We start from the raw sequence: 120,453 nt of genomic DNA on the forward strand, positions 1-120,453 counted from the left end.
ACAGAGCTCAGTGGGGCTCTGGGTGGGGGAGCGGCACACCCCGCATCTGCACGTGCTGTTCTGACCCATCTCCTGGGCCGCAGGCCACTCGCCCCTTGGGTGAGTAGCCCATCAGACCCCACGCAGCCTGGAGCATCTGTGGCAGACACCTGTGGCAAACGCCTCCAGCCCAGAGCCCTGGCATCCTGGAGCAAGTCCATCTCCTCCTGCGTCAAACACAACTCTCCACTTGAAAAGCAGCTCCGGGTCTGCCACTGAGCTCTGGGGCAGGTCCAACTCCATTTACCAAGTGGCCACGTGACCCAAGGGCCCAGTGAGAAGACGGTGCACACGGCATTCTGTCCCAAATTTAAATATCAGAGCCTGGGCCCAAGCGCATCTGAAAGCGCGTCGTATGGCCGGGAGCCTGCAGCTCGTCCTGAGCTGCTTGCTGCCTCTCTCTCAGCCCACGCCCAGGGCTGCACGAAGAGCCTCCCGCCAGCCGCGTGAGGGACGCGGTTTGCAGGCGCGTGTGCACACGCACCAGGGTCCCCCGGCACGCAGGACCAAGGTGCACGTCTGGCTCAAGCAGGCAGCATCCAACAGCTCAGCCGGTGGGCCAGACTCAGAGCGACGAAGACAGAACACTTGGGGACAAAGAGGTCTGTGGAGAGGGACAGAGAGGGTGCTGTGTCCTGCAGAAAAGCTACACTGATCCAGGAAGTGTCCCCTACAGCAGGGGCTCATAAACGGGTCATGTCAATGTCAGCCCCTTTCTGCCATCCCAGTGACCACTCCATGGGCCCAGGTGCAAAGTGGCCATGACAGCAGGGACGGAGGACGTGCGTGGGCCAGTTACGTGGACTTCCTGAACTCTCAACACAGCTCCCAGCCCAACCCCATACCAGCAAAGACGAAAACATGGTCAGAGGATGGGGACATGCCAGCAACCCGGTGGCCACCTGACAACACACAAGCCACAATAAAAGTGGAGATGGTGACTTACCCCTGGAGACAGTTGTGGCTTTGCTGTCCTGGCCAAGATGCAGGTGCCAGTGCCAAATCCCCACTGACTGCCCTGGAGCCATAACTGTCTCCAAAGGAGGGGCCCATCTGAGATCTCTGCTCAGTGGGGTGTGCGGTGGAGTGTCCAAGGAAGGAACCGGGGAACCCAGTACCCCTCCCAGTAAGCTGCGAGCTGAGATGGCCCCTGACCATCAGGGGTCCTCAGGCTACCAAACCAGCAGGTAGAGAAAAGGCTGCTTTAAAAAAATTTTTTTAATTGAACTATAGGTAATTTACAATGTTCCATTAGTTTCTGGTGTACAGCAAAGTGATTCAGTTATATATGTGTATATACGGGGTTGGCCAGAAAGTTCGTTCGGGTTTTTCCATAAGATGTGACCGAAAAATCCAAATGAGCTTTTTGGCCAACCCAATATATATATTCCTTTTCACATTCTTTTCTATTACGGTTTATTACAAGATATTGAATATAGTTCCCTGTGCTATACAGTAGGGCCTATTGTTTATATATATATATATATATATATATATATATATATATATATATATATATATATATACATATTTTTTTTTTTAATAAATCTTAACCACTTTTTTTTTTAAAATTATGTATTTATTTATGGCTGTGTTGGGTCTTCGTTTCTGTGTGAGGGCTTTCTCTAGTTGTGGCAAGCGGGGGCCACTCTTCATCGCGGTGCGCGGGCCTCTCACTTTCGCGGCCTCTCTTGCTGCGGAGCACAGGCTCTAGAGCGCAGGCTCAGTAGTTGTGGCTCACGGGCCTAGTTGCTCCGCGGCATGTGGGATCTTCCCAGACCAGGGCTCGAACCCGTGTCCCCTGCATTGGCAGGCGGAGTCTCAACCACTGCGCCACCAGGGAAGCCCCTGTTTATATTTTATATATAGCAGCTTGTATCCCAAAAAGAAGAGGCTGCTTTAACGCTGGGGTGATGCACTCCTACCGTCACAGAGAAATAGGGTTGGTGCTCATTACCGACTGAACTGGATCCCCCCAATTCACACACTGACGTTCTCACCCCCAGTACCAAAGAATGTGACAGTATTTGGAGAGGGAGCCTTTAAAGAGGTGATTAAAATGAGGTCACATGGGTGGGCCCAAATCCCACATGGCTGGTGTCCTTATAAGAAGAGAAGATTAGGACACAGACACACACAAAGGGACGACCATGTGAAGACACGGGGAGGAGGTGGCCGTCTGCAAGGCAAGGAGAGCGCCCTCAGGAGGAACCCCTGCCCGCAGGCTGCGGCCTCCAGGACGTGAGAGGATGAGCGTCTGCCGTGTGGGCCACCTGCCCGCCGTGGTGCTTGGTCACGTAGCCACATCCAGGCAGAGCTTCCTGACGAGGCAGGAAGACAACGCCCAGAAACCGGGGGCCCACCGGGCACCCCAGCACCCCGTGTATGGTACCAACAGGGCCCCAGGCACCAAGCCCTGAAGCCTCCCCCAGCGGCCAAGGGCAATGGGGACAGGTGCTGGCTTTGGGGTTCAGGTGGAGAGTTCTCACGCTGACATCCCCAGCCCAGGACGAGGCAGCTGGTGGGCCCTGGCACCCCGCCCTTTCCATGCGGACAGGAGCCGGGGGTGACTGGGCCTCGCCTTCCATGTGCCCTGCCAGGCCTGCCCCCCCATCCCTGAGCCCAGGCAGCTCGGAGGGCAGCGGAGAGAGGAGGGTGGGTCGGGGCCCCCACTCCTGCTTGCGTCACCCCAGACTGGCTGCACCCCTGCTCCTCGCCACGTGGCCTCGCCACACCGTTCTGTGTCGGCTCCACCTGCCCTGGGGTGGGCGTGGGGGGTTGGGGAGGAGCCCCAGGGCTCCATACCACCCCTCGTGGCTTCCCTGCCCCCTGTCCACATGTCCATCCACAGTCCCCAAGTCGCCCTCGTCTGGGCGTGCTGTTTTCTCCTGGGCCCAGATAAGGAGCCCGGATGACCGCAGGAGTGGACACTGCCGGCCTTCCCTGCCACTGCGGACAGTCTGGGCCAGGCAGGGTGCAGTGGGCAGGCTGGCTGGGCCTCAGGAAGTGGGAACCCTCTGGGCCCTCCTGGCGCAGGGGCTGGGAATGGGGCCTGCTGCACCCAGCGGTGACGCCAGAGACCCCAGGCGCGCAGAGCGGGCACCCCAGTGGCAACTCACACCAGTCTGCGCTTGACCCGAGTCCCATCCAGGCTCCCACAGGCGGGGGTTGGGTGAGGCGGGGATGGCCTCACTCCAGCCAGGCCTCGTGTCTGCCCAGTGCCCACCACGAAGGCCGTCCCCATTACTGTGCGTGGAAAGGCACTTTAAGGGGGTGAATGAGGGGCAGGAGGGGACAAACAGAGGGGACGACTGGCTGAGAGGCTGACGGCAGTCCGGCCCAGCACGGCTTCTGGCCGCCCAGGCTCACGGTCAGCACAGGTGCAGTCGCGGGGCAGCAGTGGCCCTCACGGGGCAGGGGCCCCCAGGTACCACACGGGGCTCGAGAAGGGGCCTGGTCGGGCCCAGTAGTCCACAGCACGGACCCGGTAGGAGCCGGAGACGACAGCCGTGTCTGAGGACACAAAGGTACATGCCTGCTCTTCAACCTGAACCCCTCTGATCCCCGCAAGCTCCAGGTGCCGAGAGGCCCTGGACCCCTCCCCACAGGGACTGTGCTGAGGCAGCAGGCACACCTGGGCTGAACACGAAGAGGTTAAAGGTCGAAGGCTTCCTGCTGACGGGCAGGTACACCACACCCTCCGGGGAGAACTGGATCTCATAGGTCCACAGGCACCTGGGGAAGGTCAGGCACAACCAGGGCTGGGGTCCAGGGGGGCTGGCAGGCAGGGGGCGCCCAGAGCCCTACTCCCCTCCAGCCCCCTTCCTGGCCCCTCCCCGGGGCCCAGGACACTCTTCCTGCCATGACAAAGGGCCACACTGGCTGAGAGGAGGGGTCTGGAGCACAGTGCCAGGGGCAAATGGCCTGTGTAGGTACCCCCATCCTACATCACAGAGGTACAAAGTCATGGGCCATTTGTGCCAACAGTGGGGGCAGCTGTATGGGGAGCAGAGAGCACAGTCCGCGTGGGGTGGCCGAAGGGCCACAGAGAGTGGCCACATGGGCGCTACAGGCCGGAGGATTTGGGGGCCAAGGGCGCGTGGGGGGGGCAGGGGTAGGGGTGGTGACCGCACTCACGCACTTGGAGCCCACACGCTCATCGGACCAGACCAAAAGCAGCTGCCCGCGGGTCAAGGGCAGAGCACGAAGCCGGGTCACCTGGGGGAGTGAGGCACCGAGACTGGTTGGGGGCGGGGGCGACCGGGGCGGCGGCGGGGAAGGGAAATGCCACTTGCCTGCCCCGGCGGCTCCTCGGGGCGCGCGCACACGTGCACCAGCCAGAGCGAGGGCACAGGAAGCTCAGGGCGCAGCGTCAGGCGGCCGCTGCTGGGAAAGGGGAGCGGCACCACGGTCGCCGGGTCCTGGGGACAGAGTCAGGGGCTCAGGGACCTCGCACCTCGGGAGCCGCCCCGCCCCTTACCCCACGCTCCCCGCGGACCTCGGCCGCGCGCATGCGCCGGAACTGCTCAGCAGAGGGGTAGACGGGCCTGCCCAGGCGCCGCCACTCGCCGTAGGGGCTGCAGAGCCAGTTGTCCATGTAGAGCTGGACAAAGACGACCTCTGCGGAGCGGGATGCTGGGGCCGGGCCTCGCCTCCTCCAGGCCCCGCCCCGCCAGAGCTACCCCCACCCCACGGGCGGGAGCCCCCTCTCTGGGAGCCCTGCTTACCCGGGCCCGGGGGCACCCCGTGCAGGCTCAGAGTCAAGGGTACGCTGCGGTTGGCGTGGGCGCGGGTGTCGTCGCTCGCGTAGACCAGCACCGTGGCGCGCCAGGCGTCGGCGGGGCCCGTGGGGGGGTGGGCGCTGGCCAGGACGCCCACCGTGTGGTTGCTATCCAGCACCGTCCCGCCCCGCGACACCTCAGCCCAGAGCTGCTCGCCGTCTGCGGGGGTAGAGGGGTCACCACGCGGAGTCGTCGCCCCTCGACCCTCCCAGGGCCCGGCTTCCCACCATTTGCCCTCCTCCACCGGAGATCCCCGGCCACACCACAGCCTCTGCGGCCCACTGAGCTGGGGAAGGGTGGGGAGGGACAAGAAACACGCTCCCGGCTCCCCAGCAGGGCACATCCTTCCGCGGGCCTTTGCACAAGCTACCCCTGGCCTAGCACGACATCCCCGTCCAACTGAGGCCTCATCCTGGCCCCGCCCTCGCAGGAAGCGCCGGGGCACGCGGCTCACCCAGCAGGGCCAGCAGGGCCATCGCCGTGAGCACCGGCTTGCGCAGCAGCTGCACGTGCGGCGGGCGCGTGTCGTTGACCTGGAAGCGCGCGGTGAGCGTGCGCTGAGAGAAGGGGTGCGGGTGGTAACTCAGGAAGGCGTTGTCGTTGCTTAGGAGCGCATAGCGCACGGAGGAGCTGGTGTTGGCCACCAGCAGGTTCTGGTGCTGTGCGATGACCTGCGGGCATCGGGGTGGCTGGGAACGCGACCGCGGGGGCCGCCTGCCCGCCACTCCCACCCGGGAGAAAGGCCTCCCGCAGGGGCGGGCCTGGCGGCGGGCCCACCTTCACGACCATGGCAGCGTAGGTCACGTCGGCCCTCCAGGGCTGCGGCAGGGACCAGCCCACCAGCGGGTCGGCCTCGTCGTTGTAAACGGGGGTGTCCGCGAACTTGGGGAAGAGCCGCTGTATCTGCCGCACGACCGCCGCCTCCTGCTCCAGGATGTAGATGGAGCTGCCCGCGCCCTGCGCAGAGGCCCCGCCTGAGCAACCCCCGAGACCGCCGCGGAGGGCCGGCGGGGCTGCAGGCAGCAGGCGGGATTCTGGGGTTGCCGCATGCGGGGGACCCCCGCGTGGGCGCTGGGTTGGGGGCGGGGACGGACGGAAGGGCGGGGATCCCGGGCTGGACCTTCTTGTGGAGGGCGATGTAGTCCAGCCTCACGCCCATCTCCCCGGTGAAGAAGTTGGTGCCGTTGTGGCAGTGCCCCAGGAGGCCCCAGCAGAGCGGGGAGCGCGGCAGCGGGTGGAAGGAATCTCCGGGGCCGCCCAGGCGCAGAGCCGAGCTGGCGGCTCGCAGACCCTCGGAGCAGGCGTCGTAGTAGTTCAAGAAGCCTGGGCGGGAGGGACACAGAGTCCACACCCCCGCGCCGGAGGAGCCGCTGCCACCCCCTCTCAGATCCGCAGGACCCCAGGAGGCCGGCCTGCCCACCTTGCAAGGTCATGGACACGTTGTCAAAGTCGTGGTGGTCCGGCTCGTTCCACGTCTCGAAATTCCACTTGGAAACGTGCTTGAGGCCGTACCTACCTGCAGAGGGTCCCTACTGTGGCGAGAGGGCCCCTGCCCTGGGACAGGGTCATGGGCTCATGGGGATCCCCAGCGAGGGGCAACCATGGTGGGGGGCTTGGATGCGACGGGAGTGTCTGATTCCCTATGAGCTCGCCCCCCCCCCACTTGCCCCCCTCCCCCATCAGGAGGCCCTGGTTCAGCGGGTTCATGATGAGGAGACCAGAAGGTGGCCTGGGTGGGTGTGGGAGGAGAGCCTGCCCAGCAGTGCCCCCCTGTCCCCGCAGGGCACGCGCCCCGCCCACCGATGTATCTCCTGGCCAGGAGCGAGACCAGGTCCTTCCACTCGAACACCTGCCGCTTGTCCTCAAAGTCAGTGAAGCGTCCGGAGGGGCTGCCCATCAGCTCAAAGCCTGTAGCACATGAGGGCGGCTGTCCGCTGCTCACCTGCCTGTCTCCACCAGGCCCGCGCTGAGGTAGGCCCTGCGTGGGCAACCAGAAGGACCCAGAAGGGCCAGGCCAAGGGGAGGGCGTGGGGCCAGCAGTACAAGGGCGAGGCTGGCGGCTTACCTGGGACGAGCTGGTTCTCCCTGAGAAGGTCCAGGTACCGGTCCAGGTGGGTGAAGTTGTAGCTCAGGCCCTGCCTGGCTGACCCCCTGTAGAAGGACACTCAATGTCAGGATGGGGGAAGGTGGGCCCGGGGCTGGAACGGTGGCCACATTCAAGCAGCTAAGAAACCTGCAAGGTGCCGTGCAGGACTAGGCTCCAGACTCAACTGGCCCCTCTCCTCAGAAACGTGACTGTGTAAGCCTAGTAGTCACTCACAGCCTAGTGTGAACTAGGCTGTCTGTACTGGAACCCCACCCTCGAGCCTTCAGGGGCTCAGAATAGCCTGTGGGAGGGGGCAGGCAGGTCTTTCGGGAAAGGTACAACAGGATGGAGGGGGGAGAATAGGCATCTTAAAGACAGCTGACAGTGAAGCGGGAGGCTGTGGGATGAGCTTGGCAGGACCCTGTGGTGCCATATCCTGCTTCCCTGCACCTCCTGGAGGCCAGGGCCCCAGACTTGGCTCAACACTACCCCTGCCCCCCTTCCACACTCTGAGAGGCAACGTGAACAGGCAGGAGAGGGAGAAGGGCAGTCCCCCCACCCTGCACTCATCCCTGAGGTAGAAATGAACTCATGATAATCAAGCAGCAGAAAAGCAGCTAGTGGGCCTGGGGCAGAAGAACGGTGTGGGTTGTGAGAGATGCAGTCACACGAGGCCTTGTGACAATGGTGAGGATGGGACCCTGACTCAGGGTAACATGGGGAGTCCTCTCAGGGATTGAAGCAGAGCAGTACCATGACTTTTTTTTATGTGTTTGTAAGACAATTCTTTTAGAACAGTTTTGGATTCACAGCAAAATTGAGACGGAGGTACGGAGATTTACCCCCCGCCACGCTCCCTCCCCACATGCACAGCCTCCCCCATGGTCAACATCCCAGAGTGGGACTTTTGTTACAACTGGTGGACCTACACTAACATCACAGTCACCCCAAATCCACAGTCCACATTAGGGCTCACCGGGTGATGTACATTCTATGGGTTTGGAAAAATGTATAACGGCATGTATCTACCACTGTAGCATCACACAAAGTATTTTCACTGCCCTGAAAATCCTTTCTGCCTCACCTCTTCGTCCTCCCCCCACCCCAAACCCCTGACGTGTTTACTGTCTCCATAGTTTTGTCTTTGCCATATTTTGAAAGGATCCCTTCATCGGCCCGTTGGAGCCAGAGTGGGAGCTGGAAGACGGTTCCCCGGGGGAGGTAGGTGCCCGGACTGGGTGGCGTCGGCGGCAGCAGCAAGAGGGAGCTGGCGCGGATGGATTTAGGAGGCAGAGGGGCCAGCGTCCACTGCCGGAATGGAGGGGAGCTGGGAAGGGGGAGTTCAGCACAACCGTGGATTTCGCTTGAGCACCTGGGGGTGCGTGCAGTTGGCAGAGGCAGGCGGGGGAGTAAGATGGGTCTCAAATGCGCTGGCGTGGAGGTGGCGCACCTGGGGTCGGGGGCTGGGTGAGGAAACTGGTGCTCAGCCGTCAGGCCAAGGCAAGGAGGGCGAGGCAGGCGGAGTAGAGCACCGAGCCTGGGGCTGATGCGGCAGCCTGGGGTGGCCCAGACGGGTGGGCCGGCAGAGGGTCTGAGGGCTTCCCCTGAGGGCACGCCCGGTCCATCCACAGATCTGAGGGGGAGGGCGGACACGTTCCAGAGGGCGTGCAGCTGCGCCCTCTAGTGGCAGCCAGGTGCGTCTCGCCTGCGCGGCAGCGAGGGAGGGGCGACGAGGGATCAAGGTGGAATCTGGCCCCGAACCGCTCTGGGTCTAAGTCTCCCAGTCAGTCCCACGCCAGTCTGGCCAGCCCACCGCTGTCCCCCTGAGGGACAGCGAGGGTCTGGACAAGTCAGCACCTCCCTTCCGGGCCTCCTCTGCCCCACTCGTCACTGCACAAGGTCAAGGCCGAGCCACCACGCAGACAGGGTGCCTCCGGCTCTCACCAGACCGCGTCTTCCCACCTCCGGAGCCCAGCCCCACAGCACGTGCGCAGCGGGGGTCCGCCCCTCCCCCCTCCAAAGGTCACAACCGGTAGCAAAGAAAAAAAAGCGCTCGGGTAAAAATTAAATGCGTGGCAGCGGACGGGTTCCAAAGTCCCACAGGTGGGGGTGGGGGAGCAGGCGTGCGCGATGGGCTACGCATGTACAGCGGAGGCCCGGGCACGGGTGCCAGGCTTTCTCTGCAGACCCTGGCAGCGCTGGGCCGACTTGGGGCGGGAGCACATCAGGCCTCGGGTAAATTCTGTTCCGGCGCTCAGTGTCCTGGGCCTGCGGGGTGTCACCAGGGGAGCCCCAGCCGCAGAGCCGATCTCAGCCTGTCACTCTGAGTGGACTTGAGTGTCCGCTGACCAATCCAGCCTCGGCACCCAGAAATGCCCTAGGGGTCAGTAACCTGCCCCCTGGGGACCAGAAGACCCAACCTTGGGGTGATCCCAGGCCCAGGAACCCCGGGAAGCTGTCCTCGGGCCCCACCGTCGGTGCCTAGGTCTCCATCCGTCTCAGCCTCCGTCAGGAGGGGAATTTGAGTGATCAAAGCTAGTGAGGGGGCTGAGCCAGAAGGTGTAGTGCACAGCCCACCCCTGCACTCCCCCTGCAGAGGCTTGGGTCACGCACGCAGTCCAGCCCGAGGGCCTCTCCATCCTCCAGCCATGCAGGAGGCCGAACCTGGGCGCGAGGCACAGGTGGCATCGCCTCCCGCTCCTGGTCCGGCACTTGGGCCGGGGCAGCGGAGGCCGCACAACGACTTTATTCACTGCACGCCGGCAGCCGTCAGGCTGCACCAGGAACCACCCCCCATCCCTGGGCCTGAGCGCGTGCGCCGCGAGGACCCAGCAGCACCCAGGCCTGGTGAGTGCTCGGGTGCGCAGGGCGGGGCCCCAGGCCTCGCGTGCTCGGGCGTGGAATCTGGGGAACACGGGGTGGGGATCGGGCCGGGTGCAGATGGGGCCGCGCTTGCTCGTCTGGCGAGGGGAGGGACGCACTCGTGGGAGGGGGCGCAGGGTGGATGGAAATGTGCTGGGTGGGGCCCGGGCCGCGCGTGCTTGGCTTGCAGGGCGCACTCGTGGGAAGGGGCGCAGAGCGGGGGTACGTGTGGAAATGCACGGGGTGGGAACCCGGGGCGCGCGTGGTCGGTAGGGATGGGGGGGCGCGGGGCCGGGGTGGGGAAATACATGGGGCAGGGCGAGAGTGCTCATAGGGGGAGACACAGACCCGCCGCTGCGGGGAACCGGCAGCCACCGTCAGGGTCCCGGCTGCGAAGGTGCCGGCCGGGGAGGCAGGAGAGTCGCTCTTCTGGAACTGGGAGCGCTGGGGTCTGGTTCTCTGGACCCTGGAGATGAGAATGGGCTTGCAGCCCAGCCTCTTTTCACTTGTGGGGATACATGGCTCCTTTCCAAATAAGTGTACTCAGCGGCTTAAAATGGTGATTTAAAGACCAATATTAAAATAACAACCATGTGGCACAGGACTGGGCAGGAGGCAAGATGAAGGCGGTTCCAGCAGGCGGAGGTGCTGGAGACCCCACGCCCCTTGCTGGTTAACCCGCGCCAGGGTCCTGCTGCCCCCCTGCCCCGGTGGAGAAGTCTGCAGTGGGCCCACTGGGGTGAAGGGGGACAGTGGACCTCGGCCAGCAAGGCCCCAGGACCCAAGACGTTCACCTGTGTGCCTGGTCAGATGGCAGCATGAAGACCACAGTCCTCAAAGCACAGAGGGACAGGCAGGGGTTGGGGGGGGGGGTGGCGCTTAGGCCCCAGGGGCCCTACAATTCTCAGTTGAATCTCTTCAGCTGCTTAGACACCCAGCCTGGGCAGCGGCTGGGGGAGCAGAGGCCCAGGGCCTGCCACCAAGGCAGCCAAGGCCACCCCTGCGGTGCAGCTGGATGGGGGACATGGGTGCTGCAGCGCTGAGAACAGTCCCTCCCTGAAATATCAGTATCTCCACCTGCCTAAAATCCCACCACAGGTGCTCCAAACCTAGGCAGCCCCCGAAAGCCCCGTCCCCACCTCCTGAGAGGGGGAGGGGCCGCCACCTCCATTCACCCCTCCCCTCCCCGATGGTGGGCCCAGCCGCCACCGCTGCCCACACGTGCCACGCAGGGAGTTCCCACACTGCCGCTCCGCCGCCGGTAGCTGGGTTGGAAGATAAGCATGTTATGACCCCTCGGTGGCCCCTCCACTCCAGCCCTGAGAGGAGTCTTATCTGCCCCTGAACTGCTGTGACTTGTCCCACCCGCCCTCTGGCCGGTGGCTCCTGTAAACCACATCCTTGGGCAAACAGCTCCGCCCCAGGACTGAGTGGGTACTGCGCAGGACTCAGGGGGAGGGGCCGGGCCGGGAGGCCCCAGGCTCTGCCCCGGGTGGTTGGGTTCAAACTCCCGAGGGCAGGGCGAGATCTTGGGGCCCAACACAGACTCTTCAAGAAAAAGGAATCAGATCTGGAGATGGACGCGGCATCGCAGTGGGGCCTCAGCCCTGACCACTCCTCCCCCTCGATGCAGGTGTGCGGAGACCCTCCCACCCTCTGGCTATCCCCCCAGCCACCCTGGGGTTCCACTCCCACCTCTGCCCCCAAATGGGGCCTCTGGTCTTTCCCATCAGGCCATGATGTGGCAGAGCTTTCAGGGAGGCTCTGGAGGGAGGTCCCGAAATGAGGCTGAATGTGGGAGGCACCTGGATGGAGCTCCCCCTGCCCCGGGCTTTGGGAGACAGCAGGCCCAGGCCAGCTCAGCCTTGCAGCCCCGTCAAAGGGACCCCTCGCAGCCTCTCAGGTCTCCCCTCCAGGATGGAGAACACTTGGGGCTGTGGTGTTCTTTCCCCACGCTGCCCCTAAGGCACCCACTTGTTCATTGTAAAGATGGGAGAACCGAGGTCCTGAGTAATTTTAAAATCAGCAGCGCGCTCTTCGTTAACTGCATGTGGGACACAAGGGCAGTCATCCAAAGGGGCCGTTTACCTTCACACCAGCCCTACGAAGCAGGTTCCACTGGCCCAGGAGAAGTGGACGGAGGCGTGGCGAGGCCAGACGGCCACCCACCACACAGGGCCAGCACCTGGCTGGGATCCAGGTGGCGGGGCTCCAGGGGACAGAACCAGGACCCCTGCCCCTGCAGCAGGAAGGGCACACCTGGCTGCTAATTGTATCTTGATGCCTGGCAGCCCTCCAGTCCTCGGACACACACACACACACACACACACACACACACACACACACACACACACACACACACACACACACACACACACACACACACACACACACACACACACACACACACACACACACACACACACACACACACACACACACACACACACACACACACACACACACACACACCCAACGGCCTCGTGCCTGCTTTCCACACAAGGACACAGAGCAGAAGCCAAGATGTGGCTGCCCTGGGCCCAGCTGGCTCCCGCGTGGACCAGACCCATCGCCTGGCAGACGGGATGTACAGGGATGGGACCCGGAGACCAGCCCCTCCCTCGGACCCCCATCCTTGCCCACACTCCAGGGTCCTGGGAGCCACGGCACTGGGCCCGTTCCCCCGCCCCCTCCCCCGGTACAACTGGCCAGGCTCCTGAGCTTTCCGCCTCCCCCAGGGGCCCAGAATCCAAGCTTCCTGCTCCAGCCACTCAATGCCCCAGCCCACGGGTCCCGCACCTGGAGCCCTGCTCCTGGGAGGCTGGAAGCTTATAAGAGTCCCACACAATTGTAATTATGTGTGGGCCTCTGATTACAGTACAACTCCGCGGATTAGCTGCTCAGGTAATGCGCATCTGGGGGAACCTATGACTCAGCAATCTTTGGAGTAAATGATTTAACTGCAAGCCCAGCACAGCCGAGCAGTCAGATGCTAAGCACAGAGCACTGCCCGCCGGTCAGTGCCAGGCCAGCTCTGTGCCTGAGCCCACCACCTGCATGCCCAACCCGCTAACTGAGCCAGAGGCCCCGCGGACAGACAAGCTAGGCCCGCACTACCTGCCGAGGCCGTGAGGGGCCCCCTCAGGTAAGAGTCCCCCTGGGACCCTGCGGCAGGACAGCGAGGGCTCTAGACGACTCGGCCACAGCAGAGGCCAGCTCCCTGGATGGAGCGGAGGGGCAGAACGCTGTGAGTGGAAAGGCCCGATTCCAGTGTTTCTTTTGTGGACTCCCCGTTGTTTAAACAGTCACTCAGTCGACACACCTGGACCTCGGGGGCTGGCTGAGCTCAAGGTGTCCAGGGACCCCTGTGTGGTGAGGTCTTCAGAGGAAAGAAACAGCTCCCCTAGCATCCCCCAAAGGGCAGGCCTGCCACTCGAGCCCTGGGGGTGGCGTCCACCTGCCCACACCTCACACCAGGCCGGAACGAGCGCCCGTCCTCCACACCCGGGGACACCCCAGGCCCCGCGTTCCCAGCCAGTGCACACACCGCGCCAGGGTGACCAGGCTCTGAGGAAGCAGAGACCGTCTGCTTCATGTCACCATGAGGGGGACAGCAAGAGCTGAAGTCCGGGCGGACCTCAGCACAGCTGTGAACGGGACTCCCTGGCACTCGCTGAGCACAGAGGCAAGGTCAGCCTGGGCCGGGTGGCAGGCTGCCCTCTGGACAGCAGGGACGATTGGCACGCGTGTTCCACGGTGCGTCTTTGTGGCCTGAGCCACCAGCCAAAACCCAGAAGCATTAACACGCACTGGGAAAGGGGCCTGCTGTCCCAGAACACCCTGCAGGCGATGGACACCAGTCACCCCCGCTGCCCTCCCAGCCGGCCCCTCAAAGCACGTTCCAGGAATTCTGCTGCAAGGACCGGGCAGTGGCAGGCGCTGCTGCAGCACAGATTTGGGGTCCTGGCATCTGCAAGGCTCTTCCTGCCAGCAGGGCCACAGTGCAGAGGTGATGGAGGGACGACCAGAGGGGACTATGGTGGTCTGGACGGCGGAGCGGAGGGGCCTCTGGCGTGGACAGAGAGCAGCGGAGCTTGTTCTGGCCACGCGAGTCTGGGTCTCCGTGACGCCCTCTGACTCTGACATGTCTCGCCACCCCAGCAATGACACCCACTTCTGCCCACTTTGCAGGTTTTCTCGGGGGGCGGGCTGGTGCCCCATGATGGAAGTGTCCCCTGAGTGCACACAGCAGGGCAGGGGGCTGGTGCTGGTTCGCCGGCGGCCCCCCGCACCCCCAGGCCTGCGAGAGGCTCTGAAGGCCCGGCTGCGGCGGAGCTGTGCGTGCAGCGTGCAGGGGGCCTGGGCACTGCTGCAGGACCTGCTCCCCGCCACACGCTGGCTCCGCCAGTACCAGCCTCGGGAGGACCTGGCGGGTGACGTCATATCTGGGCTGGTCATCGGCATCATCCTGGTGCCTCAGGCCATCGCCTACTCACTGCTGGCCGGGCTGCAGCCCATCTACAGCCTCTACACGTCCTTCTTTGCGAACCTCATCTACTTCCTCATGGGCACCTCGCGCCACGTCTCCGTGGGTATCTTCAGCCTGCTCTGCCTCATGGTGGGCCAGGTGGTGGACCGCGAGCTCCTGCTGGCCGGCTTCGACCCCGCCCAGGATGGCCCGGGGCCCGGGGCCAACCGCAGCACCCTCAACGCCTCGGCCACCATGCTGGCGCTTGGGCTACAGGACTGCAGCCGGGACTGCTACGCCATCCACGTGGCCACCGCCCTCACGCTGCTGGCCGGGATTTACCAGGTGAGGAGCTGGGCCTGGGCCTAGACAGCCTGGCTCAGCCACTCAGAGCAGCCCCTTCCGGTACTGGCCGCCCCCCTGCAAGAGCCAAGCCCGGGGGAGACAGGAGGTCAGGGCGGTGGCTTAACCCGCAAGGAGAGGAGAGAACAGGGCATAGGCAGAAGTGGGTGCGTGACAGCACCCCGGGTCGGGGCACCAGAGGGGCTGAGGGTGCCCGGGGTGGGGGCCTGCCTGGCCAGCCGCAGAGTGTGGCCTCGGGCCCAAACGTGCCCCCACGTGGTCTGAACATCCTCCCCGGCGTCCTGTCCCAAGTGGGATCCTGGGAACTGCCTGCCCGCCTGCCTCCCCACGGCCTCCCCGCACCCAGCCCTCCCTGGCCCAGGGCTGTCCACCCCAACGTCGCTCCCTCCCAAGGGCCACCTCAGGTCCTTCCCCTCAGCTCCAGGTCCCCCGGGAGGGGGGCGGTGCTGTGGACAGGGCAGAGAAAGGAGCTGCCTTCCGATGCCCAGAGCCCGCGTGTGTGGGACCGCGGTGAGCGTCGTGGCCACAGTGTGCACTCTGGCGGCTGCCGTGCCTGTGCGCGCACACGCATGTGCAGGCGGCCGCGGATGGGGTCCACGTGGGAAATGAGCACTGCGAGGGAGGGAGGTCCGGCTCTGCGCCGTGCCCGCGCCCTGCAGCCCTGACCACGCTCTGTCCGCAGGTCCTCATGGGCGTCCTCGGGCTGGGCTTCGTGTCCGCCTACCTCTCGCAGCCGCTGCTGGACGGCTTCGCCATGGGGGCCTCAGTGACCATCCTGACCTCCCAGCTCCGACACCTGCTGGGCGTGCGGGTCCCGCGGCACCAGGGGCCGGGCCTGGTGGTCAGCACGTGGCTGAGCCTGCTGCGCAGCGCCGGGCAGGCCAACCTGTGCGACGTGCTCACCAGCGCCACGTGCCTGGCCGTGCTGCTGGCGGCCAAGGAGCTCTCGGACCGCTACCGGCACCACCTGAAGGTGCCGCTGCCCGCAGAACTGCTGGTCATCGGGGCGGCCACGCTCGTGTCCCACTTCGGGCAGTTCCACGAGCGCTTCGGCTCCAGCGTGGCTGGCGACATCCCCACTGGCTTCATGGCCCCGCATGTGCCAGAGCCGGGGCTGGTGTGGCGCGTGGCACTGGACGCCGCATCCCTGGCCCTCGTGAGTTCCGCCTTCTCCATCTCGCTGGCGGAGATGTTCGCCCGCAGCCACGGCTACTCTGTGCGCGCCAACCAGGAGCTGCTGGCTGTGGGCTGCTGCAACGTGCTGCCTGCCTTCTTCCACTGTTTTGCCACCAGCGCCGCCCTGGCCAAGAGCCTGGTGAAGACGGCCACCGGCTGCCGCACGCAGCTCTCCAGTGCGGTCAGCGCCGCCGTGGTGCTGCTGGTGGTGCTGGCGCTAGCGCCCCTGTTCCGGGACCTGCAGCGGAGCGTGCTGGCCTGCATCATCATCGTCAGCCTGCGTGGGGCCCTGCGCAAGGTGCGGGATGTCCCGCGGCTGTGGCGGCTCAGCCCTGCCGATGCTCTGGTCTGGGTGGCCACGGCGGCCACCTGCGTGCTGGTCAGCACCGAGGCCGGGCTCCTGGCCGGCATTCTCCTCTCACTGCTCAGCCTGGCCGGCCGCACACGGCACCCACGCGCTGCCCTGCTCGCCCGCGCCGGGGATTCCAGCTTCTACGGGGACCCAGCAGAATTTGAGGGCCTGGTCCCCGAGCCTGGTGTGCAGGTGTTCCGCTTCACGGGGCCCCTCTACTACGCCAATAAGGACTTCTTTCTGCGGTCACTCTACAGCCTCACCGGGCTGAACGCGGGGTACGCAGCCGCCAGGAGGAAGGAGCGGGGCCCGGGGGTGGGGGCTGGCGAGGGAGAGCCTGTCGAAGGCAGGGACCTGGGTCCCGGGAGCAGCACAGCTGCGCTGGTGCCCTCGGCGACCTGCTTCCACGCAGTGGTCATTGACTGTGCCCCGCTGCTGTTCCTGGACGCGGCCGGCCTGGCCACACTGCAGGACCTGCGCCGAGACTACGGGGCCTTGGGCATCACCCTGCTCCTGGCCTGCTGCAGCCCCTCGGTAAGGGACACCCTGAGGAGAGGCGGCTTCCTCGGGGAGGACCAGGGGGACGCGGCCGAGGAGGGGCAGCTGTTCCCCAGCGTGCACTGTGCCGTGCAGGCGGCCCGAGCCCGCTGCCAGGAGCTGGTGGCCGCCAACTCCACCCTCTAACAGAGCCGGCACCTGCCGCCAGCCTCCACTCCCACCATCCACCACTGCGATCTTGCTGTTGCCTGGTGCCTCCAATCTAGAGGACCCAGGGAACCCCAAATGGGATGGAGGGTGGCAGTGAACACACACAAGGACCCAGACACTTGAGAACCCTCAACTGCACCTTTGAGACAAACGCTGCCTCGGTGCCAACCTGGGCCCAGTGCTGTGCATCTGTGGTCCGTGGAGCCGGTCTGACACTCGGTGTCCTGTCTTACTTGAACAAGGACCCTGAGGCAGTCATGTGGCCTCCAAGGTGCCAAAAGGACGTTGGTCCCTTGGCCCGCTAGTGCCCCCCCACCCCAGGTGAGAGCTGGCAGCTCTGGCCAGGGGTGTGATGAGAGTCTCTGTGTCTAGGAAACCCCGCAATGCACACACCCAAGTGTTTCTTACACCCTCTGCCTCAGCCCCCACCGGGGCTGGCAGGGCCAAAGGCAGATGTGACCAACACGACCTCAGCCCGGCCCCTGGCGTGGCATCCCCACACAGTCTGAGCACAGAGCGAGGGTGCCCACTCGCCGTTGCAGGGTCCAGCTCTGCCCGATCCAGGGGCTGCCCCAGCACCCACAGCGCCTGTGCCACCAGGAGGGTGCCCTCAATTCTCCCCTGCCCCCAGGATGCTTGGCCGAGAAGCACAGGGGCAATGGCTTCTTGGAGCACGAGTCCCCCACCCCGTGACCCCGCCATGGCCCGGTACTGCACTGTCCTCCACAACCAGACGCCACCTCCTCTTAAGTCTCCGTCTGCATCTCCATACACTGGGCTCTGCCCAGCTGCCCCCAGGCTGCCCATCCCCTCCATCACCCACCTGGCCGTGATGAGGTCCAGCAGCCAGTGGGTCCGAACCTGTTCGATGCCACCATGAGGGACGGCACCCACGTAGGCCAGGTTGAGCTGCTGGTCCCAGCTGAGGTCATACCGGTCAGCCTGGCTGTGCGGCAGTGGGGGACTGGGCACAAAACAAGGGGGAGTGGAGGCGTTAGTCCCCTTGAGTGGGGCTAGCAGAGGGGCCTCAGCACAGGCCCCGCACCTACAAACTCAGGGCAAGGACCGGGGCGTGTCTGCTGGTGAATTTTACTGTCCCTGATGTAATAAACTGCCCCCTAGTGCCAGGACTGTGATGAAGTCTCAGGTTTATGGGGGTCGGGGGCTCCCAGAGAGATCACATTCCCACCCTGCTCCCTGCCCCACCAGCCGGGAGATATCAGCTCCAAGCCCGACAGAGGCAATCGGGGACACCAGGGATGGGGACAGGTCCCACTGCAGGGACGTCGAACGTTCTGGGGTTGCCCCGTTGAGGTGGTCCCGGTCTGCGCCAAAGAGTAGTGTCCTGGGCCACAGCCCCTCCTGCAGCCTGGGCTGCCGCGGTTGGCCACCAGGCTCTTCAGCCTCTGGGGGGTGACCAGGCACACTCAGGACCTGGCCGCAGGCCCCCACCACACGGGGCAGCCGCTCAGCTAGAAAACCTCCGCAGCACCGGAAACATGGCATAGAGCCAGCGGACAGAGAGGAGATCCCCACTCTGAGGCTGGACCCGAAAGAAAGGAGCGAGCCGCGGCCCTCCTCCCTTCGGAGCGCCTACTGCAGGTCTCTCCAGGCGCGACACGGGGGTCCCGGAGGCACGGGGCGGGGTGCGCGGCCGCGGTTCGGGAAGAGCGCGCAGCGAGCAGGGGCGGGCTGGGCCGCTCCGACCTCAGTGTCCCCCGCGAGGCGCTCACCAGAAGCCGGTGCTCCTCCAGAAGGGCTGCAGGGGACGCAGCGCGCGGGCCGCGTCCACGCGCACCAGGTGCGGAGCCTCGGCGGCCGCAAGGGACACGGCCAGGAGCGCGAGCAGCGCGGCGCGGGGGCGAGGTGGGCGCATGGCGGGGGCGCGGGGGACGCAAGCCCCGGGCGCGGGAGCACCCCAATCCCGGGAGACCCACCCGGTCCTCCGCGCTCCGGGAGCCGAGGTCCGCGCCCCGCCCGCCTGTTCCGCCTCCGGGTCGCGCGCCACGTGACCGCCGGCACGGGGCGGGGCCTCGGCAGGACCGGGCCGGGCGGGGGTCTGGCGGGCAGTGGGAGGTGGGCGGGGCCGGAGCGGTGGGCGTGGAGCGGGGCTGTGGGAGGGGCGTGGCCGGGAAGGGAAAGCAGGAGGCGTGGGCGGGGTCTGGCGGGAGGTGGCGGTGGGCGTGGGGCTGGGTGGCGGGGCGGGCAGCTCCCGCAGCCCCGGAATCTGGAGCGCTTCTCCAGACAGTGGGCTGTGCCCAGCTGCCCTCAGGCTGCCATCCCCCCGCCCCAATCTGGAGCCCTTCCCGGCAGTTTGCTCCCCTCCGTTCCCTCCCGCGCCGAGCGGGCTGCGGGGACTGGGCGGCACTCGGAAAGCGCTCGGCCTTCAGCCGCTCGAGTGAAATCCGTCGTCTGTTAATGCTTCGGAAGGTCGGCTCGCGGGCCGGCAAGTATCCTAACGCGCGGGCCAGGCGGCTGCTCAGTGGAAGGTGGTCAGAAGTGGGACACGTTTGGAAGGTGGATGGTGGCTCTTAGGAATTCGGCTGGAGCAGCGCGCGGATGTGACGTTTTCTGAGAGGAGGGCTGTTGCAAAGCAACGGGGGTGGTCAGGGGGCTAAGCTGCCTCTGAGAAGCCAAGTGGACATTTCTATGGGCAGATGGGCAGCGCGGCCTGGGTGTTGGGGGAGGCGGGGTCAGCGGTGAACGTTTAAGCTTCTAACTGCACATATACTACGGGTGTGTATACCTACATATACTGTAGGTCGTACAGCCTCACATCCTCCGCCAGTCAAGCGTCTCAGGACTCGGGGAAGAGCCTCTGTCCTTGCACTGTCCTCCCTCGGACAGCAGAACCCCGCCCCAGAGTCAACCAGTGTCCAGTCCCTTGGGCTGAAGAGAGAGGAGCTCTAAAAGTGATGGACGACATCCAGTCACAGAATGAAGGCGTGCTCCGTAGCCCGAGGAAAAGTACAAAGGCAGCAGAACCCAGGCGCGTCCTAGTGAAATGCTGAAACCAAAGCTGAAGGGAAAGCCTTCAAAGCAGCTTGAGGGGGAAAGGACCCGTTACCCTCAAAGTGCAAAACAGCAAGAAAGAACACTGACTTTCCAACAGAAGCGGCCAGAACCAGCAGCCAAGGGAATGAAAACTTCAAACTAAACCACTGTTAGCCAGGACGTCTCGATCCAGCAAAAAGCATGCTTTGAAATGGAGGTCAAATAAAGACGCTTCGGAGAATCCAACTCTGAGAACACTTGTCACCACTGACCCTCCTTTACGGAAACGGTAACTGGTGTTCTTCCAGAAGAACAGTGATCCTTGCAGCCCAGAGGGGCAGGAAGGAAGGAAATGCAGCAGAAAGGTCTATTGTCTATAAGTCTAATGAAGAGTGACACATAACACGGCAATAATAACGTCTCGTTGGGCTCGAAATATATCCAGAGACTGAAACATATGACAACAGTAGTAGTCCAGGGATTGTGAGGGGCACACGGTGTGTGAGCGGCTGGCCCCCCATGTCCTCTGAGTGGGGGCTTCTACCGTGAAGGGACTTTGCAGGTGGGACTAAGTTAAGGGTCTTGAGATAGGGAGGTGACCCTGGATCATCCGAGCGGGCTCTGAGTGTCCTTGTAAGGGGGAGGCAGAGGGAGATTTGACACGAAAGAGGCTGCATGGTGACTTCAGAAGAAAGGAAGCCATCTGAAGATCGTCCTAAAATTTGCACTCAGGACTTGTTTTAATCATGTGTGCTTAGACAGATGGACACAGATCCCTAGAAATAGGAGGCAGGACCACATGGGGAGGTGGAGGGAGGGGATGGGCATTATTAAAGTATCCTTACGTGCAAAGAGTCTTTAGTGCCCAAAGGCAGGACACGTCCCCTTTAACAGAGGAAAGGGCAGTGGAAAAGCTTTGAAACTTGGCGTGAAGTGTGAGTTAGCCAAGGTCCTTGAATTAAGAGAGATTAAGGCCTGGGACAAGACAGAGGCCCATCTAGGGTTCCACTTGCTGGACTGGAATTTGAAAAAGGGTGTTTGAGGAGACCAGTCTTTGTCTCAGTCACACAGGCCCTCTGGGAGCCCTCAGGGACTGTACTTTGAGAAGTGACATGTGTAGCATGTCCTGGCCACACCTCACGTCGTGGCCTTAGTGCACATGGAAACGTGTGGGAGTCTGTAAGACGAGATTCCTAGAGTTCTCACCTCTGAAGGGGGCGATTTTTAGGTGATGGTTGGACAGTGTATGATCAACGTGCAGACGGGCCACTTGTTTGGGGCAGGCGCTGCTGAGACTGCTGCGTGAAGTCCAGCCGGTGTGCTGAGCTCTGGATCCGTCCGTCGTCAGGGCTGGGGCACGGGAGGAGCCCCGTCACGTGGGGTAGCTGGCAGTGCTGTCGCACAGTCCATGGACACCCGCCGCTGCTACCCAGGTCATCCCAAGGGGCTCCCCAGGTAGCCAGGGGGTCTGGGGGAAGGATTTGTGGCCACCAGGACTCAACAAGGACTAGAAGATGTTGGGTCTGTGTGACCAGTGGCTGTCCTTGGAGGAGGGCGTCATCACGGTGAGGCCACACCTGTGCTCCTGGAGAAAGGCGTCTGCCTTCGGTCAAGGTTGGTCAAGGGCTCGCCTGCCAGGACGGTGCGTGCTGGAAGGCGGCCAGGTGCCGGGGTGGCCTGGAGAGGCGTGGCCGTCCGTTCGGGGTGGAGCCAACGGTGGGGAGAGGCACCCACTGAGCAAAGTGTCTGGTCGCTGGTCGGTGGAGGCCGTGGTGTTAGCGGTGTTGGATTTCCAGTGTGGAGCCCTAACAGTGGGACCACAGCTGCACGGTGTGGTTTTCCACCGTGAGGGACCCTTAACTTTTACAGGGAAAAGAACGGGCAGAACTAGGCCTTATTCTCTCCCCTCTATGCCCTTATATTGGTTTTTTCTTTCATCCTTTTCTCCCTCTTCATTTATTTCTTCATTTATTTTTCTGTTAGGCTTTTCGTCCCTGTCTCTGGCTGGTAAGAGGACCAGGGGCCCTGCTGGCAGCACCATCAATCTTTCTCCCTCTTCCTTCCCTTAAACAAAAGCCTGTTTTTTCTCAAATAAAACCTGGCCTGTATCTCTAAGCAGGGAAGAACGGTTTCCTTCTCTCCGCACCCCCCCCCCCATATCTGTCTTTGGCTGTATTGGCTGTATTCGCTTGTTTTCTGTGTTCTTGGCGCTCTGGCATTTGGGGCCTTGGTACTGGAGAGACAGCCCTCCCAGTGCTGAGCCTCCCCACGGTGAACCGGCCCAGAGCCCACAGCCCAACCAGCCCCTCAGCCACTCTCACCCCTTGTGCCGACACGCCCCCTGCCCCAGACCTCCCCGGGGCTGGGCACTGTACAAGCAGCCCTGCCCCTAGCGCTCAGGCCTGCCAGAATTATTCCAACGGTCCAGTCCTAAACTTGCCGTGTGTACCTGTGCTGCCTCACCCACTCCTTCCTGCAAAAGCCCCAGTTAAGGCTCTGGGCCACGTTCTCTTCACTTCTGCTTCTGCCTCCTGACCCAAACCGATGCTCCTGACGTGGTGGCCCCTTCGCTTGAGAAATGTGAATAATAAATTCTTCCTTCAAGGCAGACGTAGAGAATGGACTTGGGGACACGGTGTGGGGGGGAGGGGAAGCTGGGAAGAAATGAGAGAGTGGCATGGACATATACGCACGACCAAATGTAAAAATAGGTGGCTAGTGGGAAGCAGCCGCATAGCACAGGGAGATCAGCTCGGTGCTCTGTGACCACCTAGAGGGGTGGGATGGGGAGTGTGGGAAGGAGACGCAAGAGGGAGGGGATATGGGGATATATGTATATGTATAGCTGATTCACTTTGTCATGAAGCAGAAACTAACACACCATTGTAGAGCAATTATACTCCAATAAAGATGTAAAAATAAATAAATAAAAACTGAAAAAAAAAAGTTCTTCCTTCAAAGGCAGTTGTCTCCGTTTCTGTCATCTTACCATATCTGATTAAAACAAATCCTGGGCACAAATTTTATTTAATTAAATTAATTAATTTATTTTTTATAAATTCATTTATTTAGTTTTGGTTGCACTGCGTCTTCGTTGCTGCGCGCGGGCTTTCTCTAGTTGCGGCGAGCGGGGGCTACCCTTCGTTGCGGTGCGCAGGCTTCTCATTGCAGTAGCTTCTCTTGTTGCAGAGCACGGGCTCTAGGCACACGGGCTTAGTTGCTCCACGGCACGTGGGATCTTCCCGGACCAGGGCTCGGACCCGTGTCCCCTGCATTGGCAGGCGGATTCTTAACCACTGTGCCACCAGGGAAGTCCCCTGGGCACAAATTTTAGAACAAAGGTGCAGTGCTGCTCAGGAATGCCAGGAACGTGGCTCTAGAAGCTGGAGGCCAGCAGCCCTCGTGGAGGGAATGTGGTCCCGCCCACACCTTGAACACGCGCAGGGGCTTCTGCTATGGAGACAGGGGCTATAACGCCAGAGCGGTAGGGACAGTGGGGCCCTGGGCACAGATGGACACAGGCACCACAGGGAGGCCATGGGTCCATGCAGTCGCCTGGGTTCACACAGGGCCTTCATCTGCCCAGAAGGTTTTGTAACATTTGCTAAATGAAGACAAAGTGACCACAGCAGTTCCCACACTCTCTCAGGTCCCCCATCACACTTCCCCTCTGGCTGGGGTGGTGCCGGGGGTGGCACTCTCGAGATCTTGCCAAGGGGAAGTTAAGTTGCGGGAACATGGGTTGGGGGTCAGTGGAGAACACCACGCCCTCCCCAGCCACTTGGTTAGGAAGTTACTGCCAAACATCCTGGCGTAGAAAACAGCTTCCAGGAACACCCGTGGCAACTAACCAGGAGGAAGGAGTGAATCACCCTAACTTGGAAGAGGATTAAACATCCGCTGATTTAACCGGAAACGCTGACATTGACAAGATAACGTGGACCCTAACAGCCAGTGTGACAAGGACATGATGTAAGAAGCTTCGTCAGATCAGCAGGGACATTTTAGATTAGTCATGGCCCAGGAAAAGCACACAACCCTGAGGCTTCCCAGCTTATGGAAGAAACTTGACGACGTTCTCTCCAGCTGTGACAGTAGTCCTAACAATGTATGCGATACAACCAGCAACTAGTTGTCAAGCAGAAAGTCTTGTAAAATAGCAGTGACAATTTTTTTCAATCAGTTATGCTGGAGGGACTAAATTATCTTTTTATTTTCTCCCTGGACAATGATATTGCAAAATTGTTATAAAAAGAGACAATTTAAAACGTAGATGAGGGAATTCCCTGGCAGTCCAGTGGTTAGGACTCTGGGCTTTCACTGCCGAGGGCCCGGGTTCAATTCTTGGTTGGGGAACTAAGATCCCACAAGCCACGCAGCAGGGACAAAAAATGTTTTAAGAACGTGGATGAAAAAAGAATCACAGCGGAGTAGCAGGCAGTTATGAATAAAAGGTGTGGGCTTTTTCTAGATTTTGTGATGTTTGTGCCATTTATCGATATTTTTCATGCTTAATTTGTTGTGATTTTTTTCTCTCATTCTGAATACGTGTGTTTCTAATTTTATCAAAATAATTCTGCATTTTTTCTTAAAGAGAGTCCCATTGACTTCAGGCTGCCCCACACCTGGGCAGGCCCAGCCCCACATTTACCTGGTGGTACATCGGACAAGTGGAGACGCGCCTGAGGCCGCACAGCACGCCGCCCTCTTCCTGAGACTCGGGCATCTTCGCCGTCTCAGGGCGGCAGGTGCTCGTGGAGCAGGGCTCAAAGGCCCTCCCCAGAAGGGAAAGGGCTGCCCAGCTGGCCGAGAGGAAACAAAGGAGGCCTTCACCAAGAGCCACCGCTGAGCGGGTGGCAGGACCAGCCAGGTGTGGGGGGGATGCAGACACGGTCCCTCCCAATATTCACGGAGCCTGTCTTTGCGAGTCCGCCTGTTCGCGAAGACCCGCTTGTCCCACCGTCGTCAACGCTCGCGGCGCCTTCAAGGCTGTCCGCGGATGGACGTGCACGGAGCAGCGGCGACGGGCCCTGCCTTCTCGCTTCTGCTCACCCGTGAGCGAGCCCTCTTCCTGCCCCTTCGGGGCCGCGTTTCCGCTCTTGTGCTTTCGGTGGTGATTCTGCGGCTTCCGTGGCCCCCGGCCCAGGGCTCGTCACATCCAGAGTCCTGAGCGCGGGAGGCCGGGACGTGCCCTGCGGAGGAACCCGTGTGCCGGGCGAGCTCCGTCCAGGCCGAGGGACAGCGCTGTCGGCCGGGTCGGTGCTTAACGAGCCAACGACGGTGTCTGTTCTCCAAGTGGTCTTTTTGTGTTGACTCATCGGGGAAAACGCCGTGACGAGAGGCTGGCAGGAAGCAGCCGTTGTTTCCCCAGGAGCCGTGGGTGAGAGTTTGCGGAGACCACATAGAGCATGACTTTGAGAATACTGACAATTGACTGTAACCAATAAAAGAATCACCTCCAGAATACATAAAGAACTCCTGCAAATCAATAAGAAAAAGACGCTCAACAGAAAGGTGACCAAGGGCTTCCCTGGTGGTGCAATGGTTGAGAATCCGCCTGCCAATTCAGGGGACACGGGTTCAAGCCCTGGTCTGGGAAGATCCCACATGCCGCGGAGCAACTGGGCCCGTGAGCCACAACTACTGACCCTGCGCATCTGGAGCCTGTGCTCCGCAACAAGAGAGGCCGCGATAGTGAGAGGCCCGCGCACCGCGATGAAGAGTGGCCCCCGCTTGCCACAACTAGAGAAAGCCCTCGCACAGAAACGAAGACCCAACACAGCCAAAAATAAATAAATTAAAAAAAAAAAAAAAAAGAAAGGTGACCAAGACATCTAACCAAGCCTCACAGGAAGAGCTGCAGATGACAGACAGATCCAGGACGAGCTGCAGGCCTCTCTCCCCACCGCCACCGGACAAGAGCCAAAGCCACACAGACATCTCTGCATCCTTACCAGAAAGGCTGAAATTGTGACACTGTTAGTGTCCAGGGTTGGCAAAAGTCTTCCGCATTGCTGGTGGAAGTATGAACTTTTATTTTTGTGTGGATTCTTGGAAAGCTGTTTGGCATCATCTTCTACAAGTGAACATAGCACGTCCTACTTCAGCAGACACAAGGACATGTATGTGTGGTATCCAAACACATGGACGAGAATGTTCCCAGAAGCATTTTCCATAACAGCCAAAGTCTGGCACCAACACCCAAGCCCGCTGGTGCAGAAGGACTGAGAGGCAGGACCCCAACAGCGGACCAGACCCTTACATGCCCGTGACCTGAGCAGCAACAAAAAGACCCTCAGTGGAACTCAAGACAAAACGTTGGGTGACACAGGCCAGTCACCAAATAATGCAAGACTGGCTGTTTCTGGGCCTTCCAGGCAGGCTGGCAGGTCTGTGTGTACATTAGTTTGCCTGGGTTCCCACACAAAGCACCACAAGCTGGGTGGCTTAAACAACATTGATTCTCCCACTGATTAATATGCTGAAACTCTAGCCCCCATGTAATGGCACTTGGAGGTGGGCCTTTGAGGATAATTAGGGTTGGATGAGGTCGTGAGGGTGGGGCCCCATGATGGGATTAGTGTCCCCACCCCCATGTGCCAGCACAGCCAAAAGATGGTGTCTGCAGGCCAGGAAGCGGGCCCTCACCAGAACCAACCACACTAGCACCCTGATCTCCAACTTCCAGACTCCAGAACCAAGATAAATAAATGTCTGTTGTTTAAGCTGCCTGTCTGGAATTTTGTTATGTGTCCCAAGGAGAGGTTTAGATTTAAGCTTCATCTAGAAGCTGCTAATTATTTTGGAAGGTATTCCAAGGAGGTCAGGGGACGGTTTGGTGGAAGTATGTTTGCCATTTTAGTTACTATGCTGGATCAGAAAGCAGTTAAAGTCTGCGGAAATGGTCAGACGTGGATTTTTCTTTTCAAGATGTTTTTCCTGGACTCCACTTTCTCACAAATGGAGAAAGATATGTCCTGAAATCCTGCGTCCTTAGAAGTCAGCTGGTTTGGATTATGGGGAGTGGGCTTCAATAGAAACCTCTGCTTCTTACAGGCACCATGGCTGGGTCACAACCCTCCCGGGGCCAAGAAGCAGGTTGGCCTGGGGCTGGTTGGGGGTTGCTGAGGAGAGGAGGAGGAGTGTGGGCAGTCAGGGCCCTGTGGCCTCAGGGCGTGGGGAGGAGGGAGGGGGCTGGCAGCGAGCTAAATGCTCCAGGGCGCAGGGGCCCATCTGGGGAGCCCCAGGCGAAGGGATGTCCTTGCCTTTCCAACATCACTGCCCCAGGGCTTTGCACCCCATTTCCCCTGTTTGGATGTTTGTCCTCCTGGTAGCTCAGTCCTGGCTCCTTCCGTCCACGGCCAGGCACTGAGATACCAAGTGGCGTTTCCCGCCTTATTTTTCAGTTTGCTCTTGTCTGTCTGCCCCAGAACTCAGCCCCAGGGTGGGCAAGGGTGCCAGCCCAGCGCCCCGGTGCACAGCCGGTGCTCCAACAGGATTGGGGGCTGAGTTCCCCCCCCCCCCCGCCCTCAGGGGTTGGCTCCCGTCTTTGGGCCCGGCCCCGGCGCCGCCCTCCCTCTCTCCTGCCTCCGCAGCTCCTCCCAGCAGGCCTAACACACTTCCAGGCATTTCCTCCCTACTACGCCCTCCCCAGGACAGTATCCTCCCGTGGTTGTGTCCCCTGCCCCGTTCTCCTCCTCCTCTGGGGCTCTGCAGCCCCTGCTCACCCTGCCGTGTCGGGGCCTGTCTCGAGGGAGGGCAGCCCACAACGACGCAGCAGGGATCAGGCAGGTCCCCCGGCAGCGCCTTGGCCCACGACGCCCGGCTCGGCGACGCGCATTACAATCCGCGGTCAGGCCCACAGGGGCGGGGACCCCGGAGCGCTGTCGGGCGATGGGGCAGGGTGACCTGCGTGGACGCGACCCCCACACGTCCTGTCCTCGAGACAACGCTGGTGGGCAGGGCAAGGGCTGGATTCACTGCCTTCCCTGGGAGTGCGGTGGGGGCGGGTCTTTCACAGCGGGGAAGGGTCCGGGAGGCCCGGGGTGGGGTCGCTTTAGGTCGCTCACGAGGTCGGGGCCCGGAGGGAAGGATGCCAGCCCCTCGGGCTTCCCAAGTGAGAGATGATGGGAGGGAGCGCCTCCTGAAAGGAACCACCCCGTCTGTGGTGAGGACAGGGGCCGGGCGCCTGGGGTTGCTCGCGGCGGGGCAGGGTCCACGCGTCCGAAGACCCCGCAGACTGAGCCGCCCATGCACGGCTGGTGGGAGCACACAGGGCAGACAGGCCGTCCCGGCCCCAGAGCCATCTCCATCGCCTTCCTCCTCCACCATGGACGCCCAGACTGGGGCCCAGAGGGCCTGGCTCCTCCCCGGACCTCACCCTGGGACCCCCCCACCCCGAGACCCCAAACCCTTCCCCGCCCCTCTGACTCCAGACGGGGGCTCCCGAGGGCAGGGCCTGGCCTCCAGACCCCACTCTGGGGACCTGGGGCAGTGCCGCACGTTTGCCGGGTCGCCCTGAGCAACCGCGGGCCGCGAACGGGATCCCGGTGCCGCGAAGGAGGCGTCCGTCTGCGCAGGCGCGTGCCCGGGCGCCGCAGGTGCAAACACTTCGCGTCGGTGTCTGCAGGTCGTGTGCCTGCCTCGTCCGGCCATCGGACCTCGTCGGGCCACCGGACCCATCCACCTGCCCGGGAGGCCGCGGAGCTCGGACCTCGGACCTCGGCCCACCCACTGCTCCGCAGGCCCGCCCCGCCCGTGCCCCGCCCGTGCCCCGCCCCCATCCCGCAGGCCCCACCCCGGCCCCGCCGAAGGGCCGGGACCCCGCCCCAGACCCCGCCCCGCGGGTGCGCGCCTGCGCAGTGACGGCAGGCGCAGTCGGAAGCACGGCGCGGACCGCGGGGCACAGCTGGGGACGGCTGCCCCTCTTGCCCGCAGCGCTGATCCCGCAGTCGTCCTCCACTGGGGCTCGGGCTGCCCTGGCCGGGGATGGCGGCGGCGGCCGAGCCCGGGGCCCGCGCCTGGCTTGGCGGCGGCTCCCCGCGCCAGGGCAGCCCGACCTCCAGCCCGGAGCTGGGCGCCGGAAGCCGCTCGCGGTCGGGGCCGGGGTCCGGGCCAGGGTCGGGGCCGGGGTCCGGGCCAGGGTCGGGGCCGGAGCGGGCGGGCGCTAGGCCCCTGGGCCCCGCCGCGCCGAGTCACAGCTTCAGGAAGGTGACGCTCACCAAGCCCACCTTCTGCCACCTCTGCTCCGATTTCATCTGGGGGCTGGCCGGCATCCTGTGTGACGGTGAGCGCCCGCGACCCCATCGCAGACCCCAGTACCTGGGCCAGAACGGGCACCTCACCTCTGACCTCTGCACTTCCAGCAATGGCCTCCCCAGGATAGAGCCCCTTGCCCCTCGGGGCAGGGGTGTGCCAGGCCCAGACCTCCCCGTGGAGGTGATGTGGACCAGCTCCTGCGGGGGTCTGGGGGCGTCCAGTGGCCGCGGCCCCTCCCCCAGGACGGTGGAAAGGTCTGCTCCCTAGGCGCCCTCACCTGGCTTGGGATCCAGTGGGGAAAGAACGTCGCGGCTGCGCAGGGCAGGTGCAGTGACTGGGGATGAGGCCAGCCAACCCTGAGCAGGTGCAAGGGGCAGCAGTGTGGCCAGGCAGGGCTGGCCTCGGCCACTGGCTCCCCTGGGCTGGTGCTGGTCCATTCTCTCCTGGGTGCACACTGCTGCCCACAGGGTCTGAGTGCTGGCGCTGCCCAGGCTCAGACTCCCAGAGAGCTGGGCCAGGCCTGCCACCCCGAGTGTGACATGCCCCAACAGGGCTCACACCCCGCTGCCAAGCCGGCCTGGCTGGGTGAGGAGGCCCTCCCTCCTCTGGCTCCTGGGCAGCTGACACGTGTGCTTCCAGGGTCGGCTCTTCTAGTCCTGCTCATTTCCGCAGGGGACGGGGCGGGGAGCCTCTGCCCTGCTCAGGGAGACAGGCCTTTGGCTCTGGGGACAGAGGGAGCACTCAGGCTGGATCCTGCAGAGGAGAACGGGCGCCTCACACAGGATGCCTTCTGCCGGGGGAAGTGGCAGGTCCCCCTCGTGGGTATGGCCTCTTGAAGGTGCGCACTAGGTCTGAGGGGCGAAGAAGCTCATGGAAGGGAAATGGGGGTGATGTGGAGGCCTTCACTGGGCAGCTGTGCGGACATTCTCCCCAACTCTGGAGAATGAGCTGGTGACCTCGGCAAGCAGAGGGGCCTGACAAGGGCATGGGAGGAAGAGCCCCTTCCCCTGCCAGGGAGCACCCAGCATGTGGGGGGAGCAGGGACCATCTGCATGGGCCAGAGGAGGAAGCTGGGTGCCGCCTGCCCGCAGCCAAGCCGGGCTGGGTGCCTCACCCGGCCCCATGCCTCCCCAGGATGGATAGGGTGCCCCCTTGCTGCCCCTGTGGGCCTTGTGAGCATAGCTCACCACTGTTGGAGCCTCTGGGCTGTCTACTCCCTGGGCAGGGGCAGGTGCAGCCCTCACTGGGCCAGCCACCCTGCCTGCCTCGGGGGGCTGGGGGGATCCTGGTCTATCACAGACTGGCTGTGGTCTGGGCAGGCACATCGTACGTGGGAGGGGTAATTAGGGGTGTATGCAGTTGTGGGGAGTGAGGGAAGGGTGTCCCTGGTGAAGCTGGTGTAGGGGGTAGGTAGAGGTGCAGGAGCTGGCCAAGTGCCCGCCTGCGCCACCCCCCCAGCAGAGACTTGAAAGAACTGGGCCTGTGTGTGCGTGTGTGTATAGGGCACTGGACGGGGGACTCTTGGGACACCAGAACACACCGTCATCCAGGACGGTCAGAGCCACCAGGGCCCTGCTCCCCGCTCTGGGCTCTCTGGGGTGGGACAGAGGGTCAGGTTGTCTCCATGCCCTCTCCCTACCCCTATGACTAGGGTTAGGGTTAGGAAGTTTTGGGAGGGTGGGCCCACTGTGATAGGCCATCTGCCCCGTCACAGAATGCTGGCACCCTACCACGGCCCTTGGCGGTCCCACTGGCTGCGGCCTCCCTCCCGCGTGCCAAGACCTGGGGTCTTTTGATTCCTGGGCAGGACAGGGGCCAACTCACGGGGCTCTCATTCCCATAGTCTGCAACTTCATGTCACACGAGAAGTGCCTGAAGCACGTGAAGACCCCGTGTACGAGCGTGGCACCCAGCCTGGTCCGCGTACGTATGGAGCTTGGGCTACTGCACCTTCGGGGGAGGGTGCGGAGGGTCAGGGAGGCCAGCTTTTGTGGTGGGGAGTCAGGCCGGCATGTCGGATGGGGTGGGCAGTGGCCCAAGCACTGGGGGGCTGGGGTGGGAGTGTTCCCTTGTGCTGGTCTGGGTCCCTGAGCTGCAGACTGCATCCCTGCCTGTGAGCCCCTCCCAGGGCAGCAGCTGGGCCTCACTTCCCGATGGTTCTGACCCTGTCTTCTCCAGGGTCCCTGATACCCAGCACTGCCCCTCCTGCCTGTTGGTGGGCCTCCTCCACCTGTCCTTTATCCGGGTGGCCCGAAATGTGGCCCGAAATGTATCACGGAGGGGAATAGGCCTGGGGGAGTGGTCAGCACCTGTGCAGCTGGATCAGGCCTGGGCAGGACCAGCTGGGGCCTGAGCTGCAGAGGGGGCTGTCTGAGATCACGGCCCAGGCAGCCCTGAGTTGGTCCTGCACAGGGAATGGGGAGGTCAGCATGCAGGGCAGTCCCCAGCAGGACCCCTTGGGAGCACCGAGGGGCTGAGGCACGCACAGCATCCTGTTAATCGTGCTCGGGAGGACTGAGGGGTGGTGTATAGCGGTCAGGCAGGTGGCCAGGGCTGCTGATGGGAGCTCCCTGGGACAGAGAGGAAGTGGGGCTTGGGGACCCGGTTGCCAGGCCTTAGGGCCCAGGCTGAGGCCGAGCTCTGCTCCTTCCAGGTCCCGGTGGCCCACTGCTTCGGCCCCCGGGGGCTCTACAAGCGCAGGTTCTGCGCCGTGTGCCGAAAGGGCCTGGAGGCACCCGGGGTTCGCTGCGAAGGTACCGCCAGGAGCCTGCCTGGCTCCTCTGGGGTCTAACTCCCTCCTCACCAGGGACCTGGCCTCTGCTGCCCAGGGTGGCCCAGCCCTCCCTGCGGTCAGGCGGTAGCTCTAGGGTGGGGTTCGGGGATTCTGGAGCTGCCCGCGCGGGGAGGCGGGGAGGCGGGGAGGCGGGTTCAGGGGACCGCAGGGGCGCAGGCTGCGTGTTGAGGTGGGCCCGGAGGGGAGAGAAGCGGAGAAGCTGGTCCCCATCACGCCGAGGGAGGGGGGACTGCTCCTGTCTCGCACGTCGTACCCCAAAAGGTTAAAGAATGTGCGGTCAGGGGAGGGGCGGCCCCAGACGGGAGCAGAGAGGCCGGCGAGAAGGGGTCTGGCAGGGTCGGTGGGCAGCGGCGAGAGACCCCTAACCCTGCCCGCCCCCCAGTGTGTGAGCTGCACGTTCACCCCGACTGTGTGCCCTTCGCCTGCAGCGACTGCCGCCAGTGCCACCAGGACGGGCACCGGGACCACGTGAGTGCGCTGGGCCGGGGGCCAGAGGGCCGGGGAGGTGGGAGAGGCTGCGCCGAGCCTGCTGACAGCCCTCTCCGCAGGACACGCACCTCCACCACTGGCGCGAGGGAAATCTGCCCTCGGGCGCGCGCTGCGAGGTCTGCCGAAAGACTTGCGGCTCGTCAGACGTGCTGGCCGGCGTGCGCTGCGAGTGGTGCGGCGTCCAGGTGGGGCGGGGCGGAGGCCCTGGGGGCGGGGCGGGAGAGGCGCGGGTCCGCGTGAGGCGGGGGCTGGGGTTCTGGGGGCGGGGCGGGGCGGGGCTGGGCGGGAGGGAGGTCGGGGCCAAGACCTGTGGGGCGGGCTGCATCGTCCAGTGGCAAAGCGGGATGGGGGGGCGGGGGTCCTGGGTCCTGGGGACAGCTCGTTTGGATCGGGATGTTTTCCGGCTTTTGGGGTGGGGTTCGGTTGTGCAGGGGAGACTCAGGGCTCTCTGGTTGGGGGTGGCGCCACCGGCCCGTGGGAGCTAAGTGTGGGCTCCCGGGGAATCACTGAGGGCCGGCCTGGACCCAGGTCCTCTCCTGTACCAGGACCCCAGGCTCGAGCCCGTGCCCTCTCCCCCAGGCCCACTCGGTCTGCTCCGCGGCTCTCGCCCCCGAGTGCACTTTCGGGCGCCTGCGCACCATGGTCCTGCCGCCGGCGTGCGTGCGCCTGCTGTCCCGCAACTTCAGCAAGATGCACTGCTTTCGGATCTCCGAGAGCACGGCCCCAGAGCCGGGTGAGCAGGGCGGCGGGGAGCGGGCGTCTGGGGTGGGGGCCGGGCCTTGACTGAGGCCAGCTGTGACCGTCCCACAGGGGAGGGAGATGACAGCGTGGACGGAAGCACCCCCGCCGGCCCAGGTAGAGAGGTGATGGCACTAGAGTCCAGTAAGTGCCCCTTAGCTGTGGCCAGCCCCCCATCCCATGCCCCGTTCCCCCTTCCCGTGCCTCGTTCCACGAATTTGCACCCACTTCCCTGTGGCCCAGGCAAGCAGACTCTGAAGATCTTTGACGGCAACGACGCAGTGCAGCGAAACTACTTTCGTGCCATCACCGTCTCCCGCCTGGCCAAGAGTCAGGAGGTGCTGGTAAGAGGGACCCCGCAGCCGCCTCGCAGGCCCGTCCCTGGGGGGCTGCGGGGACCCACGGTGGCCTGGCTCCGCTCACGCCCACCCCCACCCCCCCTCTAAGGAGGCGGCGCTGCGGGCCTACTACATCACGGAGGACCCTCAGGGCTTCCAGCTGCAGGCGCTCCCCGCACCCGCTCTGGCTGGCGACACCGGGGCCTCGGGAAAGGTCTGGAGTGGTGGGACCACCCAGGAGGAAGGCAGTAGAGGCCCAGGGGCCCGAGACGTTCCCAGCGCCATTCGCATTCCCGAGGCCTGGATCATTTGCGCTCTGCCCCGCACCCAGGAGGTCCTGAAGATCTACCCTGCCTGGCTCAAGTGAGACCCAGGTCCCCGGTAGCGTCCGCGGCGGGAGGGAGGGGTGGGGGCTGTGCGACCCCAGCTCCTGAGCTTGTCCCCTGCAGGGTGGGTGTGGCCTACGTGTCCATCCGTGTGACGCCGCAGAGCACAGCCCGGACTGTGGTGCTGGAGGTCCTCCCGCTGCTGGGACGCCAGGTATGTGTGCTGGGCCCGCCCTGCCTGGCGTGGTGGCCCCATGTGGGTCTTCGGGAGGCGGGGGTGGGGTGGGGTGGGGTGGGGGGGGGCGTTAGGGCTGGTCCAGGCCTGATGCCCTGAACTCCACCCCAACAGGCTGAGGGGCAGAAGAGCTTCCAGCTGGTGGAGGTACTCATGGGCAGCAGGCAAGGTGAGCGGGCAGCCTGTAGTCAAAACCCTGACCAGTCCTACCCCTAGGCGCCCGGGGTCCCAGGGCAGGTGCTTTTGGAGGTGGCCGCAGGGCCTGGGGCTAATAGTGGTGTCTCTCAACTCTGCAGTCCAGCGCACGGTGCTGGCGGACGAGGAGCCCTTGCTTGACCGGCTTCGTGAGATCCGGCAGGTGAGTGGGTGTGGACACTGGCCCCTGGGGAACGGCTGGCCTTTGGACATGGCTTCTACCTCGTAGAGAGGGAGTCTGTCTGCCCGTAGGACACAAGCCCATGCTGGCGGGCAGCTAAGCGTCCCGGCCAGCAGTGCCTCCCCTTCGCAAGTTCCCCGTGTGTCCTTCCTCTCCTCTCCTTTCCCATCTCGGTGGCGTTTAGCCCGGGGCGTCTTCCCTTCGGCCCCCTTTGTGGACCGGGGGGGGGGGGGTGGGGAGGCCCGTCCCCTAGTGCTCTGCTCAGCGGTCCCCCTCCCCACAGACGTCCCTGCGGCAGATGAGCCAGACGCGGTTCTACGTGGCTGAGAGCAGAGTGGTGGCCCCACGTGTCTCTCTGTTCGTGGGTGGTCTGCCCCCCGGCCGGTCCCCCCAGGAGTATAGCAGTCTGCTGGACGAGGCTGTGGCCAGCAAAGGTGCGACTGCCTGGGCTGGTCCGGGCGCTTGGCCGGGTGAGGGGCAGGGCGGGCGTCCTGAGGGCGGGTGTGCGGGCTGGGCTGCGTGCCCGGGCTGTGTCCCCCTGCTCCCCCGTGCCCCCCAAGCCCTGGCTGAGCCTTTGCCGAGCTGGTTCCTGGCCCAGAGGGTCTCTGTCCTCACCTCTGGGGCCCAGCCCCCATCACCTCCTCTGGAGTGGGGGGGGCGCTTCCTGGGAGAGCTGCGCTGTTGGGTGGTGTGAACTCATTCCTGGCCTGGGAGGCCGGGTGGGGCTGCCTGGGGTGGCGGCCCTGGGTCGGGGGCCTGGGGGGCAGGTCCCTGGCGTCCGACCGCAGCCTGCCGCCCTGCCCCCCCGTCTTTGCAGCTGGCCTCGTGTCCGTGAGCCACGTCTACTCCACACAAGGTGAGCCGCCCACGGGCTGTGGTCAGGTTGGGTCCAAGGTCACCCCCTGGAGTAGGTGGGGCAGCCGTGCCCTCTTGCTCCGCCTTGTTTAGGACCCGTGAGCCGGGGAAACGGTGGTGTTTCGTTTCCTGGTTCACGGCTGTGATGCTTTTGCTAAAACGTGACTGAGGTGCAGAGAATGCTTTCTCCACAACCTCTTGTGCTCACGGGTTCCGTCTTTTATGGCGGGAAACGTCAGATCTCCCCAGTGGGAGAACAGTACCGTGAGGCCCGACTCCCCTCTGTGGGTCCATAGCAGTTACCAACGTGCTCCGTGCCTCTCGCGGGTCCTGGGGGGTGCGTGTCTGCTCCACCCTGCCTCCAGGTGGCCTTGCTCTGTCCACCCGGCATCTCCTGTCTCCGAGCCCGGCTGTCCTTGGGGGCTCCCCCCGGGGGAGGGAGTCACGCACTGCGGGGACGCCTTGGGACGGGCTGGCCTGAGGTGGGCCGTGGCCAGAACTGGGGCCATTCGGCCGCGGGAGGAGGCGAGGCCCCAGCCCAGACACCGTGTGGGTGGGGGCAGGACAGGTCACCGAGCTCACGGCCCACCTGCCACAGGTGCCGTGGTGCTGGACGTGGCCTGCTTTGCGGAGGCCGAGCGGCTGTACATGCTGGTCAGGGACACGGCTGTGCACGGCCGGCCGCTGACCGCCCTGGTGCTCCCGGACGTGCTGGTGAGTGGCGCCGGGGCGGGGCCTGGGGCCATAGCTTCCACGGCCAGATTGTCTAATACTTGGTCAGCTGGAGCAAAGTCCGAGTCTGTGTGCACGGCTGATTCACACCGAGGGAGGGGCCCAGGGTCCGATGGTGAGAGGCCTGCACGCTGGCTGACTGGCCCTGCAGCGGCCGCCTCTTAAGGGCTGGCCTGTGTTTGTGACTGTGTGTGCGGCCCTCGCAGGGTCGTGGGCCCTGGCCCCGCTTTTCCCGCCCTGGAGGCCTCTGGAGCCCTGCTCGCACCCTGGGCCTCCTCCGGCCAGTAGGTGATGCTCCCTGACCCTGGAGGCTGTCCCAAAGCCCCAGCAGTGCCCCAGGCCCCGCCCTGCGCTGTGTGCCCTAGTAGCAGCTTCTGCTGCTTGGCCCTGCTGGCCCCCAAGGAGCCCCCGAGGTGACCTGGCCCCAGTTCAGGCCCAGCAGAGTTGGAGCAGAATGAGTTCAGGGTCTGAGACTGGGTGGGCCACGTCTTCAGGTTTCTGCTGCCCTGTCCTACCATCCAGACAAGGAGGCGGCCACTGCAGGTCAGGGTCCCCCTCCGCCGGCTCCACGGGCAGAGACGGGTGGGTGATGCCGACACGCACTTTCTCTCTCCCGGCAGCTGCCTGCCCTGGGGTGAGCAGGTAAGTGGTGACCGCAGGCAGCTCGGCCCGGTGGCTCACACGTCACCCCAGTGTGTCCTCGGCCTTGAGCCACGGCCGAGCCCGTGTGCGGCCGCTGCCCGCTGTGTCTGCGCCTGTTTGTCTCCTGTCACCCAGCATCCCCCATCGCGGGGACCCCAGCCCCCGTCCTCACCACGTGGGGACCCCTGCTCCCTGCCCACTCTGGCGGGCGCTGTTTCTGCCGTTGTGTTTGGGGGCGGGCTTCGTCCCGTGGCCCAGGGGAGGTGTGGGGCCGCCCTGTGAGCCGGGCTGCTCCTCCTGACTGCCGTGTGGGTGGGCGGGGGCCTGGCAGCGGGGTGGCTCTGAGAGGGGCAGGCGGGGTCCTGCGTGGGCTTCCAGCCTAGGCTCGTGGGCCACGTGGGTCTGGCGGCGGGCGTGGTCTGAGGACACGTGGCGTGGCAGCTGTGGCGTGGTCGATGTGCTCAGAGCTCCAGGCTGGCCAGTGTCTTCCTGCCCCACTGGCCAGGGGTCTGTGGGCGCCCCTTCTGCTGTGGGATGCAGCCTGAGCAGGCAGTGGAGAGGTGGGGTGGCCGTGTGGCCTTTCTCTGGAGGGGCCGGCCCCAGACTGGCTCAGGCAGGTGGGCTGAGGGTCAGGGGCTGCCACTGCCAGGCCGCGTGCTGGGGGAGGCCCGGCTCTGTCTCTGGGGGCCGGCCAGCCCACCCTAACGCAGCCCCATCTGTCAGCACCTGAAGCTGCCCCCAGACTGCCGCCCCCTGCTGGTGTTTGTGAACCCCAGAAGCGGAGGCCTCAAGGGCCGCGACCTGCTCTGCAGTTTCCGGAAGCTGCTCAACCCCCACCAGGTCTTTGAGCTGACCAACGGGGGGCCGCTGCCCGGGTGAGCCTGCCAGAAGGGGTGCCTGCCCGTGCCCGCCCCCCGGCCAGCAGGAACAGGTTGGGGTTCGGTGGGTTGGAACCCTCGAGGGCACCCTGGGTGGGGATGAGCTGCGGCCCCTTCTGCCCCGGGGGTGACCTCCTGTCCCTGCTTGTTCGCGGCCGTGGCCAGTGCCGGGACACGTCCTGTCTCCCTGCCGCCAGGTTCCACGTGTTCTCCCAGGTGCCCTGCTTCCGGGTGCTGGTGTGTGGCGGGGACGGCACCGTGGGCTGGGTGCTCGCCGCCCTGGAGGAGATGCGGCACCGTCTGGCTTGCCCAGAGCCGGCCGTGGCCATCCTGCCCCTGGGCACAGGTGGGGCCAGCTGGCACGCTGGGGGATGGGGCCCCGGGCTTGGCGGGGCGTGGGGTGGCCGTGGAGAGTCAGCGTGTGTCTTGCCGGTGTCCAGGGAATGACCTTGGCCGGGTCCTCCGCTGGGGGGCGGGCTACAGTGGAGAGGACCCGTTCTCCGTGCTGGTGTCAGTGGACGAGGCGGACGCCGTGCTCGTGGACCGCTGGACCATCCTGCTGGACGCTCACGAGGCCGGCGGTGGGGAGAACAGCGTGGCAGACGCAGAGCCCCCCAAGGTACCGGTGTGCCCGGGAGGGGGTGTGGCCCCCGGCGGGTGTCTCTCTACCACGTCCGTCCAGGTGTTCGTCCTCGTCCCAGCCATGCCTTGGCGTTGGCGCCAGCGCTGTCCCCTCGTGGACACGGGTGCCGGGCCTGAGGATGGCCGGCTCAGAACCTGAGTGTGGGGCAGTCACTGGACAGAGCAGCTCTGTGACAGGAGGCCAGGCCCACTGCGGGGGCGGCGGGGAGCATCTGGTGGGGGCCGACCGGGGCCAAGGGAGAACGCGTCTTGTTCTCAGATCGTGCACATGAGTAACTACTGTGGGATTGGCATCGACGCGGAGCTAAGCCTGGACTTCCACCAGGCGCGAGAGGAAGAGCCCGGCAAGTTCACGAGCAGGTGCCATGGGGCAGGGGTGGGCGCGGGGCTGGCCCTGGCGACCCTGTACTTCCTGGGGGTTCACCAGCAGTGGCCGGGGGCTGGGGCGCCCCGTGACTGTAGGTCCCCCGCCAGGTTCCACAACAAGGGCGTGTACGTGCGGGCCGGGCTGCAGAAGCTCAGCCATCCCCGTGGCCTGCACAGGGCGCTCCGGCTGCAGGCCGAACAGCAGGAGGTGGAGCTGCCCAGCATCGAGGGGCTCATCTTCATCAACATCCCCAGGTGCCCGCATGCGGGGCTCCCGGGACCCCGGCTCCCCTCCAGCCTCCCGCCCGGCCTCCCTCTGACCTGTGTGCCCCTCCCTCTTGGTGCAGCTGGGGCTCGGGGGCCGACCTGTGGGGCTCCGACAGTGACTCGAGATTCGAGAAGCCGCGCATGGATGACGGGCTGCTGGAGGTGGTGGGGGTGACGGGCGTCGTGCACATGGTGAGCGCGGGGGCGGGGGACCGGGGGGCTGGGCTGTGGCGCCGCGGCCCGCTGAGCTTGGCTCCCCCTCTCCCCAACCAGGGTCAGGTCCAGGGTGGGCTGCGCTCCGGCATCCGCATTGCCCAGGGGTCCTACTTCCGTGTCACCCTCCTCAAGGCCACCCCTGTGCAGGTGGACGGCGAGCCCTGGGTCCAGGCTCCCGGGCACATGATCATCTCGGCCGCGGGCCCGAAGGTACGCCCGGCGTGGGGTGGGCAGGGGGCTTGCTGCCGGCAGGCCTCGGCTGCGCAGAGCGGCTGGCATGGCCTTGGTGCCCGGCAGTCCTGCTGCGGCTGGTTCTTCCCTGACTCGGGGAGGTCATGGGGCTGGATGAGGCCAGCCAGCCCTTAGGGAGCCCCTTCCCCACAAGCCGCGGTCACCGCATGCCCCGCTCTTTCCCCTTCTGTAAGATGGGCTGAGATGGCAGCAGCCGTCCTAGGACCCGGCACCAGGTGGCCTGCAGTATTGCACAGCCCTCAGACCTTGCCTGTCTCGGGACAGGTCCACATGCTCAGGAAGGCCAAGCAGAAGCCCAGGAAGGTGGGGACCCCCAAGGATGTGCGAGCAGATGGGGCGCCTGCCCGAGGGGGACTCCCAGGAGAGGCGGGTCCTGGAGCAGCGCTCGCTGGTGGATGTACTCGCCCACAGCCCTGACCGTCCCCGTGCCACACAAACTGCTGGGTGGGCAGTGGGCACTTCGTACCAGTGATGGGTGGGCACGGGGCTCTCCGGGGCCCAGGCCACTGTCCTGGAGGGCACGCACTCCTCCCCGGGCCCCTCTGCCCCCTTGAGGCAGGCGGTGCTGCCCCTCACCTCATGCCCCCTGGGCTGCCCCTCTGGCTGCTTCTACAGGGCAGCTGGCTCCCTGGGCCCTGGGGTTGCCCGGCACAGACACGGGACACCCTGGCCACGAGCTCTTTGGCCTCCCCTCTCCACTGAGGGCTGTCCTGGGGGACATGCCTCCCCAGGCCCGGGTGGTGTCCGGCCGGCCCCGCCGGAACCTGGCTGGTGGCCCCGGAGCGACAGGGCTGGTGGGATGGGAGGGCCCCGAGGAGGCCAGGTGGTGCCCAGGAGGTAGCAGGAGCCTGGCTGGGAGCCCAGAGGAAGTGAGGAGAGCGTGCAGCGGGAGCGGCTTTAATCAGCAAGGTCGACGCGGCACACGATCATCGCGGCACTCGGCCTCCCACTCGCCGACAGTCAGCACACGGGTGCCGTGTCCGCTGCTGGGCAGACGGGACTCGTATGGTCTCCGTGCTTCTCCACGTGGAGACTTGGCGACGCAGGATGCAGACGTGGCTGTCTGGCGGGCCACTCGCAGAGCCCCTACCACAGAGCCCCCGAGTTTAGCCGGCCCAGAGTCCCGACTTGGCCCCCTGAAGAACCCGACCCCAGCTGCCTGGGAGCCCCCGAAGCCCCAGAGAAGGGTCCACAAGCCCCTCTCCTGATTGTCTGGTCTCTTTGCCTTTGGCGCTGTCTTGCCGCTGGGCCCTCGCACCCTGGGTGGTGGCCTTGCCCTGACATTCGGCCTCAACCTCGGACACGGCCCTGCCCAGCCTTGTACCCGCCAAGCTTGTGCCAAAACTGCCCAGACACGTGCATCGGAACAGCCGTGGGTGGCGGCCCGTCCTCGCCACGTGCCTCTAGTAGCTGGTGTGTGTCCCCCAGGTTTGCATCCCCAGGGGCGGCATTAGCTTTTGCTTTGCGGGCCCCGTTGGTCGATAGGAACTGTCTTGTAAATTGTGGTTCAGGTGGACGTGTCCTCTGTGAGTAAGCGAGTGTGTGCGCCCGGAGGGGCTGTGTGGGCTCTGCACCCCCTCCCTCATGTGTAACTTATCACCTGAAGGTGACCGTAATTTATATCTGGGACAAATATAGTCTGGGCATCCTGTCCTGCTGCCGTCTCCTGCGTCTGTGCCTGAGGCCAGTGTGTTGGGGGAGGAGGGCTGGGATGTGGGGGCCGGTTGGGCAGCCCAGCAGCTGCCAGGGCCCTCTGCCCGCGGGACGTGGGCTGAGTTGCAGGACGTGCTGCCTGTTGAGGACCCGGGGCCACGTCGCACACCCACACCCACCACGGGGCTGCGGCCCCAGCTGCCATGGAACCACCCGCCGCCTGCGGCCCCCCGCGGCTCATCTCCACTTGGTCGAGGCAGACAACAGGCACGTGGGACACAGTGACGCTCCTGCGAGACTCTTCTCTGCAACAGTGGAAGACAATCTGAGGGGCTGAAGTAGAGCATGAAACTTCACAAGGAAGACAAAACCCGAGGCCGGGCCACCCGCCGGACACTCGGACCTCAGGCGGGGGCTGGGGCCGCGCTAGCAGGGAGCAGGGAGGAGCGGGGACTGCGCGTCGTCCGCGGCCCCCGGCGCCGGCCGGGCCAGGCCCCGCAGGCCCCGCAGGCCCCGCAGGCCGGCCAGCGCCAGGCGCACCAGCAGCCGCGACACGAGGAAGGCGAAGGGCACGGCGATCTGCATGGCGTGGAAGATGGCCGTGCTGAACCTGCTCAGCACGCAGGTGCAGGCGAAGGCCAGCAGGCTGGCGCAGGGGTACAGCACGAGCTTGGCGAACATGAACGCGTGCTCCCGGCCCCCGAACCGCGCCGACGGCTGCAGCGTCTCCCCCTCCTGCAGCAGCGCCGTGGTCCAGATGGCGAACTGGAAGATGCTGGCGAAGAAGATGATGGCGCAGCTGACTCGTACGCTCTCCAGCTCGTCGTGGGGCCGCCTCGCGAAGGCCGACGTCTGCTGGTAGGCCAGGGGCAGGCCGCCCACGAAGGCCAGCGAGAGCGTGTTGAGCAGCCCCATGGGCTGTGTGGCCTTGCGGATGTGCAGGAAGAGCGAGTGGTGGGCGAACCAGAGCAGGCCCACCGTGGCGAAGGAGCCGAAGTAGGCCAGGAAGTGCGGCCCGGACGCACCCAGCGCCGCCACTAGGCTGCCGTGGAACTTCTCCTTCACGTCCTTGGAGTCCGGGACGTTGTCCTCACTGAGGGGTGAGACACACAGCATCTGCAGCGGCCCCACCTCGGGCGTCCGTTCCGGGCTGCCTGCCCCCACCCTGTCCCAGCCCCTGCGCGGGCTGCCGGCCCTCTGCACACTTGAACTTCAGATGAACGAACGGCATACACTGAGATTGTGCGGATCTGTGTTCACACACACAGCGCCGTTCACCTGAAGTTCAAATTCAACTGCAGCCTGTGTTTTCTTGGCTGACCGCAGCCCTGCCCGCCGGACCCCAGGCTGGTGAGCGGCACGGGCCCTGAGCCCACAGCCCCTCTGGCGCCCACGGGTGGGTGCTCCTGAGGTCTACCCACCGTCCTGCAGCGGCCCGACCACTTCGGGAGCGGTCCCACAGACCTGAAGGGCTTTGCCTTCGAGGTCCTCAGATTCCTGGGCAGAACTTTATCGTAAGGAGCGATTCTAAGGCACATCCGGCCCAGGCTTCTCCCCACTGAGGTCATGGGGCTGCCGCCCTGCAGCCACGCAGCTCAGACACACCTCTGTGCCCACGATGGCAGCTGCATGCATGCTGGTGGGGCTGGGGGCAGGAGACAGAGCCTGCGGGCTTCCTGGGGATCCCCACCTGGGTTCTCGGGGCTGTGGCTCTGGGTGGAGGAAAGAACCCTGACCGCCCCCCCCGCCCCGGGGGTTCCCAGCCATAGCTGGTCCTTGCTGCCACCCAGCAGGGGACCCAAGCCAGCAGGGGACCCAAGCCAGGATGGCCCTGGCTGCAGGGCAGAAGCAAAGCCAGATCGCCCCAGAACCTTAGGTCTAGGTCTCAGAGATTGGTACCAATGGACATTTGCTCCCAATTTTTAAAAATTCCCAAATTACAGCAGGAAAAAGCTACTAAGAGAAATTTAGGAGCATCAAGACCTTAGGTGAGGGACTTCCCTGGTGGTGCAGTGGTTAAGAATCCGCCTGCCAATGCAGGGGACACGGGTTTGAGCCCTGGTCTGGGAAGATCCCACGTGCTGCAGAGCAACTAAACCCATGCGCCACAACTACTGAACCTGTGCTCTAGAGCCCGCGAGCCACAACTACTGAGCCCACGTGCCGCAACTACTGAAGCCTGCGTGCCTGGAGCCCGTGCTCCGCAACAAGAGAAGCCACCGCAATGAGAAGCCCGCGCACCGCAATGAAGAGTGGCCCCCGCTCGCCGCAACTAGAGAAAACCCGCGCGCAGCAATGAAGACCCAACGCAGCCATAAATAAATAAATAAATAAATAAATAAATTTATATTAAAAAAAAAAAGACCTTAGGTGATCAGTTACAGAACATAAAATCAGAGCATTTTAACATTAACGAAATAAGAATGTGCTGAAGTATGACCAAGGAATAAAAGGCTTTAGAAAAAAGATGGAAGACTCGAAAAAGCAGCAGATAAAACACTGAGAAACAAAATTACAGCAACGAAGGCTGGAACTGTGACAGACTGCAGAGGCCGCCCGGCCGGGCAGAAGAGCAGCAGGGAAGGGAAGAGGCGGGCTCGGGGCAGGAGATGGACGCGGGGGGCTGGGGGCTGCCCGCCCTGCGTGGGCAGCCCTGGGAAGGAGGCAGACCGGGCCCTTCTCAGGTGGGTTCTCAGGTGGGAGCCCCTTGGGGAGGGTGGGCCGGGAGACCTCGGCGCCTTTGTGGGGCTGGCGGAGGAGTCTCGGCCCGGCGGGTCCTCACCAGATGTCCAGGATGAGCAGCGTGGCCACAATGGCGTAGACCCCGTCGCTGAAGGCCTCCACCCGCTCCTTGCTGAGCGGCTCGTGCAGGTCGAAGGTGAAGATCTCTAGGCTGCGAGCCGGGGGCTCCCTGGGGCCTGTGGGAGGGGCAGCCAAGCCCTCAGGGCCTCGGGCCAGCTAGGAGGCCCCGCGGGGACGCCGCCTGCCTGGCCCATGTTCTGCGCCCCACACTCCAGCCCCGCCTGGCACCTACCCACAAGCCTGGCTCTGCACCAGCCGGCGGCCTTGCTGACGTAGGGCAGGAAGATGACTGTCGCCATCAGCAGGTACGACTGCACGAGACAGGGCACCGGGCACGTCAGGGCGCGTGGTGCCTCCACCGAGGGGCCCAGCCAGGAGTCCCACCCCAAAGCCGCCCGCCCAGAAGGGACTGCAGCTCGAGCAAGAGGAGACGAAACAGGTGAATCATCCGTCATCAAGACGGAAGCCTTCTGTGCACAGAAGAACATCACCGGGGGATGAAGAGACATCGCACAGAACGGAGATGTTTGCAGGCCACACGCCTGATAAAGGGTTACTATCCAGGCTTCACAAGGAGCCCCGACAGCTCCACGACAGAGAGACAGATAAGCCAACTGAGAAACGGGCCACGGACCTCAACTGACATTTCTCCGAAGAAGAGAGACGCGGCCCCGACATGTGTGGGCAGGCGCTCAGCTCCACTAACACTCGGGGAAACGCCAGTCACAACCACGAGGAGAGCAGTGCACACCGTGGGACGCTCCCAGCGGGAACAGGAAGCGGCTGTGCTGGGCCGGGGCGGGGGTGGAGGGGCGGGGAGGGGGGGTTGGGTGGGTGGGGGGCGGGCGGCTGGAGCCCTGTGCGCCGTCGGTGGGAATGTAAATGGCGCAGCTGTTGGAGAAGTGTGGAGGTTCCTCAGAAACTAAACGGGGAATTGCCACAGGACCCGGCAAGTCCACTTCTGGGCACACACCCAAAAGCACGGAAAGCAGGGGCGCACCCATGCTCACGGCAGCCACCGAGTGTCTGTGGGTGGGTGATGGGGCCCATCCACGCGGTGGGGCACTACCGGCTAATGAAAAGGAAGGGAATCCTGACACCAACGACGTGGATGCACCTTGAAAACATGCCGAGTGAAAGAAGCCAGACGTAGAAGCCTCCTATTTCATGATTCCATTTATATGAAGGAACCAGAATAAGCAAATCCCTACAGACAGAAAGCAGACTCGCAGTTTCCCGGGACTGAGGGGTGGGGAAACAGGGAGTGGCTGCTCATGGGTTCAGGGTTCCTGTCTGGGGGGGATGAAAAGTCCCAGAACCAGCGGGAGGTGATGCACGGCGACGTCAGCGGTCAATGCCGCCGAGCTGCACGCCGCAGATAAAATGGTCACAACGGTCAATTTTTTGTTACGCGGATACCCAATTATTTTAAACAGGGAGGCCGGCGGGCCAGGCATGCTCCCGGGCCCGAGGTGGCCGCAGAAGGCTCCTCGCCCAGCCCTGTCGCCTCGGCCGGTGGCCCCCCTCAGTGAAGGGCTTCCACCCCGTCCTTCACAGTCATGCTTCAAGGTCACCTGGCACCTGGCCTGGTGAGGGGACTCAGGAGACAACGGGCACCTCGGGGACAGACGGGGGCGGCCAGCATCACAGCTCTGCTTACGACCTCCGGTCTCCACACGTCAGAAGACCACACCATACACGTCACTCAACACACACACACTAAGGGGGGGAGTGTCCCAGGTGCCTGGCAGGTGAGCGCAGAGGCCCCGGGGGGCGACGGTGGCCACACAGGATCGGCGCGTGTGGTGTGTGTGCACGTGTGCTGCGGGGTAGGAGGGGACAGAACAGCCCGAGGGGGAACCTGAGTCCCGGGGCGGGGGGAGATCTAACTGGCCGTGGGGACCTGCCCAGGTCTGGAGGAACAGCAGGCACAGGGTGCTGGCGTGGGAGGCCCTGGGCCCCGAGTGTCACCACGGGAGGAGGGCGGTCCAGAGGGAGGTCAGGACGGCCCGGGCCAGGGCAGCGAGCAGTGGCTGGCCCTGGAAGGTGGGCCCCACACAGCGTCCCAGATGAGGGAAGGGGCTGGTGAGGGCGCCCGGAACGATGGCCGTGGGCTCGTGGGGAGGCTGCAGGGGGGGTGCCTGGGGGCCAGGAGGCTCTGACATGCCTTGTCTCACAGGGGACGAGGGGTCAGACCCCCACCGTGGGGAAGGAGGGGGAGGGATGGAGAGGAAGGGGCAAAAAACGCAGCACAGAGAAACGACCGACCGCCCCCTCTGAGGCCGCAGACCTCCCAGCCCCACCGAGGACCCTCCTCTCCCCAGTGTGGCGGCCCAGCGCCCGCCTCCCACTACTGCCACCCCGTGAGGGTGTGCCCACTGCCCAGGCTCGTCACTGCCCCCGGCAGCACGCTGGGCCCTGTCTGCCTGCTCCAGGCCCGGCCAGTGGGCACGGCCCCCGCGGGCCTCAGCTCTGCCTGCTTCTCCTGACCCAGGCCACACGCACCACATCCCAGCTGTGCCCTCCGTCCTCCATGCGACGACCCTCACCGCCCCTCAGCCCGACCTCGTCCCCAGAGCCAGCAGGGGCTGTCCCACCGGAAGCCCGGACGCAGCGGGCCCCTCAGTCCTGCCCTGCCGTCTCTCCGTGCCGCCCCCTCGCCAGCCCCACCCTGGGACACCCCGCCTGACCCCAAGGGCCCCCGCAGCATCCCTCCCGCCCGAGAGGAGCGGGGCCCACTCGAGAGGCGCAGCCACTGTACGGCGAGGGGACAGAGCAGAAGCCCGAGGCCAGCCCCCACCTCACACACCAGCGTCCACCCTCCCCTTTACCCACCCGTGGCCTGACCTGGGGTGCCCTGGATACTGGACCCCAGCCCCCAGCTCCACTCTCCAGGGCACGGCTCTGCAGGCCTTGCCATCCTGTTTGTTTTAAACTTGGAATTCTCTTAAAACACTTACTAGGTGTTTAAAGTAACGTTAACCGTTCATTTTTTCACACGTCTTATGATGCTTTGGGTTTAAAGATTCACTTTACTTCACTAGCGCTCAAGTAAAGGCAGGAGCCATGCATCAAGCTTCTACAACCAGCTCTGAGACGGCGGCTCGTTAGGATTTACCTTCCTTCCTGGATGATGGAAGCTCCACCAGAACAATATGCCTATCAAGTCAGCTGTGGGCTAAACACAGGGTGTCAGCCGGCTCAACGCCTGCAGCTCGGCTAGGACGGAACCCCCGTATACACTATTGATACCATGTATAAAATAGATAACTAACGAGAACCTACAGGGAACCCTACTCAATGCTCTGCAGTGACCTAAATGGGAAGAAAATCCAAAAAAGAGGGGATGCATGTGTATGCAGAGCTGATTCACTTTGCTGTACAGCAGGAACTAACACAACAGTGTAAAGCAACTACACTCCAATAAAAAGGAGAAAATAAATAAGTAAATTTTTTTAAAAAAAGCACAACCTGCAGGCTCGAGGGCGCCGTGGCTGGAGTCCCGCCCGGCTCTGCCCGCACGGCCGCCGTCTCTCCCTGGACGCTGGGGGTGCGTCCGCCCGGCCCTGGCCCAGCTCCACCCATGCCTGAACCTCCCTCTTCTCCACTCCAGTCTCTCCTGCTCTGGAGTTTCTCTCTTCACTTTCTCTCTCTTCCGGCGGCTCACGTTCCTACACAGGCACGTCTTTAGAAGGCGCACGGCCTCCCGGGCCCACTGGGCGTGTGCCATGTTCACCCACGCGGGCTCCTCCCTGCAGAGCAGCCCCCCGGTGGGCCCCCCACCCCGACTCACCACTGGGTAGAAGAAGAGGGAGAAGCCGGCCGCAGCCAAGCACAGCGCCGGGCCCCGGAGAATGATGCCCAGGATGTGCTGCCGGTAGAGGGCCCGGTGGGCCGAGCGCTCGATCTGGGGGCTCAGCAGGTGGGGGAAGTGGAAGGCGTAGACCACGATCAGCGCCTGCGGGAGAGGCGGGCTGCAGGGTGCGAGCAGGGTCTCGGGTGGGGCTCGCTGCAGGATGTTCTGGGGGTGCAGAGTGGACGGGAGCCCTCGCTCTGCTCTGGGGGTCAGGTGTGGGTCTCAGAGAGCCCCGCCCGAGGGTGCCGGCGGCCCCATTTCACTCTCTCTCCACGTCGGCACAGGAAGCCCAGGCCCCGAGCGTCTCTGGCTTTGTCCTGCTGCAGCCCACGCGGGTGCCCCGTGGCAGGCGCTGCGTGGCGGGTGGCGTCTGCACAGCTCCCACCACGGGCGGCCCGGGCACGCGCTACAACTCCTGCTCCACGAGGACGGGGTGTGGGGGTGGGGTGCCGGTGTCCTACCTGCACGGCCCCGACGGCCATCACACACACACAGAACAGGAGAATGCCCAGAGGCACCTCGGGGAAGGCCACCATCAAGGAAAACTGCAGCCAGAAAAACCCCCAGAATCAGGACCCGCAGGGCCGCAGGGCCCGTGAGCCCCGGGCGTCAGCTGGGCTCTGCCTGGTCAGCAGCAGAGCTGTCTTGGGTGGGAGCGGCCTGAGCCCTGGAGGCGTCTCTCTCACAAGAGCCATTCCACCCAACGCTTGAAGCCTTTAAAGCTGCAAGCTTATCAGATTCATAAAGACTCCCCAGACCCCAATTCTCTGCGACGTGCTCCGTACCCAGAGCCCCGCTCTCTGTCAGAATCAGAGGGAGCTGCGGGGTGAGGAGATGGAGGGGTCACATGCTGGGGACGAGCCCAGGTCGGCCAGGAGGCCATGGGCTCTGGGGTTCAGGCAGGAGCCGAGAGCCTTAGGGAGCACGGAGAGGGCGCCCCTCACTGTGCCCTCGGAGGCCAGGCTGGTGTCTCTGCCCCTGAGAGCCCTGCTTGGGGCCCTGGAAGCCTCCCCACTCCATCCAGCCCGGAAACCCAGGGTCGCCCCTTCCCCCGGAACCTTCTCTCCTCTCTGCAACCCCGTGGTCCAGGCCCTGGACCTCCCAGTGGTCTGAGAGCTTCTGAGAAGGGAGCATCTTAGGGTCAGAGCCCTCCTGCCCAGTGGAGGGCAGGCTGGACCCCCAGGTGGAAGTGGGAGCGGAAATCCCTGTGACTCACTGTGAACGGCAGGAAGGTGATGGTCATCATGCAGGCCTGGGAGGGAGGGAGGAAGAGGGGCTGAAGGCAGCGTGCGGGGCCCTGGGAGTGGGCGCGTCCCAGCCCGCACACCCAGGGGCACCGGGGAGCTGAGCACAGGCAGAAACCAAAGGAGAAACTCACCAGGTTAAGCAGGGCAAGCGTATCGTCTATTTTCCCAACAACTTGGAACAATCTCAACAATTTAAGGAAAACAGGAAAAGTCATGCTGTCAGTAAACATGGTTCTAACGGCATCAAATACAGACACTCATACAACAGAGACGGTTTCACACCGAGACGGGAAGACGCGGACAGAAGCCTGAAAACGGAGTCAGGAAGCAGGCAGAGCTCCTGAGGCCCCAGCCCCTCCCTGGCCCCCACACGGTCCCCTCAGGGTTCTGACCCACGAGGACGTGGCCTTCTCCCCCCATTGGGGAGGTCTGCACCCGGCCAGGGGCCAAGGGCGGCCAGGAGGCGGCCTTAGGGGCCAGGCACTTCTCTAAAAGTCAGAGGTAGGGGCTGTGGCCCCGAGATGGCAGCCGAGCCCCAGACCCAGGGCGGGTCTGTGCCGCTCTCAGAAGGCGGGACCTCTGGCAGAGGGAGGTGGGCTCCGCTGAACAGCCTGCAAATGAGGCCCGTGTGGCCCTGTCCACTCTGCAGGGTGGGCGGGGCTAATGGCGAGCCAGCCACGCCAGCGGCCCGCACGGCCGCTGGCAGGACTGGACAGAGGTGGCGTGGCCCCCCTGACTCTCGCCAGCCCTTGGGTCTCTTGCTTTCCGTGAACAAGGAGGCAGGAGAGGAAAGCCTTTAAAGAGGGTCACGTGTCCCCACCAGTAACAGCCACTTTGCTGAAAACAAGTATGTGGTGTATAAATGTTCAGAGACACTTTTAACCCGAGGGCCGCTGCCTTGTAGGCTCCTGGCTTCCTGCATCCCCAGCAACCCGCTGGGGAGCATTTTGTAACCGAGATGTCAGCACCCCAGCCCATCCCCACCCATCTCTGGGGGCCCTCCTGGTCCTCCCACCCCATCGGGGGCTCAGGTGATGCCCACAGCTCTGGGGCCCTGTCCCCCTTGGGTCCTAAGGAAACTTTTCCTCGTTAACAGAGAGCTCGGGCCCTGGAGCGTGTGTCCCGAGGCCTCACCCTCCTCACCAGAGTCCAGGGACCAGGACGGAGGGGCCGTGCACAGCATGTGTGTCACAGTGCAGCAGAGGTGGTCAGCCCACAGCCCTGCCCTTGCCCTGCCCGGGCTCACAGCGGCCCGAGCAGTGCTGCACCCGGCACCCCATTCATCGTCCCGGCCCTGGGGTGTAAGCCCTGTTGCTGCAGTGTGCAGAGGAGAAAGCAGAGGCTTGAGGGAGGACTTGGCAGGGAGGGCTGGGGGAGGGGATGGGGAGGGGAGGGGGAGGGGAGGGGGAGGGGGAGGGGAGGGAGGAGGAGGGGGAGAGGAGGGAGGAGGAGGGGGAGAGGAGGGAGGAGGAGGGGGAGAGGAGGGAGGAGGAGGGGGAGAGGAGGGAGGAGGAGGGGGAGAGGAGGGAGGAGGAGGGGGAGAGGCAGCCCACTAACGTGACCCCTTGTGACTCAGCCTCGGAGGGCGGGGCTGCCATCCACCCCGAGGACAGCTCATCAGCACTGAGTGCACCCCCACTGCCACCCTGACCCTCAGCCAGGGCGAGGACACACCTGCTGGGCACACACCCAGCCAGCCACAGTGTGGCTGCCAGCCCGGAAACAGGCCCCAGCCTGCCCGTACCTCGTATGTGCCGCCCAGGCCGCGGTCACGATGAGGAAGGTCATCAGGTACACAGCGATCCTCGTGGCTAGAAGTTTCTGGACACTCTTGTCAAACTCCTGGAACAGAAGAGCATCAACATCAGACGGAGATTCACCCACGGCAGCCGGCGGCCCCGCCCCTGGGCACCAGGCCCCGGGGGGCCGGAGAAGCACCTGGGAGCCCTCACCTCCCCCCACCAAGGCTCAGCCTCAGTCCCGGGCTGTCCCTGAGGCCCCTCCGGAGGCTCCCCATCTTCCCAACATGGCAAGCCCCCCGAAATGCCAGCTCTGGAGGCAGAGAGGATTCGTCGAGCCTCTCCCAGGATCCCGGCGGGGTGGCCACAGGCCATGCAGCCACACGAAGTCACGGCGTCGCCGGGTAAGTGATCCCAAAGCAACTGCGAGGCCTGGTGAGAGGGCCGCGGTGTCTGGACGCCAGGTGATGGGCTGCACAGGAAGCTGGGCCCCCAGGCCGGGGGAGGGTTTAAGCTTTGTCAGCAAAAACTCCAAATGCAAAACCGGTGCCTTGCCCGTGTCTGCTGGTCGTCTGAGACCACATGAGCAGCACCGCTTCCAGATCCCTGGGTCCTCTGGCCTTGATGAACCTTCTCCTTCGTGTCAGGAGGGTCCTCGGCGCCTTCCCTGCCACTGCGGAACCTTCTGGCTCAGAGCCCTCTCGTGGGTCAACGGAGGTCACGACCCCGACCGCAGAGAGGCAAGGAGCTCCAGGCCCGCGCATCCCATCACCCCCCGCATCTCACGTGCACACCCACCACCCTGAGACTGGTGGCACCGAGGGCCCCAGAAGGTTCTGGAGCAGGCACAGCCAGGAGAGCGTCGAGGCCCCCGGTGGGCACACGGCTTTCCTGAGCTTGGCCGGAGCGCAGCCCCCAGGCCCCCTTTGGGGAGGGGGTGCCCCGGAGCAGAGGAAGCTGCACGGGGCCCTTTGCTCACCGCGCCAGGTGCCAGTTGCCAAGGTCAGGCTCGACCATCATTTCTGTTTAATTCTCATCCAAACCCTACGAGAAGTAGCGATATCACCTCCCGCAGATGACTCCTGGCAGTGTCCAGGCTAAGTGTGCTGGTTGGGCTGCAGCCAGACCACGGCCACACGTCCTGGGCCAGCACTGCGCATCCTGGAGCCCAGAGGTGACCCGTGCTCGACGTGAGGGGCCCACAGAGCTGTGCTCGCACACACACACGCCCACGAACTCCGAACGTCTCCCGGAATCACGTCCGGTTTCTGAGGTGCTGCGACGTGTGGCTATTTTACTTATAAAATGGAAATATTCCAAACTGACTAGCAATGGAAAAACCTCGTTTCCCACTCACCTCCCTGCTCATGGCGCAGGCCCACGCCCGGCAGGCCGGCCACCCTCTGCTCCCCAAGCACCTGCTCTGAGGGGCACGCCAGCGTGACAAACAGACAGCCCAGGGAGCTTCCCCGCGACGCCTGCCGCCACAGTCCGCGCCAGCCTCCAGGCGCTCCTGCCTTTCTCAGGTCTCAGCGCGAGGGCACCGGGGCTGGATGGCATCGCTGGGGGACGCGGCGGACGGCCTGGCCCTCCCAGCCAGGTACGCCCGAGCGGAGCCCGGCCTCGAGCTCGGGGCCTGCGCCTCCTGGACCCTCGCCCGCACACCAGACACTGCAGACTGTCCCAAATACCTGTTCCGGGGAGATCTCCGTGTGGGTCACAGGCAGGATCTAGGAGAAAAGACACAACACGAACCCAGGAACACTTCTTGGGCTGGGCACTGACTGCTCCCTGGATGCCACGTGCCGGGGACTCAGGCCAGTCCTGGGCTGCTCCTCCCCACCCCCAGCAGCCTCGGGGCCCCGGGTCAGGGCCCGTGCTGGGTGGGACCCCGCACGGACCATCACGGTGGCAATGATGGACAGAAGCGCGTCGCTGAAGCTGAGCATGCGATGTGAGTGCTGGGTCCCGTCGGCCATGTCCTCGTCCTGTGAGCCCGGGGGGGAGGCTCCCTGCCCATCCAGGGCCGGCTCTGGGGTCCGGGGCCCAGACATGGTGGAGCCTGGGAAGAAGCACAGGTCTGAGCCCGTGGGGTGCTCCTGGGGGCCATGACACAGGGCAGGGGGCCCTAGGAGGAGCCACCCGCTGGGCGGGGCTGGGCAGAGGGGCCCTGCCGCTGCTTCCTCTGCCCCGTTCTCCTCTCCCAGGCAGCCTTCTAGAAGAGGGGCCTGTGACCTGGGAGACACACCCTGTGACTGTGTCCCCTCTAGGGACAGGAGAGGCAGGCGAAGGCACACGGCACATATGGTGGGTGCTCCGGGGCTGGGCGTGACACTCTTGACCCCAACCAGACACCGCCGTGTCCCTGCTCCCATTGCACCCTGCATCACAGCCATGATGCGACCTTTGGGGGAATCAAGACCCTGCGTGGAAAGCCAGCTGCCCCAGCTGCCCTGGCTGCTGCCCCACTGGAGGGCGCGCTCGCTCCTCCTGTTGGCAGGCGGCCTGGGGGACTGGTCGGGCACCCGCCAGCGAACCCCCCATGGCAGAGCTCCCTGGACAACTCAGTATCAGAGGTGGGCTGGGAAGACAAGTGAGGTGCCAGCTGACAGGGCTCCGGGCGGAAGAGATGCCAGAGCCTCCTGGGAACGGAGTCGGGGCCCCGCAGCGGGAACTCCAGGGGGGCAGGCCGTGGCCCCGGTGAGGCACCAGGCTCCTTGCTGAAGGCGGAGCGCGTTCTCTGCCACGGAGCTGTGCCTGGGCAGAGGGACGGCATCGAGAGGTCGGGAAAGAGGTCGGGGCTGGAGTCACCCGCAAAGGCTCTCCGAGAGGACGAGACGCCCCGCGGTGGAGTGGGGGCAGGACTGCGCCGAGGCGCCCGGGAAGGAGCAGGAGGCGGGTCCAGAGCGCAGGATGCCAGGGCTCCTCCAGGACGGGTGGCCCGCGCGGTGAAGCCCCCGAGAGGGAAGACTGGAAGCGGAAGGGTGCCCTGGTCTCCCCCTGCAGAGGACACTGCTGACCCCGGCAACGCGGCACGAACCCGAGCGAGAGCGAGAGCGAGAGCGAGGAGGCGCTCCGCGGTGCAGCCGGGCGTCAGAACTAAGGGCACGCGAGCCGCCCGGGACAGGACGAAGACAGAGCCCCGCCCCCCGGGCGGAGAAAGGAGGCTCACGGGGATTTCCGGGCAGGAAGATCGAAGTGCGGACGCACGTGTAAGACACTCGGCAGCCTGGGAAACGCAAAGGAAACCGACGAGAGGACAGTCGGCTTCGCACAAGTCAGGGAGTTAAGAGGCGGCGAGGGCGCAGGCGATGCAGAAGCTGGCAGGGAGTGCAGGGCACCTCAGCCACCGGGAGACCACTGAGCAGCCGGGCAGGGCTGCGGTGCCCACCGCCAGGCCCCAGGGCGCACACGAGGTGGGGACTGCGGGCCTCGTGGAGCGGTTCACCTCGACGATGAAAGTCACACACGTTCTGACTGACTGCCAGGCGGCACATTATTAACCACTAAGGGAGCTGCTACCAAGGGCTGTGGACTGTTTGTGCCCCGAATATGCACGTGTCGCATGTCGAGCCCCACCCCGGGGGATGGGACAGAAGGTGGGGCCTCTGGAGGTGACTAGGGTTAGAGGAGGCCGGGAGGGTGGGTCCCAGGGTGGGATGGGTGCCCTGATAGGAGGGGACCAGCGTGCTCCCTCCCTCTGGTGTGTGTCTGCAGGCCAGGACGTGGCCTCACGGGAAACTGAACTGGCTGCCACCCTGATCTGGGGCTTCCAGCCTCCAGGACTGTGAGAAAGTCCTGTTGTCTAAGGTCCCAGTCTGTGGCATTTTGTTGTGGCAGCCAGAGCAGACTGAGACAGTAAATGACAACAGATGAAACAACCCACATGCAGAAACTCAGAGGCACAACGCTGAGAGGGATGGACCAAGTGCAGAAAGACACACATCGTGTCACACCACTGATGTACACACATACACCAGTAAGAAAGAGCACAGTAACACCAACAGGACAGCACTGCAGTGACCCAGGCAGGGCGGGGTGGAGGATGGGTGAAGATGGGGCTCTAGCTCTCATCTGCATCTCTAATTTATCTCTCACTGGATTCACTTTGTAAAGTTTACACACAGGAAGAATCACTCCTTCTGGTGCCCAGCACTGAGATTTAGACAAATGCACAAGGTGTGTAACCATGGCCCCAGTCACAAAGCAGTTCTGTCCCCGAGCAGTCCCTTTGTGGGCAGGCCTTCCTCCACCCAAACCCTGGCCACCGCTTGTGTTTTCTGTTACTGTCACTTTGCCTTTTCCAGATTGTCCCATAAATGGACTTGTACCCCAAAGAACCTCTTGAGTCTGGCTTCTTTTACTTAGCACAATGCATCTGAGATGTACCCATGTCTGGGGAGTATCAGTAACATGTTTTTTACTGCTGTGTAGTTAATTGTACTGCATGAATGTACCTGTTTATCCATCCACCAGTTGGGAAACAGGTCATTCACGGTTTTAGCAGTTAAGAATAAAGCCACTATAAAGATTTACACACAGGTATTTGTGTAAACCTGTTTTATTTCTCTTGGGCGAATACCTCAGAAGGGGTCTGCTGGGTCATTTAGTAAGTACGTGTCAACTTTACAAGAAACTGCCAAACCATTTACCGAAGTAGCTGCACCGCTCTGCATCCCCACCCGCAGTGTGTGAGGGCTGCATCTGCTCCCCACCCTCGCCAGCACTTGGTTTGGAGGGTCTTTTTAAAATTTAATGAATTTTTAATTATAGCTGTGCTGAGAGATGCGCTACCTCACTGTGGTTTAATTTGCACTTTCGTATTGACCAGCTGGGTATTCTCACGTGCCTACTTTTTAACTGTACATCTTTTGTGGCAAAGTGTCTGCTAGAATCTTTTGTTCACTCTTTTGAGGGGTTATTTGTATTCTTACTGAATTTTGAGAGTTTCTTCCACATCGTGGTTAGAAGTCCGTTGTTAGATATGTAATTCGCAGGCATTTTCTCGCAGTTATGTGGCTTGTCTGTCCTTCTCTTACCAGTCTTCAGGAGAATGTCAGTTTTAAACTCTGACGGGACTTCCCTGGCGGTCCAGTGGTTGAGACTTCACCTTCCAATGCGAGGGGTGCGGGTTCAGTCCCTGGTCGGGGAGCTGGGATCCCGCGTGACTCAAGGCCAAGAAACCAAACGTAAAGCAGGGGCAGCATTGTGACAAATTCAGCGGAGACCTTGGAGATGGTCCACATCAAAAAAAATCTTTAAATCTGGATGAATTCCAACTCGCCACCTTTTCATTTACAGATCATTCTCTTGGTGTCATATCTAACATTGCTTTGCTTAACCCAAGAACACAAAGATTTTCTGTTTTCTTTTAGAAGTTTTAAAGTTTGAGGTTTTACTTTTGGTCTACGATCAATTTTGAGTTAATTTTTGTATAACATACAAAGTATAGTCAAGTTTCCCTTTCTTGCAGATGGACGTCTGGTTATTCCAACACTTCTTGTTGAAAAGACTGTCCCTTCTCCACTGAATTGCCTTTGCACACACCTTGGTCAAAAACTAACAGACCACATTTGTGTGGGTCTATCTGGGGAGTGTCCATTCTGTCCCACTGATTATGCATTTATCCTTTGCCAGTTTCACACTGCCTTGATTATAGCTTCATAGTAAGTCTTGATATCTGCTAGAGTCCTCCAACTTTGTTTTTTTTCCAAAACTGTTTGGATTATTCTAGTTCCTTTGCCTCTCACTCACATACTCCTGCTTGTTGGGGCCCCCTTCATAGTTGCTACAGGCAGAAAGACGGGGTACAGCAGCCCTTACTGCCCAGGCCCACAACTGGGAACTGGCCTAGGGTCAAAGCCACGAGGAGGAAGAGTGAAAAAATGGAAAACTCACACGTGTGGTCACTGATTCAAGTTTTGACTGCCCTTTCCAACCTATTGCCTTTTGCATACTTTTTCTTTTAATATTTTGTCCAGAGTTTTTACCTGTAATCAGCGGGAGAGGCAGCCGGAAGGGGGCTTCCTCATCTTGGCCAGCACTAAACTTAATACTTTTTTCTTTTAATTTTTTTAAAAAATATTTATTTATTTATTTATTTGGCTGCATCAGGTCTTAGCTGCGGCATGAGGGATCTCTCGTTGCAGCGTGCAGGCTCTCTAGTTGTGGCACGTGGGCTCAGTAGTTGTGGCACACAGGCTCTAGAGCGCTCCGGCTTCGTTGTCCCGTGGCATGTGGGATCTTAGTTCCCTGACTGGGGATCGAACCCGCGTCCCCTGCATTGGAAGGCAGATTCTTAACCACTGGAGCACCAGGGAAGTCCCTAAACTTAATACTTTACAGAAGGGAGGGAGAGAGAGGAGCCGAGAAGAGCAGGCGGAGGGGGCGAAGGGAAAAGACCATCCTGACAAAAATAAGACAAAAGGTAATGTGTTTCTTTAGGCATGGGTTAATCTGGGGAAACAGATGTCCATTATATTGCTTTCTACACTTTTTGTATGTTTAAGTTTCTTTCAATTAAATTTTATTTTTAAAAAGTCAGTAAATATCAAATATAGACACAAAAATCCTCAACAAAATGTTAACAAATGGATTCTGCAACATATAAAAAGAATTATATACCATGCTAAGTGGGATTTATTCCAGGAACGCAAGGTTGGTTTAAAATTAAAAAATCAATTACTGGAACACACCATATCAATAGAAAAAAGACAAAAACTATCATCTTAATAAATGCAGAAAAAGCATTTGACAAAATCTAACACCTCTTCGTCATAAAAACTATTCAACAAAATAGGAATGGAAGGAAATTTCCTCAACCTGATAAAGGGCTAATATCACACTCAATGGTGAAAGACTGAAAACTACCCCCCTCAGATCAGTGACAAGACGAGGATGTCTGCTCTCAGCACATCTATTCAACACTGCTCGGGGTTCTACCCATGGCAACTATGCAAGACAATGAAACAGAAGGCATACAGCCTGGAAAGAAAGAAGTAAAACTATCTCTATTTGCAGATGATGTGATTCTGTATGTAGAAAATCCTAAGGAATCCACACAAGAAAACTATTAGAACTAATAAATGAGTTAAGATCAATATACAAAACAACTGCATTGCTATTTACTAGCAATAACCAATCTGAGAATAAATTTAAGAAAACAATTACATTTATAATAGCATCAAAAATACTTAGGAACAAATTTAACAAAGGAGTACAGGGACTCCCCTGGTGGTCCAGTGAAAAAGAATCCGCCTTACAATGCAGGGGACGCGGGTTTGATCCCTGGTAAGGGAACTAAGATCCCACATGCCACGGGGCAACTAAGCTTGCGTGCCACAACTACTGAGCTCGCGCGCCTCAACTAGAGCCCGTGTGCCACAAACTACAGAGCCCACACGCTCTGGAACCCACGTGCCACAACTACAGAGCCCACGTGCCCTGGAGCCTGCACGCCACAACTAGAGAGGAGAAAACCTGCACGCCACAACTAGAGAGAAGCCCGTGCACCACAACGAAGAGCCCGTGCACCACAAGGAAATATCCTGCATGCCTCAACGAAGATCCCACATGCCGCAACTAAGACCTGATGCAGCCAAAAATAAATAAATAAATAAATAAATAAATAATAAATAATCTTTAAAAAAAGGAGTACAAAACATTGTTGAAAGAGTGAAAAGACATCCTCTATTCATGGATTAGAAAATTTAATATTGTTAACATGACAATACTTCCCAAATTGATCTACATATTCAATGCAATCCCTATTAAAATTCCAGCTGCCTTCCATGTAGAAATTTACAAGCTGACTCTAAAATTCATACGGAAATTTAAGGAACCCCTGGCTATTTAAGGAGTAGCCAAAATAGTCTTGAAAAAGAACAAAGCTGAGGACTCACACTTCTCAATTTCAAAACTTAGTGCAAAGCTATGGTAATCAAGTCAGTGCAGTATTGGCGTAAAGACAGATATATAGATCAATGGAAGAGAATTGAGAGTTCAGAAGTAAACCACTATATTTACGGTTAACTGATTTGCAATAGGGTGTCAAAGCCATTCAATGGGGAAAGAATAGTCTTTTCAACAAATATTGCTGGGACAACTGGATATCCACATGCAAAAGAATGAATTTGGATATTACCTCATGCCACATACAAAAATTAACTAAAAATGGATCAAAGCCCTAAATGTAAGAGCTAAAACATTGGAGAAAATCTTCGTGGCCTCACATTTGGCAAAGAGTTCTTAAATATGACACCAAAAGCACAAGCAACAACAAAAAATAAATTGGAGTTCGTCAAAATTTTAACTTTTGTGCTTCAAAGGATGCTATTAAGAAAGTGAAAGACAATCCACAGAATGGGAGAAAATATTTGCAAATCATGTATCTAGTAAGACTCTAGCGTCCAAAATATATACAGAACTCTTACAACTCAACAGTAAAAAGACAACCGAATTCAAAAAATGGGCAAAGGATGTGAAAAGACATTTCTCCAAAGAAGATATTCTAGTAGCCAATAAGCACATGAAAAGATGTTTCACATTATTGGGTTGCGTTAGGGAAAAGCAAATCAAAACCACGAGACAGTCACCCTCCAGGAACGCCATAATACAAATAAATGATGGACAACAGCAACTCTTGGTGAGGATGTGGAGAAAACGGAACCTTTGTGCACTGCTGGGCGGGAATGTAAATGGCACGGCTGCTGTGGAAAACAGTATGGAGGTTCCTCAAAAAATTAAGCAGAGAATTAACATAGGATCCAGCAATTCCACTTCTGGGTATATACTCAAAGGAATGGAAAGCAGAAACTCGAAGAGATATTTGTACACCAATGATCACAGCAGCATTGTCTGCAATAGCCAAGAGGTGGAAGCAACCCCAGTGCTCATCTACAGATGAACATCTGAACAAAATGTGGCATCTGCGTCTACAATGGAATATTATCCAACCTTAAAAAGGAAAGAAATTCTCACATGTTATGACATGGTTGAATCTTGAGGACACTATGCTAAGTGAAATAAGCCAGTCACAAAAGGATAAATACTGTATGATCCTACTTACATGAGGTCCCTAGAGGAGTCAAATTCATAAAGAAAGAAAGTAGAAGGGTGGTTGGCAGGAGCTGGGGGAGAGGTGGGAATTACTGCTTAATAGGACCAGAGTTTCAGCTTTGCAAGATGAAGAGTTCTGTGGACGGATGATGGTGACGGCTGCACAGCAATGTGAATGTACTTAATGCCACTGAACTGTGCACTCAAAAAGGGTTAAGATGGTAAATTTTGTTATGTGCATTTTACATGGCTAAAAAAAAAAAGCACCTGGCACATAAGTGTTCAAAAACATGTCAGCTACACCTAACCTTCATCACACACAAGTTTTTAAGGCTCATGGTGATGAAGGAAAGAACATAAGACTGAAGGCAGAGGAGAGTGGAGTTGAGAAATGATTTTTCTTAAGATGGAAGAGACTGAAGAATTTTTAAATTCCGACGGCAGGAAGAGGGAGAAGTTGAAAATTCCTGTAACAGAGAGGAGGTAACTGAAGGCACGTGACCCTGCAGAGTATCACCCAGGGTGCTGGCTACGCCTCAGGGTGCGGTGGGGCAGAGGTGTCCTGGGCGGGCTCAGTCTGGGAAAGCTCAGAACGGGAAATGCCAGAGTGCTGTCTGGAGATATTTATGACAAAATGACAATAAGAACAATATGTGACATCTGTCCAACATTTACTAAGTACTAAGCATTGTTCCAAGTACTTTATATGTCCTGTTTCTTCTAATTCTCAAATAATGCTGTGAGGATTATTGAAAGACAAATAATGACTCTGTGTGTATGTGTGTGTGTCTAATAGTGAGAGCTCGGTGTGCATCAAAGTGCAAGGAGTTTGATAAGGCTGGAGCACAGGCTCAAATTGGGAGGTGTACCTGAAGTATAAGGCAGGACTAAATCACAAAGAGCCTTGTAAGCTCCTTCAGGAGTGTGGAAATTATTGGGAAGATTATGCAGGGATTGTGTACTTTTCTTTACATACATACATATATATAAATATATATTATGTATTATATTCCGTATACAAGTCCATTATCAGATATTTTCTCCCAGTATGGGCTGTCTTTTCATTCTCTCAACATGTAAAAAAAAAAATATATGTTTATATATTTGTGTATATATATACACACACATATATATTTAAATCAACAGACTTTTTTTTAGCAGTTTTAGGTCTGCAGAATAATCGAAGGGAAAGTACAGAGAACTCCCATATACCCATTCATTCCCCCCCTTCCCCCACCATTAACATCTTACATTAGTGTGGCACAGTCAATGAGCCAACACCGACACACTGACACACCATTGTGTTGTAGTTCTATGGGTGTTGACAAATGCATGACTTGCATTCACCACTATAGTACCACACAGAACGATTTCACAGCCCTAAAAATCCCGTGCTCCCCCTATTCATCCCTCCCTCCCCCCCGAAACCCCTAGCAACCATGGACCTTTCCACTGTCTCCAATCTTGCCTTTTCCAGAATGTCATGCAGTTGGAATCTAACAGTATGTGTCGTTTTCAGACTGGCTCCTCTCACTTGGTGATGTGCTTCTAAGGTCCTCTGTGTCTTTTTGCGGCTTGTAGCTCATTTCTATTTATTACTGAAGAATACTCCATTTTATAGATGCACCACAGTTTATCCATTCACCTACTGAAGCACATCTGCAACAATGTATTTTGAAGTTCTTAAGTTTGATGAAGTCCTGTTTATCTATATTTTTAAATTTATTTACTTTATTTATTTTTGGCTGTGTTGGGTCTTTGTTGCTGTGCGCAGGCTTTCTCTAGTTGCGGCGAGCGGGAGCTACTCTTCGTTGCAGTGCGCAGGCTTCTCATTGCAGTGGCTTCTCTTGCTGCGGACCACGGGTGCACAGGCTTCAGTAGTTGCAGCACGCAGGCTCAGTAGCTGTGGCTCACAGCCTTAGTTGCTCCGCGGCACGTGGGATCTTCCTGGACCAGGGCTGGAACCCGTGTCCCCTGCATTGGCAGGCGGATTCTCAACCACTGTGCCACCAGGGAAGCCCGTTTATCTATTTTTTATGCATTGTACTTTGGTGCCATATTGGAAATTCTCAGATTGTTTTCTAGAAGTTTTATGGGTTTTTTCATATATGATGCAATGTATGGATTAACATTCTTTTTTTAAACATATGGATATCCAATTCTTCCAGCATCGTTTGTTGAAAAGACTATCCTTTCTCCAATTACCTTTATTCCTTATTCAGAATCAACTGAACATATTTATACTCATGGGCCAATTTCTGGACTTTTTATTCTGTTCCATTGATCTACTTATATATCTTTATACCAACACCACACTATTTGGAGCACTATTTGGAGTACTATTTGGATTACTGAAATTAGATAGTGTAAGTCATAAAAATCTGTCCTTGTTCAAACTTGCTTTGGCTATTCTCGCTCTTTTGCAGTTCCAAATGAATTTTAAAATCAGTGTGTCCATTAAAATAAAAGTCTGCTGGGATTTTAATTGGAATGGCATTGAATCTATAGATTAATTTGAGGCCCTAACGATCCTGAATTTTCTAAATTAATGAATACTGTGTATCTTTCCACTTATTAAGGTCTTTAGTGTCTCTGAGCAAACCTTTTTAGTTTTCAGTTATAATTCTTGCACATCTATTTCAGATTTATCCCAAAGATTTGGTATCTTTTGATGCTCTTGTAAATAGTGTTTTTTTTCTAATTTCAACTTACAATATTTGTTGCTATTTAGAAATATGCAATAACTTTTAATTTATTTTGCATATTAACCTGGTATCCTGCAACCTTGCTAAAGTCACTAGTTCTAGTAGCTCTTTCTGTAGTTTCCATGGATTTTTTACCGAGAACAATGATTCTCAACTGAGGGCAATTTTGCCCCTCAAGGGACATTTGCAATGCCTGGAGACATTATTTTTCCTAAGATTTTTTTGATGTGGACCATTTTTAAAGTCTATTAAATTTGTTCCAATATTGCTTCTGTTTTATGTTTTGGTTTTTTGGCTGCGAGTCATGTGGGATCTTAGCTCCCCGACCAGGGATCGAACCCTCACCCCCTGCATTGGAAGGCGACGTCTTAACCACTGAACCACCAGGGGAGTCCCTCCTGGAGACATTTTTGGTTGTGACAAGTGGTGTGTGTACTAGTATCCAGGGGGCAGAGGTAGGGGTGCTGCTAAACATCCTACAGTGCACTGGAAACACCACCCCTCCACTCCAATGAGGAATTATCTGGTCCACAATGTCAGTAGTGCCAAGGTTGGGAAACTCTGACATGGATGATCATGTAATCTTCAAATAAACAACCTTCCTTATTCCTTTTCAATATGGAAGCTTTTAATTTCTTTTTCTTGCCTCATTACATTGGCTAGAATTTCTAGTACAATGTTGAATAGAAATGGTGAGACCAGATACTTGTTCCCAATCTTGGAGGGAAAAAAAACATCCAGTCTTTCATCATTCCATAGGTCAGCTATAGGTTTTTCATAGATGCCCTTATTATGTTGAGGACGTTTTCATTTTATTCCTAGTTTGCCGACAGTTTTTTGTTTTTGTTTTTTTAATCAGGGAATGGATGCTGGATTTTGTCAAATGCTTTTTTTTTAAATTTTTTTTTCGGCTGTGCCATGCGGCATGTGGGATCTTAGGTACCCCATCAGGGATCAAACCCGTGCTCCCTGGAGTGGTAGTGTGGAGTCAACCACTGGACCACCAGGGACGTCCCCATCAAATGCTTTTTCTATGTCTATTGAGATGACCCATTTGGTTTTCTTTTTCACTGTAATACTGTAAATTACATTGATCCATTTTTTAATACTAAGCCAACTTGCATTCCTAAGACGAACCTCACTTGGTTATGTTGTATTATCCTTTTTATACAGTATTGGATTCAGTTTGCTAAAAAATGTTTTAAAAGAATTTTTATATCTTTGTCATGAGGAACATTAGTCTGCAGTTTTCTTTTCTTGTAATGCCTATGTCAAAGTTCGGCATTAGAATAATGCTATCCTTATAGAATGAGCTGGCATTCATATTTCCTTCTTTCAATTTTAAGAATCTATATAGAATTGGTATTATTTCTTCTTTAGTTTGGTAGAATTCCCAGTAAAGCCATCTAGGTATGGAATTTTCTTTTAGGAAAAGTTTTTAACTACAAATTCAATGCTTTAATAGTTATAGAGCTATCTAGGTTATCTACTTCTTCTGGAGCGAGTTTTGGTATTGTCTTCCAAGGAATTTGTTCCTTTAGTACAAGTCGTTGAATTTATTGGCATAAAGTTGTTCATGTTTTCCGATTACCCTTTTAGCAATGATGTCATCACCTTCATTCATGATATTGTTAACCTATTTTTTCCTTGTTCAACCTGGCCAGAAATTTCTCTATTTTATTTATCTTCTCAAAGACTCAGCTTTTGGTTTCATTGATTTTCTCTATTGTTTTTGTCTTCTATTTCATTGATTTCTGCTGATATTTATTATTTCCCTTTTTGTACTTAGAGTTTCATTTGCTCTTATTTTTCTAGTTTATTAAGATGAATGATTTGAGACCTATCTTCTAGTAGTGTTTTAGCCACAAATTGTGAAATGCTGCATTTTCATTTAGTTCAAAATTTTAATTTCCCTTTTGATTTCTCCTTTGACCTATGGGTAATTTAAAAGTGAGTCAGTCAGTTTTCAAATATTTGGATGATTTTCCAGATATATGCTATTGATATCTAGCTTAATTCCATTGTGGTCAGAAAACATATTTGCCCAGAATATGATTCATCTTGGTAAATGTTGTTTATATATTTGATAACGTGTATTCTACAAATGTCCATTAAATCAAGTTGCTGGTGTCACTCAACTCTACCATACGCTTGGTCATTTTCTGGGTATTTGTTCTATCATTATCTGAGAAAGAAGTATTGAAATCTCCAACTACAATTGTGGGTTTGTCTATCTCTCCTTGCACTACTGCTAGTTTTTGCTTCATGTATTTAAAAGCTTTATTACCAGGGGCAGAACTGTTTAGGACTGTTATGTCTTTTCATGAATTTACGCTTTCATCATTATAAAATAATCTTCTTAACTTCTGATTATAGTCTTTTGTTATGAAATTTACTACAAAGGGACAGGTTTGGCGATGAAGACTATAAATTCAGTTTTAGACATATATATATGACATGTATACATGAGCTATCTCATGTATATGAGAGATACCTAAGAACTAATATCTAAGAGTTCAGGAGGGAAGTGTGTTCTGGAGACACAGATCTGGATTAAGATGGTGTTATTATAACACCTAGTGCAGTGTCATTATAAAAAGTGCTCCATCAGTACGAAATACAAAGTCTGAATAGACTCTTGTCTCCAAAGTAATTACACTATTAAAAATCTCCACCCAACTGTAGGTCATACCAGAATAAATCCATAGCCTCCAAACTCAAATGAGCCCTGGACTACATCATGCTTTCTAGTGAGTTATTCACTAGGTTTTCCACAAAAGCTATTTTAGATCTTTTCCACACTGCTCAAATCTTAGCTTTCTTACCTCCCTTCCCATTTTCGGGAGGTGTTTCCTTCTCCTTATTCACAGTGAAAACAGAAGAAAACAGAGAATTCCTTTGCTTTCAGTCCAATAAAACACATAAAGTTACAACTACAACCCACCTACCTCCGTTCCTTTTACGATGAAAAGTGATTTTCTTACATGCAAAGTGAACACTTCCCTATGCTCTGGATGGCATTCCCTCCTACCTTCTAGGGGACCACTTTGCACCTGTCCCTTCTTTCCCAGCAGACACTGACTGGCCCCCTCCCATCAGCTGGAGGCTGCTCAGCCATCTCCCATCCTGCAACCTCTCGACATCCATCGTAACTCTAGCTCCCACACTTTCTTCTCCATAGCCAAACTCACTGAGTTATCTCCACTTACCATCTCTCTCTCCATTTCTTTATTCTTCCACTCAGGGTAATGGAGAGTTTCCAATGAAACAATTTATTCTTGGCAAGGTCACCGAAGATCTCATTGTTGCTAAATCCAACATACATCTTTTACTACTTTTCCTACTTTTAAATGACATTTCACACTTTTAATTACCACCCCCCCCCCAACATCTTTCTTTGGCCCGGTGACATAAAGCTCTCTTAGTTTTATTCCTGCTTCCCTGGCTGCTCCTCGCCTCTGAAGACTGTACCCTCTTTCTAACTACGGTGTCCCCTTGGTGCGCTCTTCAAGTCAACTGCCACCTACATGCTAGGGACAACCAAATACAGCCTGGGCTCTTTCCTGAGCCCCCAGTCCTTGTATTCCATTTACCAGACGAACACACCGGCTGAAAAAGCCACGTAACTTGTGTGGACTTCTAGCTGTACCACTAGCTGTATCAACAAGACCCTGGCCACCTGGCCAGGTAATGACACCGCTGAGCACATTTTGCACCCAAAGGCGGGGTGTGGGGTGCGGGATTAACTATACTGTGCGTTCTCCAAGATAATCGAGGATCATTAAGGCGAACACTTATAAAAGGATACGGCAAGCAGTAAAGCACTGCATGAACGCAGCTGCTTTATTATAAGGATAACGCACGTTAGCCCGTCTGGAAAGAGATTTTTAGTAGCTTGAAATTCTAGGCGGGTTAAGATGCTGCCTAGGGCTTTCAGCTCCAGTTCTCAGTTTGGGGATGAACGCTCTACACCAGGACCTACAGGAAGCAGCCGGGCACACAAGCGAGCCAAGGGGTCAGGCGAGTGGTGGTGTCTTACCTGAGGGGGCAGCTCTAGGTGATGGGGGACACGCGGTATTCTGGGTCCAATGCTGCCAGATCTGACTTTTCTACAGAAGCTACAAAACTCGGTTTCTAAAATTAAGCTCTTCAGTCTTTTAATAGCAACCAACTCGTTAAAAAGACGGACACTGCGGGACCCCGGGCGCTCCGCGCACACGACCCGCTCCTCCCGCCGTGCGGCCCAGCCCCGGGAGCCCCCGAGCACCAGCCTCCGCGGAAACGGCCACGTGGGGACGGTTGAGCACCGCGCCGGGGGCCAGACCACCCGTGGGCAGCCCTCTGCTAGCGCGACACCCGAAATCCGTTCCGAGGCCGGCAGCACCGCGCACGCGCACCAACCCCCCCCCACCCCCGCACCCCGACCTGCGCATGCGTGGCCGCTGGCGCGGCGGAAGTGAGGCGCCGGCGCTCTTCCGGGCGGCGACGCGCTCCCGCCCCTGCGTCGCGGCGTCGGGCGGAAGTTGGTCCGGTTCGCGGCCGGCGGTTGCCGAGTGGACCTGGACGTGGCTGGACCCCGAGCCCTCTGTCCGGCGCCCGTCGCGGGCCGCCACCATGTCGCTGCTGCAGTCTGCGCTCGACTTCCTGGCCGGCCCGGGCTCCCTGGGTGGTGCTGCCGGCCGCGACCAGACTGATTTCGTGGGGCAGACGGTGGAGATGGGCGAGCTGCGGCTGCGGGTGCGGCGGGTCCTGGCCGAAGGTGAAGCCGGGGCCGGTGGCATGGACCCGGCCGGGGGAGGGTCAGGGCCGGGGGAGGATGGCCGCGGCGGCGAGGGTCACGGCCGGCCGGGAGGCCACTGCTGAGGGTGAGGCCGGCCTAGGTTTGGGCACTTCCTTGTCGGAGGCTTGGGGTCAGGCCGGGGCAAGGTAGTCTTGGCGGCAGGTGTGGGCTGACCCGCGGCCGGAGCGGAGGCTGTGGCGGCGGGAAGGAATGGTGGGCAGGCGGGGCCTGGCGCGAGGGGCCACAGTAGGGGCGGAGCGAGGGGGCCCCGCACGGCTGAAGGCTGGAGTCCGGAGGCGGGCGGTGCGGCGGCGTGGGTCTAAGTCGTGGCCCTTCCCTCGCATGGAGGGCGGTAGTGGGGCAGTGGACGTAGGGCTTGCCCTCCTCGGGTGACAGGAACTCCGGCGTGGGTGACCGCAGTCCTCCCCTCCTTGGGTGTTGGGACAGACAGCGCAGTGTCCGGTAGCCGGGCTTCCCTCTCTTACCACCTGAGCGTCCCGCTCCCCGACCTCTGTGTGAGATCCCACGGAAGTTACTGCAAGCTGAGCCAACAGGTGTGATCGGAACAGAACCTTGCAGGCTGGGCTGGTCCATCTTTAGTCGGCTGTGTTTCCGCGTGCTCTCTCTAGCTTCCTGGACGTCCTCTCCCTTCTTCACCCAGAATTTATCACCAGTGTTGGCGCAGTCCTAGTTCCTCATCTGGGTTTTTCTGTTTTGTCTGGCATGGCAGATTTCCCTAGCCTTGGTGCTTACCAGCTGAACACAGTTGGCTTTGGGGCTTGTGCTGAGGCAGAGCTGTGTCCCCTGCATTAGCACTCGTGCTGCTCTTTGTGCTCCGTTGGAGGTGGGAAACTGGCTGACTGTTCTGGTGCCCTCATTCCTAAAGGCCTGAGGTGATGTTCTGGCCTTAGCATCATAACACACTTTTCCTCTAGTGTCAGCAACAAAGAGATTTGGGGTGTGATTTAGTGAGAAAACCTCAGGCTCTTCTTTCAGAGGTAGGGGCCAGGATCTCTAGTAATGAGAGTTCCCCCAGATCAATTCATTTATTCTGAAAATACCAGGCAAGTATTTTGATTCTTTTAAGAAATTCACAGTGGACGGTACATGGTTTCTGCCTCGTGGAAGTTCAAATAAGACACAGGCTTTGATGACCAAAGGACAACGCAGCGCAGGGGATCCTCTGGGTGGACAGACAGTGGGCCCAGCTGAGGTGGGAGGGTGAGGACGCACCCCTGCTGGGTGCAGTGGCAGGGCCAGGGGGAGGAGGGGTGGGATGGGAGGTGGGTCACGGAGAGAAGGCAGCTCTTGCCTGTGGCTTAACACCCAGGATGAAGAACAAGGAGAGGGGAGCAGCCACTGTGGCTGTGCAGAGCACCTGTTACCTTTGCTCTCCGGGCACGTCAGGAGCTGAAAGTCACCACTGCGATTAGGAACTGTAGATTTCCTCCCCTTAAACTGAACTGGCGGCTCACAGCTTCTAAAGCTCGTGAAGCCTTTTTCTGAACTGGAATGGTAAGAAACCTGTATGAAGTCATTCACATAAAATAGCAGCCTTAGAACATAGGCTGTGGGAAATCAGGCTGTCTTGCATAAATATGGGGAAGGTCCCAAACCCAAAACCCTTGGGTGCCTATGTTGACAATTCCGGAATTCTTCACGTTTTAGAAAGCTAGTGTGTATCCTGTGTGTCCTGGGATACTGCCGCGGGAGTTGGGAAAGTGTCGCATAATCAAGTGTGTTACTATATCTGTAATTAAGTAAGTAAGCATCCTCACTGTGGGATAATTAAGTCTTCAAATAGCCTCCCATCAGTTCATGTCAGGTGTTGCCCCAGATGAGTTTATAATAGATCAGGTTTTGCTATCAAATGATTTAGGGAAAAAACATTGGTTTTCATAGCTTTTTGGAATTTGCACTTGTCTGAAATGGGTTGTTGGGCAGAACTGTGGGTTGGGTGATCCAGATAGCTTTCTAATCTTTTCAAAATTTGTTCTAAATTTTCACTTTTTTAAAGCAAATTACTGGGAGTCCCCACAACGTCAGAGATGCCCAGTCCAAGTGGACTTCAGGATACGTTCTGCGTTTCTTCTTGTTTTGGATTCTGCATGCTCATGCTTCCTTCTGCCAGAAAGGATAACGGGGATGGATCGCTACTGCTTAGGAGCATTTGGTCCCTCGGGCAGCCCAGCTCTGTAGGGCTGCTTTGCTCTGTGGACTCACTCTCGTGAGGTGCGCTCTTCTCTGCCAGGGAGGGTTCCGAGGGGACCTTTCCTCTTCGGACACTGCAGAGCACAGATAACCAGGATCTTTGCAGCAGGGGCTTAGGCTCGGTGGCTGATTGTGGCCATCGGAACGAGGTGGCCCACGTCTTGTGCCTGAGTGATCGCCCTCTCAGCTGGCCCACCCGACCCTTCACTGGCACGTTGGCAGCTTTAAGGTCAGCCTTTAACCGTGGTGATAGCACCCAGCATAAAGCAGTAGTAATCACCAGAGCAGTACTTATGGGGTCCTGGCTACTTGCGGGGCACAGTCCCTGGTGCTTCATGTGGATTGTGGTCATGGCGGTGCTGAGGTCGGGGCCGTCGGGAGCTTGCCAGTGCCCCCGGGGGGTGATGGTGGAGTCGGGCGGGAGCTCCAGGGAGGCTATGGTCCCAGGAACGGCCTGGGTCATCTTAGGTGTGTCCCGGAGGGATAGGTGTCCAGAGGAAATCAAGGTAAAAGAAGCTGCTGGAGCGGTGCCGCTGGGGGGCCAGGTGGGAGCCGAGTGCGGAGGCCGCCACTGGCTTTGCCCTGCCCGCTGGGCACCTGTGGTGCCAGGCCTGCGGTACTTCTCCAGTGCACGTCTGTCTGCTTGCGCATGAGCGCCTGGAGCGGGACACTGGGGAGGTGGCCCTGGGGACGGACACTTAGGGGGTGTCTTCCGGAGAGGGTCCTGGGGAGGGGACATCTCCCTGCGGGGGGGCGCTCTCCTTCCTCCCTCTGCCAGGCCTGCTCGTCTCCAGAGACACCGCCTGCCGTCTGCATGGGCAGGCGTCTCTGTGTAGGGTAGGTAGTGATCACGTGTGTGCAGTGGAGCTCCTGGAATTCTGCTCCGTAGGAGTGTCTGCTTCTTACCAACAATGCTGAGAGAAAACGTGTTAAGATCAGCCGACCTGCTTCCCATGCTGCTGCACCCCCTGGCCTGTGCTCGCTGTCCTGCCCGCCACGCCCCACCTCACCCCGCCCCTGTCTGCGACCCTGCGCCGTGGGAGGGGCCGTCACCGGCCCCCTCGGAGGCCCTGCTGGACTCCAGCCTCCCCACATCGTCCTCACTGTAGTGGATAAAAGTGGTGTCTGGTTCTGTTGGTTTGCACTTCTCCGATGGGTGAGTTTGAGCTTGTTTCAGTGCCTGTCAGCCGTGCTGGCTGCCTTCAGGAATTGCATGGTCACATGCTGTGCCTGTTTTCTTTTATTAAAAATAATGTGAATTGCGTCATTCACCTGGGGTGAAGCAGACTTTAGGTGCTTTGACAAGTGCACGCACCTGTGTAGCAGATGCCTGTGCAGAAGGTTGTCAGCCCAGAAAGCCTCTGGGCCCCAGTCACCCTCCCGGCCAGGCGCTCGCTGGCTCTGAGTCCCCTCTTCTGGGACAGCGTGTCTCTGGTGTCGCGCCCGGGTGCTCTCACCGGCGGCTTCATGGTTTTGAAGTGCGGTTCCCTTTTCTGCTGCAGTTTGCTGTGCCTCGCCTGCCATGGACCTTTGGGTGTTCCCATTTGGGGCTATTGTGAATAAAGCTGCCAGCAACATTTTTTATGAGGTTTCTGTATGTTTTCCTTTCTCTTGGGTAAAATGCCCAGGAGTGGAGTGCGGGCTTTTAGGTTGGATGTAGGGTTAGCTTCAGATGAAACGGCCAAACCCTCTCCACTGTGGCTGCACCAGCTTCCGCCCCACCAGCTCGTGAGCGCCTGTCGTTGTGGTTATACCCGTTCTTGAGAGGGTGCAGTGGTCGAATCTGCATTTTCCCCGTGAAACTGTCCAACACCTTTTCACCCGCTTGTTAGCCAGTCGTGTATCTTTCCTGTGTGTGAAATGTTTGTTAAAATCTTTTTTCCATTTTTTATTGGGCAGGAGTTGTGGGAGTTTCTTATTATTCTGGATCTGAGTCCTGTTTTTATATAATACACGCACACGCGCACACACACACACACGTGCGCGCACCCCCCCCCATATGTGGGGAGGAGGAGGTCAGCCATTTCCCGATTCCAGAACATTCACGGTAATGACTGCGTAGGGCACTGTCTTAGCAGTGCCCAACATGGCATTCCTTCGTGAGTTTTATACGCTAGTGTTACTATTTTTACGTAAACTTTTAATTCTGAGGTCATCGTAGACTTGTGCAGTTGTAAGAAAAGATGCAGAGAGGTCTGCGTACACTGCCCGGTCCCCCTGTGGCAGCATCTGGACAAACTGGAGTTGCCATCACAACCAGGATTGGATGTGTCCATCGCCACAAGGATCCCTCGTGCCTTTCACAGCCAGATGCCCCTCCTGGACCCCTGGAAAGCACTAATCTGTCCTCCTCTCTAATTTGTCCTTTGAAGAATGCTGTATAAATGAAATCACACGTCGTGTAGCCTCTTGGAATTGGCTTTTCTCGCTCCGCATGGTTGTCTGGGGATCCATCCAGGTTGTTGTGTCTGTAACTAGTTCATTTTTATTTCTGCAGAGCACTCCGTGGTGTGGACGTACCATGGTTGGCGCAGCCATTCACCCGCTGAGGGACATCTGGGTTGTTCCAGGTTTTTTGGTTATTTGAAATAAAGCTGCTATAAACATTCGTGTACAGGTTTTTGTGTGGCTGTGTTTTCATTTTTCTGGAATAAATGCCCAGGTGCTGGGTCACATGGCAGTTGCATGTTTTGTTTTTTAGAAAACTACCAACCTGTGTTCTAGAGCGGCTGTGCTATTTTCATATTCCCATCAGCAGTTGGTGAGTGTCTTAGTCTGCTCGGGCTGCTGTACAAACTGCAGACAAGGTGGTGTAAACAACAAATTCATTTTCATGATTTTGGAGGCTTGGAGTCTGAGATCAACGTGCTGACAGGGTCTCTGGTGAGGTCTTTTCCCTCAGCTGTTCTGGTGTCTCTTCTTCTAAGGACTCTAGTCCTGTTGGGTCAGGGCTTTAACTTTATTTATCTCCCTAAACGCCCTCTCTCCAGATACAGTCACATTGGGGGTTAGAGCTTCAACACGTGACTTCTGGGGAGACAAAGCTGAGTCCATTACAAAGCGTGATGAGTTTCTCTGAGTCTTTGCCAGCATTTTGTGTTGTGTTTTCATTTGATCATTCAGCAGGTGTGTAGTGATAGCTCATTGGGGTTTTCATTTGTGTTTCCCTAAAGGCTAACACCGTGCTTACTTCCACCTGCCCATCCCCATAGGAGAAACGTCTCTTTGTGCCTTCTGCCTATTTTCAAATCGTCTTTTGTTGCTGAGTTTTGAGAGCTCGTTGTATATTGTAGATATGAGTCCACTGTCAGATGTGGTTTGCAAGTGTTTTCTCTCAGGCTGCAGCTTGTCTTCCAGCCTCTGAACAGGGTCTGTTGTGGATCCAAAGTTTTAACCTTCAGGAAGTCTATTCTATCACTTTTCCTTCCTGAATCCTGCTTTTGCTGTCAAGTCTGAGAACTCGTTGCCAAGCTCTGCATCTCCAGGATTTCTCTCCTATGCTGTCTCTTGGTTTTGCGTTTGTATGCTCCCAGTTGACTGTCGTGTAAGGTGTAAAGTTTAGATTGAAGTTCTTTGTTTTGCCTGGAGCTGTCCAATTGCTCCAGCACCATTTATTGAAAAAACAGTGCTTCCAACATGGAATTGCTTTTGCATCTTTGTCAGAAATCATTTGGGCATGTTTGTGTGGCTCTATTGCTGGGGTTTTTCTCTTTTGTTCTGTTGGTCTGTCCCTCCACCAGTGCCACATGGTCTTGATTACTGTAGCTATACAACAAAATTTGAAATTGGGGTTTTTTTTTAAATAAGAAAAATTTGAAAAATGCAGAAAAGTAGAAAGAATAAGAACAGAACAGACACCTTTGTCCCTGCTATCCAGAATTAATAAATGTTAGCTTTTTTAAACAAAGAGTCGTATTTGGTTCCAGACTTTTTCTGAACAGGGGAGCATCACAGATGTTGTTAAAGGTTCTGTTGACCCCCTGCCCCCTGGTTGCGTTTCTCTGCTTCTCTTCAGAGGCAGCCACCACCATGAATTCAGCGCGTGTACTTCCTGCTCATCTGTTGTTTCCTCTGCATGTGCTGTGTTCACAGACAGTGCATGGCCCTGCTTTTGGGGGTGTTAAATATAATACAAGTGACTGTGTTGTTGTTGTTTTTAATTTATTTATTTTTGGCTGTGTTGGGTCTTCGTTGCTGTGCGTGGGCTTTCTCTAGTCGCGGTGAGCGGGGGCTACTCTTCGTTGCCGTGCGCGGGCTTCTCATTGTGTGGCTTCTCTTGTCGCGGAGCACGGGCTCTAGGCGCGCGGGCTTCAGTAGTTGTGGCTTGCGGGCTCTAGAGTGCAGGCTCAGTAGTTGTGGCGCACGGGCTTAGTTGCTCCACAGCATGTGGGATTTTCACGGACCAGGGCTCGAACCCGTGTCGCCTGCATTGGCAGGCGGATTCTTAACCACTGCGCCACCAGTGAAGCCCGTGACTGTGTTCTAATAGCTGAAGAGTTTGTCGTCGTGATCTCATTTGCTCAGCACACATTTCTGATTGCCCACTATATGTCAGACTCTGTCCTAAGTGCTGGTGACACGAACAAGCTGGATGACATTTTTGCCTACTGAGCTTGCAGCCTAGTGGGAGAGACAGTAAACAGGTATCCAAATGAATGTGTAATAGAGCGTCAGGTATTGGAAAGTGCTGGGAAGAAGGAAGAGCGTTGGGGATAGGGCGTGGCTGGGACAGGACTGAGCCAGGAAGGTGATGGGGAGCAGAGCCTGAGTGGCGAGAGGGGGAGTTGGGCCAGCGTCCGGGGCGAGGGTGCCCGTGAGGCGAGGGTGCCCGTGCAGGGCTGTGGCGAGTGGAATGGCCCTGGGTAGCAGTGGGCTTGGTGTGCTGGAGGAAGCACGGTAGTGTGGGTGCGGCCGCAGCCGAGAGGACCAGTGCTGGGGCTGGGCAGAGGCCAGGAGATGTTCCAGAGGACCTGTAGCCTTGCCGCGGTGGCCCTTTGGTCCTGGAGTTTTTGGTAGTGTCCTTGGGATTGTTTGCTTTACGGTCTTAGCATCTGCAAGCAAGACCAGCTTTAGTTCTTCCTTTCTGACCTTTCTGCTCTTTATTTTTCTAGCCTTCTTTCACTGATTAGGCTCTCCAATAGAATGTTGTATTATGCTCTGAGAGCAGCAGACATCCTCGCGTTGTTCTTGATCTTAGAAAGAAAACACTTTTAAGTCTCGTGTTAGCTGTCGGTTTTTTGTAGTTGCCGCTTCTCGGATTGAAGAAGTTTCCTTCAATTCCTAGTTTGCTGAACTTTTTTTAAAAATTTTACTGTTTTAAAAAATCATGAATGGATTTTGCATGTGGACAAGTACTTTCTCTGTGTCTGTTGAGGTGATCTGCCCTCACTGTCTGTTAATAGTGTGTACTACAGTGATTGCTTTTTTAGTGTTGAGTCAACCTTGCATCCCTGGGGTAAATCCCACGTGGTCATAATGTACTATCCTTACCAAGTGTTGTCAGAATCACTGCTGGTATTTTCTGATGATGTTTGATTTCTTTGTTAATGAGTGATTTTGATCTGTAATTGTATGTTTATTGTCTTCTCTGCCTCAAAAAATATGCCGGGAACTATGTTCTCCTCTTATCTTAGCAGGGATTTTGTACGAGGTGGTTGTACTTTCTTCACTTAACTATTTGATAGAATTCACCAGTGAAGCCATCTGTTTTTCTATTTCTGTTTTCTGGATTTTCATTTCCTTTCATCTATTTTTTTATATTGACTTATTATTTAATTTTTTAACTGCTACATTGAGATAAAAGTGACATACAGTAACTCTGCATATATGTCAAAACACTTTAAATATGTCCCGTGTATGTATATATATATATATATATATATATATATATATATATATATATATATACACACATATATGTGTGTGTATGTATATGTCTACATAGCTGTCACTGTCATCAAGGTGGTGAACAAACCCATCACCTCCACAGTTTTCCTCCTTTCCTTACAGTCCTCTCCTCCCATCCTCAACCTCCAGGCCACCGCTGATCTGCTTTTTGTTACTGTAGATTAGTCTATATTTTCTAGGGTCTCCTATAAATGAAATCATGTGTACATATACATATACTCTTTTTTCCTGATTTTTGTCCTTCAGCATAATTGTTTTGAGAGTCATCCTGTTGCTGCATGTTAGCGATAGTTCCATCCTATTTGTTGATGAGTCGTGTTCTGTGCGGGGGTGATTGGTTTATCCATTCACTATTGATGGACATGTGGGTTGTTTCCAGTTTGAGCAATTACAGATGGGGCTGCTATGAACATTTGTGCACAAGTCCTTGTGTGGATGTGTGCTTTTATTTTTCCCGGGTAAATACTAGCAGTGTAATGACAGGGCTGTAGAGTTGGCGTATGTTTAACTTTTAAAGAAATCTCCAAACTGTTTTCCAAAATGATGATACCATTCTGCGTTCCCATGAGTGGTGTATAAGCATGCAGTTGCTCCACACCTTAATCACTATTTGCTAGGTCGGTTTAAGAATTTTTAGATGCTCTAATAGGTGTATAGTAGTATCCTTGTTTACATGTGCGTTTCCCTGGTGGATAATGACATAACATTTTTTCATATGCTTACTTGCTAGCTGTTTATCTTGGTTGAGTGTCTTTTCATATATTTTGCTCATTAAAATGTTGTTGAACTGAACTTTGGATTTTCCTTATATTTTCTGGATAGAGGTCCTTTGCCAGGTGTGTGATTTGCAAAGTCCAGTTAGGGGCTTGTCTTTTCACCCTCTCAACAGTGTACTCCAGAAATCAGTAAAACCATCTTTAATGAAGTACATTTATCATATTTTTCGTTTATGGATCATACTTTTTTTTTTATATCTAAGAAATCTTTGCCTAACTTAGGGTTTGTAGAAATAAAGTTGATTTTTTTGTATGTTGCTCTTGCATCCCACAACCTTTCTATACTCATTTATTACTGATAGTAGCTTTTGGGGTGTAGGTATAAGCTTGTCTACATAGACGATCCTTTGTCTGCAGAGGAAAACATTTTACTTCTTTTCAATCTGGATGCCTTTTATTTCTTTTCTTGCCTGATTGCACTGGCCAGCACTTCCAGTGTGATACTGAATGGCAGTGGTGAGAACAGACGCGTTTGCCTGTCCCTGATCTTAGAGGGAAGCATCTGGTCTTCCACCGCCGAGTGATGTTTGCTGTGGGTCTTTCAGAGATGCCCTTCATCAGGCTGAGCAAGTTTCCTTCTGTTCCTAGTTTGCTGAGAGTTTTAAATTTCATGATGAAATTTTCCACTGTAGGAAGCCAGAAAAAAGTAAGCAAATTAAACTAAAAACAATAGAATTACATTGATTAAACCAGCTCTGCTTAGTTGTGATGTATTATCCTTTTTTACATGTTGTTGAGTTTGATTTGTTAACATTTTATTTTATTTAGAATTAATGATTTGTTAAGAATTCTTTCATCCACATTCATGTGTGGTACTAGTCTTTTATTTGTTTTCATAGAACTGGCCTCAGTTGTGTTGATCTTCCCGCATTGATCTCACTCCTATGTTCATTCTCTTCCTTCCTGTGAAGCAGGGTATTTAGAAGGCAGTATTATATAAATCGGGGCCATCATTGTTGCAGAAAACAAACTGCTAGCCACAAGTCCAGTTTGTATTTTACTTAGTAAAGATATTTTTAAAGCTTAATGTTAAATAAAATCACAGCACTGAACTGACGTATATTTTTCTAATTTTCAGGAGGGTTTGCATTTGTGTATGAAGCTCAAGATCTGGGAAGTGGCAGAGAGTATGCATTGAAGGTAATAAGGGGTGACAAACATTTTTGTGGGTGTTGGTGTATTTTAAAGGAAATAAGTCTCTAAGTGACAGTGTTTTCAGAGATTTATCCCTGTTCTTTAGTTTGTTTCTTTTTTGCAGTCTGTATCTATTTGTTTTACTTGTTTCTTCTGATGGTGAAGCCTCAGCAGTTTTAGAGGACTGTAAAGCTGTGGTTTCCAACTTTGGGGCAGGGACTCAGTGGGCAGCCAGGGGGAAGGGAGTCAGAACTGCCAAAGTAAGGGTTCCACGAATACCAGGAGTTTGAAGGCCACTCGTGTAAAACAGCGTTCGCAGTGTATCTATAAATGTAAGGGTCACGGGGGTGGGGTGGGAGGGGGCGTCCAGGCCACTTGGGGTGCTGGGCACGCGTGCTAGCTTGTCCTGAGACTCGCAGAGGGCCTGTCTGCTGTGGTGGCAGTGGCCTGTCTCGGGTGCGGCCGAGCTGGCGGTGTGCACTTGGACTCTGGCATCCAGAACTGGACCCACATCCCTCATTTTCCTCTAGCCTGTTTGGAGAAAAGCCTCCTATTTTTGGTTTTTCTTATGTCCTTGGATCATAAAGGACCATTTCCAAGGGTCTGTAACCTTCTGTCAAGTTTCTCTGCGGGTCAGATGTTAAAACATAGGCGGGGGAGCCCTTAGATGCGTTGTGTTTGTTCTCTTGGGTACAGAGCACAGAGATAAAGCCTCTACTCTTTGCTCGTATGTTATTTCCTGGTACAGAGATTACTGTCCAACGAAGAGGAGAAGAACAGAGCCATCATTCAGGAAGTGTGTTTCATGGTATCCTTTTCCTGGTCACGTGGGGAGGCCTGCGTCTAGCTGTGGTTGACCGCGGCCGAGAGGCTGCTCAGTGATGCCCTCTCCGTGTTTGCTTCACTGGACTTAGCTGTAGCACGTGTCTAGTAGGAAGGAGTTTTCTTCCTTCTTCTTCACTCTCAGGGTGATGGTAAGAGATTTGTAGCCTTGGGAGCGTTGTCATTCCTGCTGAGAGGTCTCCAAGCCGGGGATAGGCAGGCCCCTGCCTCTGCCCTCTGCCTGTCCTTCGTGACCTGTTGTGGCCCACGGTGCCCGGCCAGTAGCTGTGCCCGCGGCCCCTCGCCAGGCCTGGTTCCCATGGGCCTCTGTGTCGCTTCTGATCAGCCCCCCGAGTCCCTCTCGCCCTGCCCAGAGCACTCGGGCCCTGGGCGTCCGTGCACGGAGCGTCGGTCTGTGGGGCTGGTGCTGTTCTGCTCTCCACTCCCGCACGTGTTCTCCTGGAACTGGGGTCTCGCCCTTGGCTGTCAGAATCTGTTCTCTTCCGTCTCGAAGCTCTGTCCACTGCGAGCCTGCCGGCCGCCTGGGCCCAAGGGTCCTCACCTCGTGGGGTTTCCAGTAGCCTCGCTCACCTCTCACAGCCTCACACGTGCCACGCCCTCCGCCTGCTGTCCCGCCCGGCCTGTGGTCAGGTGCGTGGCCGGCGTGGTGGGGGTCTTCGTCCCCACCTTCCCCGCCCCTTCCCTCTCCTTCTTGCGTCTTCCTGCCGTCCTGGCTGCCCCCCACCTGCTCCCTGTCCTCTGCCTGCTCTGACGCGGTAAGATTGTAAGCTGATTGGATTCAGTGTTCTGACCTTAGTGTCTTAATAGTATGTATATATTTGTTTTTAAACGTGCAGACTTACGCATTCTCCTTTAACAAGACACCTGCAGAAAAAACTTTCAGGCCACCCAAATATTGTCCAGTTTTGTTCTGCAGCGTCAATCGGAAGAGAGGAGTCGGACACCGGGCAGGCCGAGTTCCTGCTGCTCATGGAGCTCTGCAGAGGTGAGGTTCCAGCGGCTCGGGACCGCCCAGCAGTCGAGAGATGCTCCCGGGGTCTTCTCTCCCGGAGACACGGTGGCTGTCACGGAGAGAGCGTGGCTCCCTGTCTGGTGGGAGCTCTTCGAGAGGCTGCGTCCCCCCCTCGTCCCCGCGCTGGGCGTGAGGGCAGAGCTGGGTCCGAGAAAGGGGTGGAGGCGTGCTGTCAGGGCTCTTGGGCAGCAGGAAGCCGCCTCAGTCGGGAAGCGGTCAGATGAGGCTGGGGAGGTGGGCTTGAGCGGCTGCGCCGGCCCCGAGGCTGCGACCTCACCCGCGTCGAGGTGGTCACACTTGCACTTGCTGTGTTCTCAAAGGAGGACTCCCATGTCCACTGACGGCAGCGGGGAGCCCATGCCTTCCGGAGAGTTCTAGGGGCAGAGCGGAAGAGTGAGTGGGCTCAGCCTCTGTCTGCGGCGGAAGCAGGCCCCCCGCCTGGAGGGTCGGGCTCGGCTCGTCCTGCACTGAGCGTCTGCCCCATGCTGGACCCGTGTGGGCAAAACAGCGGGAGCGAGGTGGCCGGAGCCCGTCCTGGGGCTCGTGGATGGAAGGGGCAGGGCAGGACTTGTGAGGCCCGGCGGGCGTAGAGGATTGGCTGCGGGGCCTGGAGTCGGGGCAGGGGCCACCAGACGTCCTGCTTGTCCATCGGTCACAGGCAGCGCGTGTGGGACCGCCACGAGGCCAGGGGAGAGTGGGGGAGACTGAGGCAGGCGGCTACCCAGGAGGGAAGCAACCCGAGGGGTCACTGCCCCCAAGCAGTGTCCCAGGAGGAGGGGTGGGGGGCCGTGAGCGCAGGAGTCATGCCGCGAAGAAGAGCAGGGACGGGGTGTCAGGGCTGCTAGGGGAGGGGGTGCTGTGGACTGCAGCCGGGAACCAGGGTGCACAGGATCCCCGCCCCGAGCGGAGGGGGACCGGGGGTCTCGCCGCCCAGAGTGGAGGGGGACGGGGGTCCCCATCCTGAGTGGATAAGACAGAACCTGGGGCGCACAGCGCTTTCCAACAGGGTGGCACGGGAGCTCCGGGCTCCGGCAGGGAGCGGTGTTCGGGATCCAGTCACGTGCTGGCTCCTCGGTTCCCACAGCTGGTGAGTGCCGACTCGCCCAGCTCAGGCCTGGCGCCCGGTTCTCCCACTTGATGGATGGTTGGCGTCGCTGGTTTTTACCTGCAAGAGGACTCGTGCTCGCTGAAGACAGCGCTACGTGGGAGCTTGTGAAGCAGGGTCCGTTCCTGTGAGCCTGCTGCGCCCGCGCTGGTGCCCCACACGTTCACACGCGCTCTCTGGAAGGCTCTCAGTGCGCGGGGCGGCGGGGGCCGCGCGGGTCCCACAGGGCCCTCTCTGGGCCCTTGGTGTCTCCAGAGAACCGAGGTTCATGTACAGCGTTCCCCGCCTGTCGTTCAGCTGCTCGCTGCGCTTTGGCGTCGCTTTGATCTTGGGTTTGGAGGCCGTGGGTGCCTTTCACGAGTGCGGGCCTGTGGGTGGTGCCCGAGGCGGGGGCGGCCCCGATGCAGCGACCTCGGCGAGTGTGCCAGTCATGGCGGTGCTGCCGGGACCACCCATCTAGGCCAGCGCACGAGGCCCAGGTTGAACGCTAGGCACAGTGGTCGGTGCCAGCACCAGGCGCCGCAGGGTCTTTGGGAGTGGTGGGGGAGGGGCACGTGGGCACCAGTTCCGCTGAGGGTTGGTCTGGCTGTGGCCACCCTGGATACACGCCCCAGGAGCCCCCGCCCCTTCCTGGGACCCCCGCCTTGTCCTCCGCGGTGCCCTCTCAGCCGCTGTGCCACCTACAAAATTATCCTTAGAAAGACCGCTCTTGAATTCTCATTGAACGTCAGAGGCCAGTGAACCCTGACCTCGTGCATGCACCGTCTCGTCCCCGCTCCTCCAGACAGCCTGGCGGTCGCTCTGTCATCCCTGCTGCAGACCCCTCGGCAGCACCTCGTGGGGCCTGTGCCCTGTCTGCATCTTGGGGGGCTGGCGGTCTGTTCCTGAGGGCCCATCGCCCCTTGGGGCCCCATCGCTACTGTGGGCCCCCTGCCCCCGCTGAGGGTTAGGGTTAGGGTTAGGGTTAGGGCACGGCACAGACAGAGCCCATCCCGAGTCCAGAGTCGGGGTGGGGAAGGGCTGCGCGGTTGTGCCGGGAGCTGCAGGAGGGTGTGGCAGGGGCTTGGGAGCTGGCGGGTCGGCAGGAGGCAGGGTCGCAGGGCAAGGGGCCGAGCGCCAGTTGACTGTGGGGCCTGTAGGTGTGGTGGCGCCCTTGGAGCTGCATCGAGTGCGACCGCGGGCCCCAGCATGCGAAGCTGAGCTGCGGAGCATGGCAGCCGAGGCAGCCTGAGGCCTGGACCAGGGAGGGGGCGGCCGTGGAGGCCGGCCCTGCAGAGACGGCACGCGGCACACGGTCGTGGAGGGAGCTGCCGCGGAGGGGGCCGGCCGGCTTCACTGGTCTGGGCTGCGGCCAGTTACAGCAGGACTGGGGCCTGGGCCTCAGAGACAGGAAGGAGCAACCTTGAGGTGGGGAGCCCTGATGGTGGCGTCCTGGGGCCTGGGATGGGGGCCCAGAGCCTCGCTCTCCACTTCTGTGCTTTCCCCACGCCGCACTCCTTGTTGTCTGCGTGTTCAGTGTGGAGATTTCTCCTTAACAGTGGAGGACCGTTGTTACCTAAGGAAACACGGTGATTATTTCCTTAGAGACATGCGCAAAGACATACGCACTCGTGGTGGGTTTTCTTGTAGCTGCCGCGTCACGATGGGCTCCCTGGGTAAGAGGCCTCTGCTGGTGTCTGGGCAGGCGCTCCCACGCGGGGCTCTGTGACTCGCTGTGGCCCTGACGGAGGTCGCACTCTCCTCTGCGGGGCTTGGTGACCGTCGGAGGGAGGGGCGGCGCCCCCCCCACCCCCACGGTGGGCTCAGGACGGCAGCGGGCCTGGGGCGGGCGTAGCATTTACGGCTCCGTGGTGATGTGAATTTAATTGTCTCTTTTAGGGCAGCTGGTGGAATTTTTAAAGAAAATTGAATCTAAAGGTCCGCTCTCGTGCGATACCGTCCTGAAGATATTCTATCAGACGTGCAGGGCAGTGCAGCACATGCACAGACAAAAGCCGCCCATCATCCATAGAGACCTCAAGGTACCGCCTTCACGCTCCCGTTGCGGGACAAGAGCCCTCCGTCCAGATGAAGCCCCTCTTGCTCTGCTGGGTGTTGTCGCCTGCATGGGTGTGGTCATGGGCACCGGGACCCCGTGTGGAGCCAGGAGTGGGTGACCGCTCCCCTGGGCTGCGCTCACCGCCGCCCTTCCCGCACCCGCCTTGGGGCAGGAGCCCTGCTGCCTGGTGCGGGGGCAGGGGTGCTTCCCTGCCGGGGTGCTGGCATGCCCATCCCAGTGCACACACGGGATCCGTGTGCGCGTGGAGCTGCCCTTTGTCATTTTGCCGCCTGGTCGGGGGGCTTCTTAGTGATTTTGTCTTTTCCTGATTAATGATGTTGAACGCTTTTGCCGTGTTTATAGTCATCAGTGCCCTTATTCCCCTTATTCTTCAGTTAAGTGGCTGTTTTTTTTGCCGTTTTTCTGTCGTCTGTTGGTTTTATTTATTTATTTATTTACGTTTGGCTGCGTTGGGTCTTCTTTGTTGCTGCGCGGGCTTTCTCTAGTTGCGGCGAGTGGGGGCTACTCTTCGTTGCGGTGCGCGGGCTTCTCACTGTGGTGGCTTCTCTTGTGGAGCACGGGCTCTAGGCACGTGGGCTTCAGTAGTTGTGGCGCGCGGGCTTAGTTGCTCCGTGGCATGTGGGATCTTCCCGGACCAGGGCTCAAACCCGTGTCCCCTGCGTTGACAGGCGGATTCTTAACCACTGCACCACCAGGGAAGTCCTGTTGGTTGGTTTTTGTACATTCTTACAACAGTCTTTTTTAAGTTACATGTGCTGCAAGTATCTTCTCCTGGTCTGTGGCCTGATTTTAACAGTAATCCAACATCCACAAAGCTAGTGCCCCAACTCTGACCATGGCTCAGGGTAGCAGCACACCAACCCCTTTCCCCACCTTCCCCGCCCTTCCCCAGTCCTACTTGCTAAAAACACTGTAAAGCAGACCCCAGACATGCCATTTCCCTCCCAGAAACCTCTGTACTACTTCCCTCATGTCCCGTCGGTAGCCAGCCTTCCCGGTGTCCTTGCTGGTCTGGAACAGTGCCGTCCTCAGGTGGGGGCGGGGCAGCTGTCTGTCTTCTCTGTCTCAGGAAAGTGAAAAACTAGAAGGAGGACACTAAAGAATCCGTGTCTGAGAGCTCAGCCTGGGTCGGACTCCTCAGTGCCCGGGTCCACGGCAGCCGGCCCCGCTGGGAGGCTCCCTGCAAGTGCCCCCCGAGGATGGGAGTCCTCAAGTGGCGCCCTGTGGAGGGGCAGGAAGGACACAGGGACGTAGCAGACACGCGTGTCACACCCAGGGCTGCATGTCACCCGCTGGTAGCAGTTGCGCACTTGCGTCCTCTTCAGTGGGACTTACCTTTTGCTCTTTGGGGCGTCGTGGGAGTGGAGCCCCACAGTCCATTTGCTCGGCGTCAAGGCTTTGAGGCTCGTCCATCTCAGGAGCCCACACCGAGCAGGGCCACGGCGCTGTGCCTGGCCGTCCGTGCTCCTGGTGAGAGCGCCGCTCTGCACCCCGGGTGGCCCTTGTCCCAGGACACTGTTGTCCCTGGGTGCTGAAGGGTGCGTGTCTTTGCTATGGATGTTCCCACTGCAGCTCAAGGCGGCCCCCATGCCCGCGCTTGGTCGGCCCTTGGTGTTTGGTCTCAGCAGTTGTGTGGGTTCCACTGGGCTTTCTTTCTGATGACGGGCTTTGTCCTGTCTTGTCCTGTTCCTGGGGACCTGGTGTCCTGTGGTGCAGCCCCGTGTCAGTGCAGGTGGGGCAGACCTCGCTCCTCCGGCTGCATTTTCACCCCGTTGGTCATTCCTTTGTGTTTGGGGGTGAGTCATCCTGGGCTTGTCGTGGGGGTCTTCAGCACCCTGGCCGGGTGGCATCCAAGGCTCCTTCCCACAGCGCCGCCTCGTGGGGGGGCTGTCGGTGGATCCTGGCCCTGGTGCTCCTTGGCCTCTGTACCAGAGCTCACGATGGGCAGGCGCCTGGTCGCCTGGGACCGTGGGGCTCTTGTCAGCTCCTGGTGTCTCCACCCAGGCGCCAAGGAGACACTGCGGGCTCAGCTCCAGCCCTGTGCAGTGAAGCGGGGACTGCGGCAAAGGGGCCACTTGGACATTTTGGTTCCTAGCGCATCTAAACGTTACGTTTACGTGACACTGTGGTCTATTAACGTGCAACAGAGTTATGCCCAAAAGACAGTGTCCATCCCTTTAACTAAAAATGTTTTGTTGTTAAGAAATGCTAACCATTGTCTGAGCCTTCAGCGAGTCTCAGCAGTAACATCAAAGACCACTTGACCACAGATACCATAACAAATACAATAATGAGGAAAAGTTTGAAGTATTTCAAGAATTACCAAAATGGGACCCAGAGACCCAAAGTGAGCAGATGCTGTTGGAAAAAGGCATCGACAGACTCGCTTGGCGCGGGGCGGCCACAGACCCTTCTGCGTTAAGAAGCTCAGTAAAGCGGGGTCGGCCTGTAAATTTTTGAATCAGTTTGTCAGCTTCTGACTGGAATTGCCTTGACTCTCCCCAGAGTGGGGCTGGTAGACTGCGCACATCCTGGCTGCTGGGTCGAGCAGGTGTGGCTGGGTCAGTAAAGCTGCTCCTCACCTGGGTCATGGAATCCTGATCTTCTGAATTTTTTTGACCATTCAAAAAATAAAGCCACGCTTAGCGTGTGGGCTGGTGGTGGGACCTGGCTTACGGAGCCGTGGGTGGGCCTGTGCCTTCCTGTTAGGAGTGCAGTCTGGGTCCCTGTTTGTTTTGGATTTAAAAATTCGTCTCATTTATTCACAGTTTCTGAATAAGAGGTCTTTTGTGTATCTTTAGTTAGATTTCTTCTTTAGTTATTGACGTGTTTGATTACTTTTAAATGCTATGTTCATTTTTTTCACGTTCTGAGTTTTTTAAAGGCTTTCATTGTATATCCTACGTTACTAGGTCAAGTTATCTTTGATTTGTCATGGATTTTAACTTCCGTTTGTTTCTCTGAGCATCCCATTTCGAGGTACATGCACCGACTTTGCTCAGAAAGAAGTGTCCCCAGGCCTGGGAGGCCTCCTGGCCTCTCTGCCTTCAGGGCCTCTCCCCACCGGGCGCCACGCCCCATGCGTGTCCACGGTCCAGCCTGCACCCCGAGTTCATAAAGACCGTCTTTGGAACTTCGCAGGTTGAAAATTTACTGCTCAGTAACCAGGGGACCATTAAGCTGTGCGACTTCGGCAGTGCCACGACCATATCGCACTACCCGGACTACAGCTGGAGCGCCCAGCGCCGGGCCCTGGTGGAGGAGGAGGTGAGCGCGGGCCTGGGCCGGGGGGCTCGGGAGGCCCGGGAAGCACCCTCACTCACCACACCCCACCCCTGGCTGTTTCTGCCTTGCCTTTTCTTGTTGTAGCAAAAAATGTAACATGAAATTTACCACCTTAGCCACTTTTAAGCACGCGGTTCAGTGGCCTTCAGTGCTTTCACGTCTCCACAGCACCTCTGTCCTCTCCAGGACTTTTTCATTATCCCAAACGCAGCAATTTAAAAAATCATGTAAAAACCTACCTTCTAGGGACATTGGGCAGCTCCCACAGGAGCCGCAGGGGAGACGGGTGGGCCGTGGCCGGGGGGGGGAGGGTGCCACCGTCAGCCCATGCACGTAAGCAGCCCACGGGGGCCGCACAAGCAGAGAGAGCGATCCGAGATGGAGCCGGGTCCTGAAGCGGAGCGCTGGGTGGAGGCTCCGCCAGGCAGGTGTCTATTCCTGGCCGCCCGCGCCCTGCTGTCCCTCGGGACCTGCGCTCCCAGTGACGCGCCCACGTCTCGGGGCTGTAGACGCGTTCCCTGCCAGGTGGTGGGCAGAATTGAGGGGGCGGAAAGCCTTGGCCGCGTGAGCGGGGGCCGGGCTGGAGCCACCTGGTGGGGCTCTGAGTCACGTTTCCCAGGGCGGATCCGCAGAGCTGCGCGGCCCCACCCCCGTCCCGCTCCCGCACCTGGTGCCCCGAGCCCCCACCTGTTCGTTGTTGACGAGGACTCGTGGGCGCCGTTCTCTTCACGGGTCACGGTTCTGTGTGTCCATGGTTGCTGTGGCGCGGAAATGCCCCAGACATGCTTCGTGCTGGCCCCCATGTTCCTTGACCCCCTCCCGGCGGGGCCCAGCCACAGAGCCGCTCGTGGGACCGCCCCGGGCCAGGGCTCTTGGCGGGCGCCGACTGCCGCGGCGCAGGGACCACCGTGCAACGTAGCGGCTATCGCTTGCCTGTGACTTTTCCTCTGATACGTTTGTGTCCTTTCTTTAGATCACCAGGAACACGACTCCCATGTACAGGACGCCGGAGATCGTGGACTTGTACTCGAACTTTCCGATTGGCGAGAAGCAGGACATCTGGGTAAGCCGCTTGCCCGCAGTGCGTGGGCAGCCCCGCCACAGCTGGCACAAGGCCCTGGGGCGCAGGCTCCAGCCTGCTGGTCCCCTCAGCCTCCCTTCTCTTTTCCTCTTTGCTTGTTCTTCCTTTTTTTCAACGGCGCTTGTGATGCTGTTAGCGGAGGTGTGCTGATGGGGGTGGGGTGGGGTCGGGGGGTGGGTAGCAGAATGGGTGCAGGTGCTGCGCGGGCTCTGGGCCTGAGACAGGTCGCTCCTGCACCCTTGGGCCTGAGCTCTACTGGTCGGAGCCCCTTCACGGGGCCGGGGGTTCATGAAGCCACAGTTCACGTGGCCAGATAGAGGACCTCCCAGATGGCCTTGCAGCTATATGCTGACCTGGTGATGGCCGGAGCGATGGCCGGGCCTGATGCCTTGCAGGGGGTCTCAAAGTGAGGTCAGGCCACACACTTGGGGTGACCCTTCACGTCTCCTGGAACATGTCCCATCGATGGAGGGCAGTCCTTGTATGCGGTGAGTGTGGGGCCTGGCTGAGCGGGTATCTGCTGACCCCTTGGTTCAGAGTCAGGTACAGAGCTCGGGGAGCATAGCGCCGAGCACAGGGCACTGCTCCTGCCCGTCTGAGGTGTCCTGCGGCCTCCCTGGTGTCCCTAAGAGCAGGGACAGATGGCCCTGAACCCCCGCGCCTCGAGGCTTAGGGTCTAGGCCCATCAGGCCCGAGTCCGGCCTCAGCCCCGCCGTGGATATGAGTCCCTGTCCTGGGGGTAGGTGGAGACTCTTTGACACACATGAGCTGGTCAACCCCAGGTGGGCGCCCTCAGCCTGTCCCAGCCCAAGAACCACGTGCACGCACACACGCAGGAGTTGGAAGGCGGGTCTGGAGTCGGCGCCGGGGCTTGGCCTGGTCTGGGCCCAGAATGGGCTGCTCCCCCAACACACTGGTCGGGTTTGGTTCCCCACCATGCTCCCGTGGCTGGTGCTGTGGTGGAAACATGGCGGGGACACTGACGTTTGGGTTCAGGGCCGACGCCGTGGAGCCTCGCCAGCCCCCGGATTCATCCCCAGCGCTCACGTTAGCCCAGAGAAGCATGGCGGGGACACCTTCCTTGCAGTCGCCCGGCCACGTGCCCCTCTGCACAGCCGGCCGGCCGGTAGATCCCCACACTGGGTTGTAGGAACTTTGCATCTTGGAAGGACCTTTTGATCAGAGCGAAGGGTTGGAGTTTGTTGGCCGCTCTGACCGGGATAGTCTCTGTGCCTGGCAAGCGTGGACCGCGGCCAGATGGGCGGGGGCACAGATCAGACCCGGCAGGCCTTGCCCATCTCCCGCAGGCCCTGGGCTGCATCCTGTACCTGCTCTGCTTCGGGCAGCACCCGTTTGAGGACGGGGCGAAGCTTCGCATCGTCAACGGGAAGTACGCGATCCCTGCCGACGACACACGCTACTCCGTGTTCCACGGCCTCATCCGTAAGTCCCACCTGCCGGCGTCCCCGGCACCCCTGTGAACACTCGTCCCGAGTGGCTGCTTCCGGCGATTTTGTTCCTCACGTTGTCATCCCTCGCTTGCTTTTAAAATCAGTAACGTAAGCAAAACGCGGGGCCTCCGGGGTCCCTAGCCCCTGCAGAGCAGGTGGTGCTTGCCGCCCAGGACCCCGGCCTCGGCGCCCACGGGACGAGCACACGCTGCCTCTGCCCTAGGTGCCATGCTCAGGGTCAACCCCGAGGAGCGGCTGTCTATCACGGAGCTGGTGAACCAGCTCCAGGAGATCGCAGCCGCCCGCAGCGTGAACCCCAAGTCGCCCGTCACCGAGGTAGGCCTCCGCGTGCAGCTTGCGGTCCCACTGTCTCGACGCCGCTTTAGAGCCGGGTGACCCAGCTCCACGGGGCTCGCGGCCCTCGCACATGGAGGAGCCCCCAGGCCGCGGGGTCGCCTGAGGAGAAGTGTGCCGCCATGTGGGGTCTCCGGAGTTCGAAGCAGAGCCGGGGGAAGGGCTGGAAGGCAGGGGCTGGAAGCGGACCCAGATGTCCAGTAGGTGCGGTTCATAGAGGCCGGTAGCCGTCACAGGTCAGCCTGGGCTGCCCAGTGGCCTTTACAGAAAACGTGTGCCCCTGGTGGGTGGCAGAGGCTCCGGTGGCGTGGGGGGGGCCGTAATCTGGGGGCAGCCAGTCTGCACGTGTGCCGCTGACCCTGCTCTGCGGTGTGGGTGGAGATGCCCATGGAACGACACAGGCCAGTGGGCAGTGGGGCTCGTGAGCACGTTGTGCTCTTAGCGCTTCTAGAACCCAGGGCCTGCAGGTCAGACGTTAAACCCCTTCTGTAGGGTTCTTCTGCCCGGGGCCTCGCGGGGAGAGAAGCCCGCCGCCCACGGGGCAGCACGGGCACACAGGCCCCAATAGACTCTGAAACCAGGAGAACACCGCATGGGAGATGGGGCTGAATCCATAAACGGGCGTGTGGGGAAGGACTCAGGAGAGCCCGAGGCAGCAACACGTCCTCCGACGAGCCTCGGGGCGCGTTCGTTCCCTGGAACTTCGGAGGAGGTGTGGCGGCCTGCAGTCGCTTTGGGAGAGGCTGTGTGCTGTCACGTAGCTGATGAAACCACAGAACTGGGGGTCTGTGAGGAAAAGACACGGTCGGTCTAGCAGACACACCTGCTTCACGCCAGCCTGTGTGTTGCTTGTAAGACCCTGTGGAGCGTTCCTATTAACACTGGTCGCCTCCAATGCACCACAGGGCACAGAAGCCACACCACGTATATCTTGTTGCTGAGCCTAACGTGGTAAAACGTTAACCTGGTGAAAAGAACGTTTTTTAAAACCCCACGAGAAACCGCAAAGCGACTTCTATATAACTTACAAACAGAGCAGCTGTGGAGCTACACGTACCTAAAGTGGGACGAGTGCGAGGCCGGCACTCGAGTGGGGCTCAGCGCAGCACCGACGTCCCAGGGTCGGCCTAGCCCATCGCCAGGGGCGCCACAAGTCTCCGCAAAGGTTTTGGTGTCGTTGCAGCAGCCGGCGCCGGCCTCAGGCTTGGCCCGTGGGAGATGGCGCCTCGCTGTGCAGCCTGCGGCCCCGCTGCATGGCGGCACTCCACCCGGCTCCTGTGTCGACAGCAGAGCCTGTGGCCTTGGCGGGTGGCGGCGTTCACGGCTGCCGCCTCTGTTAAGGCGATGGAGCCGTGCGCCCGGGCGACCCCGAGGATCGGCCCTGGGGTCCAAGATTTGTCGAGACACTGGGAGGTTCCTTCGTGGCTTTTGTAGTAAATCAGGTGGAGGAGGGTGGACTCGGGGAGCGATGTGCCCCAAACGCGTGGCGCCGTGCGCTGTGCCTGACCTGCGCTGGGATCCTTACAGCTCCTGGAGCAGAATGGAGGCTACGGGCACGCGGCCCCTCCTGCGGGCTCCACAGGCAGCGGCTGCGGTGGAGGTGAGTACTCCTCGCGCCTGCCGCGCGCCGGGCACCCAGTCTTGCTCTTGCGGGCTGGGGCCCGGCAGCGCGAGGCAGGCTGCACGTTTGGGGTCCCCAGGACCAGTCTCAGGTTCATGGCTCCCTAGCACCCCCAGAACTCAGCGGGGCTGCCACTCAGGCTGCGGTTTAGAACAAGGAAGGAGGACAGAGACCAAGGGCTGGCTGTCCCCTCCCTGTGCTGTCAGGGCAGCCCGGGTCCTCCGAGCCCCGGCACCTGGCCCACAGGGCTATGGGGTGCCTGCCTGTGTGGTCACCTCGGCCTCTGGCCCCTTGGGCCCAGCTGCCCCCACAAGTCACTGGTGAGCACGGCCCCTGCCCAGGTAGTGGGGGTGCGCCTTCCACGGCCAGCCCACAGCGACCGTGAGGGCGGCACATCGGGAGGGGGTATGTGAGAAAATAGAGCGGCCGTGCGGGGGGCCGGGGACCAGAGGGTCTGAGTCCGCTGGTTGAGAAGAGGGGCTCAGATGGGGAGACAGTTGTGGCAGCAGGACAAGTGGGGCTGGTGGGCTTTTCTCACGACTCGGGCGTGTTTGCTGAGAGGTTCGCGCTCCGATCGTCCGGCGTGCTGGGCGGGTCTGGGCGCCCAGTGCTGGTGCGACGCGGTGTGTCCCGGGTGGTGGGCTGCAGCCAGGGCTTAGCGCCCCGGCCCGGGAAACGTCCGTGAGTCCTGCCAGGACCTGCCTCTGCCCTGTGCCCCCGGGGCCGCTGCCCACCTCGCCGTTGGGGCACGGAGTCCACCTCCCAGGTCCTCTCGCAGCTCTCGGCCCCGGGGGTCACTCGGCGGCTGGCCAGCCCGTGTCCTGGCCCCTTGCCCACCAGCGCCATGGGGCCACCTCGAGGCGCCGAGACGAGACCATGCCGCGCACGCGTGTGGGGCGCCCGGCGAAGGCGTCGCGCAGGCAGGGCCCGGGTGGCGGAGAGGCCGCAGGCCGCCCCCGCTCTCTGCGCCTCCACAGCCACCGCTGCAGCCCGCACCCCAGGGCTCTGGGGTCTCGGAGCCCTCGTGGGCCACCGCTCCAGTCTCATCAGGGCGGCGGCCAGGAGGCCGCTCCGCCACAGACCCACTGAGCTGCGGCTCCCGTGGCCTTCCTGTGCCCGGCCGGGGCCGCCCGCACAGCCCTGCTCCCACTCTCTCCCCTCTGCCGTGCGTCTGCGGCCTCTGTGTGTGCCGACGTGTCCGTACCTCGGGGGCGGGCTGGTGGCCCTGGCTGGGCCCTGGCACGTGTCTGTCAGTGGTGAGGTCCCTGCTGGTGTCCAGCGAGCGCTCAGAGTGAGTGGGGTGAACGTCCTGGAGCCAGGGACGCCCGCGTGCGCCCAGAGGCTCCAGCCCGCCGATGGTGTCCAGGTCCTGCCCTCGCGAGAGGGCCCGGGGTGCCTGGCTGCACGCTCCGTGGGCGCTGCGCCCGGATGCGGAGCGCTGGTGGCGGGGTCGGGGGACGCGTGGCCGCTGCAGGTGCTGGTGGCTCTGGCGGGCCCTGCCACATCCTAAGGCTCGTCTCTGCTTGCAGGCCTGGTGGTCGCCGAGTACGACCAGCCCTATGGCGGGCTCCTGGACATCCTGCGGGGCAGCACTGAGCGCCTCTTCACCAACATCAAGGACACCTCCTCCAAGGTCATCCAGTCCGTTGCCAAGTGAGTCGAGGGCGCACCGGCTCATGGGTTCTCTGCAGTGAACTTTCGGAACCCTGGGTGCGGCCCTGCCTCCAAGCCTGGCCGAACCCGCCCTTGGGGCCGTGGGTGAGCGGCCCGTGCTCAGCGCCAGCCCGGCCCCCCTGCGTGGGCTCAGCCATCGGTCCCCGGCTGCGCTTCTTCCCCCTCAGTGGAGGGAGCACGGTGGGAAAGCAGACACGCTGGCTCCGGCCGCATCCCTTCCCTGAGGGGGGCCCTGTCCACGGAGACCGTGGCCACAGTACACGACCTGTTCGTGCCGTCCTCCGAGCGGTCTCGGCTTTGACCAGGGAGTTTCCGGGAGCGTTGGGGGTTACCTCTGACGTGTCACCTGCCTCGTCCAGGGGCAGGGGCAGTGGTTTGTCGTGTCTGTGAGCCCCGTGGTCCTCCACAAGTCGTGCGGGCCTTGGCCTCATTTTCTTTGTGCCGTGATCATTGTTTTGTGTCCACAACTGTTGGCGACACAGGCAACAGCCCACGGGTTTGTGCACGAGTGTGCCCACGTGTGAGCACGTGCGTGAGAGCTAGCGTGTGCGTGCACACGTGTGTGTGCTGCTGTCGGTGGGCTCCGTGGCCCCCGTGTGCTTTGCCTCTGATGTGACCTTACGTGACGAGAAGAAACTCAGTTCCCACTGAGCGCAGGGGTCTGGCAGTGCAGGGTGCCTGCTCGCACCTGCGTCTGTGGCCCTTTGCAACATCCCGGGCTGCACCTCGTAGCTGGTGGAAGGGTCAGATGTACGATTGTGCATTCATGGTGCCCGGCTCTCCGGAGTCTTGTCCACGGAGACGGGAGCGTCATGTGGGCCGAGGCTCTGCGTGCGAAGGCCAGAGGGTCCCGGACGGGGCGTGGACGGGCGGAGGTGACTGCTCGGCGCTTACCTATCACCTGCCCGTGGTGTTCCTGCAGCCGCGCTCCCAGGGCGGGGTGATCTCACGTGACAGCGCTGAGCAGGCCGCTCTGCGTGCGTGTGGCCGCACCCCGGCCCGCGGCTGTCCCCATACTTTCTGCCGACAGGGGAGGCGTCAGGGCAGCGGGTCCCACGGCCCCACTCTTGTCCTCCCATCTTCCTCCCAGTGGGGTTCATCATGGGGTCTCGGGGCTGACCCGGGCTGGAATGGCAGACCCGACGACAATGAACGGGACGTGAGAGAAGCCACTCGGCCTCGCCCAAGGAAAGAAACCAAGTTCCCACACGGCTGAGACGCCATCTCCCCACCCCCGCAGGTCTCTAGTGGGCCCAGCGTCCCTGGCCTCGGGGGAGGCTGCTGGGAGAATGGACGCTGCCCCGGCCTCTGCACCCAGGAACCATGATGACGGGCACCTGGGGGGGCGGCGCGCTGGGCATCACGTACCTGCTCGTGTTCTGAAAAGCAGAGTTTCGGGTGAATGGTCGGGCCTGAGAGTTGCCTGTGAGGGTGGGGGTGACGGAGCTCTGCCCGGATTTAGCTGCCTTCACGCCCGACTTGACTCACAGCCACGTTAGTGAGCCTGATGTGCCTCAGGCTGGTGGCACAACCAGGCCACATGGTGGCATGGTGCCGCACACACCCGAGGGCAGGTCCTCGTAGGAGTAGGAACGGGGGTTTCCTAGAGTAAGGGGAAAGGTGCGTGCGTCGGGTCCCAAGACCACCCCCAGGGTCCCGAATCTCCGGAGGACACATGAGACCCACTGCCGAGCGGTCCTCGTAGCTGCGAGTTGTTTCAGAGAAAGGACACAGCTCAGCTCCCCGTGGAGTCACGGACAGACTGACGGACCCACTGAATTCCCAGCCGAGCTGCGAGGACGGGCCCCAGAGACCGGGGCCCGTGGGGCTGCTCATGGGGCACTTGAGCCCTCGGCTCCCCAGGCTGCAGGTCTCCGCATGGACCACGTTTTCTACAGGCATTTGGGGCGCATGGCCACTCCTGTCAGTCGTGAGAACGGGGAGAGCCCTCCTGCTCTCGCCGGACGCCTGCCGGGGCTAGCCTTGCCTGCAGCCCTCTGAGGACCAGGGGCAGGCTGGGTACCGCCTTTCGCCCAGGACGCCTGCCGGCAGTGAAAGAAGTCTGGGAGCCCCTGTGTTTGTGAAGTTGGTTTAGAAATACAGTGTGAGCTCATTCGTTTGGGGACTCCCCACTGAGAAGGCCCAGGGCCGGTGACAGCCCCGGCCCTGGACTGTGTCCTGTAACTGCCCTTCCCACAGAAGGGACGGCCTCCGCGAGGCCAGGAGGCGGTGGGCTGGACCCCGGGGCTTCCCGGAAAGCAGGGAGGCCACCCCACCCTGCCCCTGTCCCCGTCACAGGGAAGGAGCCAGGCACGGGGACCTGGTCTCGAAGGATGCTGGCTGCAGCCAAGGGGCATCCCAGCAGTGACAGGCTTGCACGTTTGCAGTGAACGCCTCCTGGTTCTTTGTTCGCCAAACCCACAAACGAGCAGAGGATCCGCACGGAAACAGCCTTCACCCTGCAGGGTCAGACAGGCGCAGCGGCCACGGTGCTTGAGCTCACTGAGGGGGTCCTCCAGGCGGACCCCCGTGTGCTGGGCTTCAGGCCTGCCACAGGAAGGTCCAGTTAGGGCCTGGTGATGGAGACCCTCCAGGGCCACTGCCAGCCCCTCGGCCGCAGGCAGGCCCTTCATCTCAGGGTATGTGGACCCAGGAGTCCCGGGGTCTATCCGGAGGAGGACCGTCCCCGCGTGTGCAGCCTGTCCCATGTGGCCTCCAAGAGGCGTGGCTGGCTTGTGGGCCTGACCCTGAGCCCTCATCTGCCTGTGGTCTCATTTGTTTCTCACCAGTTTTAGGTCAGACCCTACACGTCCACACGTCCTAGAGCCCCCGTGCCAGGTCCTCACAGACGCCCCCACCAGGCACCCCGAGTTCCCAGCCCGGCGGTGTCTGCACTCTCAGTGTTGACCTGCCCCTCCCCACTGCCACGGGTGCCCCGGCCCCTCCTCGGGGACAGCGGGGTGGGTGGCCGGGCCCTGCCAGCTTCCCCAGCACTAGGTATCCCACGTGGAGCCCCGTGGGCCTGGGGGCGCGAACCTCTGGCCGCGTGTCCCCGTGAAGTGCTGCTCTTACCCTGCTCTCTTTTTCGTGTTGTGTTTTTGTTTTTCTCACTGATTTTACATTACAGTCTATAGACCAGCTTTTTCATACAGGGTAAGCACGGCAAATGCTTTCTTCTTGTCTGTTGCTCGTTTTAATTAAAGCACAAGTTTTTCACAGTTCCCTTTCCGTCTTTTGTCTTCTCGTTTAGGAAGCCTTTCGTGCCCCAAGTTGTAAATAGATCAGACCTGATTTAAAACACATCCTAGGGACTTCCCTGGCGGTCCAGTGGTTAGGACTTTCACTGGCGCTTTCACTGCCGAGGGCCCGGGTTCGATCCCTGGTCAGGGAACTAAGATCCCACAAGCCACGCGGTGTGGTGGAAAAAAAACACACACACATTTTAAATGTCTGAATTTATTATAAATGTACCTTTTAATAGCTTTGTTGTTGCACATTTGGCTTTTTAATCCACCTGGACCTCCCTCTGGGGACTTTTCTCGATTCTTGCTCACTCCCCCCGACAGGCGCAGCCCCTCTGCCGACGACCAAGCCGGGCGCTGTCCCGGGTCGTCCTGCGAGCCCCTCTCGGCCCCGCGGCCCGCGCTCTATTGTCTGGGCGACAGGCCTTCCTCCCTCCCCCCAAGCACATTGGCCGTTCTCACTCATCTGTTTCTTCACGTGAATTCTGGAATAAACCTGTCAAGTTGCCTGCGCGGTCGTTGAGGGTGTAGCGTTTTATCTACTTCATGGTCAGTTTGGGGACGGTTGGTCTCCGTGGTGCTGACTCTCCTGCTGGCTGCACAGGCGGCGGGGGGCTTCCCGCGGCAGCGCGACTGACCCCTGCCCAGGCCCGGCCTGCGGAGGGCACCGCGTGCTGCCGCTGCACCCTGCTGACACTGACGACCGAAACATTAGACGGGAGTGGGGAAGTGCGCCGTCTTTACGTGTAGGCGAATTCATATCGTAAAGGTCGTGTTGCTCCTCAGTTAATCTGTAAGTTCTTTGCCATAAAAATAAAAATCCTGATGTCGTTTCCACAGATCTCAATCTCAAAATTCACATGTAAGTTATCCAAAATTGCCGGCAGTGTTTTTAAAAATAAGAAGAGACAAACCCTCCCTGTTCTTTATCAATTTTTTTCAAACATCTGTTGTGTTGTTACAAGTGTTTAGACTCACGCTTGACATGTACTTGGGTGGGGATAGTATAAAACATGCAATGTGAGTCTAAAAGAAAATAACAGACGAATGGGTCTGTGTTGCTGAGACCACGGGTAGCCGTGCAGAAGAAGAAAAAAGTGGGTCCCGTCTAATAACAGCCAAATACAGTAGCTCTGATTTGTTAAAAGATCTAATTGTGAAAGGCAATTTCTTAGGAAAAACTAATAAAATATAGAGGAACATTTTTATAACACCAGAGTAAGGAAGATATCTTAAATGGGACAAAAAATATATAAGCCATGGAGAAAATGGTTAATAAATTTAACTAACTTAAAAATTCTCTGTTCCTTGAAAAAACACATTTCTTTAACAAAGAGATGTGGCACTGATTGGGAGTAAATACGTTCAAACTATGTAACTCACAAACAAATAGTATCCGTTATATACAGTGGATTATGAAAATTAATAGGAAAATGAAAAAATGCCTAAAGGAAATTAACAGAGGACAAACTCTGAATAAACTACAAGGAGATGCTCAGCTTCATATTACTTTGTAGATGGCATAGTTGGGTCATATATTTTGATCCACTCTGACAAGCTCTGTGTTGATTGGTGTATTTAGACCGTTGGTGTTTAAAGTGTTTATTGGTACACAGGCCGACCCCGCTTTACTGCGCTTCTTACGCAGTGAGGGTCTGTGGCCGCCCTGCGTCAAGCGAGTCTGTCGGCACCTTTTTCCAAGAGCATCTGCTGACTTTGTGTCTCTGTGTCCCGTTTTGGTAATTCTCGAAGTACTTCAAACATTTCCTCATTATTGTATTTGTTATGGTATCTGTAATCAGTGGTCTTTGATGTTACTGCTGAGACTCACTGAAGGCTCAGACAATGGTTAGCATTTGTTAACAACAAAGCATTTTTAGTTACAGGGATGGGCACTGTCTTTTGGGCATAACACTGTTGCACATTAATAGACCACAGTGTTGCGTAAACGTGACGTTTAGACGCGCTGGGAACCAAAACGTCCATGCGCATGGCCCCTTTGCTTCACTGCACGGGGCTGCAGCCGAGCCCGCAGTGTCTCCGCGGCACCTGGGGTTGGATTAATAGCCACCCTATTTGTTACTGTTTTCTAGTCTTCGCCGTTGTTCTTTGGTGCTTTTTTGTCTTCCACTCTTTTTCTGTCTTCTGTGGTTTTAATTGAGCATTTTATACGATCCCTTTTCTCTCCTTTCGACCTTATCAGTTATACTTCTTTTTTCTGCTGTTTTCAGTGGTCGCCCTAGAGTGTGCCCACTTACCAGCTAACCCAAGTTCACTTTCAAATAGCATATTATCACTTCCCAGGCAGTGGGTGTGCTTCATAATGCCACAGAAATCCTAATTCCTCTCTCCTGGCTCTTGCATCATTGTTCATTTCACTTGTACACAGGCATGTTTGAGTATGTGTGTCTATACGTGAAATATGTACATAGGCATACCTATCTGGGTGTATTGTTGCCGTTATTATTTTGAACAAACTTATCAGATAAATTAACAATAAGAAAAATAAACATCTTTATTTTACTTTCACTTATTTGTTCTTAGATGCTCTTCCTTTCTTTAGTAGATCTGAGTTTCCGACCTTTATCATTTTCCTTCTTTCTAAGGAACTTTTTTTTTTTAAACATTTCTAGAAGGCAGATCTACTGGCAACAAACTCCCCCAATTTCTGTCTGAGAAAGTCTTTACTTCTCCTCACTTCTGGAGGATAATTTCTCAGCGTACAGAATCCTGGGCTGCTGGTTTTTCTCTCAACACTGTAAATATCTCACTTCACTCTTTGCTTGCATGGTTTCTAAGGAGAGGTCAGATGTAATTCTTATCTCAGTTTCCCTATTGGTAAAGTGTCCCCCTCCCCTCCCACCCCCCCAGCTCCTTTGGGATTTTTTTCTTTATCTTTGATTTTCTCTAAGTTGAAACCGACATGCCCAGGTGTAGTTTTTCCAGCATTTGTCCTGCTGGGTGTTCTCTGGGCTTCCTGGATCTGTGGTTTGGTGTCTGACATTGATTTGGGGAAATTCTCAGTTAAAATGTTTCAGTATTTCTTCTGTTCTTCTCTGTCTTTTCCTTCTGGATTCTCCATTATGTTACACCTTCTAACCCCACAGGCCTTAGATGTTTTGTCCTGTTCTTTTCAGCCTTTTCTCTTTGCTTTTGGGTTTCCAGGGACTCTGTTGAGATGTCCTTTCGCTCAGAGGTTCCTTCCTCAGCCGTGTCCAGTCTAATCAGCCCATCAAAGGCAACCTTCATTTCTGCTGCAGGGCTCTGATCTCTGGCGTTTCTTTTTGGTTCTTCCTTAGAATTTCCACCTCTCTGCTCACATTCCCCATACGTCCTGCATGCTGTCTACTTTATCATTAGAGCCCTCAGCACGTTGACCACAGTTGGTCTTAAGTCCCGGTCTGATAATCCCAACATCCCTGCCACGTCTGGTTCTGATGCGTGTTCTGTCTCTTCAGATTCTGCTTTTTGCCATTCCATGTGCCTTGTAATTTTTTCTCATTAGCCAGACATTTTGTACTGGGTCAGAAAACTCTGTCTTCCATTTTTGTTGTCATCTCTCTCCCAAACCAGCTCCTTATGTCCAAACTTCTGGTAGTAAGAGAATTAAAGACCCTTCCTATCGGGACCCCTGCCTCTCCACCCCTTGCAGTTTATAATTTCTCATCCACCTCTTAGGTAGATGTCAGCTCCACACATGCCCACACACACGTGCACACAGTCACCCAGGTACACACGTGCACACTGACACGTGCACATACAGTGTCCCCGGGAGCTGCAGCCTGAACGGTGAGGGCCACCCCCACCCACCCCGGCCTCTCAAGGACTTGCTTCAGGTTAAGCTCTTGTGAATTAACTGTAGAAATTTCCTATAATAACCAAGTCCCCTTTTTTTTTTTTTAATTCCAGTTATGCAAAGGGAGATTTGGATATTTCTTACATCACATCCAGAATTGCAGGTACGTTTGCCAGCTTTAACCATAAAGATGAACTTCTGGTTCTTTCCTGTCTGAGGACGGTGTGTGGGATTCTGGCCTCTTGGGCAGCCACTCACTCACCTGAGATGTAGCCTAGGGTGTCCATCCCTGCATCCAGTGTGCCTCTAGGCCCTGCGGTGGATAATGCCAGTGTCAACCCAGCTTCTCCCCCTGGTCTGGAATCTTCTGAAACGCTGAGGTCATGAGGGAAATAATGCGAGACCACACGTATTAAAATGTGGGTCTCCAGGCAAAAACCACAATCTAGATGCTTGGGGAGATCCTGTGGTGCTTCAGGCTCTGCGGCAGAAGCTGCGTCTCAGGAGGGTCTCGGGGCACCGTCTGGGGATCCCAGAGGATGTGATGGGTGGTGGGGCAGGGCTTGTAGGCCGCTGCTCCGCCCCTTCTCAGGACTCACCGTACCTTCGGGTCAGCGGCCACGAGGAGCAGGCCCCCGTGCATGCCCGACCGTCCGGCCTGTGGTTGTAGAGGTTGCAGGGGCTCCTCTCTTGCAGTGATGTCATTCCCGGCGGAAGGCGTGGAGTCGGCCATCAAGAACAACATCGAAGACGTGCGGTTGTTTCTGGACTCGAAGCACCCGGGCCGCTATGCTGTCTACAACCTGTCCCCGAGGACGTACCGGGCCTCCAAGTTCCACAACCGGGTGAGCGCGGGCTCTGGCTGATGCTCAGCCTGGTGTGGCCCGCCCGTGACACGGCGTGGAAGGGGCGGGGTCTTATCAGGGGTCCCTGAGGATCGCTGAGCCTGAGGTGCCTCCAGAGGGAACGCGAGGCCACGCAGTTTCCTTGGCGGCTAAACGCTCGGGACGTGGACGCTTTTTACAGTATTTATACTGACCCTGAGCGCAGACAGGGCAGGTGCTACGCTCCTTCTGCCATGTCTGCCAGAGCCTGGCTCCCGAGTCCTGTCGCGCCTGGGGGCCGGGGGGCGGCGCATGGTGTGGGGGTGGTGGGGTGCTTTGGGTGGGGCCCGTGTGTCTGCGCCCCGGCTGGCGAGCTGCCCTCCCTGCAGGTCTCCGAGTGTGGCTGGGCAGCCCGGCGGGCCCCGAGCCTCCGTAGCCTGTACAGCCTCTGCAGGAACATGCACGCCTGGCTGCGCCAGGACCCCGGGAACGTCTGCGTGGTGCACTGCATGGTGAGCACGCTGCCCCGCCCTGGGACACTCAAGGGACGGAGGGGACATCCAGAGGGTCAGGCGGGGGCGGCCGGGTGTCCCGAGTGGTGACCCCGGCGCCCACCACTCCCGGGAGCAGCAGTTCTGCCCTGGGGTCTGCGGCTGGCGGCCCAGGCCCGGTGCCCCCAGGCGGCTCCTGGCACCTTCTGTGGGTCACAGCCGGGTCCCCGGCAGCAGGGCCTTCTGGCAGAAGACTGCCCTCACTGAGGGTCCCCCCCCACCCCTTTTATGGAGGGTGCGGGCCCCCTCGTGGCAGCACCCACGTACAGAGGCCAGCCTGCCTCCTGGGACCCCGTCTCTGAGCCCATCCTGGGGCTGAGGGTTTGTGGGTATCACACCCAGTGGGGCACCTGCCAGAACCCGCCCTCGAAGGTCAGTACTGCCGTCCTGGTGTGGGTGACCGTCACACCAGGGGTGGCACTGCAGAGGGTTCGTGAGGGTGAGCATGGGCGTGCCGCGCGCGGAGGTCGGGTGGGGACCCTGACACAGAGCGGCACGTGTTCGGCCGCCTCGTGCGTTCTGCTGCGGAGCCCGTGTTCTCTCCGCTCCCTGAATGCTCACCTCATCAGGTGGGTTTTCCTGAGTCCCCTGATGAGCCCCGGCCGCAGGCGCAGGCCCTGACTGTCCTGGGGGAGTGAGTGCCGCCTGAGCCTGCCCCGTGCCTCTGTCCTAGGACGGGAGGGCCGCGTCTGCCGTGGCCGTCTGCTCTTTCCTGTGCTTCTGCCGGCTCTTCAGCACCGCGGAGGCCGCCGTGTACATGTTCAGCATGAAGCGCTGCCCGCCGGGCATCTGGCCGTCCCACAAAAGGTATGGCGTCCGCCGTGGGGCCTGGGTGCGGCGTCACCGTGGCCAGGTCGTAGCTGTGGGCGCTGGGAGACGGCAGGGTTTCACGCGAGTGTGGACCTCGGCGTTGGGTGGAGCGCGGGCCTGCGTGCGCAGTCGGGGCAGCCGCATCTCTGCCCCGTCGGGGCTCCCGAGCAGCGGGGCTGCGCCTCTGCCCGGCGCCTGGGCGCCAGCTTTCCTAGCGCATGAGGTCACTTGCTCACTGGCGCTGGGGCCGCCCCTGCACACGTGGCCTGGTGGCTCCGTTCGGTAGGGGAAGTGGCATCTGGGAGCTGTGTGGCAGCACCGCCGTGTGTCCTCCACGTCAGGGTCCGTGAGACACACAGCTTCTAGGCTGTCTCTGCTGACGACTCACAGGAGATGGTTTCCCGGGGCTGCAGCTGGCCACCGCCCGGCCCCTGCCCGCTGGGGCCACTGCCTGCTCCCAGACCGCCTTCCCCACCTCCACCCACCTTGCAGCGAGAGGGGAGCCTCACGCTGAGGCCTGAGGAGTTGCTCACTGCCCTCGGGTACTGGGGGAGCACCTCCTTCCCCTGTGGGGAGGGCCTTGGCGTGAACAGCACAGGGCCCAGGAGTGGGGAGAGCCGGGGCCTCCTCGGCCCTGCTGCCTCCCTCCCCTGCCCTGGCAGGGAGATCGGGAAGGCGTCCAGGCCAGTGAGGGGCCGCTGTGGTCACTCCTCCCGCTCGGGGTGGCTGCACTGCCTTGATGGCGGCGTGGGGTGGTTGACCCACTCCTGCTTGTGAGGCCCACCCCATGGCTCGCTGCCCGGGGGCAGGGCGTACTCCGAGACAGCCGGCCCGGCCCACGGTCGTGTCTTCCGTGTGGCTCGGGGGGCGGGGGCGGGCCTGTCCATCATGCAGAAGGCGTGGCGGAGCAAGGGCTGCGCCGCCGAGCAAGGGCTGCGCCGCCGAGCATGGGTGACAGGCTGCCGACCCTTTCAGCGTGTCACCTTCCCGTAATCTGGGCACATCCGGGGTTCCCCAACAGCTTGGGGTGCCGCTCAGGAGCGCTCAGAGTCGGGGGTCAGAGCCAGGAGAGTATCGTTGTTGCCGGTGTGTGCCTGGCCCCGGGGCCCCCAGCAGACCCCAGGCTGCTTCCTTGGAGACGTGCAGGTGTAGAGAGTGTCATCCCCCACCCGCCCCAACAGCTTAAAAAAGAGCGGCGCCCGCTTCAGATGCACGACTTTTTCAAACCTGTTGGAGAAGAGCCATCCTGGAGCCATCGGCTCACCCCCAATCCAAGGAGGGACAGGCACCCACCCACAGGGCACTCGGCGGGGGGTGGTCTGCGCCCTGCAGGACAGGTCAGAGAGGGAGGCCGCTGCTCAGGGGTCACGAGGTCATCTCCTGGGGACAGACGGACGAAGCAGCCTTCGCTTGGGACCCGGAACCGTGACGGGACGTTTGGAGTCGCTGGTCGCCGGTCTGTGCGTTCAAGACTCTGATGACGGGGGGTGGGGGCGGGGAGGAGCAAGGAAGACCCAAACGGAGAGGGCCGTGACCTCGGAGGGGTCTGTAGATGTCATTCACTGAAACACCCGTCAGGCCATCTCAGATGGTCTGACAGACGCACCACTGGGGCCCCCGGGGGAGACGGAGCAGGAAGGGGGAGCACGGAGGAGGCGTTGCTGAGAATTTCCCCAAATTAACGGCAGACGTCGAACCCAGGAAGCTCAGAGGACACCAAGTGGGACTCAGAACAAAATACACACACGGAAAACCCACTTCGGCTTCTGGCGTTCACACTGCCGAGAGCCACGCACAGGAGCTCCGGAAGGTGGGCAGTGGGAGTGGAGGTGCAAACAGTGAAGGTTCTTCTCAAGGGCCGTCATTACGTCAACAGAGGATGCGAGCGGAGGCCTGGGACGTGCTCGGGTGACCCAGGAGATCAGGAAGGAGAAGTCGAGGCTGGAGAGGCAGGCAGGTCGCCGGCTGGCCGGGAAGCCGGTTCAGTGTCCCCTGTGTGTTGGGCCCCTCGCCGAGCACACGCTGCCTGCGGGCCTGCACCGTAGCACTGACGGTGGGGGTGGAGGAGGGTTGGGTGCAGGGCACGTGCGACAGGCTCCGCTGCTGAAACACCCGTGTTGTGCCCTCCGTCCCTGCGGGTCAGGAGTCCAGCTCAGCGCCGGCCAGGCTGCCTTCTCAGCTCAGCCTTGACTCAGGGGCATCTCCTTCTCCTTCAGTTTTGAATCTGCTTCCAAGCTCACTCAGGTTGTGGGCTGTGGACGTGGGTCGTGGTGTCCTGGCTTCTTGCTGTCGGCGAGAGGCGCCCGGGTCTCCTGCCACGCGGCCGTCTCCACCGCGGCTGTCGGGAGCGGCCAGAGTGCTCTGGCGAGACGGAGTGTCGACTGCTGTCAGTTTGAAGCCAGTCACGGCTCCTGCCCCTCCCCGGGAGACGGGTTAGACCCGTGCAGGAGACGGACGCCCTGCGGCGGTACCACGGAGAGGAGCCGTGGAATCCCCGAAGGGAGCCGGAGGAGCCGATTCCAAGTCCACAGAGCAGGACGTGGACGGTCACAGCGTCCCTGGCAGTGACCAGTGGGACAAGCCGGCAGGTCGCTTCAGAGCCACGGAGGGCACCCACGACAGAAACGTGCGTGCAGAGCCCTTGGGAAGAAGGGTCATGTTCCGGGCTCTTAAACCGCAACGGATGGGGAAGAACAGAAATCATACCAGATATGTTCCCAGGCCATCGTGGAATTAACCCAGAAATCGGTGACAGCAAGGTGGCTTTGGAAAGCCTTAAATATCTCAAAGTGAAACAATCTACCTATGAGTAGCCCGTGAGTCAGAGAGGAAGTCTCAAGGGAAATTTAAAGGTATTTTGAACTGAATGAAAATTACAACATAAGGTTCATGAGATGACACTGGAACGTTGCTTTTAGTGAAATTTATAGCATGAGATGCTTACGTGTGATTGAAAAAAGACTGACGACCTGATGGGCTCCAGAGCCACGGAGCACGAGTGCGCCGTGGCACGTGGGCACATATGGAGCACGCGTGCGGTGTGTGGGCTGCACAGAGCAAGTGTGTGACGCGGTGTGCGGGCCGAGCACGGAGCACGCGTGAGACGCCCGTTTCCTGCTCAGAACACGCGTGTGACATGGTGTGCCTCCTGCCCTCCAGGTACATCGAGTACATGTGCGACATGGTGGCAGAGGAGCCCATCACGCCCCACAGCAAGCCCATCCTGGTGAGGGCCGTGGTCATGACGCCTGTGCCCCTGTTCAGCAAGCAGCGGAGCGGCTGCCGGCCCTTCTGCGAGGTCTACGTGGGGGATGAGCGTATGACCACCACGTCCCAGGAGTACGACAAGCTGAGGTGGGCTCGGGGCTCAGGCCCTTCCTTGCCCCGCGGCCTCATGCTCTGGGGGCCGTCGAGGAGGGAATTGTGCTCTGGGGCTGCGGCTGGGCGGGGGGCGTGGAGGCGGGGCCTGTGGGGGAGTTCTCGAGGTCTTCGTGCTGGGTGGCTCCTTGGAAGTCCTCTCCTGGACCATCCTCCCCCCACGCCTGACGTCATTTGGCAGAAAAACCCGCGAGGCAAGAAGAAACTGGCGCTGTGGGTCGCAGTTCATCAGAACGGTGCACCTCGTACCCAAGTGCACTGCTTTTCTTGGTTCTGTTCCCCAGGGATTTTAAAATCGAGGACGGCAAAGCGGTCATTCCCCTGGGCATAACGGTCCAGGGAGACGTGCTTATCATCATCTATCACGCGAGGTCCACCCTGGGAGGAAGGCTGCAGGCTAAGGTGAGCGGGCACCGGGCGGCCCCGGGCTCGTGGGCGAGCTTGGTTCTCTAAGCGCAGTGAGAGCTCTGTGTCCCCACCTGTGTGGCAGGGGCAGAGGGGACTGCAGCCAGAGCCTGCCCGGCTGTGGCCCTGGGGCCTCCCCACGGGCCCAAGGAGCCGCTTGTTGGGGAGGGCGCTGCCCCAGCCTCTGTGTGTCCCCGGCCCTGGAGCCCGGCGTGGGGCTCTCAGCTGGTCACCCGTGAAGGGCCTGGCATCGCGCTCCTGGCCTGAGGACCTTCTGTTTGCTTTCTCCCTGCAGATGGCGTCCATGAAGATGTTCCAGATCCAGTTCCACACAGGGTTTGTGCCTCGGAATGCAGCTACTGTGAAATTTGCAAAGTATGTTGGCGTTACACTGAGGGGGGCGGACGAGAGGGGTCGTGGTGCAAAAGCACCCCCAGCCGTGGCTGGTGTGCAGACAAGTGCAGCATGATTGATACTGGCCGGGGTCCCGGGAGGGCCGTGAGCTCTGACGCCCGGGGTCCCGGGCGGGCCGTGAGCTCTGACGCCCGGGGTCCCGGGAGGGCCGTGAGCTCTGACCCCCGGGGTCCCGGGAGGGCCGTGAGCTCTGACCCCCGGGGTCCCGGGAGGGCCGTGAGCTCTGACCCCCGGGGTCCCGGGAGCGCTGAGCTCTGACGCCCGGGGTCCCGGGAGCGCTGAGCTCTGACCCCCGGGGTCCCGGGAGCGCTGAGCTCTGACGCCCGGGGTCCCGGGAGCGCTGAGCTCTGACCCCCGGGGTCCCGGGAGCGCTGAGCTCTGACCCCCGGGGTCCCGGGCGGGCCGTGAGCTCTGACGCCCGGGGTCCCGGGAGGGCTCACACAGGGCAGTGCCGCGCCAGGGCTGCCCGTGGTAAGGGCTCAGGGAGAGCCGCCCAGCCGCCCTCACAGCGTCAGTGTCGTGGGCTGTGGGCACGTCTGTGTTTCTGCCCGTTGTTGCTCCTTTAAGAGTCTCTGTGTTCTTGTCTTTTAGTGTGTTTTCCACATTGGCACCTCATGCTTTTTTTTTACGTGCCAACGTGACAAAGACGAGGAATGCCACACTTTAAGGTTTCGGGTATTTTCTCCTTTGGAGGAAGGTAGTCCCAGAGCTTCAGGTGTCCTTGTGTCCTCAGACATTTCTCTTCAGAGACCAGATGACTGAAGACCAAGCGGAAGAGCTGGGCGAGAGGCCCGTAGGTGAACCTGATGCTGGAGCTGGGAGACGGCATTGACGACTGTCTCGTGTGTTCAGGGAAGTGCAAGGGGGAATTCACCACAGAGCTGGAACGTGTAAAAAGGAGGCAGGTGTGACTCTCGGACTGAGAAACGTCACAGCTAGAACTGAGAATTGAGCCATGTGCCCGGTAGCAGAGTAGACACAGGAGCAATGGAGAGAGAGAGATGGATACAGAGGGGGTCGCAGGGATGTTGGGGGCTGGGAAACGGTCAGGCGTGCCTTTGTTTGGAGTCCAAGGAGAAGAGGACACAACAGAAACAATGTTGGAAAAATCACTGGCCAAAAGTTTCCTTACACTGATGAAAAACATCAAACCATAGAATCAAAAACTCTGAAAACGGCAAACAGGAGTTTATATAAAGGAAGGGGGCTTCCCTGGTGGCGCAGTGGTTGAGAGTCTGCCTGCCGGTGCAAGGGACACGGGTTCGAGCCCTGGTCTGGGAGGATCCCACATGCCGCGGAGCGGCTGGGCCCGTGAGCCACAACTACTGAGCCTGCGCGTCTGGAGCCTGTGCTCCGCAACAGGAGAGGCCGCGATAGTGAGAGGCCTGCACACCGCGATGAAGAGTGGCCCCCGCTCGCCGCAACTGGAGAAAGCCCTCACACAGAAACGAAGACCCAACACAGCCAAAAATAAAAATAATAAATAAATAATAAATTAAAAAATTTTAAAAAAAAAGAAGGAAGGAAACCCCTTCCTCAGCATGTTGCAAATTGCTGAAAACCGAAGACGACCATTTCAGAGCCCCCAGGGGAGGGGCCTTCAAAGTAAGGAGACCGGCAGCTGCCTTTTAACCAAGGGGTGGGAGCCGGAGTCGGGGGCGTCTTCAGGAAGTGCCTGAGGAGAACGTTGCCAACTTGAAATTCTGTCCCCTGTGAAGTCATCCTTCAGAAGCGAAAGCCAATCAAAGACGTTTTCAGGCAGACGAGATGTTTGCAGCGTGTGTGTCAGATGTGAACACAGAGAGAAGCACAGAACGAAAAGAGAAAGACACCCATTAAAAGCAGGCAGGAGACTTGACTGGCTGATCCACATGGCCAGCAAGCACCTGAGCCATTCTGCACGTCCCTCGTCACCAGGGAAGCAGTTTAGAGCCGCGAGGGCAGGGAAACGGGGGGAAGCCCCCGTGGGAGCCACGCGGAGTTAGATGTTTTCCTGTGATGAGAACTTTGAAGATCTCCTGCCTCAGCGCTTCCCACGTGCACGTGGCGTCATTAGCCACGTACCCAGGGCCTTAGGCTTGATGGCTCCAGACTGAGAAGAGGCCCCCGTGGCGTCGGCAGTCGGATGGAGAGTGAGCTGTGATGTCATGTCCGTGACCCTGTTACGTCCGCTCGGGCCTCCCGTGGGGCCCCACCCGGATGCCCGAGGAGTGGCCGCCTCTGGGGGCGTGGCCCTTCTTGGGGTCTGGAAAGAGGCAGTGTTTTATTCTGAATGGGCTGCTGACACGAGGATAACCTTTCCTGAGGCGCGTGCGTAGGCTTGTGCTTCGCTGTGCGTGTCGTGCCTCCAGAAGTGAACTCGTCGGTTTAATAGGAGAAAGGCAAGGGGTGCCCCGCGGGTGGTTGAAAGAGGACACTTGGCAGAAGAATTGTGAAACTCCTCGGGTGCCTCCTGGGAGTGTGGAGGGGGTGCCGAGCGGGTGTGAGTGGGCAGGGTGACAGGACGAAAGCCGATGCATTTGTTTCCCGGCCAAGCGTGGCAGGCTCCCCCTCAGGGCCTGCCGAGCGGGGCCTGGCCCTCTGCCCTCTGAGACCCCGGGCCCTTGGGGGCAGCGGGGCTGCACCTCTGCTCACAGACCTCATTGTTTCCTCACTGGCCTGCTGGGCGGGTGGGCAGACCCCAGCCTGGGGGGGCTGTCTCTGGGGCTGGGCTGGGCAGGGAGGCGGGGGTGGGTGGCCACCAGCATGGTGCCCGGAGTGGCCCCTGAGGCCCTGCTGCCCTGGAGCTGAGCTTGTAGAGGCCGCGCGCCTTCTCCCTGCTTTGCTTCTTGGCCTCCGCTCCTCGTGGATGGGCCCCTCCCCGGGCCCTCGCTGGCCACCGGATCCCCTTTGCCAGCAGCGCTGTCCGGGCTTTCCACCTGCGGCCCCCGTGCCAGCTGTTCCTGCCCGGCTGAGCCGTCGCCTGTGTCGTCGTCTTCTTGTGGGCACCTGGCCTGCTCAGGAAGGAAGCCCGTGGTGGCCTCTGGGCCGGGAGCCTGAGAGGGCCACACGGCAGTGCGGCCACTGTCCCTGCGCCCACATGGGCCCGGCCTCGCCCCTGCAGAGACCCCTCATTCCCCTCCTTGGGCAGAGGCGGCCGTGTCCGTGAGGAGTGGGAAGGATTTGGGGTCACGCGTGCTCGCTCGTCCCATTTTGTTGAATCCAGGGAAGTAAGAACTAAAATTTGCTGTGGCCTCACCACCACCCCTGACCACTCCTGCGGCCCCTCCTCTGCCTGGAGGCCCTTCTTGGACATTGCAGAGGACGGCAGGGCCCCTCCCTCGACTCCTCAGACCTTCAGGGCCCCAGCATTCTTTTTTGTGTTTCGCTTTTTGTTGCTTTACTCTTCTTAGAGGCGCAAAGCAGTAAGTAATGCGAACAGACGTTAGCATAAAATAAGAACAGCTGGGAGCCTGTTGTCTAGCTGAGGAACCTAGGGTTTATCGATGCTGTCACCAGAGGTGATCTTAGGAGTTCCCTCGAGAGGTGCGGAGCCACAGGACGAGGGCAGTTCAGTGACATGGCAGCCACAGTCACCACTGGCGGGCTGCCCTGTTACCAGTGTCCCGCCCGGGCCCGGGCCCCCCCGGCCGCCGCCCCAGGTAGCCTCCCTCCCCGTCCCACCCAGTGGGAACAGGTTGGTGCCTCTCCACCCCTGCAGCCAGATTCCAGAGGCATTGGTTTATGGGCATCTGTTAATAGTTGGGGGATTTTTGCCAGCATGGCTGGCATTGTTTTTATGGGAACGTGCATTTAAGCTCTGAGGACCTGATTTGAACTCCAGAACCTGAGCAGTGAGGGCTGAGCGCTCCCCTGACAGAGGAGCGGGGGTCCTGCTCTGCGGGTGTGGATGGGCCCCACTGCCTACAGACCCCTGCAGGTCCCTCTGACCATTTGCTCAGTGGCGGCTTGAACGTCCCGAGCATGAAGTGCAGGGGCCGGGGTGCCTGTGGAGCACGCGGCCCTGCCCCGCACTCGTTTCCCAGTGAACATTGGGGTGATACCCGAAATGCCCATGGTCGTGCCTAACCTGCATCTCGCCTCCCAAATGCAGGTATGACCTGGACGCTTGTGACATTCAGGAGAAATATCCCGATTTATTTCAAGTGAACCTGGAGGTGGAGGTGGAACCCAGAGATAGGCCCGGCCACGAGGCCCCACCCTGGGAGAGTGCGAGCATGCGGGGGCTGAACCCCAAGATCCTGTTTTCCAGCCGGGAGGAGCAGCAAGACATTCTGTCTAAATTTGGTGAGACCCTTGTTTTCTGGGCATGCCTGCAGGTGGCCCAGTGTCTGTTTTTGGATCCCAAGCCACGTGGTCCTGCCGGGGTCGTCATGGGGCGGGGCTGGGACCCCCGGGAGGGTCAGGTTTGAGTCACTCGTTGTTTCGGGTGGGTGCATTTTCTGGACATGTGTCAACTTTGAACATGACCTGGAAGAAGTCGAGGCTTCGATTGGGACCAGCTGGCGGGGCCACCTCACAGCAGAGTTTGTTCCTGGCCAACCCCCTCCTCCCCCCACCGCCCGGATTCAGCAGGGTTGTGTCGGCTTATTTCATAGCGTTTACTGAAAGTAGCATCAGAAGCACGCTGGTGGGTGGGACTTGGGACTTCCTTTGCCACATAACAATTTTCTTCATGTTCTTGGTTTGCATTTTTTTCTGTTTTCTTATGTGAGGACAGCTAAGTGTCCCTGAATAGCGTGTGTGCACGTGTGTGCGTGCATGTATGCTTTCCGGTGTACGCATGTGCCCACGTGTCCCGGGGCAGCGTCTGGGCGACGCTGGGATCCATTCACTGATGGTTGGTTGTCGTGTGGGTTTCTGGCGGTGGTGAGCCCTTCCTGGCTCTGGGCCTGGGCCCCGGAGCCCCACACTGGCTGCTGCCCTGGGCCGGGTGGCCTGACATCCCCCTCCTGCAGGAAAACCAGAGCTCCCCAGGCAGCCGGGCTCCTCTGCGCAGTATGACGCCGAGGCCGGGCCTGCGGACGCCGAGCCCCCGGAGTTGGACTCGCCGCACAGCAACGAGAACGCCGACCGCTTTCTGCACACGCTGGACTGGCGGGGTGGGTAGGCGGGCCTGGCACTGCCCCCGGGCCTCCCCGTGCCGACCCCGCGCGCTGAGCCGCAGCCGCCCCACCCTTGTCTTCTTTTCAGAGGACGGGGACTGCGCGACAGGCCCAGAGGGTCACCTTGCCGAGGAGGGTCCGTCTGCCGCGGCCGAGGACGGACGTGTGAGCGAGCCGTCTGACGAGGAAGCCCCGACGCTCTCGGCTGAGAGCGGGGACGTGGCCGATGAGGACACGCCGGGCCCGGACCTGCCACAGGAGGACGGTGTGGACCTCCTGGGGCTGCACTCTGAGGCAGGGCCGGCGCCCCCCACGCAGGCCCGCGGGGGCCCCCCCAGCAACGCGGACCTGCTCAGCCGCCTCCTGGGGGCCCCGGCGGCTGCTCCAGAGGGTGCCACAGGTGGTCTGCTCGGTGGGGACGCGGCCCTGCTCTTCACCAGCCCGGCCTCTGCCCCGAGCGCACGGACCACGGTCCCAGCCGGTAGGTGCCGCCGGCAGGAGTGGGCCCAGAGGTCACGGCAGTCTGCCGCTCAGGGAGACCGCGAGCCCCCAGAGGACCTCCTGAGACAGGCGGGGGTCAGCGCCTTGCCCCTCCCTCTCGGGGCCATGGGATCGTGGGAGGGCCGTCCCGGAGCCGATCCTCTGGGCTGAGGGCGTGCGCTGTGGTGCCCGCACTCACGTCCGCCTGCTTCCTGGTGTCCTGCCACAGCAGACCCGTTTGACCCTCTCCTGCCATCTGACCCGGACACCCAGCCCCACTCCCAGCCCGACCTCTTTGGCGAATTTCTTAATTCGGACTCTCCAGCCACCCTGCCTGCATCCTTCCCTGCCACCCACAGCGCTCCACCCCTGGCCCGCGGCACCGACTTCCTGCATCTGGGTAAGTGCGGTCTCCACACCGGGGATGGGGCCACAGGGCCGGGGGAGATGGGCAGTGCGATCCTCCCTCCCCCAGAAAGGGGACGCAGCCAGTGTCCACTCTGTATGCCCTGCTGGGTTTCAGGGGAGGTGGGAAGGCAGGCTCTGGGGCACTGGCGTGTGGCCAGCCATGGCGGGAGGAGACTTCTCTGAAGACCCTTTCAGATGAGGGACCGTGGACGCTAGTCTCAGCATCGCCCTGTGGGCTTCTCTCGCTGACCCCCTGCATCCACTTGGTCAGTGCAGTGACCGTGTGATGTGTCCTCCGCCCGTGCGGAGGGAGGCCGGTTGGAGGCCCCAGAGGTGTGTGAGCACAGCCCTGCCTGGGTCCTCGCTAGGCCAGGAGCGCCGCAGGGGCTGCTGCCCAGCACCTCGGCCCCCCGCCTCCCGCACAGGCGGCCGTCAGGTGTGCCTCCTGCCCACACGTGGAGGGCGGTACGGAGGGCGCCCCCGAGGCTGCCGCAGATGGGGCTTGCGGCCAGCCTGTCCCCTAGGGCCCCCAGGAGGCCATGTGAAGGCCATGTGCCCGCCCCCACCGGGGACACACCTGATAGCGCTGCTGTCTTCCCAGGTGACCTGCCAGCGGAGCCCAGCAAGATGACAGCCTCTACCAGCCACCCGGACCTGCTGGGAGGATGGGACGCCTGGGCTGAGGCCCCGGCCCCTGCACCAGCTGCAGAAGGTACGGCACGTGGCGTAACTGTGACCCCGGCCCCCAGAAGAGGAGGAGACAGGAGCAGCGCCCCAGGGGCGCTCTGGCCGGGCCTCCTGCCACTGTCCCGAGTCCCTTCGCGTGGCTCCTGTGGGCACTCATTCGGCTTGTTCTGAACTTTTCACCCAGAATGTTCCTTAGCGCTTCCTTGTGCCCTGCAGGGCCCTTGAGAGGCTGCAGGCTATCCTGGTCTGTCCCCTGTCTGTGGGGACAAGAGTGCTTCTGGCGTCTCACTTTCGTCATGTCTGTCCTTCTTTCCATACGTCGGGATTCTGTCCCGTGGGGAAGTTTCTGGTAGTGGTTTGCTTTCAAAGGCAGTGGTGTTTGTGACGCCTGTGACATGCTTCTCTCTTAAGTCCTGTTTGTTAATTTATGGGCTGTAACTGTAAACATACTACTCTGCCAGTTTGATAGGCTGTCAGTTCTTTCAATTTGCTTTTCTTCATTATGCGTGAGGTTGTTTATTATTTTGTATGTTTTTGGTTATATTTCTTTTGAGAACTGTTTCACATTTTCTAATCATTTTTTTGCACGGGAAATTCACCTTTTTTGTATTAACTCGTAAGAGCTCTTTATATATGAGTTGCCATCGTTTGTAATGACCTTACAGTTGACTCTTGAATGACACGGGAATTAGGAGCAGGACAGTGATTTACTTAGACGTTTCAGTACCTTGTACTTAGAATGAACGGATGTCGTAAAGTGCACTCACACTTTAGGTGGATTCCGGGAGGTGGTAGGACAAACCCAGGACAGTTTATACGAGCTGTCAGGTGACCTCCCACACGGAGCCATGTGGGCAGCTCGGGCTGCGAGTGTGGCCACGTCCCAGGTGCAGTGACAACGCTGAGCAAGGCCTTTAGGAGCGTGAGATGGGAGGGCAGAGGCCGCATCTACTCCAGTGTGCTGGATCTAATGCCCCTGCCCTCCTCCAGGCCCCTTCGTCTCTCCTGGAGGCCAGCCGGCCCCTCCTGGCCCCCCAGCCAGCCAGACCAAGTCTCAGAGCCAGGACCCATTTGCGGACCTCGGCGACCTCAGTTCCGGCCTCCAAGGTAACCTGAGGGCCGTGTCGGGCACTTGGAAAGCACCAGGCCTCTCTCTGGGGTGTTGTGTCCGCCTACCCGAGGTGGGGCCTCACCCTGTCCACCAAGGCCCAGGGCACAGCGACACCAGGAAAGGCCCAATCTGCTTCATCCCAGGAGCTTGTTACCAAGATAACACCAGGAATTGCCAAAACTGGTGCTGGGGTCTGGCCCTCCGCGGGCATAGCGGTGTTTGGGGGGCCATCTGGGAGCAGTCTCAGCACAGGAGCGTGGAGAGTGCCTGCCCCGCTCCCCAGGGAGCAGAATTCACTGCCAGTAACTTTTCTGAGAAAACTTTTAGAGACATTAATTGTTTGGAGGCCAGGAGTGCCTCTCGTCCCTTGGCAGTCGGGAGGCATGTGGAATTTTAGGTGAAAATAACATCTCCCCAGACGCTTCCTGGCATTTCAGGTTTCAGTATCTCCCTGAGAGCATTCCTGGAAGTTTGGGTTTGTCCTGGGCTTTCTGCCTCTATCTTGGGCTGTCTGAGCACAGTGTGGGGTCACTCGGAGCCTCTCGGGGGCTGCCTGTGGTGAAAAGGACTTCTCGGGATCCGGGGTGCCCGTTCTCAGGATGGAGCCCAGCCCTCAGCTCTGCACTGTGACCCCAGACCTCCGTCACACCCCCTCAGAAAACAGAGTCCTGCATGAAGCTCATGGAGCCGAAAGGAGAAACAAACTCACATCCTAGTTGGAGACCTCAGCATCCCTTCTGTCAACAAAGATAGAGCCACCAGACAGAAAGTCAGCAAAGCTGTGGGACATTTACAGGACACTGTGCCCGACAGCAGCAGGACACACATCCTCCTGCACCTAAGCAACCACCAAGAAAGGCCATGTATTGGGCCATAAACTGTCGTCAACAAACTTAAAAGAACTGAAATCATACAGACCGTATCATTCCATGATCAAATGGAATCAAACTAGAAATTGGTAACAGCGAGATAACTGAAAAATCTTCAAACTCTTGGAAATTGACACACTTTTTTTTTTTTTTTAACTTATTTTTGGCTGCATTAGGTCTTCATGGCTGCACATGGGCTTTTCTCTGGTTGCGGTGAGCGGGCTTCTTATTGTGGTGGCTTCTCTTGTTGTGGAGCACAGGCTCTAGGCACACAGGCTTCAGTAGTTGTGGCACGCAGGCTCAGTAGCTGTGGCTCGTGGGCTCTAGAGCACAGGCTCAGTAGTTGTGGCACATGGGCTTAGTTGCTCCGTGGCATGTGGGATCTTCCTGGACCAGGGCTTGAACCCGTGTCCCCTGCATTGGCAGGCAGATTCTTAACCACTGCGCCACCAGGGAAGTCCTGAATGACACAGTTTTAAATAACACGGGTTATTTAGGAAGTCTCAAGGAAAATAAAACAGCGTGTCAAAGAGAATGAAAATGAAGACACGACATATCTAAACTTGGGTTATGCAGCTAAAGCAGTGCCAAGAGGGAAACACATAGCATTAAGCGTGTAGTTTGGAAAAGAGGAAACGTCTCGTCAGTATTGTGAGTTATCACCTGAAGACGTTTGAAAAGAAAAGCAAAATAAGCTCAAAGCAAATGGAAGGAAATGATAAAGAGCCCAAATCAATGAAATAGAAAATGAGAACTAGAGAAAATGGGTTGATCAAAAAGTTAGTTCTCTGAGAAGATCAGTAAAGTTGACAAATCTCTGCTAAGATGGATTAAAAAAGAGAGGTTAACCCAAGATGTCCACAGACCCCAAAGGCTCTGAAGGGAAATGGACTTAAGGCTTCAGCACCAGTCCTGGGACTGAGGTGAGGTGGACAAGTTCTTCAGATGTGCCCTGTGTGAGGTAGAGCGTTTGAGTGGGTCTGTAATCATAAAGAAAATGAATTCATAGTTAGAAACCTCCCATAAAGGAAATCTCCAGTCCCATCTGGGTTCACTGGAGAATTTTACCAAATGTTTAAAGAATTCATACCAATTCCACACAGTCTTTTCCAAGAAATAGGAAGAGGAGGAAATATTTTCCAGTTGATTTTATGAATCTGGTGTTACTCTGATACCAAAACCAGATGGAGACGATACAAAAGGAAACTACAGACCACAGGGCGGCATCCCTCATGAACACAGACACAAAAATCAAAGCCAGTTGTCAGCACAGAGAGCTCATCAGTGTATAAAAAGAATCACACAGGGACTCCCCTGGCAGTCCAGTGGTTAAGACTTTGCCTTCCAATGCAGGGGGTGAGGGTTCGATCCCTGATCAGGGAGCTAAGATCCCACAGGCCTCGTGTCCAAAGAAGCAATATTGTAACATATTCAATAGAGACTTCAAAAATGGTTCACATCAAAAAAAAATCATTAAAAAAAAAAAAATCACACACACCACAACCAAGTAGGGTTTATTCCAGGAAGCAAGGCTGGTTCAACATCTCCAAACCTATGAACAGAATGCAACATGTTGGGACTTCCCTGGTGGCCCAGTGGTTAAGAATCTGCCATCCAATGCAGGGGACGTGGGTTTAATCCCTGGCCGGGCAACTAAGATCCCACATGCCGCGGGGCAACTAAGCCCGCTCACCACAACTGCTGAGCCCGCACGTGCTCTGGAGCCCACGCGCCACAACTAGAAAGCCCACACGCCACAACTAGAGAGCCCACATGCTCTGGAGCCCAAGCACCACAACTAGAGAAGATTCCGTGTGCTGCAACTAAGACCCGACGCAGTCAAAATAAATAAATAATTTTTTAAAAAATTATATATATACACATATATAAATATATATATATGTATACACAACGTTAACTGGCCTAGGAAGGGAAGTCACGTGATCACATCGATGGTGCAGAAGAGGCATTCCCCGGAGTTCAACACCTACTTGTGATAAACACTCAACAAACCAGTAACGTGAAGCCCGTGGGCTTGATAGGGAGCATGTGCAGAGTCCTGCCTCCAGGCTTGCGCTGGATTTCAGAAGACCACACACTCCCCCGGGTCGGCCCAGGTGCTGCAGGCAGGCAAGAAAGGGACAGAAGGGACACAGGCAGTGTTGTCATGTGCAGACGACGTGCTGTCTGTGTGGGAAATCTCAGGGGTTCTATGAAAGCATTTCAGGTCCCAGAGTGAGTTCAGGAGGGTCTCAGGACACAGGATCAACAAACAGACACCAAGGGTATTTCTGTTCACTAGCAACACGCACAAGGAACCCAAAATTTAGAACAGCACCGTTTACAATCCCTGCAAAAGAAGAAAAAAAGAAATATATAACATATTACTCTTACAAAGCACGTACAGGACTCCTGAAGCTACAAAACCAAACGAGGAAAGAAGTCAGGGAAGACCTCAGTAAACAGACGCGCTCACAGCCCGGCGACCCACATCGGGAAGGTTCTCTTGCAGCGGTCAATGGGGTCAGCACAGTCCTCACCAGCAATGCCAGTGAGGGTTCCTGCAGACACAGACGAGCTTATTGTAGACTTCATTTGGAGAGTCACGCGAAGTGGGATGGTTAAGACTCAGCCCACGAGGCCTCCGGCCTCCTCCGTGCCTACGTGCTGTGGGCAGGACAGACACGTAGATCACCGACCTGGAAGTAGCCCCACACCAGTAAGACCAACTGACTTTTGCCAGAGGTGCAAAACCATTCATGACGGTGCTGGGGCAGCAAGAAAGTGGCCTCACCCTGAACTTCACACCTTAAACAGCAGGTAGATGACCATTACTCAGAATTGGCCATAGATTTATAAAGCCTTTAGAAGAAAAGAGAAAATGGTGGGGACGTAGCCTTTAGTGTCACCTGGACCATGATCCGTCAGCAAAAAATGGATAAATTGGACTTGAGCAAAAAGAAATCTTTTGCCCTGCTAAAGACTCTCAACAGAATGAAAAGCTACAGGGTGGGAAAAATATCTTTGAACCACGTATCTGACAACTATCTAGGATATGTAAGAACAGTAAAAACAGAGCAAAACACATCAAACTTGAAAACGGGTGAGCGGTGAAGAGAACGGCAGCCTGGGGAGAGGTCTAGTGTCACTGGCGGCCCTGGAGGCGCGGGGGGCCTCGATGGGGTGCAGCGCCGGGCGCAGAGCTGGCGGGCGTGCAGGACGGCTACTCGAGGCGGGCGTCGGTTCTCACAGAACTGAACCCGCAACCGCCGTCTATCCCAGAGGCGCGCGTGGGCTGAGCAGGGAGTGTCCGCGGCAGTGCTCAGGGCTGCCCTGTGGGTAATCGCCACAGACTGGAACCCACCGGCGTCCTTCCGTGGCGCGTCCGCCTGCCAGGCTGCTGGCGACAAGCGGGCAGGTGGGTGGGTCCTGAGTGAGAAGAGCCCATCGCAAAGGCCGCCTGCCCTGTGATTCCACGTCTAGAATGTTCCTGAGGTGAAGGTCACAGGACGGAGAACGGGGGCATCTTGACCCAGTGCTTGTGTGGATCTGTGCGCATGTGAAGTGGCCCAGAACCAGGCACACGTGACACGCCACGTGCCTGCGTTCACGGAGCAGCCGCCTGCATGGTGCTGGTCGGGGGCCCTGTGGGCTCCGGGTGCTGGTTTTGAGCTTCCTGGACTCAGCCCTGCATTTGAGCGAGTGGGGAGGGGAGCCCGCCCGGCCCAGCCCCTGCAGACGGGCCAGCTGTGGGGCTACCTAGAGGCCGCCCGTCCTGGCGGCTGACCTGAAACATTCATTTCGCGAGGGTGTGTCCTCTGCCCGCGAGGGCTGAGTACCCGCCGGGGCAGCGTACCGTCAGTGACACTCCCCACGTGAACTGTCTCCCCAGGCTCGCCCGCTGCACCTGCTCCTGGGGGCTTCGGTCCCAAAACAGTCCCCCCTCCCAAGGCCAGCGGCTCCTGGCAGATGAGTCGGCCCCCAGCCCAGGGCACCCCGTGGCCCCCCCAGGCCAAGCCAACCCCCAGAGCCAGTGTACAGCCACGGCCAAACTACACCTCCAGCTTCAGTGTGATCGGCAGCCGGGAGGAGAGGGGGGTCCGTGCCCCCGGCTTCGGTGAGTTCTTCCTCTCCCGCCGCCTGTGTGGTTTCTCGAGCTGGCCGTGAAGCGGTTGCGGTGAAATCCCGTTTTGCCTCGTGCAGTTCAGAGCCCAGTCCCGGGAAAGGGTGTTTAAAGAGACCCAGCGGGAGCCCCTTTGGATGGAAGTTAATGATTTCAGACGCATGTCTGTGGGTGACCCTCTTGCCCCCAGTGGGCCAGGCCACACTGTCCGGGAACCTTCTCGGCCTCTGCTGGCCGGGCAGCTGGGTGGTCAGCCCAGGCCTGGCTGCCTCGCTTGTCACAGGGGTGGTGGTCCCGATGCCTGCCGTGACCCCGCCCGCACTCGTGCGCTCCTGCCTCGGGCAGCTCTTTTGGACGTTTCCCATCTTCTCGGCTGTCCTGCTGTCCCCGAGGGTGCTCGAGCTGGCCATGCAGCAGAGGCAGCAGGCAGGCGGTTGGGCGGGCACTTAGCGCGGCCCCTGAAGCCTCTGCTCTCCTCCAGGTCCAAAGCCAAGGGTGTCGGAGAACGATTTCGAAGACCTGTTGTCCAACCAGGGCTTCTCCTCCCGGGCCGACAGGAAGGGGCCGAGGACGATCGCCGAGATGAGGAGGCAGGACCAGGCGCGGGACTCAGACCCGCTCAAGCTGAAGGTGCAGGGCGCTCGGGCCGGGGCAGGGTGGGGGGCACCCCGGGCAGGAGCGTGGGGAGAGGGACACAGCTGACGCGGCCCCGACTCTCACACACGAGGACCTCTGTCCGACATGCTTGCAGGGACAGTGGCTTCCATCTACACTTATTTGCTCTTAAAGTTTTGGGGTGAAAGATCCACTGTCCCCACGTGGCTGGGACGTGTGGCTTCACGCTCGTTAAGCTCCTTGCTCCTCTGGAGACCAGCCAGGCGTGACCCCGGTCGGGGGGCGTGGGCCGCAGAGACCCCGGGGGTGACAAGGACGCCAGGATGGACAGGGCAAGGCTGTGACGGCGGGTCATCTGTGAATGTCCCACTGAGGAAAGGGTCCCTGGGTTCCATGCACCGTCTAGTCTGTGTCCCGTCCGGCCAGACCTAGGGAATGGAATTGGCCATGCCTGGGTGGGGTCAGTGCAGAACCTGGGGCGGGGGTCCACGCCGGGGCCGCACATCTCACAGTCAGATCCCTGCTCAGTGGGGCGACCGCTGGCCGCTCGGTGGGTAGAGGCCGGGGCCTGGCGCGCCCTCAGCGGCGTGGTGTCTCCTCAGCTCCTGGACTGGACGGAGGGCAAGGAGAGGAACATCCGCGCTCTGCTGTCGACGCTGCACACGGCGCTGTGGGACGACGAGCGCCGCTGGACGCCCGTGGGCATGGCCGACCTGGTGACGCCGGCGCAGGTGAAGAAGCACTACCGCCGCGCCGTGCTGGTGGTCCACCCGGACAAGGTGGGCACGGGCTGCGGGCTCCGCGCCGGGGCTGGGGCGGGGTCCTGGGAGCGGGCCGGGCCCTCACCACCGCCGTCCTGCCTGCCCGCAGGCCCGGGGGCAGCCCTACGAGCAGTACGCCCGGATGATCTTCATGGAGCTCAACGACGCCTGGGCCGAGTTCGAGAGCCAGGGCTCCCGGCCGCTCTTCTGAGCCCACGGGTCGTGGCTGCACGTGCGGCTCATGGAGCTGGAAGCTGCTGGCTGGCCTGGAGGGCTGCGCGGGGGCCGGGGCGGCATGGGCTGGCGCGGCTGCAGCTGGCATCACGTCGCGCCCGCCACGCTCAGCGGATCCAGAGCCAGCGCCACTCCCTTCGCAGGAAGAGAAAGCATTCCAAAGCCTCCGAGTTCTTTCTTTTTCTCTTCTGGTCCTGAAGGAAAGGTGACGATTTGCACTCCTCCCACACGTGTCACAGTCTGTGATTTGTTTTATCCGTGGCGTGTCCACTGGGTAGATCGTGCTGCTCAGCTGTCCTCCGGAATCTGTTCGTGAATGTTCACGTCTCCCCTCATAATCAGCCTGGTGACCACCTGTACATAATTAAACTATTTTCTGACGACCCTCGTCTCCGGGGCTGCACACCACCTCCCTGCACTTTTGCTGTCACCTGGTTGACCTTGGCTCTGACCGTGAAGATGAATCGCAGGGACCCCCGCCCGGCAAGCTGGGCTCCTCACCGCTGCTGGCCTGAGCCCCTGCGGGCCCCCGGTCTGGCCTCGGCCAGCAGCCCAGGCTGGGTGGTCGGGCGTGACAGGAAGGCAGGAAGGCCGGGAGGTGTGGGGACTGATGAGACGAGCTGCGGCTTGGGTCTGGGGGCTGGCCCTCGTCGGGTGCTGGGCATACCCTGCGGTCACTGCAGCGTGGCAGAGGCACATGGTCTTGGTGCAGGTGCACAGAGGCTGGCCCTCCCCCTGGGTCCCCCGGGTCCCTCCTCCTCACAGCGGGAGGGTGTGGGGGGCTTTGGATTCTCTCGTTCCGGGAATTCAAAGCAAAAGCAATGGCCTTGAGTCACGGCCTGTTAGAGAATCCCCAGCTGCCCCGTGCTCCGGGGGACAACTCGTCAGGGCAAACGACAGCAGTTACATGACTCGAGGTTTTGGTCAGAAGTGACGTTCCCAGCCTCCTGCGGGTCTGTCCACCGTCCGCAGGGCTCGTCCTACTCCCGGCTGCCTGGCACTGCTGGCCGGGCCCTGGAGACGGGGCGGACGGACCTCAACCCTCATCCCCGTGG

General features: G+C 59.0%; 5 protein-coding genes across 13 annotated transcripts; 3 read left to right on the forward strand and 2 right to left on the reverse strand.

Annotated features, from left to right (window-relative positions):
* Positions 1 to 1,239: 1,239 nt before the first annotated feature.
* Positions 1,240 to 18,824, reverse strand: IDUA (alpha-L-iduronidase). Of its 3 annotated transcripts, XM_068543614.1 has the most exons (14): positions 18,569 to 18,824; positions 17,659 to 17,799; positions 6,886 to 6,971; positions 6,621 to 6,728; positions 6,241 to 6,336; positions 5,941 to 6,143; positions 5,598 to 5,777; positions 5,275 to 5,491; positions 4,767 to 4,979; positions 4,538 to 4,659; positions 4,335 to 4,460; positions 4,181 to 4,257; positions 3,674 to 3,774; positions 1,240 to 3,552 (listed from the first exon to the last, which is right to left on the reverse strand). In XM_068543614.1, exons 1-14 carry the CDS (start codon positions 18,709 to 18,711, stop codon positions 3,446 to 3,448), a joined length of 1,920 nt encoding a protein of 639 aa, XP_068399715.1. In that variant the 5' UTR covers positions 18,712 to 18,824; the 3' UTR covers positions 1,240 to 3,445. The 3 variants fall into 3 exon arrangements, with proteins under 3 accessions (XP_068399715.1, XP_068399716.1, XP_068399717.1); XM_068543615.1 differs by lacking the exon at positions 6,621 to 6,728; XM_068543616.1 differs by lacking the exon at positions 1,240 to 3,552 and having other exon boundaries at positions 4,177 to 4,257.
* Positions 13,991 to 17,143, forward strand: SLC26A1 (solute carrier family 26 member 1). The gene is made up of 2 exons (XM_068543613.1): positions 13,991 to 14,581; positions 15,282 to 17,143. The coding sequence occupies exons 1-2, from the start codon at positions 13,991 to 13,993 to the stop codon at positions 16,809 to 16,811; spliced, it is 2,121 nt and encodes a 706-aa protein (XP_068399714.1). The 3' UTR covers positions 16,812 to 17,143.
* A 9,878-nt stretch (positions 18,825 to 28,702) lies between the features above and the next one.
* On the forward strand, positions 28,703 to 40,884 carry DGKQ (diacylglycerol kinase theta). 3 transcript variants are annotated; one of them, XM_068543617.1, is made up of 23 exons: positions 28,703 to 29,115; positions 30,931 to 31,010; positions 31,741 to 31,840; positions 32,264 to 32,349; positions 32,430 to 32,555; positions 32,950 to 33,103; positions 33,181 to 33,252; positions 33,352 to 33,452; positions 33,556 to 33,809; positions 33,896 to 33,986; positions 34,122 to 34,176; positions 34,304 to 34,365; positions 34,667 to 34,817; positions 35,201 to 35,239; positions 35,837 to 35,952; positions 37,336 to 37,487; positions 37,688 to 37,836; positions 37,931 to 38,109; positions 38,392 to 38,492; positions 38,607 to 38,753; positions 38,846 to 38,957; positions 39,039 to 39,191; positions 39,498 to 40,884. In XM_068543617.1, the coding sequence occupies exons 1-23, from the start codon at positions 28,818 to 28,820 to the stop codon at positions 39,648 to 39,650; spliced, it is 2,931 nt and encodes a 976-aa protein (XP_068399718.1). In that variant the 5' UTR covers positions 28,703 to 28,817; the 3' UTR covers positions 39,651 to 40,884. The 3 variants fall into 3 exon arrangements, with proteins under 3 accessions (XP_068399718.1, XP_068399719.1, XP_068399720.1); XM_068543618.1 differs by having other exon boundaries at positions 33,559 to 33,809; XM_068543619.1 differs by having other exon boundaries at positions 32,310 to 32,349; positions 32,916 to 33,103.
* A 284-nt stretch (positions 40,885 to 41,168) lies between these two features.
* Positions 41,169 to 66,684, reverse strand: TMEM175 (transmembrane protein 175). 3 transcript variants are annotated; one of them, XM_068543620.1, is made up of 11 exons: positions 66,332 to 66,484; positions 52,432 to 52,592; positions 52,222 to 52,260; positions 50,536 to 50,633; positions 48,923 to 48,974; positions 48,761 to 48,796; positions 48,006 to 48,089; positions 47,482 to 47,646; positions 43,921 to 43,999; positions 43,669 to 43,804; positions 41,169 to 41,979 (listed from the first exon to the last, which is right to left on the reverse strand). In XM_068543620.1, the coding sequence occupies exons 2-11, from the start codon at positions 52,582 to 52,584 to the stop codon at positions 41,313 to 41,315; spliced, it is 1,509 nt and encodes a 502-aa protein (XP_068399721.1). In that variant the 5' UTR covers positions 52,585 to 52,592; positions 66,332 to 66,484; the 3' UTR covers positions 41,169 to 41,312. The 3 variants fall into 3 exon arrangements, with proteins under 3 accessions (XP_068399721.1, XP_068399722.1, XP_068399724.1); XM_068543621.1 differs by lacking the exon at positions 48,006 to 48,089; XM_068543623.1 differs by lacking the exons at positions 52,222 to 52,260; positions 52,432 to 52,592 and having other exon boundaries at positions 66,332 to 66,684.
* Positions 66,685 to 66,799: 115 nt separating this feature from the next.
* On the forward strand, positions 66,800 to 119,469 carry GAK (cyclin G associated kinase). 3 transcript variants are annotated; one of them, XM_068543624.1, is made up of 28 exons: positions 66,800 to 67,051; positions 77,045 to 77,106; positions 77,849 to 77,908; positions 78,814 to 78,928; positions 81,939 to 82,081; positions 85,261 to 85,386; positions 86,378 to 86,467; positions 87,793 to 87,928; positions 88,160 to 88,272; positions 89,818 to 89,890; positions 91,441 to 91,564; positions 98,737 to 98,786; positions 99,320 to 99,468; positions 99,837 to 99,959; positions 100,672 to 100,805; positions 103,968 to 104,162; positions 104,471 to 104,588; positions 104,887 to 104,966; positions 109,099 to 109,292; positions 109,964 to 110,107; positions 110,199 to 110,591; positions 110,820 to 110,990; positions 111,600 to 111,710; positions 112,676 to 112,792; positions 117,558 to 117,782; positions 118,270 to 118,418; positions 119,006 to 119,182; positions 119,274 to 119,469. In XM_068543624.1, the coding sequence occupies exons 1-28, from the start codon at positions 66,907 to 66,909 to the stop codon at positions 119,373 to 119,375; spliced, it is 3,819 nt and encodes a 1,272-aa protein (XP_068399725.1). In that variant the 5' UTR covers positions 66,800 to 66,906; the 3' UTR covers positions 119,376 to 119,469. The 3 variants fall into 3 exon arrangements, with proteins under 3 accessions (XP_068399725.1, XP_068399726.1, XP_068399727.1); XM_068543625.1 differs by having other exon boundaries at positions 110,823 to 110,990; XM_068543626.1 differs by lacking the exon at positions 112,676 to 112,792.
* Positions 119,470 to 120,453: the final 984 nt, after the last annotated feature.

The sequence above is a fragment of the Eschrichtius robustus genome, chromosome 4 (assembly GCF_028021215.1).
Source record: "Eschrichtius robustus isolate mEscRob2 chromosome 4, mEscRob2.pri, whole genome shotgun sequence".
NCBI lineage: Eukaryota > Metazoa > Chordata > Mammalia > Artiodactyla > Eschrichtiidae > Eschrichtius > Eschrichtius robustus.

Excerpts from the sequence above, each read along its gene's own strand:
- SLC26A1 (XM_068543613.1), top strand. The coding sequence starts at position 13,991 with ATGGAAGTGTCCCCTGAGTGCACACAGCAGGGCAGGGGGCTGGTGCTG. Across the intron at positions 14,582-15,281 it reads TGCTGGCCGGGATTTACCAG|GTCCTCATGGGCGTCCTCGG; the intron begins GTGAGGAGCTGG and ends CTCTGTCCGCAG.
- IDUA (XM_068543614.1), bottom strand. The coding sequence starts at position 18,711 with ATGCGCCCACCTCGCCCCCGCGCCGCGCTGCTCGCGCTCCTGGCCGTG. Across the intron at positions 6,337-6,620 it reads CCTGGCCAGGAGATACATCG|GTAGGTACGGCCTCAAGCAC; the intron begins GTGGGCGGGGCG and ends GACCCTCTGCAG. Across the intron at positions 6,144-6,240 it reads CGTGTCCATGACCTTGCAAG|GCTTCTTGAACTACTACGAC; the intron begins GTGGGCAGGCCG and ends CCTCCCGCCCAG.
- TMEM175 (XM_068543620.1), bottom strand. The coding sequence starts at position 52,584 with ATGTCTGGGCCCCGGACCCCAGAGCCGGCCCTGGATGGGCAGGGAGCC. Across the intron at positions 48,975-50,535 it reads GCCTGGGCGGCACATACGAG|ATTGTTCCAAGTTGTTGGGA; the intron begins GTACGGGCAGGC and ends TAAATTGTTGAG. Across the intron at positions 48,797-48,922 it reads CGCTTGCCCTGCTTAACCTG|GCCTGCATGATGACCATCAC; the intron begins GTGAGTTTCTCC and ends CCTCCCTCCCAG.
- GAK (XM_068543624.1), top strand. The coding sequence starts at position 66,907 with ATGTCGCTGCTGCAGTCTGCGCTCGACTTCCTGGCCGGCCCGGGCTCC. Across the intron at positions 77,107-77,848 it reads GCAGAGAGTATGCATTGAAG|AGATTACTGTCCAACGAAGA; the intron begins GTAATAAGGGGT and ends TTCCTGGTACAG. Across the intron at positions 85,387-86,377 it reads GGGCCCTGGTGGAGGAGGAG|ATCACCAGGAACACGACTCC; the intron begins GTGAGCGCGGGC and ends TCCTTTCTTTAG.
- DGKQ (XM_068543617.1), top strand. The coding sequence starts at position 28,818 with ATGGCGGCGGCGGCCGAGCCCGGGGCCCGCGCCTGGCTTGGCGGCGGC. Across the intron at positions 35,953-37,335 it reads TGGTGCTCCCGGACGTGCTG|CACCTGAAGCTGCCCCCAGA; the intron begins GTGAGTGGCGCC and ends CCCATCTGTCAG. Across the intron at positions 38,110-38,391 it reads CAGACGCAGAGCCCCCCAAG|ATCGTGCACATGAGTAACTA; the intron begins GTACCGGTGTGC and ends TCTTGTTCTCAG.